Source organism: Balaenoptera musculus, chromosome 3 (genome assembly GCF_009873245.2).
Source record: "Balaenoptera musculus isolate JJ_BM4_2016_0621 chromosome 3, mBalMus1.pri.v3, whole genome shotgun sequence".
NCBI lineage: Eukaryota > Metazoa > Chordata > Mammalia > Artiodactyla > Balaenopteridae > Balaenoptera > Balaenoptera musculus.
In genome coordinates this window covers 4,173,222-4,317,400 of record NC_045787.1, presented here as the reverse complement: position 1 = coordinate 4,317,400, position 144,179 = coordinate 4,173,222, and the positions used below count along the sequence as shown (strand labels likewise).

The 144,179-nt window shown below is 44.8% G+C and overlaps 1 protein-coding gene across 1 annotated transcript; it reads right to left on the bottom strand.

Moving 5' to 3' along the window:
• Window positions 1-82,068: 82,068 nt before the first annotated feature.
• On the bottom strand, window positions 82,069-139,993 carry ICE1 (interactor of little elongation complex ELL subunit 1). The gene is given in 20 exon segments (XM_036847116.1): window positions 82,069-83,122; window positions 86,424-86,522; window positions 92,793-92,899; window positions 94,773-94,963; window positions 97,790-97,950; window positions 100,542-100,710; window positions 101,939-106,645; window positions 108,910-109,122; window positions 109,124-109,320; window positions 111,055-111,141; window positions 117,707-117,763; window positions 117,844-117,883; window positions 118,101-118,183; window positions 120,388-120,425; window positions 121,401-121,477; window positions 122,995-123,106; window positions 123,873-123,891; window positions 126,183-126,217; window positions 126,861-126,919; window positions 139,696-139,993. Coding segments are annotated over 20 exon segments (6,717 nt in total). The 5' UTR covers window positions 139,780-139,993; the 3' UTR covers window positions 82,069-82,940.
• Between the last annotated feature and the right edge of the window lie 4,186 nt (window positions 139,994-144,179).

Sequence of the window (144,179 nt, the reverse complement as noted above, 5' to 3'; positions counted from 1 at the left end):
ACAGAGCTACATACTGGCCATTTACTATTTTGTTGAATTATCACGACAACCTGCCAAGGTTGATGCTAATGTTCCTTTTTGCAGATGAGAGAATTGAGACACAGCAAAATAAGGAAGCTGCGGCAGTCTCATGCACTGAACTCCACAGCTGTGGTCTTAACCTTGTCATCTGCGACATCAATAGTTTTGTCCTTATGGCTAAACATATAGCTCTCTGTATGTGGCTAAACAAGCGTTTAATGAATTTAATATATTCAGATTTGCTGCAAACTTCTACTCCATTTCACATCATTTTTGCAACAATGCTCAGAGCAATAGCTTCACTAAGCTCATTAAATCACAATGTCAAGATTTTCTTCTTTTAAATGCTAATTTAGTCCCATCAAGTCCCCCACTTCTTATCATTAAAGGGACTATTAAGTAACAGACAAGAGTGAGAACAGCAGTTTCATATTTTCTTTGTTGAATCAGGTACCAGCCAAGGGACAGTCCCAGGTCTTGGTTGTGATCAACACTGAGCATTGTCAGACATGTGAAAGTTAGAGATGGAGACCAGCTTCAGAATCCTAACACAGGCGGTGAAGGGCTGGTTCTCAGAGAGAAAACACTAGTCCCAATTGTTTTCCAATTGTTCTCTTATTTTAAACACAGAAAGGCATGATTAAAACACATAAGTGGACCTTGTTAGTTCACAGCCCAAACATACACCTCACATCTTAACCAAAAGTACCTTCCCCAAATAGAATATGTATATTTAAACTGTTCATTGTACTTTTATATTTCTGTATAATTCAGTGTCTGATCTTGGGAGGCTTGAGACACTTAACTGGTAAGCCTGATGACCTAAGTACAGTATTAACCTAATCATTTCTCCGTGTTACTCATTGAAGAAATCCTGGAGTGAGGACAGCTCTCCCTCAATAATGCAAACATGAATTAGGCACAGACTCTACTCTTGAGTACCTTAGGTCTAAGTAGACAAGAGAATCTCCTTGATGCCAGGAAGATGTTGGCAAGTGACACAAGAGAGGTCTTGATGCTTCCAAGAACATGGCATACAGATGACATGAGACTCATTTGCAAAGATCAGACAGCAGTTTCTGGAAATGCCTTTTTAGGTACGTTGATTAACAAGAAGTATTTAGACATGCAGATGGAAAGGCAAAAAAGAAAAAAGTGAGTCAGATCTCAGAGATGGGATCCCACATGGCATGTGCAGAGTAACAGACTGTTTGACCAGAGCATGGATTAAGCAGAAAGGTGAGATGGGAGAGAAAGGGCCAAAGTAACTAACACCTGAAGCCAAGTATTTAGAATTTAATCATCAATAGTGAAAAGCGGAGACTTTTTTTTTTTTTAAAGACAGTGAAATAGAGAGAAAGTCTTATTTATTTATTTATTTATTTATTTATTTATTTATTTATTTATTTATTTATTTATTTATGGCTGTGTTGGGTCTCCGTTTCTGTGTGAGGGCTTTCTCTAGTTGTGGCAAGTGGGGGCCACTCTTCATCGCGGTGCGCGGGCCTCTCACTATTGCAGCCTCTCTTGTTGCGGAGCACAGGCTCCAGATGCGCAGGCTCAGTAATTGTGGCTCACAGGCCTAGTCGCTCCGCAGCATGTGGGATCTTCCCAGACCAGGGCTCGAACCCGTGTCCCCTGCATTGGCAGGCAGATTCTCAACCACTGCGCCACCAGGGAAGCCCGAAAGCAAAGACTTTAAATCACAAAGTGATTTAAAGAAATTTGATAGAAAGAATTCTTTCCTACTCAAACATAAATAAGAAGCTGTATAACGTGTTAGCAAGCACAAGCTTGAGAAGCAGATAACCCAAGGACTTAGCCCAAGGCCTGCATCGTAGTAGGCATTCAGTAAAAGCATCATAGTTACTAATGTAACTAGTAACACTCTGGAGGATCAGAGGATGTTTGCATGGACATAAACAGGTAAGAAATAAGGAAGAGCAGAGATGAGAAGAATGGATAGTTTCCATTTTGGTTGGTGAGGTTGAAGATACTAGTGGGAACCAGGTGGAGGTATTCACTAGATAACATGAGTGCAGGCCTGGATTTGGGGAGAAAGACTGGGGTCAGAAATCAAGAACTGAGACCCATCCACACAGGAGGGAGCTGACTGCACTGGATGAAGTGAGATGTCAGAGAGGTGACCAGAGGCTCAGGCATAGAGTCCTGGAGAAGACCCCATCATAGGGAACAGAGGAAGGGAGCAAGCCTGAGAAGGACCAATAGAGATGGGGAAGGAAAACCCAAAGAGCTCATGGTACAGAAGCCAAGGATGAGACAGGAGATTGACTTTTCAAAGGCCACACAGAGGTGGCAGCCAATGAGAGCTGAGGAGAGGCCTATGGCTACCATCACTCTTAAGCCAGACTGAGCCCAAAGAGAACTGTGAAACACTTGTTACTTGGATAAAGAGTATAGTCATAAGAAATATGTGCGAGAAGTAAATAAATTTAAATATTTAAACTAAAGGACAACCTCTCCTAATTTTGAGAGGCTAGAAAAATAAAAGCATGATGCATTAGCTATTTCTGTACCAAGAACCTGCTTTGGCCAGAGCAATGTCCCAAGGATGAGTGCTTTGGGGTTCTACACCTGTCAATTCTTTCCTTTAAGAAATGAGATCCTTTGGAAGATCTCAAAGGTGATGGGTTTTTTGCAGAGAAGTTTTTATAAAATGATGCTTACACACTCACTGATTTTTTTCTCACTGATTCACGTTACGTCTTGTTCATGTGACCCTAAATTAAGGATGTGATTATTTAGCATAAGTGAAGAGGAGAGAAAATCTATTCTTACTTTATTATCTTCATTTAGGAACTGTATGTAATGAGGATTAAACCAACAGGAAGGCTAATTTTGCTAAATTTCTGTTTACACTCCTACTTCCTGTATCTGGTTCTACTCGTTGCCCCGCCCCGCCATCCATCCCGCTAAATCAAGTCTGTCCTCTGTGATCAGCTTAGAGAAAAAAACGTTGGTATTTCTAAACTTTAGATCTCATTCAGATGTTGTTTTTGTTTTTAAATAAAGAAATAGCCTTGAGCACCTTGAACACTGCAAACTGAATTTTAAGAAAAAATACTAACAGGGTACTTTATTAGCGCTTTATGAATCAGTGCTTTATGAATAACTTGAAAAGCGATGCTAAGTGCCTTACTTTCCTTCATTCATGCCTTTCTATGTAATTTGACTTCTCTCAACCACTAAGAAGCTACCGTCAAAGGACCAAAAATACCCGTTACATGGATCAGGCAGCATCACGCTCCTTCTCACCCAGACCGCATCCCTTTGACCCCCAGAAGCGCCACACTGCCCCCTGGGACTGTAGGACTTCCACTCAGTGGTGAGAGCCAGCAGTCCCCACGGTGGGACGTGGACACACGTGTTCAGTATTGAACAGGTTAGGAGCATGCAGACCAACTCCTGCCCCAGTTCTCCGAGAGGCCAACCTCTCACTCTCCTGTCTTCAACCTGGTGGCATCACTAGACACAAATGAAGACAGAACTTAGGCTATATGTTTATGTATAAATATGTGAGCAGTATTCTCTCACAATAAATGGATTTTAGTTTCAATCCTAAGCTCCAGAATCTGATGTTGAGTTAAATTAAACAGATATTACATTAAGAACTTTTTCTAATTGAAAATTAATATGTATTTTCACCATAGAAAATTTGGAAACTGTGGCAAACACGCAGACTAAATTTAAAATTGGTTTTACTTCCCGTATCTAAAAAGAACCACTGCTAACAGTGTTTTGATTTAGTCTTTATATATATAATATATATATTATATAAAGTATACAATATATATATGAAGTTGAAACAATAAAATGTTAGCAGTGGTTCTCTTTATATATATGTATAAATAAATACATATAACTATATTTTATAGTATGTGTATATGCACAAACATGTCTTTGTCTGAAAATAGAATCATGTTTTTCTTTATTATCAAATTTACCTTCTTATCAAATTTATCAAATTACTCTTTTCACTTAAAAATGTGAGCCTTTTTCTATTCAGCAAAGGATCAGCATCACTTTAACAACTCAGTCCTCGGTCACTGTGTCATCCTCTGTCTAACCAATCATATAAACAGCAATAATAATAGACTTCCTGCAGGGCAGGCATTGTTCTCAGCACTTCACATGCATCATTTCACTTAAAGCTCAAAGCAGCACTATCCAGTTGCAGGTGGGGAAACTGAGGTACAGGGTGGCCACTGGCCCAGTGTGACACAGATAACATGCACTAGGCTGTTGTGATATTGTGACACAACAGGAGATATGTGTTTGGTCTTTACCTCCAATTCCTGGCACAGAGTTCCTAAAACCCTTGTCATTTCATGAGTGGTGGGAACATTTTTTGTTCTAATGCGGTGACTCTGGGTGAGCCCCTATATAGCTCCAGGATGTGGCTGGTCACCAGAAAGACCAAGCTTTGATCAGAAGCCTGACCGCCCACCTCCTCACCCTCCAGAAAGGACAGAGGGGCTGGAGATTGAGTTAGTAATCAATCGTGCCTACCTGATGAAACCTCCATTAAAAAATCACTTAACTGGGGGTTTACAGAGAAGATGGCGAAAGAGTAAGACGCGGAGATCACCTTCCTTCCCACAGATACAGTAGAAATACATCTACACGTGGAACTGCTCCTACAGAACACCCACTGAACGCTGGCAGAAAACGTCCGACCTCCAAAAAGGCAAGAAACTCCCCCCGTACTTGGGTAGGGCAAAAGAAAAAAGAAATAACAGAGACAAAAAAATAGGGACGGCACCTGCACCAGTGGGAGGGAGCTGTGAAGGAGGAAAGATTTCCACGCACTAGGAGCCCCTTCGCGGGCAGAGACTGCGGGTGGCAGAGGGGGGAAGCTTCGGAGCCACGGAGGAGAGCGCAGCCACAGGGGTGCGGAGGGCAAAGCGGAGAGGTTCCCGCACGGAGGAGCGGTGCCGACCAGCACTCACCAGCCCGAGAGGCTTCTCTGCTCCCCCGCCGGGGCGGGCGGGGGCTGGGAGCTGAGGCTCGGGCTTCGGTCGGATCGCAGGGAGAGGACTGGGGTTGGCGGCGTGAACACAGCCTGAAGGGGTCAGTGCGCCACAGCTAGCCGGGAGGGAGTCCGGGAAAAGGTCTGCAGATGCCGAAGAGACAAGAGACTTTTTCTTGCCTCTTTGTCTCCTGGTGCGCGAGGAGAGGGGATTCAGAGCGCCGCCTAAACGAACTTCAGAGACGGGCGCGAGCCGCAGCTATCAGCGCAGATCCCATAGCAACAGGGGCGCAGAGGGAAAAACGGAGAGACTCCCGCACAGAGGCTCGGCGCCGAGCAGCACTCACCAGCCCGAGAGGCTTCTCTGCTCCCCCGCCGGGGCGGGCGGGGCTGGGAGCTGAGGCTCGGGCTTCGGTCGGATCGCAGGGAGAGGACTGGGGCTGGCGGCGTGAACACAGCCTGAAGGGGTTAGCGCACCACAGCTGGCTGGGAGGGAGACCGGGAAAAAGTCTGCAGCTGCCGAAGAGGCAAGAGACTTTTTCTTGCCTCTTTGTTTTGCGGCAGGCAGGGAGAGGGGATTCAGAGCGCCGCCGAAACGAACTCCAGAGACTGGCGCGAGCCGCGGCTATCAGCGCGGACCCCAGAGACGGGCGTGAGACGCTGGGGCTGCTGCTGCCGCCTCCAGAAAGCCTGTGTGCGAGCACAGGTCACTCTCCACACCGCCCCTCCTGGGAGCCTGTGCAGCCCGCCACTGCCAGCGTCCCGTGATCCCGGGACAACGTCCCGGGGAGAACGCATGGCGCGCCTCGGGCTGGTGCAACGTCACGCCGGCCTCTGACGCCGCAGGCTCGCCCCGCCTCCTCCGTACCCCTCCCTCCCCGCGGCCTGGGTGAGCCAGAGCCCCCGAAGCAGCTGCTCCTTTAACCCCGTCCTGTCTGGGCGGGGAATAGACGCCCTCAGGCGACCTACATGCAGAGGCGGGTCCAAATCCAAAGCTGATCCCCAGGAGCTGTGCGAACAGGGAAGAGAAGGGGAAATCTCTCCCAGCAGCCTCAGAAGCAGCGGATTAAAACTCCACAAACAACTTGATGTGCCTGCATCTGTTGAATACCTGAATAGACAACGAATCATCCCAAATTCAGGAGGTGGACTTTGGGAGCAGGCTATATTAATTTTTCCCCTTTTCCTTTTTTTTTTTTGGTGAGTGTATATGTATATGCTTCTGGGTGAGATTTTGTCTGTATAGCTCTGCTTTATAATAGCTTTATTTTACTTCACTATATTATAGCCTCTTTCTTTCTTTCTTTCTTTCTATTTTTTCTCCCTTTTACTCTGAGCCGTGTGGACGAAAGGCTCTTGGTGCTCCAGCCAGGCATGAGGGCCGTGCCTCTGAGGTGGGAGAGCCAACTTCAGGACACTGGTCCACAAGAGACCTCCCAGCTCCACGTAATACCAAACGGCAAAAATCTCTCAGAGATCTCCATCTCAACATCAAGACCCAGCTTCACTCAACAACCAGCAAGCTACAGTGCTGGACACCCTATGCCAAACAACTAGCAAGACAGGAACACAGCCCCATCCATTAGCAGAGAGGCTGCCTAAAATCATACTAAGGCCACAGACACCCCAAAATACACCACCAGACGTGGACGTGCCCACCAGAAAGACAAGATCCAGCCTCATCCACCAGAGCTCAGGCACTAGTTCCCTCCACCAGGAAGCCTACACAACCCACTGAACCAACCTTAGCCACTGGGGACAGATACCAAAAACAACGGGAACTACGAACCTGCAGCCTGTAAAAAGGAGACCCCAAACACAGTAAGATAAGCAAAATGAGACGACAGAAAAACACACAGCAGATGAAGGAGCAGGGTCAAAACACACCAGACTTAACAAATGAAGAGGAAATAGGTAGTCTACCTGAAAAAGAATTCAGAATAATGATAGTAAGGATGATCCAAAATCTTGGAAATAGAATAGACAAAATGCAAGAAACATTTAACAAGGACGTAGAAGAACTAAAGAGGAACCAAGCAATGATGAAAAACACAATAAATGAAATTAAAAATACTCTAGATGGGATCAATAGCAGAATAACTGAGGCAGAAGAAAGGATAAGTGACCTGGAAGATAAAATGGTGGAAATAACTACTACAGAGCAGGATAAAGAAAAAAGAATGAAAAGAACTGAGGACAGTCTCAGAGACCTCTGGGACAACATTAAATGCACCAACATTCGAATTATAGGGGTCCCAGAAGAAGAAGAGAAAAAGAAAGGGACTGAGAAAATATTCGAAGAGATTATAGTTGAAAACTTCCCTAATATGGGAAAGGAAATAGTTAATCAAGTCCTGGAAGCACAGAGAGTCCCATACAGGATAAACCCAAGGAGAAACACGCCAAGACACATATTAATCAAACTGTCAAAAATTAAATATAAGGAAAACATATTAAAGGCAGCAAGGGATAAACAACAAATAACACACAAGGGAATCCCCATAAGGTTAACATCTGATCTTTCAGCAGAAACTCTGCAAGCCAGAAGGGAGTGGCAGGATATACTTAAAGTGATGAAGGAGAAAAACCTACAACCAAGACTACTCTACCCAGCAAGGATCTCATTCAGATTCGATGGAGAAATTAAAACCTTTACAGACAAGCAAAAGCTGAGAGAGTTCAGCACCACCAAACCAGCTTTACAACAAATGCTAAAGGAACTTCTCTAGGCAAGAAACACAAGAGAAGGAAAACACCTACAATAACAAACCCAAAACATTTAAGAAAATGGGAATAGGAACATACATATCGATAATTACCTTGAATGTAAATGGATTAAATGCTCCCACCAAAAGACACAGGCTGGCTGAATGGATACAAAAACAAGACCCATATATATGCTGTCTACAAGAGACCCACTTCAGACCTAGAGACACATACAGACTGAAAGTGAGGGGATGGAAAAAGATATTCCATGCAAATGGAAATCAAAAGAAAGCTGGAGTAGCGATTCTCATATCAGACAAAATAGACTTTAAAATAAAGACTATTACAAGAGACAAAGAAGGACACTATATAATGATCAAGGGATCGATCCAAGAGGAAGGTATAACAATTGTAAATATTTATGCACCCAACATAGGAGCACCTCAATACATAAGGCAAATACTAACAGCCATAAAAGGGGAAATCGACAGCAACACAATCATAGTAGGGGACTTTAACACCCCACTTTCACCAATGGACAGATCATCCAAAATGAAAATAAATAAGGAAACACAAGCTTTAAATGATATATTAAATAAGATGGACTTAATTGATAGTTATAGGACATTCCACCCAAAAACAACAGAATACACATTTTTCTCAAGTGCTCATGGAACATTCTCCAGGATAGATCATATCTTGGGTCACAAATCAAGCCTTGGTAAATTTAAGAAAATTGAAATCGTATCAAGTATCTTTTCCGACCACAACGCTATGAGACTAGATATCAATTACAGGAAAAGATGTGTAAAAAATACAAACCCATGGAGGCTACACAATACATTACTTAATAACGAAGTGATTACTGAAGAAATCAAAGGGGAAATCAAAAAATACCTAGAAACAAATGACAATGGAGATACGACGACCCAAAACCTATGGGACGCAGCAAAAGCTTCCCTAAGAGGGAAGTTTATAGCAATACAAGCCTACCTCAAGAAACAGGAAACATCTCGAATAAACAACCTAACCTTGCACCTAAAGCAATTAGAGAAAGAAGAACAAAAAAACCCCAAAGCTAGCAGAAGGAAAGAAATTATAAAGACCAGGTCAGAAATAAATGAAAAAAAATGAAGGAAACAATAGCAAAAATCAATGAAACTAAAAGCTGGTTCTTTGAGAAGATAAACAAAATTGATAAACCATTAGCCAGACTCATCAAGAGAAAAAGGGAGAAGACTCAGATCAATAGAATTAGAAATGAAAAAGGAGAAGTAACCACTGACACTGCAGAAATACAAAAGATCATGAGAGATTACTACAAGCAACTCTATGCCAATAAAATGGACAACCTGGAAGAAATGGACAGATTCTTAGAAATGCACAAACTGCCGAGACTGAACCAGGAAGAAATAGAAAATATGAACAGACCAATCACAAGCACTGAAATTGAAACTGTGATTAAAAACCTTCCAACAAACAAAAGCCCAGGACCAGATGGCTTCACAGGTGAATTCTATCAAACATTTAGAGAAGAGCTAACATCTATCCTTCTCAAACTCTTCCAAAATATTGCAGAGGGAGGAACACTCCCAAACTCATTCTACGAGGCCACCATCACCCTGATACCAAAACCAGACAAAGATGTCACAAAGAAAGAAAACTACAGGCCAATATCACTGATGAACATAGATGCAAAATCCTCAACAAAATACTAGCAAACAGAATCCAACAGCACATTAAAAGGATCATACACCATGATCAAGTGGGGTTTATCCCAGGAATGCAAGGATTCTTCAATATACGCAAATCAATCAATGTGATACACCATATTAACAAATTGAAGGAGAAAAACCATATGATCATCTCAATAGATGCAGAGAAAGCTTTCAACAAAATTCAACTCCCATTTATGATAAAAGCCCTGCAGAAAGTAGGCATAGAGGGAACTTTCCTCAACATAATAAAGGCCATATATGACAAACCCACAGCCAACATTGTCCTCAATGGTGAAAAACTGAAACCATTTCCACTAAGATCAGGAACAAGACAAGGTTGCCCACTCTCACCACTATTATTCAACATAGTTTTGGAAGTGTTAGCCACAGCAATCAGAGAAGACAAAGAAATAAAAGGAATCCAAATCGGAAAAGAAGAAGTAAAGCTGTCACTGTTTGCAGATGACATGATACTATACATAGAGAATCCTAAAGATGCTACCAGAAAACTCCTAGAGCTAATCAATGAATTTGGTAAAGTAGCAGGATACAAAATTAATGCACAGAAATCTCTTGCATTTCTATACACTAATGACGAAAAATCTGAAAGTGAAATTAAGAAAACACTCCCGTTTACCATTGCAACAAAAAGAATAAAATATCTAGGAATAAACCTACCTAAGGAGACAAAAGACCTGTGTGCAGAAAATTATAAGACACTGATGAAAGAAATTAAAGATGATACAAATAGATGGAGAGATATACCATGTTCCTGGATTGGAAGAATCAACATTGTGAAAATGACTCTACTACCCAAAGCAATCTACAGATTCAATGCAATCCCTATCAAACTACCACTGGCATTTTTCACAGAACTAGAACAAAAAATTTCACAATTTGTATGGAAACACAAAAGACCCCGAATAGCCAAAGCAATCTTGAGAACGAAAAATGGAGCTGGGGGAATCAGGCTCCCTGACTTCAGACTATATTACAAAGCTACAGTAATCAAGACAATCTGGTACTGGCACAAAAACAGAAATATAGATCAATGGAACAGGATAGAAAGCCCAGAGATAAACCCACACACATATGGTCACCTTATCTTTGATAAAGGAGGCAAGCATATACAGTGGAGAAAAGACAGCCTCTTCAATAAGTGGTGCTGGGAAAATTGGACAGATATATGTAAAAGTATGAAATTAGAACACTCCCTGACACCATGCACAAAAATAAACTCAAAATGGATTAAAGACCTAAGTGTGAGGCCAGACACTATCAAACTCTTAGAGGAAAACATAGGCAGAACACTCTATGACATACATCACAGCAAGATTCTTTTTGACCCAGCTCCCAGAGAAATGGAAATAAGAACACAAATAAACAAATGGGACCTAATGAAACTTAAAAGCTTTTGCACAGCAAAGGAAACCATAAACAAGACCAAAAGACAACCATCAGAATGGGAGAAAATATTTGCAAATGAAGCAACTGACAAAGGATTAATCTCCAAGATCTACAAGCAGCTCATGCAGCTCAATAACAAAAAAACGAACAACCCAATCCAAAAATGGGCAGAAGACCTAAATAGACATTTCTCCAAAGAAGATATACAGATGGCCAACAGACACATGAAAGAATGCTCAACATCATTAATCATTAGAGAAATGCAAATCAAAACTACAATGAGATATCATCTCACACCGATCAGAATGGCCATCATCAAAAAATCTAGAAACAATAAATGCTGGAGAGGGTGTGGAGGAAAGGGAACACTCTTGCACTGTTGGTGGGAATGTAAATTGATACAGCCACTATGGAGAACGGTATGGAGGTTCCTTAAAAACTACAAATAGAACTACCATACGACCCAGCAATCCCACTACTGGGCATATACCCTGAGAAAACCATAGTTCAAAAAGAGTCATGTACCAAAATGTTCATTGCAGCTCTATTTACAATAGCCAGGACATGAAAGCAACCTAAATGTCCATCAACAGATGAATGGATAAAGAAGATGTGGCACATATATACAATGGAATATTACTCAGCCATTAAAGGAAATGAAATGGAGGTATTTGTAATGAGGTGGATGGAGTTAGAATCTGTCATACAGAATGAAATAAGTCAGAAAGAGAAAAACAAATACAGTATGCTAACACATATATACGGAATCTAAGGGAAAAAAAAAGGCCATGAAGAACCTAGTGGCAAGACGGGAATAAAGACACAGACCTACTAGAGAATGGACTTGAGGACATGGGGAGGGGAAAGGGTAAGCTAGGATGAAGTGAGACAGTGGCATGGACATATATACACTACCAAATGTAAAATAGATAGCTAGTGGGAAGCAGCCACATAGCACAGGGAGATCAGCTCGGTGCTTTGTGACCACCTAGAGGGGTGGGATGGGGAGGGTGGGAGGGAGGGAGATGCAAGAGGGAAGAGATATGGGAACATATTGTATGTGTATAACTGATTCACTTTGTTATAAAGCAGAAGCTAACACACCATTGTAAGGCAATTATACTTCAATAAAGATGTTTAAAAAAAAAAAATCACTTAACTGATGACGTGCAGAGAGCTTGTGGGTTGGTGAATGCATCCACATGCAGTGAGGGTGATGCACCTCAACTCTACAGAGACAGAAGCTCCTGTGCTCAGACACTTGGACCTCGCCCAGCGTACCTCCTCACCTGGCAGTTCATTATATCTTCAATTCTACCCTCTATAATAAACTGATAAATGTAAGTAAAGTCTTTCCCTGAGTTCTGTGAGCCTTTATAGCAAATTACCAAACCTGAGGAAGGGGTTGGGGAACCCTGATTTATAGCCAGTTGGTCAGAATAAAGGTGACAAACAGGGACCTGCAATTTGTACGTGAAGTGGGCGCAGCCTTGTGGGTCCGGCCCTTCACCTGTGCTAGCTCTCAGTAGTTAGTGTCAGAATCAAACTGAATTGTAGGTTGCTATCCACAGAGAATTGGAGAATTGCTTGGTGTGGAAAACCTGTACATTTGGTGGTTTTTCTTACAAAGATCCTAAAACTATAGCTGTCCCCAATTTTTTACTAAAATTCATATAATGAGTATCTTTATGGCCAAATACTCATGCATATCTGTGATTATTTTTCTATGATAACATTTTTATAAGCACAGTTGCTTATTTTAAAGACTTTGGCTGTGCATGTGCCCCATCCTGTTTTCTAATTTTGTTGGCTGGTGGGGGAGATGTTCCTATTTCTGCTCTTCCTAATCCTATTATGCACCACAATAAACTCGTTTTTAGTCCAGTGGGAGCCCCTTCCCAGAGACTCAAGACTCCTTCTCTTCTTGAGCTTCTCAGGTGGACCACAGGAACTTCAGCACTGCTGTAGGTAAACAGCGTGAGGGGCTTTTATGGGGCTGGGGTGTTGCACCCCCTGAAAGCTGAACCTAGACCATCAGCAACACCACGTGCAAATGCACCATAGGAAGCTCCACCAGCTTGTGGGAAGGGCTCACCATCAAGGTCTGTCAGTGTCTTTATTTGAAGAGCTACTTGCCCCAGGGCAGCTGCTGACGACGCATATGAATCCAGATCAATATGTAAACTAACACGAAGTCTATTTTCATTCAAGCTCCAGCATAGAAGCACCTTTTCAATTTATAGTTCTGCTCAGCAACTCTATTTTTTTTCATGTCCCATTTACTAGAAGCTTCCAAGTATAATGTGCTCAGCATTGAATTAAATCAATATCCACATTAACATTCTTTCAAAGGCAACAGCCCAACATCCAAAGCTCTCACTTCCTGTGACCTTGCTCTACATGCAGGCTTGGCATGTGCTTAGCACCATCTTTGCGATGGCCCTCGCCAGTGCAGGCCGGGTGTCATCCCCCAGGTAATATCCAGGTTAATTAACCTTTAGGTGAAAATGCCGGGGATCCCTGTGACACTCACTTCCTTCCTGCTCATTATGTTCAGTCCCAAAAGCAGCAAGGAGCTGCAATAAATGCATTAATTAGGAAAATGATTAAATGCAGTGCCTCTATTACCTTGGCAGTTAATCTTCTCTGCAAGATGCCTGAAAAGTCACCCTCATGAGGGGGGCTTCTGCACAGGGGAGAGGAAACTGCTTGAAGCCCTGGGCCCCCCACTCTCTTGCTAGAAGATGAACTCAAACTTCCATCAGGTAATTGCCACAAAGTGCCCAAAGGGAGTGTGGGTTCACCTCTTCTCCCAAGCCACCCAGCTGAGGGAGTTCTTAGAAAAAGGCATGGGCATTGTCACCTTTGCCACCAGCAGAAGGTACAGACCCCATCCCACAGGGGGGGAAGCTCAGTGGCTGTCTAGTGTCTCATGATGCTTGGATAAAATGTTCCATGTGTGGCTTGAATGGAAATTAATAACAGTGTTCAGAGCTTGTAAGATGGAGCAGCATTTCTAAAGAGAAACAGAAAGGTGATTAGTTGACATACCCCTCTATCAAGGGTACGTGATCAAAGCTAAACAGGATGATTCTTCATGCCCTGCTTCTCACCCCAGATGGGTGTGTTGGAGCCTGATCTGTTAATATCTTGCTCAACCAGGAACATTCATGGGGGTTGAGTTAACATGCACTCACTGGATAAATGTCAGAGCACTCACACCCTCTTCTCTGGTCCAGGCCACCCTGGTGAGCCCCCAGGATGCTCTCCCTCCTTTTACTCATTTCCAAAACCCAACTCAGCCGTCATCCACTCTTCCTGACTCTGCCAAGCTCCCTCCTCACCCACGGGCATTATTCTCTTCTCCCCTATGTCCTACTGACCTGCATACAAACCACACTGCTGCACTCTCCCCAGTAAATCTAAATCCATCACATTCATGCCCACATCCTCACGCTCCAGAAGGCCGCCTACTGCATAGTGGGTGCTCATGCATGTCTATAGAATCTGATTTAGAAGCATATATACGATATCTTCTGTAGAGATTTAAGGAAAGAAAACCAGGTAAGCTACAGATTCAACGTGCAATGTTAACTAAAACGAGTGAGGCTCTCTGACTACCTGGTGTGGGACAGAGGAGAGAAAGGAGACAAGGAACCAATGGCTGTTTCACAGCTAAGGTGCAAGACACTTCCAGGAGAATCTTGAGCTCCAGTTCGTGGCCAGCGAACTTCCTTATGCAATAACCCTCTGTCCCACTCCCTGCAAGGACTCACAACTTTCTTTCCATCCTAGCATCTGTATGACTTACTGAAAAAATACAACTAAAGCTCATGAAAAGTGAACTCTGAGAGTCCAGTATTTTGACATTTTCCACTTTCTATGAGGAAAGCAGTTGTCAAATTATTAAAAATTAAAATATTACCCAAAGTGACTGAAAATCTCATTTCCTCAAGCAGTTCTCAACATTCGCCTTTGACAGAACCGTTACAAACCTTCACTCCTTCCTGCTTGGTCCAACACCTGCACACCCAGGCCTCTGTCCTGTGGGGCTGGGCTGTGTGCAGGTTGAAAAGACAAAACTGCATTTCTCAAGGAATTCTGCAAGGGAACTCCAATTCTCAAGGCTGGTCTTCTCTTTAATCTGAATGAGGAAGTTGCTGACATACTAACTATTTCCAGAGTAATTTGCTACTCTATTCGGAGAACAGTGTAAGGTCCCAGAATTCTCCAATCAGCTCCTTAAAAACTGAAGTTATTTCACTTCCAGGAAGCTCATTTACCTTGGACCTCACTTCTACTCTCATGGGAATTAAAAGTGATGTCATTTCTCTCTCTACCGATGCACTTGAGAGTAGGAAACTCCCAGCCCTAAAAGCTGCCCTTGGCCTGTTATGGGTTGAGTCATATCCTTACAAAATTCACTGAGGTCTTCACGCCCAGAGCCTCACATGAGAATAGGGTCCTTGTAGATGTGGTTAGTTAAATTTAGATGAGGTCGCAGTAGAGTACGGTGGGGTCCTAATCCAATATAACGGATGTCCTTATAAAAAGGGGAATTTTGGACATGGAGACATGCACACAAGGAGAGCACCATGTGAACACGAAGGCAGAGGTCAGCATGATGTTTCTACAAGCCAAGAAACTCCAATAAACCACTAGAATCTAGGGGAGAAGCCTGGAGCAGATTCTCCTGCACAGCTTCAGAAGGAACCAGCCCTGCAGACACCTTGGTTGCGGACTTTCAGCCTCCAGAACTGTGAGACAATAGAGTTGTGTTGTTTAAGCTGCTCTTTCTCTGGTGCTTTGTTACAGCTGCTCCAGCCCTTCCTGAGATCCCTAAACGCCTAAACCTGGCTTCTCCTATCCTCTTGCACCCGGTGCTGGCTTCCACAAGGAGGCAGGAAGCAGTGCTTCCGTGTGTTTGCTGTGTCACTAGAGCATGGGGCTGACTTGTGAATGTGTCCTGAAGAGTCCCTGCAGAACAAGCTGCCACCCTGCAGAAAGTGCAGTGAGAGCTCAGAGATGGAAGACAACAGGAATCCGGGGATGAGAGCCGTGCCCCACATCCTTGCCCCACCTCCCTCCACGGAGACTGAGGATTGAAACCCAGGATGAGGGAACATGCTGGTCCAGGATGCAGGTCAGTATGGACACAGAGCTGGTGGGGGCGGGTCCCTTGGTTGCCGGCATCATCAGTACTGATGCTCACCCTTCCTGCAACTGCAGTGCCAACGAGTGCCTGAGACCGCCTTCTGTCTGGCAGAGCTCAAGCCTCATCTCAGCTCTGCTTAGTGAAGACCTGGCAGCTCCAACCCCTTTGGGAAGTTCAAGCACCCAGGCGATGCAGCAGCTAGGATCCCAGTGCACCTGCCCCTTGAAGCCTCCAAAGCGTGAGGTGGAGCATTGCGTCTGCAAGGGCCAGAGGTGAGCACGGCCATCTGGCCACCTGTCCCCACCATGGAACCTCGCAGCCACAAGGAGCAGGATGAGAGCATCTGCCGTCAGGGGTGAGAGAAAGAGCAACACCTCCCCATCCCGTCAGACCACCCAGCAGAGCTGCCGCTGGACCCCAGGCCAAGCCTTCAGGCCAGTCCCCTCTTCCTCCACGATGGCCCAGCACCCAACTCCAAGGCTGTCTTGTCTTTATTCCAGAACCAGTTCGCTGGCAACAGGAGACCCTCAGGACTGTATCCTCCGTAAATTCCATGTTGAGAGTCGGGTTGAAGCACCTTGAGATGGAGAACAAGGGTGTGAAGGAGAGAAGGAGCTGACGTAGACTGTCCCAGCAGGGAGCTGTCCCCAGACGGCCCGGTGCAGCCAACCCTCCCACCACCCGGCCCACCACGGCTCACAGCCAAGAGAAGGGTGTGCTTCTGCCTTTGACCTTCACTTTCCTGGCCCCAAATCTCACTGCTCGGACATCCTTTCAGGAAATATTTCTACCCTGGAACTCACCAGAGTGGGAACTTCCCAGGCCCCACCTCCCATCGTGCTAAACCAATGAAAGTATTTCAAAAGAGGGTTATTTTTGAACGCATAGGAAATGTTGAGAGTTCACATCTGCAGCCTCAGAGTGATTGCGTTGATACCTCAAGGTGCTGGCATGGATCCCCCATGGGGCCATTGAGCTGCTGTGCCCTGAGCTTGGAGAAAGGGATGGAAACCTTTGACCCTACTCCAGGGTACAGGAATCCCCTCTTTCTGCTGTCTTGGCCCAGACAGTGCTACACCACCCATGATGTCTCCCCACCTCGACTGGAGGACAGTGTGGGCTGTGAAGCACAGAAATGAGCTCCCTTAATCACTCAGTGCCACCGTGGTGCTGCTCTGACGTCCCCGCATTGAGTTAACCTTGACACGGCACCATCTGCACATCCCTTACCCTCTCCGCGTCCCTGTTCCTTCTACATCAGGGGATTCTGTTTGCAGCACACTCACCCGAAGCAAGCATCCCTTCATCCTGACATTCACAACTATGTATTTCTGACATCCTAATGACTCTTAAATATGCATAATCATTTCCAAGAAAGGCATTCCACATTTTTTAATCACTTGCATAAACCGACCAATTTTGAGAGCTCGCCCCTGGAAAGGGGCACAGGCGAGCTGTAAATTTAATTTGCTCTCACATCTGTTGTCGTTGCAGCGGGGCATCCTGGGCTCGGCGACGGTCCGGGACTCATATGTTCTAACTCCTCGTTTTTGTTGTTGACTGTTTTTAATTATAAGCACTTCCACCAAAATGAATCACCTTTCAGATTTCCAGCCAGGGAAGCAATTTTTCCCGACTTAGCTAAACTGGACCAAAGCACATTCGGCCAAGAAATCAGGAGGCTCAGAACAAACCCATTTCCAGAGCAGTCCATGTCCACTGCTGTCAGTTTATGCGCTCACATCAGGGAGGGCTGGGGACGTTCTGGGATTCTGACCAGTGTTGCCAAAATTTTCACAGAAAAAGGCTGTCAAAGGTCGAGGTGCATGTCAGTTTCAGGGATCCAAATGCCCCCGAACCCTACACAGAGTCACCTGTTTGCTCAGAGGTCACCTATATGCTCCATACTTTTCCCTGTATTGTTCTGTAATTAGTTAGATCAAGGAGTAAGTGTTCTTAAGAAGCAAGGCTGTGGGTTCAAACTGGGTAGCTTGGCTTGTTCCTGAGCCCCCTGTTCCAGCCCAGACAAACCTCAGTCGGTGTGACGCTACATGGCTAATGCCCATCGGGAGAGAAAAAGGATACGTGACTCTGGGGGCTTTATGATGGCTGGGGGTCCCAAGGCAGATGCTCCAGGGAAAATCCAGGTGGAGGTAACATTCAAGAAGAGGATGAAAATGGAGGTGGGCAAGGGAGGGGGTGACAGAGCGATGAGAAAAATCGTGGGATCAAGTCGTCTTTGATATTAGAACTCTGCTGTAAAAAGCAGTCCATGCAGCCGTTTCATTCACCTGACAAAAGTCAGGGTTGCTGATGGACACAGGCAAAACAGGTCTCAGCCAAGACACAGAAGGACTTGGTGCAGCTCCTGCCCAGGAGCTGAGCGTGTATTTCCGTGTCCTGGACGGACTGCGTGGGTTGACTTTTTCTCCTACGTGTTGGTCAAAAGCACGTAGAATAACCCTGTGTATCACGTGTGTGGACTTCAATCCTCCTCGTGACCTTGGGAGGTAGGAACCATGAATATTCTCTAGGGCCAGACGAGGAGCCTCAGCTCCCAGAGGGCTTTGTCACCCAGTGACCCCACCTGTGACCCCACCAGTGACAAAACCCTTCCCACATCCCAGTCCAGGATCTTGGGCTCTCTGAACATCAGCGTACGGAGTCTGCGAGCCTGCCTCAGGCCCCAGGTGCTGTTCTGAGCATACGCATTTAGGGGGCTCTGAGGGTTTCCCAGGAACTTTCCTAGGTCCCAGGGCTAGGATTTGGCCCTGGACCCTGACTCCATCCAGGCTCTTAGCCACCCGTTTCTCCTTGTCACAGCAGCGAGATTGCTCTTTTTGAACCACACGGACCCAGACAGACACGGCTCAGAGGCAGCTGAAGCATCACAACCCAAACACAAGACAAGAAAGTAGGTCTCTCACCACTGGCTGCATTGCCACCACCTCCCTGGCCTCCCGAGTGTGCCCAGGGCAGAGCAATGGGCGTCCACACCTGCCCTGGAGGGACACTCAGCTACACCCTTGGTGGCTCCTGGCGACTCCAGCCCCCTGGCCCGGTGTCAGAGAGTCCAGGATGTGGCATGCGGCCCAGTCTAAGCTGTAGGAGCCCCTGGAAGCACCAGCCAGGGCGGCGGGAGTGGGCAGGCAGGACACCACGGCCGTAGGGAAGGGCTAGAGCAGCAGCTGCCCGTGCGGCCCCAGTCAGTATGCCTCGCAAGGCACATGCCTCCGCAGCACAGGTCCTGGGCATGGACGCTGCACTGTAGTTCTTTGTCTTTGGCTGAGACACTGGCCAGTGTGTCTTTGTGGGGAGAAGCAGGGCCGTTTCTCAGTAGAAAGGGGCTCTTTCCTCTCCCACATGGTGGGGGTCCTGGGGTCCTCCCGTTTGCCTGGTGTTTCTCCTTATGTTGTCTCCAGATCGGGCTGGCTGGCTTTAGCAGCAGGAGGATAAGTCCTCCAGGCCCTGTACTCAGCGGGGCTCCACGAGGGCCTCCTATGGTCACCTACTCTTAGCAGAATGAGGAGGCCATGGGGCCATGGGGCCAAGGGGGTGGGCCCACTGGGAGCCTGTGCACGTCCTTCTAGAATATCCTGCAGAGCCCAGAGCCCAGAGTTCCTCTCCCAAATGGCCCCATGTCCCTTTCCCTCCAGGCGTTCTCCTAGCTCTGTGTCCCCAGTCCAGCTCACGCCCAGTGTGAATCCCCGGCAGTGGATGCAGGAAGGGATGGATGGACCGAGCACAGACTCTGGGCTAGGTGGCCCCGGGCATGAGCAAGGCCCCAGGGGCTGTGAGGACCGAGGTGGGCTCGGAGCTGGGCTGCGAGCCTAGAGCCATGCTCCCCATCCTGGAGCATCTGAGAATCCTGTATTCAGACCAGCCTTCCATCCAGGTCCCTGGAAAGGCACAGTTGCCCGCGGGAGTTAAAATCTTCACTGACATACGGCCTGAGCAAAGGGCGCTCCTCAGCAGTGCCCGGGCCCTGAGTCCTGGCCTGTCCTGCCCACGTCCAGTAAGTCCCCCACCTTGTCCTGCGAGGTTTGTAAAGCAGCCAGAGCCCAGGTTCCCCCCCAGAATGGACATTTTCCTGTAGTTCTGTCAGAAGGAAGCTCACTCCGGAACTCCTGTTCAGGTGCCTGAGGGGACCCCGGTGTTTTGTATGGTGCAAGGGGGTGATTTTTTTTCTCTCAGAACCCAACTTCGAGGGTTAGGAAAGAGAAAGGTGCTTTTAGAGGAGAGTTTGATGCTCCCACAGAGCCAGAATCCTGACAGAAAGCAGCAGCCCAGCTCCACCTCCATCTCCCTTTACATTTACAGGCCTTCATTCATGCTTCCTGCCCTGCAGGGCCCCTGGGAGCTCATGGAGAGGTGGTGAGACCGCAGGGGCAGCAGCAGCGGTGGTTGGCAGTAGGGGCCATGAGGCCTCTGGCAGAGGAAAGACTTGGGGTGGATTTTAGGGGTGTGGGGTTTGGCCGTGTGCATGGATGGAAGGTGAGAAGGCCTTCCAGAGGCAGCTCTGGGTAATAAAGGGCTGAGTGCACGGAACAGGCAGGAAGTGATTGAAGACAGAGAACTTCTGATCCAGGCTGTTATGGATAAACGTGGGATATGACTGGAAGCGTTCATGGAGGCAGATGGGGTGGGCTCTGGAGACTCCTGAAGGTTCTGGGCTCTCCGAGGCCGTGGAGTGAGGGCGCTGCCTGATGGGAGCAGTATTTCCTATGTAAGATGCCCTTGTCCCCGTCACCTTTACAGGGTGTGGACCAAGAAGCGGGTGCTGAGATGTGAGGCGCAAGGGGGGGCCGGTGCGCACAGGGGCTGGGGGCCACGGCAGCACACCCTTCACACGTGGCATTTATCGCCTCCTCACAGGAACTCCACAAGCGTGTGCTTGACTCCCACACAGAGACGAGGACACAGACGGGTATAAAGGTCAAATAATTTGCCAGGAAAAGCACAGGTAACACATCAGGATTTGTGCTTGGGTCTGAGTCCAAAGACCATGTCCTATCCATTACTTCATAGTGAGGTATTAGAAATTCAAAACAAAACAAAACACATAAATCCATACAGCTTGGTGATGGATTAACATAGGAGGGAAAAAAAAGAGAAAAAAGAAAAGAAAAATGTCTTAAGTTTGCATAATCACTCCATGTATAAAGCCAGGGAAGTTCAGGGTGGGGATTTATTTGGGGAAAAGATCGTAAGCTGGGTATTAAGCGTGTGGGCTTCTTGACGAAACAGGAGCATCTGAGGTGGAGTGGCCAGGATGGAGTTCAGGGCTCGTCTCTACCCCTTAGGAAGGAAACCACATCGGGGCCGGGGGCTGCATGCTGGAGACGGGGTCACAGAGGTTAAGGGTGAAGATCTCCGCAGAGAAGCGCTGCCAGGGTCAACAACACAAGGGAAGATAAAGTTTCCGGAAAGAGGAACGGGTACATTTTATCGAGTGCCTCAGAGTTCAGGAAAATTTTAAAAGAATGTTCTTAATTGGTGATTTTTCTTTTCTCTGAGTAGAAAGAATCCTTGACCACCAAAAAAAAAAAAAAGTTAATTTAAACAGGATTTGTATGTCACGGAGAAAATCAACAAAGCCAATGTTGGTTCCTAATATTATATCTGTAAATACTCCCCCTCCAAGAATGGGGCTTAGCCCCCACCCTAACTGCCCTTCTTGAGTGTGGGCTACACTTAGTGACTCACCTCCAAAGACAGAGGATGGACAGGGAGAAATCAGGTGTGAAGGGTCTCCTCCGTGCCCTTATCTTTGGGGAGGTCCCCATTCCACAGATGAGTCAGCAGTGGCCAAGTTTGGTGGGTGGGCTGAGGCCATGTGTGTCTTCAGGCGGGACCCCTTTACAGGAACTCACTCCTTCCCTCAGCCCTAGGTCTCTGGAGCACGTCCTCGGGCCGGGTGCCTCCAGGGACTGATGGACAGGCAGACCAACCTCACTTTCACTGAACGAAGACCAACCCAACGCATACATCCCAATAAAAACACAGATGACCAGAAAGTGACGCCTGGCTGCTGGCGGAGTTCTGATCCCTGAGAGAGTGAAACCAAATAAGTCTTGGCAGCATTCGCAGCGTGTGAAGAAATTTCACCTCTTAATGGATCGCACTACGTTTCCTCCTGTCGTGGTCCACTGCAATGATGCTAGGAAATAATAAGTGGTCCCATCACCTCCACTTGCCGTCCTATCGCCAGCTTTTATTTTTTTACCGATACTGGGTTCAACTCTACAAATTCCAGGGACCCTTGTACAAATGGCTTTAAAATGCCTTATCCACAACTGAGCTGCAGCCTTCCTTTCTGAGTGTCCCATATCATCTGTTCATCCTACATGTGGAGTCACAAAAAGTGCTGCCAGCCTGATTTCTCAGACCTCTGTCTCTCTCTGCCCAGGAAAGAGGACTTGCGGATGGATAGGTTTCCATCAGGTCCAGTGAGCTGAAGAGGAATCAGCAAACTTATCAGGGCAGAGGTCTCGAGTGGGCACATTTGCCCATGTCTGTGTCAAGGAAATGACACCCAGAGGACACCCCTTTCCGATGCCATTTCTTCAACAAGGAAGAGATCACAGCAAATGATGTTTTGAGTTCTTCCAGCTTCTCCACTTCCTTGGGGTGCGGCAGAGTCCACAAGAGGCATGGCTAGAGCCCAAATCTTTAGTCCAGGGGGTCCCAGGAAGGAAGGATCTTGAGAAAGCTGAGACAGAAGATGAAGATGTTTCAATAGCCTCCATACCCACTGCAGGATTCCTCTGGAAGCAACAACTTCTAAGGTTCTAAAACAGCTCATTAGTTACACTATTCATTTAAGCAAACTTTTCCTAGCAGCAAACTTTTCCTAGACTTGTCTGATCATGAAAATCTCCTGGGAAAGTTTTTAAATTCAGAATCCGAGGCCCTCACATGAAAGATTCTGATTCAGTCTTTAATCATCATATGGAATCACATGATCACACGAGTTTGGAAATTTAAGTCTTGGTCTTTGTATTTGGAGCGATGGCTCTTATGCTGAAGACTTTGCTGAGGATTATTTTCCATATTCCGATCACTATCGAGCAGTACAAAGAGCAATAGAGGACAACACAGAATCACATCCCTTCCTATCGCCCACCGTTTGTAAAGGATGCTGCCTGACCCTAGATGCCGTGCACGGGCACCCGGAGGACGTGGGTCAGGGGGAATGCAGTGATGCAGGAATGGCCAGAGTGGAAAGGAGAGGCGGACAAAAGCATAGAAGCATCAGAAAAGGGGCTCACGGCCCCCCCAAAGGGCTGCAGGATCCCCCGCCTGCTCACCCACAGCACCAACTCTAACCCATCATCCTGCTTAATCTTCTCAGGAGATGGTCTTCTTTGTGAGGGATGGTCTAATGGGATCAGTGATTCGGAAGCCTCTTGCCTAGTAATAATTACCTGTCTCTATCTTATCCTGATTCATTCAGATATGTTTATCACACTGCTCCTCTGTGCTGAGCCAAAAACTGGGAAAAAATGGTGAACAAAACGTCCTTTGAGCTTGAGCTCATGGATCTTCTATTCCATCAGGGGAGTGTTGATTGATGTATAACTAACCTCGATGTATAACTAAGACCATAATGAAAGCTGGGAGGGTCAGTGTACCAGAGGCCCTAACTAAGGAGGCTCCAAAATCCCAGTATGAACCTGAGGGGATGGGGTGGAGCCTTCCAGGCAAGGAAACCCCACTGGAAAGTTTTTCAGCAATAGCCATTACTTTTCAAGATTCAACACTGCACATTAGCACTAGCATTTGTGTTGGGAATGGAGGGGAGGGTCGGGGATGGGTATGAGCCCTGTTTTACAATTCTCTTCCTTACATCACACCAACTTTGAAGCCCTTTCCCTCACCTAAGGACATCCCAGTCCCTGGCTTTGCAGGGCTGAGGGCTCCCCAGAGACTATTCTTTCCCCCATTGAATGGTCTTGGCACCCTTGTTGAAAATCAATTGGCCATAAATGTATGTGTTTATTTCTAGATTCTCAGTTCTATTCCATTGGTCTGTCAATCTATCTATCTATCTATACCTTTATATATATATTTATATATATATATATATATATATATATATATATATATATATATATATCTTTATGCAAGTACCATGACATTTTGATTACTGTAGCTGCATATACTCTTTTTTTAACCCTTTGGTTTTACTTAATAAACAGAATAATTTCTGCAAGACTAAATATTTTTCTATAACATCATGATAAGTCAACCTTGTCATGTTTAGGTTGTCCATATTTCTTTATTATCAAGAGCACCATAATAAATACACTTGTAGTTTAATGAATGAAATAACCTACAGTTATTTCTCAGAATTACTTTCTAGAAGTAGAATCACTGAGTGCAAGAATATGCAAAATTCCCAGACTTTGAGTAGCTATTACTAAATTCCATTCCAGAAATCTCTGCCAGTTTATCCTCTTTCTAAACTAGAAGAGCCAGCTCTGTTCCTGTACTCCACTATCTTTTCACCCCAATCAGACTGCAAAGATAGGTATCTCTTTTCTTCCATCTTCAACTTTGTTGAATACCAACTCTCCTTCTTTTCACAGTCTTAAAATTAATTTCAAATTGGAAAGTATAACACTCCCTTTTTCCTTCTTTGGCCCAGAGATTAAAAAGGCCAGCTCCCTTTAAAAAGCCTGAAAACCCCATTCCTCATGTGATGATCCAGCAAGGACTGAACTGCATCACGATTGACTCTTGGCTATTGATTACAATGATCACAACTGAAATGATGGTTGGCATCCTGCATCCCAGCTGAGCAATATCATCGGTCAGTAATAGCCTGTAGAAAAGAGATTATGGATTAGTAATGAGCGGTCAAAACTATTTAGCATAAATAAAATGACTAATCTTAACTGAATTATTCTGGTACATAAGCCCTCTCAAGCCCATGGGTCAGGAGTGGTACAACAGAGAGGAAGAATGTCTCATTTGACACAGGAGACAGCCCTGCCTCTCTGCACCCCTGAGAAAAAACAATTCTGGATATTCCTCCTCTGTGGCTGCACATCATCAAAGCCGCGTGGGTTGCGAAGATTTACTGAGATGGAAACAGCTTCCTTTGTCAAAGAACTCAGAGCAATGATTCTGAACAGCATGCGGAGAAAAAGAAAATCAGGGCTGGGGCAGCTGCAATGCAGAACGTGAAAAACAACAAAAAGTCTTAGCTTTAAACATCTCTGATTCTGGGATGCATGTTGCAGCTCAGAGGAGGCCAACAAACTTTCCTCACCAAGGTCTTTTCACTGAGTAGAAACACTTTAAAATATTCCTTTTTTTAAGCATTAAGGTACAAAAGAGTAAAAGTGCCAGGAAACTTCTTATGTACTTGAGTTATGAACAACTCCAAAGAAGAAATTAACCAAGGTTGGACTGAGCATGGAGACTACACTTCTAGCAAGGCTGCCACCGCGCCCCAGCCCAACATCTGCACAGACATCACCAATCAATAAGCGAGCACCTTCTGAGAGAGCCAGTCCTTCTCCACAGAGCTCCAGGAAGCCAGAGCCGCCGTTCTGAGTGGACACATGAGAAGAATCCAGTTGGCCACGTCAAGGCTAGATGTTGCCCTCTCCAGGTCACACAGGATTGAATCTCTCCTTTTCTCCTTGTCCTTGTCTCTCTCTCCTCATATCCATTCCTTACAAAGGAATACATGAGAATGAGAGAGAAGATGACGGCAGAGCTGGATATCTTAGTATATCTTCTTGTCATGATTATCCTGCTGGGTGTCCAGGCGGGGATACACTCAGTAGGTATATCTGAAGGGAAACTTTCCATCCAGAAGAAGGACCATCCATTTGAGTCACGTGGGCACTTTCACTTGAGGGGCATTGGTTCAAGCCACCAGTACCAGGGTACCAGGGGCATCATTCAGTACCAGGGACATTTCAGAGTGCAGAGGTTCTGGAGTTTACATTTATTTCCATGCACTTTAAAGAATATCACACAAAACAGATGAGAGACTGGAAATAAGCAGAAAGTTAAAAGATGCTAGAAGCAAGTAAGATAATGAAAAGGTGCTAGACAGAGTAATAGGAGAAGTGGTCCCTGATGAGCTCAGGAAACAAGGTAGGTACAGAGAAATAGAGACACGACTTTCCATTTGTACTTTCACCTCACAAAGCACTTTAAAAATCGTCTCACACTCTTGTATCAATGCCTCGGGGGCAGGTCGCATCAGCCCTCCTTGTCAGGTGAAGCAATGAGGAGAGACCCACCCTGAGGTCTGAACAAGGTCACAGAGCTCATTAGTGGCAGGTCTCTGACTCCTGCTGGCTCATCAGCTAAAAAGACAAAAGTACAAGAAAGCACCCAAATTGGAAGCAGAGCGGAAGGGAGTAGGTAGAATGGCTTGGAGCAGAGACAATGTTTAAACATGGAAGGAAACAAATTGGGAAGAATCTCTGAACAGAGGGAAAAAAGACACGTTGGGACAGGAACAGGTCTTCATTCTGTAAGTTAACGACACGGCTCTGTGGATGTTAGGAAAATGACAGCTGGTGGAGGGAAACAGTTTAGAGTAAGCTGGTTGAAGACACAGAAGCCAAAGTTCAGAAGGATCACTGCGAACATGACTGGTGATGGGGAAACTTCTAACGGAACACATGGAAAACATAGCTTTACAGAGGACGACAGTGCTGTTTCAACATGGAAAACACCACCAGAGGGAAACCAAGGCAGTGGTGACTCACACATCCAGGACTTCTTTGATGAAACTTTTTAATAGCTTGTGTTAAAAGAGTCTGCTAGTACGTCTTATTTACCTATTTGACATTTATCCTCCAAGAACATTTTGAGCCAAGGACATGAAAGTTAATCCAAGGGCTTCCATATAGAACTATCTGATTGGCCATGACCAGCTACTTCTAGTATTTTTATTATAGGGGTTTGCATTCACAAAGCATGGTGATTCATTTTCCTTGGAGAAATATCAGAAGAGGGTAGCTTTTAGTAGCCATTAATCTTTGTGACCTCATTCACTATCTCTTCAAAGCGGGCAAAAAACAGAAACAGATTTCAAATGGAAGCTCTTGTAATGAGCAGTGACAGACAGGCAATTTGGGTGTAATGATCTGTAATCAGCCACTTGGTTAAAAAGTGTCCCCTGATAAGACAGCCCTCAGAACCTAAACAAACACATGTCTCACCTGGTATGGTTTTCTCTGTCCAGAAAACCCTTCTCTACCTGTAATTTCCTGGTGCTTTATCTGTCCCCTCCTTCCCACCAAGAAAAAGGCTTAGAGGTCTTGGGAATAATGAGTCTATTTATTTTCTCTGCCCCAGTGGTCCTCAAGCACAGTGATTCTGCCCCCCTGGGGACATTTAGCAAAGTCTAGAGACACTTGATTATCATGATGGAAAAGGCAGAGTGGTGCTATTTGCATCTAATGGACAGAGGCCAGGGATGCAGCTCACCATCTTACAATGCATGGCCCCTAGGACAATAATCTGGGCCAAAAAGTCAATAGAGCAGAGGCTGAGAAATCATGACTAACTGAAAGATATGAATAAATCAGAGCCATCCTCTGTCACCTCTGAAACAGGAACTGGCTCGCACTCAAATCCTGGGGTCTGTCTTCCTTCTTGCAGATACAGGATTCCAATACGCATGTGTGTAAACATGGGTATGTGTAGGTGCTGCCCTGTTGCTGTCTCATCTACTGATGAAGCACTGTCTTCATGTTCAAGGGGGTAATTACACAGAGATGTGAAGCATGGGTGGCTCCAGAATGTGTGAATGCAGGGGGGTGGGGGGGAGAGGGACACGCTGCAGAGAGTTAACTTCATCAGAGTCACGCGTGTCAATTTTTCAGCATGAATTCCAAAGGCTGACATTCCTCCCTACATCTTACATTCCAAAGTCCCAAAGTCTTGCACGACTTTATAGAAGTCAGTTACCTTCTGGACGCCTTACCTTGTCCTGACTGTCAAAAGGGAAAGTGAAGGTCATTCTTTAATTCTAGACAAGAGGCTACAGAGAAAAAGGAGTCTAGTACGAATCTAGAATAAGAATGAGTTGTGTAATTTTTTTAAATTTGTGGCAAAAGCAACAAAGAAAAAAAAGGCTTTAAAAAACCTGCCTATCGCAATAGCCAGAAGGTGGAAACAACACAAGTATTCATCAAATAACTGATGGATGGATAAACAAACTCAGTAAATCCATTTAATTTGGCCATAAAAGGAATGAAGTACTAAAATATGCTACAACATGGATGAGTTTTGAAAATATTATGCTAAGTGAAAGAAACCAGACACAAAGGGTCACATGTTATGTAATTTCACTTATACAAGATGTCCAGAATAAGCAAATCTATTGAGATAGAAATATGTTAGTGATTGCCAGGGGTACAGGGTCTCCACTGAGGTGAGGCAAATGTTCTGGAACTGGATAGAAGTGATGATTGCACAACATTGTGAATGTACTAAAAGCCACTAAAATGTATACTTTCAAGTTGCTTACATTGTGAATTTCATATTATATGAATTTTATCACAATTTCAAAAAAAAATATTTTGGGGACCTTCCTTCACCGGGGAAATCTGATGAAATGAGTTCCTTTGAATGGAAAGGAAGTTAGGTATGAAAAAACATGCAGGATCTATTGACTTACGAAAAATAAAGCCAAACAAACAGCAAAAATTATCAATACGCCAGGTGTTTGTGGATGGTAAATTAAATAGCTCATTCCCCTTGGCGCTGGGCTGCACGATTCTAGGACAGGATAAATGAATACATGACATTGAACATAAGTCATTCCCTGCTCATTAGTCAGGTGTATTGTTCTGCCATTCCCATGCTTAATTGTTCTATGCAGCTTCATTTCATTGTGACTCAGAGAGAGCTGAGCGTCATCAAGGTTAATGCCAGCCTTTGGCACAGGCTGCCTGTCCCTCAGGACTCTGAGCTCTTCCTCCCAAAGCATATCTCCACCACTGGCATCTATGGGTCCCCAACCCTGGAGACAAAACCTTGTCTTTAGATGGTCTCAGGGAGGAGACAGAGTGTCATGAGATGTCATCTGTGAAGTCTGCATGACACTTAGCAAAGTGAACAAGATCTGGGACGAGTGACCAGCAGCTAAGCTACCCAAACCACAGTGTGCTTCCTACAAAGGCTGGGGTCAAGCTGGGGAGCCCTGAGGCCTTGCACAGACTGAGGACAAGAAGGAAAAGACACAACCATTCTAAAGTAGGTGGTTTTAAACAAAAGAAGGTAGGGGTGGGCTAGGAAGGATTTCCGACCAGGGGTGGTGGAGCTCTGACCATCGGCTTCGTTGGCTCCACCTGTGCGCAGGCTGTACCCTGACCTCAGCCCCATCCTCCTGTGGTTGGCCCTTGACCTTTGCCCACGCACTCCAACACCTCCTTTCTTTTCCATTGCCGCCAGGAAGGGCATACTTGAGGCTTCCAGAATGTTCCAGCTACTTGTCAATCCCATGATCAAATTCATAGGGTCAGAGGCACTGCAGAGATGGAAACATCCCACCCAAGGCGTTCTTTGCAAAGGAGGACAGGCGTGTCCAGACAGTCAGACTTTGGACCCAGTCGCTCCTACTCATTTCTATCCCTTAACTGCATGCAGATATATTCTTGGCGTTTGGCAGTGTTAGAAGATAAACTGAAGCATCTTTAAAAATGTGAGAGTTTGAGCAAAAAAGGATTCGAATCAGGCAGCATCCAATCCAGAAGAAAGAAAGGAGCTCAGAGGAGCTGTACAAAATGAAACACTTTTATAGGCACAAGGAATGGGGACAAGGAAGTTATTCTAGGCCAAAAAAAAGCAGTTTGGTTATTGCCAGGTTACTTTCCTTGAGGGGATGGCAGGGTCCATCAGGCAGAGTCCTAACTAGCGCTGATCAGGGGATTCCTGATTGACTGGTTTAAGATACGTTTTCTGGGAGAGACAGAACTGTAATTAAATTGTCTTGGTTGGGGGCTTAGCATAAGCAACTCCATTTGGGGCCTGTTGTCTTGTTTTTAACAGCTGACTGGGGTATTTTCTTCCATGATTTGGAGCAGGGTTTAAAAATCACCATGGCCAATTTAAAGCTTTCTAACCATGAAGAAAAAAACAATTTCCATTTTAAGATTGTTTTAGATACTAAACTGGGTTTTGTTTTCAATGTTCAAACAACAGCAGGAGGCTTTAATGAAACTGAAAAGAAAACCAAACCGACTAATATATAAAGTTCTGAAAACTGTAAATTTCTTTCTAGGCACCCAAGGTGTGCACCCCATGCTTGTCTGGAGACACATGGAGGGGATACGAAGGGCCACCCACTCCTCTGGGCTGTTCGGTGATCACACTATCACATAAACAAAGCCAAAGGCCTTCGTTTTATTAAATGCCTGGGCCTCTGTGCTCGAGAGAACACAGCGGTGGGCACTCACATTACACATACCCTCCACTGTCTGTTCACACCCACACGCCCATGGGAAATCCCTCCCCATGTCTTGTTATTTCCTCCTTAGGAACCTGATCTATTTGCTTTTTTTTTTTTTTTAATTGTTATTTTATATTGAGGTATAGTTGATTAACAATGTTGTGTTAGTTTCAGGTGTACAGCAAAGTGGTTCAGTTATACATATACGTATAACCATTCTTTTTCAGATTCTTTTCCCATATAGGTTATTACAGAATATTGACTAGATTTACCTGTGTTATACAGTAGGTCCTTGTTGGTTGCCTATTTTATATATAGTAGTACATATCTGTTAATCCCATTCTCCTAATTTATCCCTCCCTCTTTCCCCTTTGGTAACCATAAGTTTGTTTTCTACGTCTGTGGGTCTATTTCTGTTTTGTATATAAGTCCGTTTGTATCATTTTTTTTAGATTCCACATATAAATGATATCATATGATATTTTTTTTTCTGTCTGGCTTACTTCACTTACTATGATCATCTCTAGGTCCATCCATGTTGCTGCAAGTGGCATTATTTCATTCTTTTCTATGGCTGAGTAGTATTCCATTGTATGTATACACCACATCCTCTTTATCCATTCCTCTGGACATTTAAGTTGCTTCCATATCCTGGTATTGTGAATAGTGCTGCTATGAACATTCAATTCTCTCCTGGTAGAGTCGGGGTCAAAGGAGTTCCCACAGATTGAGGATGGGACCATGTCAGTGCCCACAAGCAGGCCCTAGCGGGGGGCGGGGGGGGCACAGTCACCCCCCAGCAGGGCTCTCATCTCACTCGGATCTGATGGGAGGACGCATGCCGGGCAGACACGGGAAGAGAGAGGGAGGGGTTGGTGTGGAGACCAGGGTTTCTTACGGATCCCAGGCTGCTCCTCGGCCCCCAGGGAGGGAGACAGGAGGCCTGCAAGGACTTGGGGTGCGGGGGGCACATTGTGGGACATTTACACATTGGAAGACTCACTCGATATGTGTGCCTGTGTGTGTGGTACGCGTGCATGCACGTATTTATATACATATAAACACAAAGATGAATATATAAAATACACAGCGTGCCCGTACCAGTCAGCGAGGACTGTCATACAAAGCACCACACACTGGATGGCTTAAACAACAGAAATGTATTCTCTCACAGTCTGGAGGCTAGAAGTCCAAGATCAAGATGTCAGCGGGGCTGAGGCTGTGAGGAAGGACCTGCCCCAGGCCTCTCCCCTGGCTTCTGGATGTTTGCTGGCAATCTTTGCTCTTTCCTGGCTTCTAGAAGCATCACCCTGATCTCTGCCTTCATCTTCACATGGCCTTCTCCTTGTGTGCATGTCTGTGTTCAAATAAGGACACCAATCATAGGGGCACACCTGCTCCAGGGTGACCTTCTCTTAACTAAATACATCTGCAAGGCTCCTATTTGCAAATAAGGGCACATTCTGAGTTCTGGAGGTTAGGACCACAACATATGAATTCGGAAGGAATGTAATTCAGCTCCTGACTATAAACACATATGTGAGTGCAACACGTACTCAGACATATTCAGCCCATATCCTGTCTGATTTCTTTCTAAAAAGCATATATTAATTTCCACTATGGGCACACACCTCTTCTGGGCCCTGTGTGGGTCCCTGTGCCATGTGGTGACAGGTACAAATGTCACAGGGAATGACAAACCTGGATTAATCCAGAACACACAGCTAACTCCTGGCTTTCTTCTTCATTGTCCTATGTCTGTGAGTAAAACTGCCCACCGATCCAACCACCCATCAAGGGGTTTCTGCAATCCCAATAATTCTTTGACTCCATGGAGACAGGGGTTAGGAGAGACAACTTCTGGCATCAGAGGTCCCGGACACACACCCCAACTCTACCATTAATTAATGTAAACAGAACCACTTTCCAACTTTGTGCCTTGATTTCTTCATCTAATACGATTTACGCATTGAATGGAATTCATTCATTCCATTACACATTCAGAAAGCTCTAATACACTCACTGTGTCAGTTACTGTGCAAAACCCTGGACAGCAGAGAGAAAGGAGAGGCAGCCCAGGGGCCCCAATCCTCCACTCCCCTCCGTCTCCCAGGTCCAGTAATTCTGAGCTGGCAAAGCGGGAGCAACGGGTTTCTAACAATCTTGTCCTGCAGTGAACACGGCCACAGGCACCCTGCAAACTTTGCTGCTTTAAAGGCTGCAGATATTTCTTTCTATGCAGGAATTGATACATACAGCCCACCCCCTTCCAGGGACCTTGCAAAGAGACCAGATTCGTGGGTTGCAGAGAGGAAGGACACAAAAACCTCCAGCCCATTGGAATCTAATTGCCACACCTATGCTGGTTGTTCTCCCTTTGCTCCCCCATCACAAGGCCCTATGGGCTGTTTGGACAGGGCTCCCTTGTGCGCTGGCTTCCTTCTGGGTGTGGCCAGCAGGAGGCAGCAGCAGGGGATTGGAGGGAAGGAGAGAGGACAGGCTCTCTCTCCTCCACTTCCTGTTCTAGGCCACATTTTCCAGCAGTGACTGGGGTCTCTTCTTCACAGCTCCTGCTCAGCTCGGATAAAACCCTTTCCTCCCTTTTATTAAAGAAAAAATTCTTCATGACACTCGTTAGAGATGGCGAGGCAGATTCACTCAGAGGGACTATGGCAATAGCTGTAGAAACTACACAGCAGGGTTTTGCAGTAGCAGGGAGAGAGCTTGGGCTCAACTCTGAATATGATGAGGAAAAGTAGGAAGTTATAGCCAAGGAGGGATTCTGGCTAAACTGACCTAACAGTATTCCTGAGGAAGGCAGGCTGGGGGATCCCTCATCACCTTGGGAATGGAGAGGGGGGAGAGCCTGATCAGATAGACACCATGTTCAGACACAGAGGGTAGGGGATTCTGGATAAACCAACCTAGCAAGATTGCTACTAAAATTGGGTGATGTGAAGGTGGACACAAAAGTCCAAAGGTCACGGTGCAGTTGGGAAGAGGGCTTTGAGAACCCTAAGTAGAATTTAGTCAAAGAGAGACACTCTGCCACCTTGGCCCTCTGGATCTGGGAGAGGAACAGTAATCTTCCTTTGCTGTTTCCTTCAAACAAGGCTGCACTTCTGAGACCAGGCCTTTCCTTAAGTTCTCTTGAACCATCTGAGACCAATTCTATCTTCTGCTGAGACCCTGACGGACACAAGCCTTGAGTCCGGTCCAGAGCTGTGTGCATCACCGAGTCCTTGCAGTACCCAACACGATTTACAGTTTTGTTTCTGATGTTACCCTTCAACAGAAATCTCCCAAAGATCTCCTAACAACAGACAGAGCCCTCCTTCAAATTGGAGCCTGTGAAAGGTAGACAGACATTCCCCCTGATCTACAATGTGCTTGCAAACCTCTCAAATGAGTGGCTTGTAAATAGGAAGGATGTATCACTGTCAGTTCTGCTATAGACACAAGTCTGCCCCTCACTTCAGAGAACCCCAGCTGTAGAGAACAAAGTCAGATGAAATCAGACCATGAAGACAGCTGGAAATGTGGTTCCCAGCCAGAGTGAAGGTTCTGTGCATTCTTCCTCTGATGCACGTTGATTGCTTTCAAAGGCGGCTCCTCTGTTGCACACAGCGGTGCCCACACTTCCATTCTGAGCCTCTTTTTGTCACTGAGAACAATGCAAGCACCTGAACTCACTACGAGGAGTGACCCATCTTTTCTTGCTGAAAGGGCCCATCAGGAGACTCAGGTTAGGTAAACCAGAATTGGGGAAAATGTGAATTTAGATGCTTGCTGGTTTTCTCACACCCAAAAAGTAAAATAACATCTTTCTTCTATTAATCCCTTTCTTTACTGATTCCAGAGACCAACAGCAGTAGAACCAGAGTAAATACTTTGACTGTAGTTGTTCAAAAGCCACCTAATGGGGGCGCCTGAAGCCTGTATTCATAGTCTGATGGCCTGGTGCTGAACCTTGAAGTAAACATTCTTAAGAGGAGCTGCCCAGGATCCAGTGTCTTTTCTTGTCTGTGTGGTCATCCCAACGCCCCTTCCGTCCCCGTCACTCATGTTCCCTGGGTGGCCTGTCTCGTTTTGCTGTATTTTCTGTAACTCAAAGTCAGGCATCTCCTCCTCCTGGTGACAGCTGCAGTGGTTGCCAGAATGAGACAGCACTTAGCCCCCAGCCTCCTGCAATACTGAGTGAGAACTGAGCCTGGAGAATTTATGCTGAGCATCTGAAAGACAAATCACCTTGAAAATAAAAACACGTAGAACTGTACTGAGGTTACTTCATGTTCTAGGAGTCAAATATGCAAGGCTGAACGATGAGTCTACTAAAGGAAAAAACTGTTTGTTCAAAGGAAGGCTTAAGTGAATAAAAGCCTCATGTTCTCAAGTCTAAGCATCCTGTTGGCTGGATACTATCTATCCACGTGCTGGAGTTTACCCTGCATTCATGTGTATATAATGTGTATTCATACAGTCAGGAGATGAAAGCATACCAGCTAATGTTGACCACCCTCAAGGATAAGGTGATAGATCAGGGGTCAGCAAACCATGGCCCATGAACCAAATCCATCCCACCTCCTGTTTTTGATTTGATTTGATTTGATTTTTAAATATTTTGGGGGTGGCTTGTATTATTAACCTATTTATTTATTTATTTATTTACTTACTTACTTACTTACTTACTTACTTATGGCCTCACCACGTGGCATGCAGAATCCTAGTTCCCCGACCAGGGATTGAGCCTGCATCCCCACAGTGGAGGCACAGAGCCCTAACCACTGGACCAACTTGAAGTCCCCAACTCCTGTTTTTGTAAATAAAGTTTTATTGGAACACAGCTACTCGCCTGTGTTTATATATTGTCTATGCTGCTTTCCCACTACAGCAGTGGTATCGAGTGGTTGTAACAGTCATATCTGAGCTTCAAGGAAGAAGGGGGTGTGCAATGGGGGCCAAGACTCTGCAGAGTTTCTAGGGCAGCTGGGGACATGGGAGGAGAAGCCAGGTGGTCCCATGCAGTGTTTAAGGGGGTGACCATCTCCACGCTAACTTCACAGACCATTAACAGAAAACACAATTAAGTTGGCAGGACATCCAAGTGCCATGAACATTTTAGAGCAAAGGGATTGCAGCACTGAGTAAAAGCTGTCATTTTGAACATGACCACAGTGGTGGAGAAGGAGATTGGTGAGAAAGGACCTCAGCTTGGTGGGTAGATTTAATTACTTTCTCACACGTTATGTGCAAAATTCCTGTGAAACAGATTTCTCTAATATATGGTGAAGATATCACTATACAGATGAGTTCCAGCTCCACTGATACCAGCTGAATCCTTCCCAAAGAAAACAACCAGGAGATCTGAGAAAATATTGTTGAAATGTATTTAAAGATGTCAGAAAACTAATACAGCAATAAAAAATTTACAGAACCAAGGTTTGAGAGAAAAATCAAAAAGTTAGCCTGGCATTTGGGACCATATTACCCTAGATGCTTTTCTTCAAGCTGAAATGAGCTGCAGAACATGTAGAGATGGGCAGAGCCTTTGACAGATGCCCGGGGTGGGGGCAGGACCTAGAATTCAGGACATCCCAGGCATGGAGGGCAGCTCTGCTAAATACCTCAGCATTGAGTCGGGATGTCAAAGGGGGTAAACCTAGGAATAAGGGTGAACCAGAAGTAGATGGGGTGGGGACAGGACCTAGAATTGAGGACATACCAGGCATGGAGGGCAGCTCTGCTAAATACCTCAGCATTGAGTCGGGATGTCAAAGGGGGTAAACCTAGGAATAAGGGTGAACCAGAAGTAGGTGGAACCTTGGAAACAAACTGCAGTCAAGCTCTGAACTATGCTCATCCCTGAGAGAGACAAGGTAATCCCAGCTTTCTAACTCCCCTGGTCTAGTTACCTTCCAGAAGTAGACAAACTCCCAGTGTAGGAAGAGAGGTCATCCAGAGCCTCAAATTATCGCTATGACTTTTCAAATACAACGCCTGCAGCCAGTGAAAAATTACCATTTATAGGGAGTCAAGAAAACATTATTTAAAACAAAGAGAAACAGTCGACTCATAAAGGATTCAGACACAGGCTTTCAAATGTCTTAATAGGTTTAAGGAAATAAAGGCTAGACAGAGAATTTTTGTAAAGAGCTGGAAAATATTTTGGTATAGAATTTTATAGAGAACCAGAAACTGTTTTTAAAACCCAACTGGACATTCTACAGCTGAAAAACTACAATGACACCATGTTAATGTAAATCTGAAAGGTAAGTCAGAAAGAATTGTCCAGACAATGTAATAAAAACAATAGAAAGAACATAAGAGATACAGGGATGTGGTGAAATAGTCTAAACTACCTATAATTGAAGTCCCAGAAACACAAGAAAAATATAAAGAGGCAGAAGAAATAATGGCAATATGGTAATTTTACCATGGTAATAATGGTAATTTTCCAAAACTAATGAAATACACAAAGCAATATATTCAATAAGCTTTACAAACCCCAAACAGGATAAATGCAAAAACACTAAACCTAGACCCAACGTAGAAAAAATATTAAAAACAAAAGAGAAAGCAGGCAGAGAAAAAAGACAAATTACTTTCAAAGTGTTATCATAAGAGTTCAAGCTGACTGTTTGCTAGAAGTGATGGAATCCTGGAGAAAATAAAATTATATCTTCAAATAACAACAACAAAAACAAGAATTTAAATTCATGTTAATCCTAGAAAAATATATCTCAAAAATGAAAGTGAAATGAAAACATCTTGAGACCAAAAAGGAGAGAATTTTCAACATGAGAACCACACTAATGGAAATGCTAAGGGCAGCTCTTCAAGTAGAAGAAGAAAGACTCCAGATGAAAACTGAAAGAAGAAACAAGAGTGCAAACTTAAACATGTGAATAAATCTAAGCAGAATCATCTGTACAAAATAATAATAATGTAGAATTCAAATCAAGGGCAACAGTAACACATGTGGTAGGAGGACGCTAAGTAGAGTGAAGGCATCCTAAATTTCCTGCACTGGGTGGAAATAAGTAAAAGGATTGATTTCTATTAGACTTTGTAAATCAAGGCTGCCTGTCGCATTCCCGAGGGTAATCACCGGTTTAAAAAGAGTACTCTCCTATGAAGTTAATACAGGTGGGGAATGTAATTGATTAATAAAAACTTAACCAGTCCAATAAAAAAAGCAATCTTGGGACTTCCCTGGTGGTCCAGTGGTTAAGAATCCAGCTTCCAATGCAGGGAATGCGTGTTGGATCCCTGGTCGGGGAACTAAAATCCCACATGCCACGGGCCAACTAAGCCTGCGTGCTTCAGTGAAAGATCCCGCATGCCGCAGCTAAGACCAAATGCAGCCAAATAAATAAATAAATATTTTTAAAAAGGAAAATAAAAAAGGCAATCTTAAGAAGAAAAACAAGAAAGAAAATCTTCTCTTCCAGACGTCAAGACTTAACTATAAAGTTATAATTAAGACACACTGGTAGTGACAGAAGGTTAAACAAAATGTTTAAAAAATGGAATAACATCTTTGGGAAACCGTTTTGCACCGGCAGATAATAGAGTCACTTGCTGGATAACAAAGTGGCACTGAGAGCAAGGGAGACACGATGGGCTTTTCAATAGATGAGCCCATTGGACAGCCATATGGAAAAGGTGAATTTTAACCCCTACTTCTCACAATACAATAAAATTAATTCCAGGTGGTTATAGATACGCCTATGAAATACAAAACAATAAAGATTCTGGAAAATAACATTGAAGAATATCTTCCTGACTGAGGAGTAGGAAAAGATAAAAATGAAAAGAGTGATAAAATGACATATGTTAAACTTAAGAAAGTGTATTCATCAAAGAGACATGACTAAGGAAGTAATATTATTGTATGAGCTTATTAGTGTATTATATTAGGTATGTTATTCACATCCTATCTAACTGCTGAAGACCTTGCATCCAGCACCCCTAGAGAATAACAAGAAAAAGACAGACAATCCTATGGAAAAAAAACAAGCAAGAGATTTAAACAGGCAATTTCACAAAATAACATATCTAAATGGTTCATAAACACATGAAAATGCATCTAGTCTTATTAGTCATCTACAGAAATACACATTAAGACTACAGTGGAACACCATGACACACCCTCCAAAATAGGTGTGTCATGGATTGACAGTAACAAGCATGTTGCCTGGAAATGTTTGGCATCTTTTGCACAAATGCCTGCCCTATGTCTCAACCATGGTACTCTTTGGTTTGTACCCAAAGACATGTATGAGAATACTTGTGGCAGCCTTGTTTGTAATAGTCCCAAACTGGAAGCAACTCTAATATCCATCAATAGTGAATGTATAAATAAATGGTAGAATACTAATACTGATGAAACATCACAAAGCAACAAAAATGAACAAACTACAGCCACATACAACAACATGGCTGAATCTCACAAATATAAGTTGAATGAAAAACAAACAATAACAAAATAATTATACTATTGTATACGATCCCACGCAGATAAACTCAAAACCAGGCAAAACTGATTTAAGATGTTAAAGTCACATGGTGGTTAGCTGTGATTGGGAGGCAGCATGAATGGTACTTTTGGGTGCCTGGCAATGTTGCTATATCTTGACCTAGACGTCAGTACACAGGGGTGTTCAACTGGTAACAATTCGTTGGCTGCACATTTATGATTTGTACCTTTTATGGACATGTGCTATATTTTATTTAAAAAGAGGAAATGTGTGCTTTCAAACGTCAAACTTGAAAGCACACGAACTTTAAAATTTGATAGCTGAAGCTGGAAATAAGTTCCTTGGGAGCCTCTAACTTACCCTTTTGACCAGATTTTGATATGTAATTCAAAATAGGTTCTGTTTACAGTACCAGTATTTGGTACTCTAAAAGACACAAAAGTTTATGGAATAAATAAATAAATGGAATTTTGAACATTTAACAACAACAAAAAAAGAATATGGCTATTCTTTGGGAGTAGAGGGCAGATCCACTCTGAAAAAACACGTCCTTTATTAAGTCATCCCCTGAGGACTGATACCGAGCAGGACCTTGCGGGGCTCTTGGGTACAAAAGCCTTTCTGTGTCCCCCCATTTCTTGATTATAGGAAATGGGCTTCATTTAGCCTCCTTGACCTTCCCTGAGTTCCAAAGAACAGGTTCAAACAGTTGCTAATCAGAGAAGGGAGGGGATGCAGAGACAAGGGAGGAACAGTCAAAAGAAACAATAGTGTAGCCTTGGGGCAGGGTCCTGGTTCCCCCTCAAGGGATACACACAACAATATCTTTGAGCTGTTCTGCAGGTACTGAAACCCCACCAGGTGAGAGAAGTTAACTGTCTGCTGCCCACAAGCACGGAGACCCCAGACCAGTTGGAACCAGAAGGTTGATGATGTTGACTCCCAATTACCTCACCACCAACCAATCAGAAGAATGTCCATGAGCTGATCACGCTCTGTTTGAACCATTACTATAAAACTCCTCACTATCCCCTCCAGGTCGGGACACACAGTCTTGGGGGCATTAGCCCACTGTGGACCCCTTTGCCTGGCAAAGCAACAAAGCTATTCTTTTCTGCTTAACCCAAAACTCTGTCTCTGAGATTTAATTCAGTGTCGAGGTACAGAGGTCAAATTCGGCTTCAGAACCTTGTAGATTGCAGAGCACGTGTGTCTTTTGGCCCAGAGACCAGGGCCTGGTAAGAAGATCCCAGGTTCCTCATAAAGTTGGACTCTTCCTCTTGACCTCTGCCAGAGAAAGGTCATCTTGAACTATGATATGGATATATGTGAGACAAAAGTACATGGAATTTGAAATCAAAACACCTACAGTTTAGACTCAATGCAGCCATTAAACTAGGTCGTTTTTGTGGCATTTTAACAAAGAAGATCTAGAAGATAAAATATAGATTATTTTATTATTCTGTAAAGTAAGCATGAAACATTACAATTCCATGGCCTTTTTCATATAGATTTTAAATAAAATGTAGATGATTGTATAGTCATAACTCCCGTTGGGGTTGGGAGTGAATGAACCACAGAAAACAAAGATCTGGTAAAGAATCAGGTGGGTCAAACTCTCCCTGGGAAGTTGCCCCTGACTAGGCATTTCTGAGATCTTGAGTGATTGAGGGGTCTTCAGAGAGAAAGCATAAGGAATCCCAGTACATCTTACAGCTCCAGGCTTCTCAGAACAAGTATGTAAAGCTGGTTCTGCTGGTATCTTCTGGAGAGTCAGTACCCTGAGCTTGGATATCTCTCTGTGGTCTGTCAGGAGAAGCTCTTGTCCAGTTCAGGTAACATTAAAATCATCAGCAGCAATGACTCCTGCATCAGTCCACATCCTCACCATTAACTCTGAGAGATCCCATGTAATCTTGGACGGCATAAAACACTGTGATATTCCTGGCAAAGGCTGGTATATTAAGCCCTTTTCATCTGCTCTCACCCTCCTCTAAACATTTTTGTCTTCAATCTCAACCTCTACACCTCATAGGGTCATGTGATGGATGACACCCTGACTTCAATATCACACGTGTGAGGATAGGTCCATGTGAAGGCCCTTCCGAGAATCCATAGCATAGCTTTTCCAAAAGAATTATCCCAAACAAGAGAAGTAAGACTCCATTAAGGAGAGTTTCCAAGTTGACCAAATCAGGCTAATAATAGGAACTACATCCTAGGGCTTTAGGCTTAAGTTAGATTAAATTAGACGTAGGCAATTGAAATAGAGTATTCTCTATAAATGATAGGTATCACCACCATAATCATTGTCCTCATCACCATCAACACTGTCATCACCACCATCATCATTATTATCATCATCATCACCATCACCATCCCCATTACTGTCATCACCACCACCATCAACACCATCATCACCACTATCATCATCCTTGTTATTACCATCATCACCAGTACCACCATAATTATCATCATCATTATAATCATCATTGTCACTACTATCACCATCACCATCCTCATCTCCATTACTGTCATCACCACCACCACCATCATCATCCTTGTTATTACCATCATCACCAACCCCCACCATCATCATCACTATCATTGTCACTGCTGTCATCACCATCAACACCATCATCAACACCATCACCATCATCAACATCATTCTGGAGCTAGTAGACTGCTTCTGTCTTCTTTTTTTCCCACCTCCCACACTCCTGAATGCTCCACTCCAGACCTGTGGATCTAAATGCACCTAACTGTGTCCCTCACAAAGGCACTGGTAAAATGGTGTGTTCTCTCCCCCTGACCATATGAAAATGGCAGGGATACATGTCAACATCCAACTGAGCACTGCGTGAGCCAGATACACCACAGACAAGCCAGGATGCATGTCTTTGAGCTCAATGGACACAGAGCAGGAGGACTCCAGTACCAGGAGATGGTGTGACCAGATGGCTGAAAATAAAGATATTAAGAAACTGGCTGCCTGTGATCTTGAAAGTGCAATGACTCGTGGCCTCAGGGAGCATTTTTGAGAGGCTCTTGCCTTGCTGTTTTGAGTGAAGCTCATTGTGATGCTTGCCTGTTCCACTTATTTATAGTGAGATGAAACCCAGGTGACTTATTTGGCAGCAGGGAATGCTGCTGTTTTTAATCAAAGCAAATAAAAAGACAATCTCTTTATTGAACAGATGTATCCTCAAGGCCTTTTACAGATGGCAGATGTGTGCACCTTAATCTTACATTCCTTTGAAAAAAGAACTCTCTTGAAAAGCAATCTATATGTTCTTAATTTCACAATAAAACACTTGAATAGGTCGGTCTTTCTGAATCAGGAAAAAAAATAAAAAGCTTAAGTCCACTGTGACTCAGAAACCATCACACAACACAAGCCCCTGGAAGGTGGCAATGCTGAAGTAGTACTGAGTTCAAGACCACCGAGCCTTAGGCTGCTAAGAGGCAAATTTGATTTTATAACATAAACATGAGAAGTCAAGACAATGAATAAAATGTGAGGACACAAAATGTTGCATAGAATAGCAGAGCCCAATGTTTCTGAGGAGGCTGTAATTGTAGATTTACCTAATGTCTGAAAAGACTTCACACTCACGATTAAAGGAGAAGTTGCATGCCACCTGGTACTATCTTCCACACAGCAACAATGGAGAGTCGAAACAAGTGGATAATAATGCTTAAAAAACAATCGGAAACACATCAACCTCTATGGTTGCCCAGGGAGAAACCTGAGAAGGCAAATGTCCAGGGAATAACTCCTTCCCAGGCTGGAGCAGACAGGAGCGGCATGATTTTTCATACCAAGCAGTGGAGAGAGATGACTTGTATGGTGATGTTGTTAAGGAAAAACATTTGAGTTCTTAAAATATTTGGGTCTCATGACTTTATAGAAGACAATGTATAGAAAACATACATTACCTCTGGATTTCTAATATGATTTTTTCAGCCAACTAGATGAGGGAAAAAAATCATCTTTCCAAGTTACTCTTTATTTTTTTTAAAACTGGTTTGTATGAGGGCAGACATAACTTTGCCCTCTCTTTAGTTGTTCTACTCTTCTCAAATGACTTGTACCGTAAAACCCATTAATAGCTCAAGGAAGTCTTCATTATAAAAAGAATAAGTCAGTCAAGTGAGATGAACACAGCTGAGGGGCATCAGAGCTTGGGACCTGAGCTTGAGAAGATAAGTATTTACAAGGTCTGGACTGGCTAGGAAAGTGTCTCCCCAAGACTCGAGTCTACCTTGAATCTCTTAATATGACTTTATATGAAAAAAAGGGCCTCTGCAGATGTAATTAGTTAAGATGAAGTCATTGTGGATTAGGCTGGGTTCTAACCCAATGACTGTTGTCCTAATAAAAAGAAAATAGAGACACACCCGGACAAAAGCCATGTGACGACAGAGGCAGAGACTGGAGTGATGTGTCTGCAAGCCAAGGACCGCCATGGACCCATGGCAACTGCCACAAGAGGAAGAGGCAAAGAAGGGTCCTTCCCTGGAGTCTTCAGAGGGAGGGCGGCCCTGCTGACACCTTGATCTCAGACTTCCGGCTCCCACAGCTGTGAGGGAATAAATCTCTGTTGTTCTAAGCCATCCAGTTTGTGGTGCTTTGTTGCAGCAGTCCTGGGAATCCAAGACCAGGTTCCTTAGTCTGGAGAATGGAGCCCACAGACCCAGAACCTTGCCAGGAATCCATAAATGCCGAGCATTTTAAACCAAGCAGGACCCTGTGGGGCTCCTGGGCACAAAAGTCTTTCTGTGTCCTCCCATTTCTTGATTACAGGAAATAAGCTTCATCCAGCCTCCATGACCTTCCCTGAGTTCCAAAGGGCAGGTCCAAACAGTTGCTAATTAGGGAAGGGAGGGGATTCTGAGACAAGGGAGGAACAATCGAAAGAAACAATAGTACAGCTTTGGGGTCCCAAGGTTGCGTGTTGGAGTTCAGGGGTCGGATTTGGCATCACACTCAAGTGTCCTCTGAAATCTGTGACGGGCAGAAACTCCTGGAGTAGATTAAACAGTGCTGGCCTCAGGTTACCCTACTAACTGACAGACACCGTTTCCTTCCATGAGTTCTGTTCATCCTTTGAGTGGGATGTATTCCTTTTATTCTTGATCAGGCTTAGAGAAAACTCTCTTTTATCATCTAACCTGCATTTTCAAAGGCCTGGGATGTCTTTCGGTCGATAGTCAAAGGTTTTTAGCTGAGACTGTGGGATTTCTGCCCGGCGTTTCAGGCTGCCCCGGCCGTCCCTCCCCTTCGCTGCATCCCCTCCCGCCCCTGCCCCTTCCTGCTCTGCCTGAGCTGCACCAAGGCTCCTCCCACTGTACGTAAGTCTTCCCTGTTCTGCGCCCCTTCTATCTTGTATGCGTCTCCTTTGCCTCTTCAGAGCGTGGTGTGTCAGTTCCCTAGGGCTGCAGTAACACAGTGCCACAAACGTGGTGGCTTAAATCAACAGAATTGTCTTCTCTCACAGCTCTGGAGGCCAGAAGTCTGAAACCCAAGGAGTCAGCAGGTGCCCGGAGGCTCCAGGGAAGAATGCGATTCCTCCCCCTAGTCTCTGGGGTTGCCGACCGTGCCTGGCACTCCTTGGCTTGCAGCTGCATCCTGGTGACCTCTGCCTGTCACCACATGGAGTCCTCCCAGCGTGCCTCTCTGTCCCTGCCTCTCTCTCTTCATCAGGCAATGCATTAGGGCCGATCCTGGACCTATTTCTGGACCTCGCTCTCTCTTTCACAGGTTCTGGGTCCCTGGCCTCCTCTCTTTCTGGTCCATCATTTATCTCTGCGTCTCCACCAGAGGGATCTCTCCAGACAGAGATCCACTCACTGCCTCCACCTGCTGGGCCTCCACCGACTCAACACACACGGCAGAAAGCCCGAGCCTCTGAGCCTGGTTTGTACAGTTCTCCCAACCTGGGCCCTTCCTGCCAGCCCTCTCCCCTGTCTTGCTCAACACCCAAAACCTACGTCAGCAAAGCAGGACGGCTTGGAGACCGTGGCCCCGAGTGGCATGTTTCATTTGGGACATTTACTTTTCTTTTTTCTTCCCTTTGCACTATAGGACACTAGCATTCTTTTCTGCTTTCTTTCCTGGTTAATCGTCACCAGTCAAGACCAAGTTCAAGGCCAATCTGCAGGCAGGCCTCTCTCCCCTCCACCCCACCCCGACCCAGGCTGGCAGGGCAGCTGCCTCTGGGCCTCCAGAGCCCAGCACACCCTGCACGGTCAGCTCTCAATGTTTGTCCTTCTGTCTGTCCCCTCCCCTCCTCTGTGGGCTCCTTGCCTTTCCCGGGAGGGCAGATGCAGCTTCTCACAGGGACTGAGCACCGGGCCTAAGGTGAGCTGAAAGGCAGCCCGTTTCTCCCCGGCCCCTCTGCCCGCACGCTGGCCCCAGGGCCTGTGCACGGCCTCCTCCTTTCGACACTGTGAGTCTCACCAAAGAGTGTTCAGCTGTTCCTCGTGGCGTCTGTTTTTTTCTTTCCAAATGAGGATTTTGATTATTGGTTACTTCCTCGCCGTACTCGGCTCTCAGCCCCTCTTCCCCTTAGAAGACACAGGTGTCCATCTCCACCCGAGGACCCACCTCTCAGGAGGTCAGAGTTCACCAGAGCCCTCGGCTTAAGGAGAAAGCAGTGGGCACAAGTGGGGCTTTAACGGGGGGATCAGGCCACAGGCTAAACAGACCCAGCTTTAGACCTCAGGAGAGCAACCATCTATATCCTGAAATGAAATAGTCATCTAGAAGGCTGACAGCCGCCACGGCCTCTCTGGGTGACGGCTGTCCCAGACCCTGTGTGTCCCCAGCCTGAGCCAGTGTGGCCAGGGCTGCTCAGGCCTGAACGGGTCCCGGCCAGTGCGGGGCTGGGTCAGCAGCCTGAGTGGGGGTCAAGCCGTTGAGACCCTTGCACACGCTCCATGAGGAGGGCGCCTCTGCCCTTGGTCATCCCTGGGTCTGTGTCTTCCAGAGTGCTTCCCATGGGCAGGGAATTCCCTGAAGAACAGAAAAGAGAAAGAAGCCCTGGCATGTACTAATAAAAGGTAAAAGTAGCTCCCGTTATTCAAGACTCATGATGGCAGGGCAATATCATAATGGCCCGAGCGCAGGCCTGGGCTACGTTGTTAAAACCTCACAACAGAGGACTTCCCTGGTGGTCCAGTGGTTAAGAATCTGCCTTCCAGTGCAGGGGACGCGGGTTTGACCCCTGGTCAGGGAGCTAAGATCCCACATGCCGCTGGGCAACTAAGCCCTCGTGCCGCAAACTACAGAGCCCATGCACTCGAGCCTGCATGCCACAACTAGAGAAAAGCCCACGTGCCACAGCGAAGAGCCCACGTGCCGCAGTGAAGACCTAACGCAGCCAAAAATAAACATTTTTTTTTTAATTTTATTAAAAAAAAAAAATTCACAGCAGCCTCGCTGGGCTTGTCGGTGCCGATGAGGGAGCTGGGCCTGAGGAGGCGACGTGACCCAGGTGAGGATGCGGCAGAGCTGGGGTCAGAAGCCCAGTCTGCTGACAGCCACGCAGCTGCACCTGAGCCCCAGGTCAGGGCCAGCTCCGGGGACTTCTACGTCTGCCTCATCTCCAACTTCTCTAAAAGAGCTTCCATTTCAGGGGCCAACCCCTTGCCTCTCCCCCTGCTTGGAGCATGTGCTGCACGCTTCCTCCCAGGCAAAGAGGCTGCAGCCGGAGCCATGACAATGGATGGAGTGGATGCAGGTGATGACCTGAGTTCCGGAGCTGCAGATCGAGGCTCCAGAACAAAGCTGGGAGCTTCCGGCTGACTGCTGACCCGGGTGCCAGTGGCCACATCTCTCAAACTCTAAGACTCCAAACACCCGCTGGTTCAAGTGCAGGTGGCCAGGGGCAGCACGTCAAGAACATGGCGGGGCAACCAGCCAACTGGACAGCTCAGCTGGTTTTGCTCCTCGCAGTGGAAGCAAAGCTTCACGCTTCCCCATCGCCCCCCGGGGGACGGGGCTCCAGGCACCTCTCTGGGCCTCCACCTCCTTGTGTGTGAAATGGAGGGATTGGATTGTGCAACATTGAGGGAGCCTGTGGCTGTATTTGTCTCTTGACTATAAAATTTCCATCAAGACTAAAGCTGGCTTTGCCTCAAACAGCAGCAAACAAATGCAAATCATGTGCAACGGGCCAAGCTCAGCGCCAGGCACAGCGTGAAGGACCCCATGCCTTGATCCTAACATGAAGATGGGCCTTTCCAGCGGGGGGCTCAGGCTGATGCCCACGGCCTGTCAGGCCAGCTCCACTGGCTGACCACCGGACATCACAGACCCGGCCAGGCCAGGGGCAGCAAGTGCCCACCTTGCCGAGAATCAGGTGCCCAAGCGCAACGGCCCAGAGAATAAGTCTCCCTTCTCAGTTTGTCAGCTTGACCGTTAGAGGGCCACCTCGGCCCCTGACCTCGGGGAAAGCCACTTCTGATAGAAAGTCCGGCGGGATGCTGGTGCTCCGGACACTTCCCATGAGGGTTGGTTGCAGAAGGCCCTAAGAATCAGGACCAGCCAATCCCCTTGGCCCACGGCTCACCTCCTGCAGAAATACTCTGAAGAGGAAGTGAAGGGACATGAAATTCATAGATGCCTTCTTCTCCTCAGGACCTTTATAATCATCCTTCGTTCACTCAACCAGCCTTCCTGGGCACCTACTCATGCCACACACAGAAGACCGCTGGAGAGCCAGCCCTGAGCCAGCCAGATAAAGTCCCGTCGTGGACTTTCTCTTCTAGGGAGAGAGGGAAGACAGTAAGAACAGAAAGAAGTCCATCGTGTGCTGGGTGGTGAAGATGGTCAGGGGAAAAGCAAAGCCAAGGAAGTTAGCCTGAGGTCCAGAGAAGCATCCCACAGGAGGGGAGGGCCTGGCAGAGGGGAGCGGCAGAGGCAGCCCGTGCTGCTGTCTGGGGGGAGGTGGTAGAACAGCGGAAGCAGGGGCCCAGGTGCAGGTGGAGACTGCAGGTCTGGAGGTCAGTGCGGACAGAGTGCGGTGCAGGAGGCCCGTGTGCAGGAGGCCGGTGTGCAGGAACTGAGCCACGCGGGGGATAGTGGTGGTGGTGAAGTTGGGGAGGACACAGGCCCAAATGCTACAGAGCACTGCTGCTCAATGTAAGAACTTTTGCTTTCTCTGCAAGGAATACAGTAACCCCTGAGCCGTATTAGGGCCAGCAGGAACACAGCAAGGCTCGGCTTTAATAGACTTGCTCTGGGATGAAAACAGTGGGAGCAAGGGGAGTGGCAGGCAAGCAGGCAGGAGGTGTCTGCAAAAATCCAGGCACGGATGACCTTGATCTGGCGGGGGACGTGGAAGAGTGGCCAGAGTCGGGAGCCCCATGACGGGCCCAGTGCTCAAGATTTGCTGGGGGACTAGGAGGTGGAAGGGAGAAAGAGCAGCGGGAAGGATGGAGCTGCCGTGCATGCAATTAGGAGAACAGAGGGCAGGGAGCGAGGACACACACAGGAGTTCTACCTGGACGTGTCACATCTCATATGCCCGTTAGACTCACAAGACTCTGCGTAGCTAGTTAGATATGAAAGTCTGCAGTTCAGGATGTTGGTCATGGCTGGAGATATAAATTGAGAACCAAGAGTGAATGTATATTTACCACCAAGAGACCCAAGTGTAGCTAGAGAGGGAAGAAGTCGAGGATAGAACCTGAGGCATACCAAGTCTTAGAGATCGGAAGGAAAAGTAAGTTCTGCAAAGTCCGCTTCCTGGATTCAGGAGGAGAGCCAGCTGTGTGTTCCGGAAGCTGAGTGAAGGCAGCCTCGCAGAAGGAGGCTGTGGTCACCTGGGAGCACCTGCAGCGGGAGGGCCAGGTGAGAGGGATGACCAGAATTAACCCCTGCATGTAGCCCTGGGGTCGTCACCTGTGACCTTAACCAGAGACCACTGGAGAGGTGGGGACAAAAGCCTGATTGAGTCATTTCAAGAGCAAACACTGGGGCAGCTCCTGGAGGGAATGGTGGACTAAAAGGAAGGTCGTTTCTTAACTGTTGGAAAGAATAGCACGTTCACTTGCTGGTGGAAGGACCCAGCAGGGGAGACATTGATCACGAAGGAGAAAGGGGCTGAGAGGAGATGGGATTTAGGGCACACGTTCATGCCGAACACAGGAGGGAGACAGAGGCGTGGGCACAGCTGCCCGAAGGCAGTAGAAGAAACAGCTGGAGCTTGGAGCAGTTCTCTTCTGATCATCCCTGTTTTCTCCATGAAACTAAAGAAGCAAAGACATCAGTTAATGTTGAGGATGGAGGAAAAGGCGGTGTGTATTCAAGAGACAGGAGAAGGTATAAATGGTGATCAGGGAGCGTAGTATGAAGACCAGGCAGCTTTCAGAGCCACTAGAGGTCAGTGCTCATGGGTTTAAGGATAGAAGCATTTGGGCAATTGTGTTTTTGTCCAAACTCAATCTGCTGCCCAGGTGAAGGGGGACTAGGGCGTCACCAAGCACATAAGATGCAGAAATAAAGGAGCAAGGCAGCCACTGTGTTAGTGACACCACCCTGTGAAGTGTAACTCCTTCTTTAAGAAAAGGAATTGAGTAACTTGCCCAAGATCACTGAGCTAGTGAGGCGATGATTTGGGATTGAAATCCAGGTCTAGCTAACTTGAAAAACATTGATCTTTCGACCACTGTATTCACTCAGTACTTAATAAAGAATTTAACATTATTTATACCTATGTCTGCTCTGAGTTTTCTGTGCCATTATACCATTAATGCCACGTTGAATGCACTGTCTTTATTATTCAGCATTAGTTCTTTGTTTTTCCAAGTGTTTTAAATTTAATTAAGGTGTGGCCTAAACACAGGAAAATCAGAATTCAGACATGTATGGCTTGATGAATATCACAAAGTAATAATTACCAATGAGTTTCTTATATCTGTGAATTGACATCTTCCATTGGTTTTGGAAAATTCTCAACCATTATCTCTTTCAGGATTGCCCCTGGTTCATTCTTGTTTTCTCACCAATTCTAGAAATGTCACTCAGTCTCTTCTTTCTTTGCCATGTTTTTTATCATTTATTCTTTCTATGATTCAGTCTGGATGTTTTCTTTCAACTGTTCCTTAGTTCTTTGGTGGAATTCCTAACTTGGCTTTTAATTCTTGAACATATTAAGCACAGTTATTTTAAAGTCTGTGTCTGATCATTCCAATTTCTGCATCTTCTGGGGTTTAGTTCCTAGTTTTTTCTATTTGTCTTTGGTCTGTCCTTATTTGTTTTCACCCCTGTTGTTTTAATCTGCATTTAGAACTTTAGGCATGAGAAATTAGAGCTCCCGTGAGGTGCTGGTTTGTGCTATCATTCTTTAGGGAAAGCTTATTCTCCCTTCAGACAAGCAGTCAGGGGGCGAGGGGGCTCTAGGCTTCATTCTTTGTGAGACCTCATCTATTTCTGTTTCACCCTTATTCTTAAGTGTGACCCTGCAGGATTCCCAGCTGAAGGCCTTCTCCCTTGTGTTGGGCTCTGAGATCCAATTTTTGCTGAAAGCTCTGTAGATACTCAGACTTTTAGCCGGTACAAGGGCCTTGAGGAAAGTGGCACCTCCCTCAGGGTTTCTTCAGTGCCTCTCCTTCCATCCGGGATCCTGGACCTCAAATCCTTGCTGTCTCGGGAGCTCTGCAATGGCTATAAACAGATGGGCCTTTTCTCTTTACAGTGTGTTCAGTTTTTCCTGTTATTCTTGGTGGAAAAGTTGGTCTGCATTATCTCATCTTCCAATACTAGAAATGCAAGTCTCTTCTTAACTGCTTAAAGCATTTCACGTGGATTCTTTTATATCCTCCATAGCCCACTAGCAGGGCAGATGCCTAGAAAGACACATTTCACTGGGCAGTACCCACAGATATGAAGTCAAATGGTGCAGTGCATTCATTACATTCTTTAAAGTCACCTCCTTAACAAAGTTTTCTTTTTTTTTTTTTTTTCTTTTCCTGCCTCCTTTGGTTTCAGGAAGGGCCTAAAGAGTTAATTTTTACGACACTGGGAAATCTCTCTCAGGATTCATCATACTGTGTTCTTAGAAATTGTCCACCTCTCATTAAAGCATCCCAGGTTATTTAATTATAAGTTTCAAGTAGTGATTGGGGCAGAATAAGGTATTTGGAACATGTACAACCTAACCTTAAACTTAATAATGTGTTCTCAGGAAAAAAAAAAACAAAAACAACTTTAATTAAGAAAGCCAGATGACAGAGCAGAGAAATGTAATCAAGCAAGTCAGTCTTCAGTGGAAAGAAATGGGAAATTTATTACGCATTTCCTCTTGAGATCCAGCCTGGAGAGTGAGGGTCAGTGATGCGTTTGAATGGAGGAGGTGCTCAGGGTTGACCAGTGCACAGCCCCAGCCCTGGTCACTCTTAGGACCCCATCAAGCAGCCTGCTGGGGAGGGCAAAGAGGTGAAGAAGTGGGGTGGGGAACCACCTCTGTAGGAATGAGCAGAGATGTGCACACAGACATGGGAAAGCTGCAAGCCCTGTGCCCAGTATTTCTGCTCACTCAGAAGCCACACTCCCTAACACAAATTTATCTCAGGTGCCAAATTTAATCTGTCAGCACTGTGTTGAGAAAGATCCTGACGCTGAATCAAGGTCAATGACAACGGGTCCTACTACAATGAATGGTACCAACCAGAGACTTGGGGTGGGGAGAGCAGCAGTGCCGGTGTTGTGTATTCGCCACTTCTCTCGTTGAAGTATGTGTACAATGACAATTATCCTATACGTTCATTATTTTTTCACTTGTTCTTAAACAACCTTATGATGTAGGTAAGACAGGTATCATAAATCCCATTTTTCAGGGAAGAAAACAGCACTTTAGAATGTAACAGGATTTGACCACATAATCCACAGCTTCCTACTGAGCTTCTGTTCCTATTCAATTTTCCCGTAGCTGTTAGGAAGACAGTCAGCACCTGGTGACCAGGGGATCAGGTAAAAACGTGGACGATGCAGTAATATTCATAGTATTGCTCTCAGAGAACACAATACGTACTCTCTAAAGAACAACAAACTATTCTGTCCATTCATGTTAAAAAATTTTTAAAAACATAATTAAAAGATAAAAGTTATGAATGATCATGAGTTTAGACATTTTATATTGCAAATGGAATAACATAAGTATAGAACAACACGTATTTGAATTTATACACAAATTTTTTTCAGTAAATACATACTACAGTACTAAACAATCCATGGTTGGTTGAATCTGCAGGTGCAGAACTGCATATACAAAGGGCCAACTGCAAAGTTACGCATGAATTTTCTATTGCACTGGGGGTCAATGCCCCTAACCCCCTCGTTGTTCAAAGGTCAACTGTAGTTGATGCCCCAAACATATAAGGAAATACAAAAGGGGTTGAAAACTTTCACTGCTAATTTTTGTGCCTACCCAAAAATAAGGCAGGAAAAGAGCCATTTAACTAAATTAAAAATATATATTTGGGCCACATGCTAAATGCATAAAATATACTAGAATATAATCTAGTATGGGTTAGATTAATGTATAAGTAACTATAATCCAAGACAGGATATGATAGTACTTGCCATTGGAGAGACACAAGAAAACAGAATGGGAGACCACTGAGTCAGGAGATTTGGATATAATCATTCAGCGTGATTATTGAATGAATTACATTTTTATAACTATATAAAATTTACTGTCAAATTTAAGAAAGCAACAAGAGAGAGGGAGAGAAAGAGGGGAGTATTTCTTTCAATCTTATAGATTGACTCTGATCCTCTGTGTTCTTTTTCCTGGACTCCTCAGGTGGGTATGAACAAACCCAGTCTATAATGTATTCACATCTATTTCTTGAAAACTTTCTAGAATTGTATATAATGAGCATCTGATAATAAATCAATTTATCTCAGGACTTGTGGCATGGGTTTTAATTTCTGCTTACAAATTTTCAAAGGTTAATAAAAGAGAAAATAGAGTTTCTACAAGTGAACATAGAAATCAAGAATTTGTTGTAATTCCTTCCACCTTTAAATAGAAATGTTTTTATACTATCCAACATGGACTACTACCCCTCTTATTACTTAGCTCTCCTGGAAACAAGATCCGAAAGCCCCTCTGCATCAAGTGTTCTGGCTTCTCTGGAGGCTGAACAAGTCTGCTGTAGGCAGAGGGAGGGTCTTTAGTTGCATTATCAATTTCTAAAGTCTCTGACCATGGACACTCTTAGCAGTGACATCTCCTCCATCCACTTATGCCTTGGTGCTTAGGTCCTTGTAGGCAAAAGAAAAAAGGTCACAACTTCTTTGACACTCCTCCAGTTAAGGGGCTGAGCCTGTGTCCCCTCCCTTTAAATCACGGTAGGCTTGTGATTGCTTCAGTCAAGCAGAATGGTGGAAGTGACCCTGTGTCTTCTGAAGCAAGGTCATAAAAGCTGTGCTGCCTCCACGTGGTCTCCTGAACCCAGCCCCATGCAGTGAGAAGCCCAAGCTGGGGAGGGGGGGGAGGCCACGTGTGGGTGCCCCGCTCAACAGTCCCAAGTGAGCCTGGCCTTCAAGCCATCCCAGCCCAGGCAACAGATGTCTGAGTGAGGAAGCATCCAGATGGTTCCAGTCTCCAGCCTCTGGTCTGCCCAGTCATTCAAGTCTTTCCAAATGAGACCTCGGACCTCCCTCTTGTGCTCTATACAATTTCCTGACCGACAGGATTTGTGAACATAATAAAATGATTGCTGTCTTATCCCACGAAGCTTGGGGTCATTTGTTACGCAGCACTCAACCAGAACGCCCACCATTGCATCTGCCCATGTCACTCAAACTTGTCTTGAGTCCCACCTCTCAATCTATTTCTATCCTGACCTCAAATTCTCTGCCAGTCCTTATGCAAATTTTCCATCTTAACACTCACCCAGCTTTACACTAATATTCTTCTCATTGCACAATAATTTGTTGTATTTACTTCCATTTTTAAAACCATTTTACTATCACGGGATGTTTCCATTCTTTTCCACTTGGAGTAATTAAGGATGATGCCATCATAAATATCTTTGTATGTGATTTTATGCTTGAGTTTCAGATTAGTTTTAAAGGGTACATTTTCAGAAGTTCAATTACCAGGTTAAAGAGGATTAATGACTTTAGGCTCTGGAGGCATATTGGCAAATTTATTTTCAGAGTTATAACAGTTTAGAGTGACACAAATAATCTGAGTGTGCCTGTGCCTCTGTGCCCTCTCCAGCTAAATTAAGTTTTATAATTAAGAAAAATACTAATTTGAAGCATAAAATTCACAGTTTTGTTTATCTCACAAATTCATGTAGAGGTGGAATGACAAGGGCAGCTAGAATCATAAGCACATTAAAGCACGAGATACAAAAACAGACGGAATATGATTTAGAAGAAGAGAGAGAAAGCAAAAAGAATGATTGTCAAGCCTAAGTGGGAGAGAGAGAGAAAGACAGAGCAAAAAAAAGATGGAAGAAGGTAGCAGAAGGGACCCTCAGATCATGGCAACGCCAGATACATAAAGAGAGAGGGAACCAAAAAGAGAGATTAATTCCAAGCAGCTGCATGGCTCACTGTATTGAGTAGGGCTCTGAGGCTCCATCAAAGCTCATGGCGGGGGGGGCAGGGGGGACAAGGTTTCCCTGTTGGTGCAGTGGTTACAAACCCGCCTGCCAATGCACGGACACAGGGTCGAGCCCTGGTCCGGGCAGATCCCACGTGCTGCGGAGCACCGAAGCCTGTGCGCCACAACTACTGAGCCTGTGCTCTAGAGCTCGTGAACCACAACTACTGAGCCCATGAGCCACAACTACTGAAGCCTGCACACCTAGAGCTTGTGCTCCGCAACAAAGAGAAGCCACTGCAATGAGTACCCCCGCTCGCCGCAACTAGAGAAGGCTGCACACGGCAACAAAGAACCAAAGCAGCCAAAAATAAATAAATTAAATAAATAACTTTATTAAAAAAAAAAAAAAGCTCATGAGGGGTTGTTCTCCATGGGGTTTTCAGGACAGCTGTGTCTGAGAATCAGACCAAGATATTGGAGAGACCCAGACCCAGAGTCGTTAAGAGAATGAGAAGAAAAATAATCTTGATCAGTGGTGTCACTATGATAGAATGTCCACCTTGTTTATCATCCCAGTTTCCTCAGAGAGTAACAGGAGGATAGAGCACAAGCTTTAGATAAATAGCATTAGGGGAAAAAAAATTACAAAGAACTATTTGAAATGGGAGTGAACTTGGCCAAACAGATTCAAATACCTTTACTGTTATTTTCCGAAACAACTAACAATTCATCTTCTCTCAGGTAAATGTAGCTCCTTGAACTAAGAAATGTATAAGAATATTCAAAACATCCTTTTCAAGAGTGTGCTCCTTGAAATCCCGCTGTTTAATGGTCAGCTCGCTGTGCTGTTTTATTTTTTTTCACAGATACCAAGGGCTTACGATAAAAACATCTGGTCTGGGTGAGCTGGTTTTTGGAAGCAGCACATTATGTAAATAAATATCTGCTTAAAAATGCATCCCACAGTTGCAACTGATATCATCAGCTCCCCAGTTTTCCAAGAGCAATATGAGATAAACCACAATTAAGTCTTCTAAACAAGAAGAGAATGACAGATAAAATAATCATTTTCGCTTAAGCTCTGTTCTGGGCTGGCATCAAGGACCTTTGTAATTCAGGACACTGCAGGCTACTGGTCTTGCAGAAGGAAACACCTCTTCCCCCAGACCACACTCGAGTGCTTGGCATATACATTTCACATATACAAGCAAATTAATATTTTATTTTCTGCTTAGCCGGGAAATAAGCAAATTAAACACTCTAGTTTATAGTATCAGCGATATTTACATATCAGGTGTGACCACTTATATTGGTACATTGGCCTACGATATGCAAAGGTGATTTCCTTGTATTATCCCATGTCATTAGCACAACAATTGTGACAGAAAGCTATTAATATCTCCATTTTTTTCAAAAACTGGTCCTAAATAAAGCCAACTGCTTGCCTGCACGTGGGGAGCTCAATGCTGAGGAGAGAAATTATACAACTGCCATTTGATGCAATTTCAAACCAATGTTCTCCTACTGTACCTGGGCCCTCAGACCCCACCACACCTGGGCCCTCAGACCCCACCACACCTGGGCCCTTAGAACCCACCACACCTGGACCTTCAGACCTCCAACACCTGCCTACCTCACCTCCCACCTCAGCGAAGGATTCTGTGCTGTGCCCAAGGGCTCACCAGGTGCCCACTGCCCTCACATACTGCTCCACTACAATTATCAGGGCCACCCCATGAATTCCACCACCTGCATTTCTTGGAGTGAGCCTAACACAGGCCAGTGAAGAAAAAAAGGTTCTGTAGGGTCTCAGGGGGCCCGAGGACAACCTTCAACTCCCCTCTTGTTTACACTGACATTGGAAACTGAACAGAAAGGCCTCTTTCTCATGTCCAGATGCTCTTTGAAGAGATGACTCGTGTTTTCCAACCTGCTTTCTTTCCGTGTGGACTGCCACCCCATTTGAGAAACAAGGATTTATTTTCTGGGCCTTTGAAGAGAAAGGAAAGCAACACAGTGGCTCTTCACAAAGTTGGGCCAGAGCCTGCAGGGGTGCTTGTGGAGCAGGGATCCCTGGCCAGCCCCACGAGGGACCAGCAGTGGGTCCCATTCTCTGCAGCTCAGCAGAACTTCATAGGTGAGGACCAGAAATGCGATTGGGCAGGGAAGGGCCGGCGGGACACAGGACAGCACGGCAGAGCAGGTCCAATCCCAGGGTCCTCGTCTGGGAGCTGGCGTCCTTTGGTGATGTTCATGGTCAGGTTCCCGAGAAGCAGACCTGAGACAAGGAACAGAGTGTGTGTGATGAGGAGGAGGTGCAGGCGGGAAATGGTGTGAAGTCGAGGCTGGACCAGGAGGAAAAGCCAAGCGGGATACAGCCTCAGCCTGACCCTGGAGGGGCCGTGGGGTGTGAGTTATGCCTCAGCGCAGTTCCAGCCTGGAACAAGGATGCTGTGGTCACACTCCCACACCCGGGCCTGGGTCACCAGCCACTGGGGTGGGGTGGCAGGACCTAAACTCTGGGCATTTCCTGTCTGTGCACGTGGAGGACGGGTCCAGGTCAGTGCCTCAAGGAAGAGCTACAGTTCCAGTGGGGAGGTGGACGCAAAGGCAGGGAGGGATCTGAGGGGATTTGGGTAAAATACTCCATCGTCCTCCACAGGTAATAACTGTTTTATTGTTGAATACTTACCACTGTGTTCCAGCCACTATTGTCAGCGCTGTATGTATGTGGATTCACTTAGAAGGATCTAACAATCCGCATTGTCCTGGTTTTGCAGATGGGCAATTTGTGCACAGAGAGGTTGATTCAGTGGCCTGAGGCCCGATTCCTTGATGGTCATATTCCTACAGGTGGCAGAGCTCTGCCCCGGGGGCCATATTATAGGCCAGTGTCTGCACTGCCCTTGCGTAAGAGCCCGTTTCCTCCTCTGTAAAATGAAATAACAACTAGCTGGTAGGGTTATGAGAAGATCCTTCTTGATTATGACACGATGGTGAATTACCCTGACCAGGAGCAGGGAGAACCAGAAAGGGAACCAGTTGACCCAGACAGCCACAGACCTGGTCAGTTCCAAGTAAAGTGAGCCTCTGGCATCCATGATCACTTTGATACTGGACGGAATGACCACACACGTTTAACTCCACTCTCATAGGACCTCGGTACAAGGGGACCTACCCCATCCTCTTTCATGGGTCGTAACCAACTAGCTCCTATGTTGCATTTAGTCATTTTTAAAAACTGGCAGTTTTGTTTTCTCACCTAATGAGAATTCCAGAGGCAGGTGGTTGCTGGCCTTGGTTCAGTGGCTCAGTGATGTCAGAAACACAGTGTCTGCTATTTTCTTGGCTTTCCTTGTGATTACAAGATGGCTGTTGCAGTTCCAGCCATCACATCCAAATTCTAGGCAGCAAGAAGGGTGAGCAGAAAGGTAAAGGGAAAGTGGTAAGTGCCAGCTCAGTCTTCTGCCTTTTAAAGCTTTCCCAGAAAGCCCACCCAAGGGCATCTCATTTGTCAGAATAAAATCACATGGCTGAAACCAAGTTCCCCTAAAACTGAGTTCCTCTGCTGAGTTTATGATTAACCTCTCTATCAAAAGTTTTGTTCCCTTTCTTGTCCCAAACTTGTTCCCCTCAAGATTGAGGAGTATCAAAGTAAAGGGGGAAGTAAAACCACATACAAGCCCCTGTGTCCCTGTCCTTTGTAGTAAAAGGCTTTAGTATCTCAGGTCTCCCCTGAGTCTCAAAGGGCTGGCTCAAGAGTTAATGATCAGGAAATGTGAAGGTGTAGAAACAAAGAGTAGCTTTGGGGCCAGGAGACAGGTAACAATTTAGACTATAGACCAGCCACATCGCAGAGTCACTGAACTCCCAGTTCCTGAAAGATAGAGCTAAGGGCCCGACACATCTTCCTAAGTTGTGTTTACAGGAAGCAGACCCACCAGATGGAAACTGCTACTGCAAGCACAGAGACCCCAGACCGGCTGAAACCAGAAGATTGGTGATGCTCAAAACTCAACCTTGATACCAACCAGTCCGAGAACTGTGCACAAGCTGATCACACACCTGGCAGTCCCCTCACTCACATTGCCTTTAAAAACCCCTGCCTGAAAGCCATCAGGGAGTTCAGGTCTTTTGAGCATGAGCTGCCCATTCTCCTTGCCTGACGCCCTGCAGTAAATGCTGCACTTTCCTTCACCACAACCCAGTGTCAGCAGACCGGATTTACTGTGTGGGCAAGTGGACCCAAGTCCAGGTTCAGTAACACGGCCACCCCATGTGCAAAGGAGGCTAGAAAATATACTTCCTTAATTGGGTTCATTGCTGCTCCAAAATGAGAATCCTATGGGTGTATCAGTTTCCTATTGCTACTGTGAAAAAATTAACACAAACTTGTTGGCTCAAAACAATACCCATCCATTCTCTTTCTGTTCTAGAGGTCAGAAGTCTGCCGTGTCTTAATGGGCTACAGACAAGTTGCGGGCAGGGCTGCAATCCTCCTGGAAGGCTAGGGGAGAAGGTTTCCTTGCCTTTCCCAGCTCACAGAGGCTGCTTGCATTCCTGAGTCTGTGGCTTCCTTCTATCTTGAAAGCCAGCAAAACCCAGTCAAGTCTCTCCTGAGGTTTTATCTGTCTGGTTCTCCCTCTTCTGCCTCCCTTTTCCACTGTTAAGGACCCTGAGATTACTTTGGTTCCATCTTGATCATTTGGTATCATCTCCCATCTCAAGATCAATAAGGAATCAGAAACATTAATTTCCCTCTGCCATGTAAGGTAATGTACCCACAAGTTCCGGGAATTAAGATATGGACATCCTTTTTGGAGGGGAGTAATTTTTCCGCCTACCACAGTTGGAAGGGAAGAAAAAAAAATAGATATCAGGTGAGGGGCCACCAGCAGCATCTACGCAACGCTGAAGTGAAAAGTTCAATTAAAAAATGCCTTTTCACTCAGTATGACAATCTCTAGGTCTATCCATGTTGCTGCAAATGGCAATATTTCATTCTTTTTATGGCTAAGTAATACTCCATTGTATATGTGTACCACCTCTTCCTTATCCATTCATCTGTTGAGGGACATTTAAGTTGCTTCCATGTCTTGGCTATTGCGAATAGTGTTTCAAAGATAAGTCAGACAAATATCATATGATGTCGCTTATATGTGGAATCTAAGAAAAGGGTACAAATGTACTTATCTACAAAACAGAAATAGAGTCACAGATGTAGAAAATAAACTTATGGTTACCAGAGGGGAAAGGAGGGAGGGGAGGGATAAATTGGGAGATTCTGGCTGACATATACACACTACTATATATAAAATAGATAACTAATAAGGACCTACTGTGCAGCACAGGGAACTCTATGCAATACTCTGTAATGACCTATATGGGAAAAGAATCTAAAAAAGAGTGGACATAGGTATATGTATAACTGAACCACTTTGCCGTACACCTGAAACTAACACAACATTGTATATCAGCTATACCCCAATAAAAATTTTTTAAAAAGCAAACACACACTCTTTTTCCCACTTTCAACAGGATTATAATATCAAGGAATTTAAGAAACAACCCTTAAGTATCTGATTTTTAGAGTGGACTTAGGAAACCGAGGGTCAGGAAGGTTGAGCAGCCTGCCCTAGGCTGCTGAGAAGCAGAGCTGGGATTTGAGATCAGGGGTCAGGGGTCAGAGGTCAGGGGCAAGTTGGAACCAGAGCCTGGGTCTAGGTTCTCCCTTACCAGGAAGCCACATCATGTCTGTATACAAGGTGGAGAAATTTTCTGTAAGGGACCAGATATTTAGGCTTTACGGCTGTTTGGTCTCTAGCACACGACTCAAGTCTGCTGACAGCCACAGAGAGTAGTAAACGAACAGCCTGGTGGCCGAGTTCCAGCAAAACCAAAGCAGCAGGTGGGCCCAGTTTGGCCCAAGGGCCTAGTTCACTGAGCCCTGGTCTAGGCAATGATATCATTGGTAGTTTGTTTTATGAAACCTCCTTGAACCCTGAGTTAGTGCTGAGCCATGGCTCCTGCGGAAACATGGAGCTAGGCTCCTGCACGTCTCTGGCCACACAGTTTTGTGAACCGATCAATACAGAACCTGGTTTTATGTGTGTTTCTGTTTGAAGACACTTGTTTCATGTATAGTTGAGTTATTAACATTGAACTCATGCCAGCATCTCTGTAGCTCATGATTGAGTAAAGCTCATCTAACACATGTATTTTCCCCAAAAGGCACATCACAGCCTTCTTGTCCTTAGAACCCTGGGCAGCATTTCAGCATGATGCTCAAGGGCAATTTTAAACAGTAAAGTCATCAACGAGAAGCACAAGTATGAGAAAAATGTGTCACTAAATAGACCATGAAAAGGACGCTTGTTTATAGGGTGAGAGCCGAGACCAGGAGGCAGAGTCCCTTGGTTCCCCCTCAGCTGGGACCGTGTGTGTCAGGAACTCAAATTTCCCACTGATCTGGGCACATCTGCCAATGACCATAAAAGCACCAAGAGTATTGATTTGGGGTTACAGATAAATGTTAGCAAGTGGGTGAATGCACAAATATGGAATCCGCCAATACTGAGGACCAGCTGTGCATGATGTTGGTAACCAGGTTACCTTCACAACGAGAGATGTCGTATTTGACGTGCTTGGTGACCATATGATGCTGACATCACCAATGAGAACGGACCCTGGTCCTGCAGAACTGATGTCCGCCTGACCCTGAACAGCTGTAGGGAGCACCAGTACTTCTACCAGCCGAATGCCAGCTTCCCCACTAGAAAAGGGCCAGTGGGTGGCTGGTGCTGGCCAGGCCCCGCCCACAGCGTCTGTCAGCATCACCGGCGGGAATCTGCAGTTCTGCAGATCAGAGTATTATGACACGGTGCTCAGAGGAATAGCATGCAAGTAGCCATATTATCCACAGAACTGGGATACTAAAAGCCCTGCCCAGGCTGGAGCAGTGACCCATGTCCCACACAATGCCTGTGAAGCCTGGTGCTAGCACAGGGCCCGAGGTGGGGATCGGGGGGACTTCATACATGTCAACCAGACAAGTGACCAAGCTTGGGCCCCCAAGGCCTGGTGTCCTGGATAAGTGACCCACGGTTCTAGCGTGACGTGGCCTCGGGCAGGCAACTTAGCCTTCCTGTGCCTCAGTTTCCTGACCTAAGTGTAGCCACCTCACGGGAGCTTTGGGAGAACCAGAGTTCACGTCTCTTCTTATCCTGTAAAATCCCGATAAGATGAGCTATGCCTGCCCTTCTGGATCTCACCATCCTGTTCCATTTCACACTCAGAAACCAAACCTGGAGCATTGTGTCCAGTTATGGATCCCACATAGCAGAAGACAAACTAAAGAGATGCCATTCGTGACGATACGGATGGACCCGGAAGATATTAAGTGAAATAAGCCAGACACAGGAAAACAAATACTATATGATGTCACCGATATTGAGAACCTCATAAAGTCAAAGTCATAGAAGCAGAGAGTAGAAAGGTGGTTGCCGGGGGCTGGAGGGGAGGGGGGAATGGGGAGTCATTGATCAAAGGGTACACAGTTTCAGTTATAAGACGAATAAGTCCTAGAGATCCACTGTACAGCAATAACGGCTACAGTTAGTGATACTGTATTGCATACTTAGAAACTTGCCAGGAGGGTAGATCTTATGTTAAGTGCTCTTATCACACACACAAAATTGATATTAGGAAGTAGGAGGAGGAAGAGGGAGAGGAGGAGAAAGAGAAGGGGAAGAAAAGAGGGGCAGAGGAAACTTTGGGAGGTGATGGATATCACCTATTACACGTAGGTGGTGATGATGGTTCCATGGGTGTTTATCTCCAAATTTATCAAGTCATGTCTGTTAAATATGTACAGCTGTTTCTATGTCAATCATACCTCAGTAAAGTGCTTAAAGGTACCAACTGTCCAAAGCATAGATGAGAGTGGAGGCTCTATTCTATCTCGTGTGGTTTCAAGCTTCAGAAATCTAGCTGGTTCTGGTGGACAAGGAGATGTAATGGTTGTGTGAGGTATAAACTACAGCAAAGTCAGAAAACAGATTAGAAGAGCTGCTTCTTACAGTGGAATTTAACCCCGAAACAAAATGGCATACAACCGTGCCGCATGGTTTGGTGTGAAATTCTCTCCCAAACAGGCAAGGTCCACGTGTCAGGCTCCAAGACAGTTGCTGAGAAGCTTGATGTTTGTCAAAATGAGACGTGCAGGGTTTTCCTGAGGACCTTTCAGAAAGTCCCCACCAAGTGCAAGGGGCCAATCGCTCAGCGACGGGCAGCAGGATGAGCTGGTCAGTTCTAAACCCCGCTGGCTGGGCCTTTGTGGCTTTCTGTGCATCAGGTGGTAATGCTGTGACCTTTCCCAAATGTGTGGAAATAGAACTTTGATTAACATATTTGTACTCCTCGTAGAGACCTTTATATATACAGGGCAATCTGTTTGTTGGGTGAATACTTTGTACTTATTTATTTATTTATTTTTAATAAATTTATTTATGTATTTGGTTTTTTTTTTATTTTTGGCTGCGTTGGGTCTTCGTTGCTGTGCATGGGCTTTCCCTAGTTGTGGGGAGCGGGGGCTACTCTTCGTTGCAGTGTGCAGGTTTCTCATTGTCGTGGCTCCTCTTGTTGCAGAACAAGGGTGCGCAGGCTTCAGTAGTTGCAGCACGCCGGCTCAGTAGTTGTGGTGCATGGGCTTAGTCGCTCTGCGAGGCATGTGGGATCTTCCCGGGCCAGGGCTCAAACCCATGTTCCCTGCGTTGGCAGGTGGATTCTTAACCACTGCACCACCAGGGAAGCACACTTTGTACTTATTTGAAGACTATTCTGGATCCATTTCTCCCATATGTTGCAAAATAGTGAAAAGTATCTCCCTGGGAACAGCGGCAGGTCAGGCCCGGGTCAAGAGTGGCTGGAGTCAATCTTTCCGGACCTGGACAGACCGGAGAAGGGGAGGACACCAGTGGCTCTTATCAGAAGGGCTCCTGCGGGGCCCCGTGGTGGAGGGGCTGGGCTCCCCTTGCTCAGATCCTGTGGCGTCTACACTGGGCAAGGCTCATGAAGAGTGCACGTTCCTCAGATTGCCGTGAGGCTGAGCGTGGAGGTCTGGTTCCACAGAGGGTAGAGCCCAGCCTCCTGAAGTTGGTTCAGGTGAGGCGTTCGCTGTGGACCAAGCTCCTGTGCACCCATCGCATCCGTAGGATGCCTTCCTCAGCCTCTCTCTGCCACTGTCTCCAGGCCCCTCAGCCCTGGCTTTGCCTGAGCCACAAGGCATCTCCTGAGCCTCCCGGGGCCCCCAGCTGCCTGCCCAGAGGAAGCCCTGCTCCAGCACCATCAGTGCTGGCCTGAGGCTGAGCGGCTCCCTGCCCTTGTCTCTGGCACTGGTACCACTTCTTGAACCTGTTAAAATGTCAAAGGCTTGGGACCTGGCTCCCGAGCAGCTGCCCCAGGAAAGTGCAGTCCCATTAACTTGGGGGAAAATTTGGTCAACATGACCCAGGACACAGGAGCACACACTCCCCCTTTTTCCTCCTGCCCGGGGACTGCTTTGCCTGGAGCCATCCTGCAGAGCAGAGCAGGTTCACCTGCTGAGCACCTACCTGGCTGTGGCTCTCCCTGGCACTGCTTCCCTGCTGCTGTGGACTGAATGTGACCCCCGCCCCCCAAATTCATATGTGAGACGGTATTTGGAGATGGAGTCTTCTGGAGGTAATTAGGTTTTCATGAGGTCATGCGGGTGGGGTCTTGTGATGGGATTAGTGTCCTTAAAAGAGGAGACACCAGACCTTACTTCCTCTCTCTCTCTCTGTCTCTCTCTGTCACATGAGGACACAGTGAGAAGACTACCATCTGCAAACCAGGGAGGACGTGGCCCTTGCCAAATCTGCAGACACCTTGATCTCCAGAACTGTGAGAAATAAAGGTCTGTTGTTTAAGCCCGCCAGTCTGCATTTGTTATGGAGCAAATGAAAATGGCAGCCCTGGTGTCTCATGCCCCAGTACAGCACCAGCACGTAATCCTTTCCCCAGGCTCTGCTTTCTGGGGAATGCAGGGTTGGTTTCAATTATTCCATTTTTAAGATAGAGATTAAGAGATCTATCTCACAGGCTTGTTATGAACATGAAATCAAACATATGGAAGGTAACATTTATTGTGCATTAACTGTAGTTGGATATTGTGCTAAGACTTTCACATTCACAACCTCTCAAACAACCTATGGGGGTCGTCCTGTTGTCACCTGTTTCCCAGACGTGGAAAGTGAAGGATTTGAAGAGATATGGTCAAGGTCAAATTGTGGTGAGGTCAGGGGCTGCACAGAACTTTGTACCCAGAGGTCTGGCACAGGGATGGCATCTCCTTACCCACCACATGCATGATCTGTAATCTGTCCAGGAGGACAGGCCAACACGTGGAAGGGGTTTACAGACAACAGCTTCCCTTTCCCTCCATCTGTCTTTACAATTATTATGGAACATTGGCTGTCTTTATTTCAAGATAGTTTTGTGACATGTGGTAATCCCCAAATGTGTGTTTCTAGCTGTGGGGAGAATCATTCCTGCAACATCTCTATAATCACTTGGACCGCATTGGGAATCGAGGTTCAGAAACAACAAAATGAATGGACTGTAGAACATACACCATTAAATTATTCTGCAAGATCCTTAAAATGCATAAGCACCCATCCTGATATTTATTCTTGGAAGCTGGTGGTTGTTTCTGAAACTACTTGCAGCATTTTGATTTGTATTATATTACCAAAAAGTTATTCAATTTTATTATATTGGGTTCTTTTTGACTTAACAATTTTACAGCAACTTTCTGATCCCAGAAAAACAGATAAATTAAAAGTTGGCTGTGGGGATTGAGTCGCACTTGAGTTTGGAGCCCCTCACCTTGGTTTTCCATAAGGTTCACTCACAGCAGGAGGGCCACACATGGTGTCCTGTCCACCAACTGCTTCCCTTTCGACCTTAGAGGACATTATTATCGCTCATAGGAAGCCAGCCGTGGTGGGCTTCTTGCAGATAATTTGGAACCATTATTGGAGAAATTGATACCCTACGTGGTTCCTGGGCAGTTCTTAGGCACACACCTGGCACACACAATCCAACTGATGTTACAGGAGAGAAGCAGGTGATGGGCCTTCAGCCCAGAGCTGAGGGGCCAAGTGCAGGGCCTGGGGGGTGGTCTTCCCCTGGCCCCCCCAGACAGTCAACCACGGTGACAGGTAAATCTGAGCAGATGATTGTAGAGGCAGTGAAGTGAACACACTAATGATGAGCAAGAAAGGATCCAAGCCTCCCTGTGCCTCAACTCCAAGGCGGGGGTGTCAGGCCCCACCTGGGTCCCGTCTGTCTGTGCCTTTGATGAGGAAGGAAGAAAAGAGAAGAGGCAGAGGGGGTAGAGGGGCAGGAGCACGGACCCCTCTGCCTGGTGGTCGGCGGTCGGTGTGGGGAAGCATCAGGGTCTACGGCGGAATAAGGGAAGGTCCTGGTGAGGGCAGCTCCTCCTGGCTTCCTCCACAAGCCCCGCCTTACACTCCTGCTCTGGAGCCTGTGGCCTATCCCAGTTTGGATGCAACTGTCTTTTTAACTGTGTGCACATGACAACCCCACACCCTCTCATACCCTGAGGATCCCAGGCTGCAGCTGGGACCCATCGTGGGATCTTAGGGTCTGTACTGCGCACCACGTATGAGATGGAGAATGCCATGGCTTTCAGAGGCAACCATGTGACCACAGAAAGGACCTTCTGATCTGGGGACACAGAAGCAAAGGTCTTAATACATCCCGAGGGGCAGGGTGGGGCGGGGCTGCCCCCTGCCTGCGCTGCGTGGTTGTGTGGGCGTGGTCCAGGTGGGATGGACAAAGCCCCCTGTCCCCTTACCCCCTTCATTCTGGGTTTCCCGTCACACGCAAGCAGCTACTCCCACGATAACTATGAGATGCTGACCTTCACCCACCTGCTGAGTTCATGCTACAGTACTCAACAATGTAATGGCCCTCAGCAGAAAGAGGTACATTGTGATTAAAAAGCCCACAAACACCAGGAGAAAAGATTGTGGTTTAACAATTTTGCATCTGACCACTATTCTTCATGGGGGAAATAATGAACAGGTACATCAGGAAGAATTATGTGGTGAGCAGTGCAGCACCCCATTCCAGGGATTCTGGATTCAGAAATATGAATGCCCCTGTCCCCAAACATGCCAGCTGGAAGACACCCTCATCGATCACTTCAGGAATGCTTCCTTCCAAATAAATGACCTTTCACGTTGGGCCACCTGCTTCCTCTGACTCAGGATGCTGGGCTGGGGCGGAGGGAAATACAGCTGGTGTGTTAGTCTGGGTTCTCCAGAGACACAGAGAATAGGACATATATGTCAGGGAATGTGGCTCGGTCGGTGTCTCTGGCGGACCGTGATATGATGAATGGATGGACAGACAGACAGATAAGTATGATTATAAATATAATCTCTCTATACGTATCTCTGGATATATAGATATATGTAGAGATATCTCTATAAAATATCTGTATATCTACATATATCTATATATAATCTATACCTCTAGCTATAGATATATAGAGACAAAGAGAGGGATTTATTTTAAGGAATTGTCTCACATGATTCTGGGGGCCAGAAAGTCTGAAGACCATGGAGCAGGCTGGGAATTCAGGTAAGAGTTGCCACGGCAGTCTCGAGTCTGAATTCCCCAGGGCTGCAGGCTGGAATGTAAGGCAGGGTTTCTGTGTTGCGATCTTGAGGCAGAATAGCTTCTTCTATGGGAAACTTCAGTCTTTGCTCTTGGGGCTTCAACTGATTGGATGAGGCCCACCCACACTATTAAGGGTAATCTCCTTTATTTAAAGTCAATTAATTGTAGATGTTAATCACATCTAGAAAGTACCTTCACAGTAAGAGGTATACTGGTGTTTGACCAAAGAAACAGCACAGCCTAGACAAGCTGACACCTAAAGTAAACAACCCCAGCTGGCGTCTATTCCCTTCTTTCTGGAACTCCATCAGGATGAACAGTCATCTTTTCCCAGAGAGCAACCATGCTGCTGGGTCAGCTACCTCGCTCTCCATGGACCAGAGAGAGCCGTGGTGGTAGGAGATCACAGAGGGAGGAGCATGGTTTCTTTCTTTCCCTCTAGAAATTTCCTTGTGAAGGCAACTTCAGGTTTCAGGTCTGCTCTCTCAGCCAGAGGGTGGCAAAATGATCCAAGTTCACACAAGGAAAACATTTTTTGAATATAATTTACACACATTGACATGCTCAGATATCAAGTAGACTATTCCATGAGGTTCTATGAATATTACGAAGGCACAGAGCACTTTCACCAGCACACATCTGCTGCCTCACCTTCCCAGTCCCTCCCTCCCACCCAGAAACCGTGGGTCTCTTGCTTATTCTAGACATTTGTACCTATTGAATTATACAGTATGTGCTTTTGTGTTTGGCTTATTCCAGTCATCCTATTATTCTGAGAGTTACACCTATTACATGCTTATCAGTCATCTATTCCTTTTTTAAAAATTTTCACTGAGTACTAATCAACTGTATGAACAAGCAGAGCTTATCCATTCTGTTGATCAACAGTCCAGGTTTGATGGTTATAAAAGTCTTACAAGAGGTTTTGCATGGACATACATACACGTTTATTTTGCACACACAACAAGAGTGGAATTACTAGGTCATAGAAGTAGATTTAACACTTCGAGAAACTGACACTTTGCCAAAATGGCTGTACTGTTTCACAGTCCCGCCAAAATCCCGTGCAGGGTCTGGCTGCCCCAGAGCTGTTCCAGATTTGCTGTGGTCAACCTTGTGCATTTTACACATTCTAGTGGAGCATGTGGTAACACCTCATTGGGTTTTTAATGTACATTTTCTTGGTGATTAATGAAGTTGAACAGTTTTTCATGTGTTTATTGACCACTTATATACCTTCTTCTGTGAAGTGCCTGTGTGCCTTTGCCTCTTAAAATTGGGCTGTCTCCTTGTTATTGAATTTCAGGAGTTCTTTATATATTCTGGATACAAATACTTTGTTTTATGAACATATTCTCACAGTCTGTGACTTGCTTTCTTATTTTATTGATAATGTTTTATGATGAAGAATTTTTGTGTATTTGATGAAGTCTAATTTATCATTTTTGATTTTATGATCACACCTTTTGTCTCACAAGAAATGTTTTCTTACCTCAAGGTCACAAATACATTCTTCTATGTTTTTTGTTTTGTTTTATTCTAGGCTTTACATTTAGGTCTATAATTCATCTCAAATAGGTTTTTTTTGGAGTGAATTAGTGACTGATGTTGTTTTTTGGTTTTTTGTTTGTTTGTTTGTTTGTTCTATTGGACCTCACACAAGCACATTTCAGACCCTGATTTACAAGGTGTTAATATTAGCAACAATAAAATCTTTCCCCAATTTGGCTATTAACACAAGTTTTGACAACTGGCTTTAATACACCTGGGAGCATTAGGTGACCTCACAAGATCCAACTCCTCTTCTTGCATTTTTACGCTTCTCTGCATGGGACCCCTCTGACTTACCAACCATATTTATTTATCACTGTTAGACTCCTGCTGTCAAAAGAGCACTTCTTTTCACTCCTCCTGTGTGTAGTATAGCATGTGTGACAGTCTCCAGATGGTATTACCTCCCTTGATTTTTTTCTCTCTCTATTTTTTAAATTATGAAATTTACTATTCACAGATACATATGTACAATTCCAAGAATACACATTCACATTGATAAGGTCTTTTAAATTTATACAAATTTGTACATTTTTGGTGCTCTTCATTGCTTCCTACAGATTTGGGGTTGAATCTGATATAATTTTTCTTTAGCCTGAAGAAATTATTTTGGTATTTCTTGTAGAGAAGTTCTGATTGGGAGAAATTCTCTTAACTTTCACCTCTAAAACTGGATTTATTTTGCCTCCAATTTTTTAAATTAACCTTTTCATTTTGGGAAAATAGTAGATTCACATGCAATGGTAAGAAATACAGAGAGATTTCATACATCCTTTACTCAGTTTCCTCCAATGATAATATCTTACAAAACTACAGTACAATATTATAACCAAGATATCAGCACTAATGCAATCAAGATACAGACTATTCTGTCACTATAAGGATCTCTTGTGTTGCTCTTTTTAGTAACTTCTTTCTCCTCTCTGCCTCCATCAGTGACCCTTGGTAACCACTATTCTGTCTCCCCAGTTTATAATTTTGCCATTTCAAGAATGAAATTGTTGGATGGAACAGTTTGAGATTGCTTTATCTTTTTTTTTAAGGCTATTTTTGTAAGATATGGAATTCTAGGTTGACATTTGTTTGTGTATGAGTGGGATATGTGTGTGTGTGTGTGCATGTGTGTTAGTGTGTGTGTGTCCTTTGTATTTTTCCAGATTGGTGTTGCCTGAGCTTTTTGGATTTGTGGGTTGATGTCTTCCATCAATTTTAGACCATTCTCAGCAAATATCTAATTAAATATTTCTTCTTGTTCTCTTTTTTCCTTCTTGGGGTCCAATTACAGATATGTTGGACCATTTGATATTGTCCCATAAATTAAGACACTTATCTATTCTGTTGTTTGGGGGTTTTCTTGTTTGTTTGTTTACTTATTTGTGGTTTGCTTTTTTCCCCTCAATTCACCTGTCCTCAAGTTCACTCATTATTTCCTCTGCTGAGTCATTCTGTTATTAAAACCAATAAAATATTTATTTCTGATACTCTATTTCTCATTTCTAGAATTTCTACTTGATTCATTTTTGCAGTTTCTTTGTGTCTGCTGAAATTCACCATCTCCTTATCCATACTGCACACTTTTTCTAATAGATCATTTAGCATATTTCTAGTTATTTTAAAGCTCCTGTCAAATAATTCCAACATCTGGGCCACCTACAGTTCTACTTCTATTAACTGTTTTCTTTCTTCATCATGAGATGTTAGAACAATAAAGTCTAAAGTAAATAATATTTCCCTTTAGTAAAGAGTTTTTGCTTGTGTCAGATCACTGGTTTGGAGTGACGGAGTAAATTTGTTCTATAGTTAAACTGGGTCTGAGCTTTTGGGCAAGTTTAGTTTGTTTCAGTTCACTACTAGCTACAGATATTTTGAGAGTGGGCTCAGAATTTTCCCTTCTGCAATGCTCTAGGTGTGAACGCTACCAAGATTCCCCAAATTTATTCATGTTTTCCACCAGTTTTCCATTCCATGATAGATCTCTCTCTGATTTACAACTCAACTGACAGCTTTGTACATTGTTGGAGAGTTCCCTTTGCTTTCTGGTCCAGCCACAGGCTTTTGGACATTTGTGAAGACTCTGTTCTGCCTGGAATGCCTTGGAGGGATTCCTTTCAGCTTTCCTGCCCCACCTGTAGCTATTGTCAGTGGAAAACCTGAAGTGTTTGGGGGAGTGGAGGATTCTCTCAGGTCTCTTGCTTATGCCCAGCCCTTGGCAGCTGAAAATCCAGGATGCCTTTGGCTGACTTATCCCAGTTCCCCCCTCCTTTTGTAGCTGCATCTTCAGCTCTCTGACTGGTTTAGAAAGACTGTGACTTTGTGGCGTATACATCTTGTTTGGGTTATTGAGAGCAATGGTCTCTTGTCATTTTCTACCTTCTAACCAAAGAGACTTCTTCCACATCTCTTACCTTCTGTTTTCTCTCATTTCGTCTCTCTGAGTTGTTTTCTGGGTAACTTTATTCAGAGCAATCTTATAACAATATCTCATCATTTGTAACTCATCTGCTTTTATCCTGTCCTTTGGCTTTGTACTTGGAATACACGTGTGTGTACGTATTTGTATCTTTTTGTTTTTAGAAGTTCTATTTTGTTCTTCATCAAATCTGCTGCCTCATAAATTTTCATAATCTCTTTTTCTTTTGTCATACTTTCATATTCCCCTCTTATTTCTTTAAACATATTAAAGACAATAATTTTATGTATTCTAAACCTGATAAATAAAATATATACAAACTCCATAAATCTTGACTTCAAACAGAGTTTGTGGTTTCTGGAAATTCTCACTCGTGGAGTGGGTTTTTTTCTCATCTGTTTAATAATTTTGTCAGCATGAGTATGAATTCATGCTCCTTGGAACTTTACCTGTGGGGAGTCTTCAAAAATGGGGTTTAAAAAGAACTTTTCTCTAATAAGGATATGCATTTGCCTTTTCCAGGTGCTTTAGTACTACTGAATTGGAAGCACTGTCAACTAATTTGGAGGGATTGAGGCCACTTTCCTGCCCAAGTTCCCATGAGTACAGGCCTTTGGGTAGAAATTCTCATGCAAGATACTGGTGTGTGTGTGTGTGTGTGTGTGTGTGTGTGTGTGTGTGTGGTTCTTCCTGTTCCTCCCATAGCTAGGATGGTCGGGGGGGGGGGGGGGAGGGCAAGTTTCAATTCCTGCCTTCTTCTGTGGATTTTTCCTTGGCTTGACCCGAAGCCTCCTGGGTTTATGGGGTGGGATTGTCAGTGATGTGACCACGTTATTCTGGCCCCAGGCCTCGTCTCCTTTGACCTTCCTCATGACCCATAAACCTCAATCTCATTTACCATCCGAGACTGGTTTCCTCCCACCAGGTGCCATCCAGGCTGTTGCCCCAGTGATCCCTCCACCCATGGATTTCTTCCCTGCCCTTTATGACCTTCAGGAGATTCCCTTATTTTCTGCTGGCTCAAATGGGCATTATATTTTAAATATTTGATTCAACATTTTTAGTTGTGCTATTTGTCTGCAATTCTGCAGGATTCCCTCTTTATCTTCTATTTCAGCCCTGCTCTCCTGACAATGAATGGGTCTGTTTGCAGTTTCCAGGGGCCCTCAGGAGCCATATTTTGAAAGCACACTTCAGGATTTGGATAAGTGTGGGGAGATGTGTGTCCTTCTCGGATAAGGTAGCTACACACTCATCTGGATATCCACCATGCAGACCTTCCAAAAGGGAAAGACAGCTCCTTCCTTAGGCCACTGGCCCATTCTGACTTTAAAAATATCATGTGAAAGTGATTCTCATATTAGTCTTTATTTTGGTAACTATAAACGTTGACATGAATGTAGATATTGCTAAGTTGAAAAGTAAATGTATCATTACTACAAACTTACTTTTACTGTTTTAAATCTCATACAAGCCCTTATGATTTAAAGAACAGTGCTTAACACTTATTTCTAATTTTAAGTTAATTGTTTGGCAGAAATATATACTTTTAAATAATGACTAGACATTGTCTGGTGTTAATTGCTCTTGCAGACTTTTGTGAGTAAAAGGTTGAATAAGTCTGTGCAAGCTTAATAATTTAGAAGGGAAGTATGTAATCAAAGCTGTAATTACACAGAAATGTTGTGAGATAGTCTGGGGTAAAATCTATCTGATAGAGTAGAAGTAACTGTGAAGTCTTAAAATGTGCTGTTTTCCCTTTCTGCAGAGAAGAAACCTCACATGTGGATACACACAATGGGGCAGTGAGCCAGCAGCATGGACGCTGAAAACCAGGTGGGTTCTAGGCTAAAGCCAGAGACCTGGTTTGCATCCTACCTCTGCTGCTGCCAGCTCTGTCCCGCCAGGGCCCTGGCACCATGGTTCGGGTGAGGTGGGTCGTGGTGAAGTCACTGCAGAGACCCCTGTGGGGACGACGCCTGTGTCCTGGGCTGGGGAGCAGGGGGCTGACGGTGCTCTTGCTGCCGCTCAGCTAACTGTCCTGCTCTACCGGCCAGGCTACACCAGCATCCTTCTTCTTCCAGGAGATGCCAAGATGAGGCAGGAGATAGATGGGCCCCAGGCTGAGCCACTAGAGTCTGTCCCCTGGGGACAGATACTCCAAGGTGAACATAACAGCAGGAGGATAATAGGAGGAGCTGAGCCCTGCCCAGATGAAAGATAAAGACCACATATTCCTCATTCTCGAAGTCAAGGAGACCTTCCCGACTACACACGTGCAGAAAGACTCCTTGAAGGTCAAAAGGGAAGGGGCACCACCCCATAGTAGGTGATGTCAGCCTTCCCATAGGCCTCTGTGCTGGAATCCATCTTGGCTAAGAGAGCACACGCACACAGGGGAGGACCCTGAGCTAAACCACATACGGACTCAGAACCAGGCAAAGCAAGATGACTGGCCAGAGTAAACCCAGAAAAAATGTCCCATAAACGTGATTCAAACTACCACGAGGGCACGACTCTCCGAGCCCACCCGTGTGAGTCTATTCACAGGTACTCTTTTCCTCCTAATAAACACTTCACTTGTTTCACTACTTTCCGTCTCTTTGTGGAAATTCATTTCTACACAGCTGACGGGCCAGGCCCTTGTCACTGGCCCCTGGTCCCTGGTGGCCTAGTGGCTAGGATCCAGCCCTCTCACTGCTGCGGCCTGACTTCAATCTCCGGCCGGGGAACCGAAATCCTGCTTCAAGCGCTGCAGGCCGAGGCCACCCACGATCAAAGAGACAACGAAGTGGCCTTAAACCAAGTCTGACCGTTCTGCCACCTTTGTCACGTCTGCTCAGTCTAACACGGTGAAACACATGATCTGGGACGCAGGAAACATGCTTCATCCCTGGACACTGGAGACCTCACGGGTTGCTAGAAGCAGCCTCAGGCTCCTACAGTTCTGCTTAGTGCTCTTTGCAAGCCCACATCCACGGATGCTGAGGTCACCATGCCTGCCTGAGCCTACGGAGGTGGCAGTGCCTGACCCTCAAGCAGCCTCCCAGGAAGTCAGAGATACAGTATTCCTCTGTTCTAAAAAATAGTAGTTTGTCTTGACAAACTACCGAGTAAAACTTTTAAAAAGTTAATCAAATAAAATTAGTGGCACATAATTGCTTCAATAGTTAACAAAGAATATTGTGATATCCATGTATGAACTTGAACATTGAAAGCAAATTCCCTCTCCCCACCCCCGCAAAAAAACCACCCAGATACAACAACCACAAGAAAACAATAAAGGCACGTGCAAGTGATCAGAATAATGTCATTCCAATGGTGAGCAATTACTAATGGTGTCAACTAACAAACCAGCAGGATCCTACTGGAATTACTGACTGAAACAAAGAGACGTCTCCAAGGCTGAATGTCTCCTGAGCTCAGATTCTCATTATCTGCATGGGCAGTTTTAGGGGCGTTGTCTGTATTTTCTACAGAAAAAAGTTTTGAGCCCCGTAAAATTTCTTGGGTGATTCATAAAAATATCATTTGTGGTATACCTGGCTTGTTTCTGCTACACTGAGACAAAAGACAAGTCCCAGGGGTGCAAAGAGCCAAGTGAAGTCACAAAAGAATATAGACATTCCAGACTCAGCCTCCATCTGAGAACCCACGTCAGTAATCCCAGGTGAGTTGCACTGCGGTCAGGTTAAAAGGGAAGGGTGCACTTTCTCATTGCTTTCTCAAAACTTCTGTGCTGGAGGCCCCTTCCCAGGCCCCTCAGAAGCATTGCCACCAGCAGCGGATGCAGCCTTTGCCTCCGTGGAAGCTTCCTCCTTACAAGATACCAGGAGCACATTTGGGTTCCTGTGAAATCTACCTTGATGTCCTTCTGTTTCTTTTCTCTCCTAAACCCGTGTTTCTGTGTCTGGGCGGAGGAGGTCCTTGGGATGGGTGGAGGGTCCTGTGCTCAGGACCAAGAGGTCCCTGCCGGGAAGGTCAGGCAGCTGTCGGCCCCCAGCTTGGAGGGGAGCAAGGGAACCGATAAGATCAATGTGTTTTCCATTGAAAACACTTGCATGGGATTAAAGAGAAAAAAATAAAAATAAAAATCAACTTGAGGAGCCAGCACAAGGGTTTTCTTCTTTTAAGATTTCTTTCTCCCTCTCCTTTCTCTCCACTTGGTCAGATTGTGGAATCTGAGTGGAAAGGAATGCCAGGGAAGGACAAAACACAAAGCTCAACCTGTGAATTAAAACAAATCATTCATGGTAACATTTCCTTTTTCTTAAGTGCATTAAAAATGGGATGCACAGCTAAAGAAAGCCAGAAAAAAAGAAGGTGAACTTACAGTTTCAGAAATTGTATTTACCTTACTTTAGTTTTTCCAATGCCAGTATTTCTATTTAGAAATTAAAGTTACGCATTGCAAAATTGCATCAAAATCCAGAAAACTCATTTCCCCATCACTAAACAAATAGGTTTATAAACAGAAAGACACATTAAAAATATTATTCCGGATGATTGCCAAGGTGATAGAAGCTAAATTTCAGTCCCTCCCTCTAAAAATACAAATAGGAAAGGTCAAGAGTGAATGCTTTTAAAATTCTATTTTCTGCTCCACTGCTGATTTAACAGACAGATTTTCAATATGCAAATAAAGGCTGGTCCTCAGTTACAGACATTCCGAGAGGTTAGACCCTGAGTCGTCCTTTTCCTCCTTCCCTGAAGGCGGCTCTCCAGTTCAACTCAGGTTCCTTGAGTCTCAGGCAGGAAGAGTAGCTATAAACTGACCTGCAGGAGGCGCTACTCACATTTCATAAAGCACTTCTTCAGCACTTTAAGGTGGGATATGGGTTGTGTTTGGTTTTCTTGGGCTCTCCCTCGGCCGATGACACGGCTTCAGGGCAGATATCATGACTCTGGAGAACGGCTGTCGCCACAACAGAAGCCAAGTCTGCTTTTCTAGATGCTTCCACCCACACTAACAAGGCTCCGGAGGAAGCAAGCACCCTACACTGGCAGGTTCTCCCCAACATCCCCAGGGTGATGGGAAAGCAGAAGCTTGAGACGAGTCCTGCCAGCCTTTGGATCGTTGATGGGAGCGTCCCAAAATGACGGCGGCTCGGGATCAGAGGCCCCTTGACCTTCCTCTGCCTGGTCAGGGATTGGGGCTGAAAGGGGCCTCCACTTAAGCAGAAAATAACCCTGCAGGCTGAATGCCTCTTTGTGAAAACTCTATCCTCTTTCTCTGGGAACTTATTTTTTTCCCCAAAGGTGAAGCAATGGTTGGAAAACATATAGGGGTACAGGCCAGGAGACCTTTCTCCTGCAGAAAGACACCGACACTAACCCCCAGTCTTCCTATGAAGGATGTTTCTGGAGTCACGCGTGGGTTGCCCAAACACCTGCAAATGTGACTGTTGTCTTCTATTAAAAAGTCCTGATTACCCGCTGGCGGCTGATGGGCGGCCTAGGTGGGGCTTTGCCCCAGCGCACGTGGGGCACGTTCCCGGCTGTTGAGACACTCGTTGGGCGAGGTGCCCTGGGCAGGGCAGAGGACCTGGCCCTCGAGTTTTGGGCCTTATCTTGTCGGTTGCCTCCCAGCCCCAGGCCCCTCCTGAGTCCACGCGACCAAGGTGCCTTCAGTACAGTGGGACCAGAGCAGTAAAGGGCAGACAGCACCTCAGGGTCCCTGGTGACACAAGGGTACCTTACCATGAACGCACTGACTGCCTTAAACCCCAATCCCTGAAACATCACAAGGTGTTTTTTTCTTCAAGAACCATCACAAAACTTTAAATGTGACCGTTACCCAAAAATCTGTATGGTTACCTCCTTTCAGGTTTTGCTGTGTTTTTATTAAGGACGGTTTTAAGAATCTAACTGATGCTGCTGGCTTGGAGTTTGTTCATGAAACAAACACCCACGGAGTTAGGAGCTGAGGTGCTCAGGCCGCCTGGGGTGACAGCTGGGCGGAGACCCGACAGAACTGCCTGCTGACCCTTCCCCCCGAGCTGCAGGCTCAGGAAAGGCAGTGGAGAGCAGAGCCGAGCGGAGGGCACGCGGGGTTCTCCTCCCGCTGGGGGACAAGAGGACAGCAGTCCTGAAGCTCTCCTTTCCCCACGCCTTCCACCCTTGGGGACAACTTCCCGAGTGGAAATGCACTCAGGAGACAGGGCAGGCGCCTGAGTTTGTTGTTAACCTCGGGGGCCATCAGAAGGAGCGGAGCAGGGGCGCAGTAGTTAAGAATCCGCCTGCCAATGCAGGGGACACGGGTTCGAGCCCTGGCCCGGGAAGATGCCACATGCCACGGAGCAACTAAGCCCGTGCACCACAGCTACTGAGCCTGAGCTCTAGAGCCCGCGAGCCACAACTACTGAGCCCGCGTGCCACAACTACTGAAGCCCATATGCCTAGAGCCCGTGATCCGCAACAACAGAAGCCACCGCAATGAGAAGTCCGTGCACCACAACGAAGAGTAGCCCCGCTTGCCTCAACTAGAGAAAACCTGCACGCAGCTACGAAGACCCAACGCAGCCAAAACTATATTAATTTAAAAAAAAAAAAAAAGGGGCAGAGCAGGTGTGGCCCGTGACGTTCTGGCTCCTCCAGCCAGAGCTGGGCCTGGGGTCTCTGGAAGGAAGCCCAGAGCCTGGTCACAGAGCTGCCTGGGGAAGCAGGGCCTGCGAGACGGGGCAGAGGGGGACGGACATTCCAGTGTGTGGACTGTTTTAATGTTTAATTCACTACATGCATATAAAACTAGCATGAAAGCATTAAATAAACTAAACATACTGGATTACAATTTAAGCTATTAAAGTGGATACTTAATAGTACAAATTTACATATAAAAGCGTGGCAATCAAGAGGGGGCCTTCTGTGAATGCAAAGGGCGGGGTGGGGTTGAGGTTCACTTCTTCTGTCCCCATTCTCCTCCTCTTTGTAGTTTTTTCAGTTGAACACTCACAGTTTAGGGTGAGATTATCTCAGAGCAGCAATCAATGGCTATTTGTTAGGAAAAAATAATACTCTTAAAGACGACATAAAAAATGAAAAAGAAAAAATGGCGGGGACTAGATTCAGTTCCAGATGGTGGAAGGCAGTTAACATGCTCCCCTCCTCTTCCTCCTAAATCTCCACCGAAATGGACCAGGAGGGGGACAAGGGGGGAGGCTGCCTGGAGAGCGGACATCTGACCTGAAGGCAGTGCGGCTGGGAGAGCAGAGGTGGCAGGCGCCCAGGGCAGGCTCCCAGGCTGCAGGGAGCACGCCTCTCCCTAGAGGCTGGTACACACCCGACCACCCAGTTTGGCACCCAGTGGGTCCGGGGTGAGGCCGTGCCCTTTGAGAACCACTGGTCTGGGGATCAGCCCGCCAGGCATCCCCTCTCCCGTCCCCCAGGGCACAGTCCCGTACAGGTGCAAAGCAGCAACGCCTTTCCCAGCAGGACAGCAGAGGCCCCTAAGACAGGAAGCCCTGATCCTAAAGCCCTTCACAAACGCCCAAAGTCCCTCGTAAAAGCAAGCAGCTGCTTCCCTTTTTATAAAACTGAATCAACCATCTCTCACCACCACTCTTCACTCACAATTCTTTGTCTACATCGTTAGAACTGTTCAGCTGTGCTGAGCAAACTGATTGCAATACAGTGACGGCTCTTTAATTCATAAAAATAATCCGAGCATACGAAGACAGAAATGTCACGCTATAAAAGTAGGTCTTCCTTAAAATTCTCTTTAGAGGCAAGAAAAGGAACCTCATGTTTGTTTCACAGTCACAACAAGCACACTGAATTTCTCTGAGAAAGTGTCAGGCAAATTAAGGAAAAAAGAGAGGAAAGTGTTTAGCTTAATGGCTCTGTCTTACTTTCCAAGGTCCCCTAAACTCCTAGAACACTCTCCAGGGAGACCTCTGTGGCATCGCTGGCCCTGGTCAGGCAGGCTGATTAGACTCCCATTCATGAATCTCTGTACTACGGTTCTAGGAATGCTGTTTGTAAAGAACTGAGCACGCTCCAGGTGGGCAGGTGACTTAATCAGGCCCGTGTCACAGAACCTCCCACCCACTATCACTATCATCCACTCGCCACTTGTTTATTCATTTATTTATTTTTGGTCAGAGCATTTTGTTTTAGGATCGTTAGAAAATATCCAGGAAAGAATCTGACCAAGCTGGAAAAGTATTTGCTTCTATTTGGGCGGGGTGGGGGGGGGGGGGATTACTGTGCTCTTGAATTCCATCAGCTTTACAAGCTACCCTTTCCACACATCTTCTCCCACTTACTTCTGGAGATAAGGGGTCTGGGCAGTAAAACTAACTCCGTTCGAAGCCTACAGTATGAATAGAGAGCTGTCCTCCGGAGCGCGCCGGCTGCAGACAGGAGGGGCCCTTTGCGCCCTGGACCCTGCTGTTCACGGTGGGACCACAGCGCCCTCTAACGGCACCACGCTGCTCCTTCCACTCCCGGCGCAAACCCTTCAGGTTTCCATCAATACCGTAAATTTGTCAGTTACGCTGTCACATCCTCTCTTAAAAAACAAAGTAAGCAATGTGACCAAGTATTCTCAGGGGGGTGGGGGGGATTACAGCCTTAAGTGTCACCTCCAGGCTGATTTGTGCTCGGAAGGAAAAGCTGGGGCCTCCCTAGGAGGTGCATGGGGACAAGACGTCCCTTAAGGTCACTGGCCACGCTGCTCTACGCCCTCCTCACGGCCACCGCCCGCTCCTCAGGCCCCCGAGTCACGTGAGCGGCTGCAGGCACAGAGGGCCAGGCCCCCGGGCCAGGCTGCCTGCCTCGTGCAGGACCCAGCCAGGACGCCAGGACCCCTGTGCCGCCTGGGTGCACAGACTGACGCCAGCCTAAAGCCCCACCCAACTACAGGTTCAAATGTTTACCTACCTTTTTGCGTGTGTGTGTGTGTGTGTGTGTGTGTGTGTGTGTTTGATAAAACTCTACAACCATGTTCTTCCCGGGGACCAGAAATAAATTTAACCACAGCTTAAAATTGTTTCACCCTCTGAGAGTGACGCAGCACGACAGGCAAGCGCAGGCCTGTGTGTTATCAGGAGCGGATGCTGACACGTAAGCGCCACGCACCCTCGTGGGCAAGCAACGGCAGCCGGCAGCCAACGGCAGGTGCCACCTACCCTCCACCAATTAAGAACACCTCAAACTGCTGAGGTTAAAAAAAGCTTTGAATCCTATGACAAATCTATTCACTAGGCAAATGTACCCCCAAACTGCGTGTGCAGACCTGCTCTCTCTCCCTTACCCCCTTTCACTCTGCAACCCTCCCCAAGCCCGTCGTTTGTGGGAAACGCTCACCTGTCTCACCGCCACCCACAGGAAGCAGAATCCAACCACCGGCCACCCCCTTCCTCACCGACCTCGCAGCCTCAAGCAGCTCCGGGGCCAGCTGCCTGCCTTCTTGCCTCCCTGACTCGGGCAAAGTAGCAGGAGCCAAGGTGCTTGGCCACCACCTCCTGCCTCCCCGGCGTTTCTCCCTCCTCCCTCCCCGGCGTTTCTCCCTCCTCCCTCCCCGGCGTTTCTCCCTCCTCCCTCCCCGGCGTTTCTCCCTCCTCCCTCCCCGGCGTTTCTCCCTCCTCCCTCCCCCACGCATCTTCAAATTACACGACCTGCCAAGTGAGGGAGGCCATCTTCCTCCCCAGGTGACCATGCGCTTTAAATAACCTCCAAACTCAATCAGCTTCCTAGCTTGTGTCCCCACCTTGCCCGAACTCGACTTCCGCCTGTAAAGGCTCCCTGCCACCTCCACTTGGATGTCTCACGTCCCAGACACACGCCTAGGACGTGTGACTCCCACCACCAATCCCGGAGCTCCTGTCCCCAAGCCCAGGTGCCATGGGAACCCTGATTCCTCCTATCTGCCCACCACCCCCAGTTCACGAACTCAGCATTGATCCCACCTCCAAGACCCGTGTGGCATCCATCCACCCCGATGGTCTGCACGGCCACCAGCATCAACCCCCAGCCTCCTGACACGTCTGCTTCCCGCTCCGCGTCACAGAACAGCCCCGTGAACCGTGACACCTACCTGCTCAAATCTCCCTAGGAGCGTGACCGAGCCCAGGGCTGCCCAGGTCCCAGTGACTGGCAGTTACCTGTGTCACTGAACCAAGGGCGCTCGCCCCCTTACACAGTATGTTCTGGCCACACCGGCCTCCTGCCCACACACGGCAGGCTCTTCCCCTCTCGGAGCCGGCGCACCTGTCTGGGAGGGACGCGTTGCAGGGTCCCCTCCTTTCAAGGTGGGCGCCCTTCTCTCGGGTCCTAGCTCACATGTTACATCCTCGGAGGGACCCTCCTTGACTAACAGAAAGAGAGGAGTCTCCCTGCTATTCTTCTGCAGATCGCTCCATCTCCCTCACCACACTTAGCCCCAAATCTGGACTGTTGATTTATTGGGGTGACTGTGCAGGGTTCTCTCTACCAACAGATCACAGGCCTGTGAGAACCTGGCCCTGACTTTCTTCACCAGCTCCTCCCAGCAAGGCCCTGGCACAGAGCACAGGCCCAAGAGACAGAGGCAGAAAGAGGGAACACCCAACAAAAAGCATCTAAAGGGCAAGGCAGGGTCGTTTACAAATCTCAGTTATAATTACTTAAAAAACAGGAGGAAGAAGCAACAAAGTACTTGTCAAGTGTGATTTTTAAAGGGTAGCAACTGTAGCTAAACAAAGACATCCAATACTGAGGGCCAACCAGCGCTTACATGGTATCCGCTCTCACCAAGAGCACCTGGGAGAGCACTCAAACCCGATCACACCCGGGCAATGGACCCCGCCTCCGTCCAGGAGGGAGGTCCCTCTGGCAGGCCGCCTCCTCTGTCTTTGGTGGGCACTGACTATTTGCTTCATCTTTGGTTGGAGCAGAAGTAAGGCCAAGTGTCACTCTTTACTGATCAGGACAATCGTGTGCATGGCTTACTTTTATTTTTTATTATAAAAAACACATACAAGAGTTTTAAGAAATGATGAATATAAGACAAATCAGGACCACGGTGAGTTATTAAACCCATTTCCTATGTACAAATACTAAAATTCCGAAAGTGGAATATCATCAAATGTGAGACACATTGTACGCTGTCCATATATACACGGCACATGCAGAGACCTGCCCGCACTCGGCTGCGTCTGTACGTACACGGCGAGGTACAAACACCCGCGGCGACCTCTATCCTCAGCTCTCCTTTCCCTGACTCATAGGTAAATATTTGCAAGGAACTTTAGAGATCTGAGGCAGCGCATTAAGGTAAGTTCTAAAGGCTCTCCCTGTTTATTCACTCTGATCAGCTGCGCTCTGCACCTTGCGAGGAGCTCTGTAGCCCACCCCCAGCTAAGACAGTGGAAGAGGCTTCGAGTAGCACTGCTTTGGCCTCCTCATCTTTTCCTAGCCAGTCATTTGGGCACAAAGTCCAAAATTGGCTCAGGAACCAAATCAATGTTTTTACATTAAATTCATTACAAAATGCCACTCAATTTTTAAAAGCGACTAAAAGGACACTTTCTGCAGCAAAAAAGGGCTAAGTTCAAGTTTCTGTTGTTTGACCAAGACACAACAAATTACAATCCATGTCATGTGATCACAGCAGCCATAAGTGAAATGTGTGCGGTTTAGGGAAAGCAGCCCCTGCTTCCTCCTCCACCCCCAGCACTTGTATCTCCCTGACGTCTCTCTCTGGAACCCCGGTCTGCACCCTGGAAGCTGATGATCTGTCTCCACTCGGGCAGCGGGAAGGCACTTCTCCGGGCACAGCACGGGGCCGTCAGCCACGTTCCTCCGTACACAGGGTGCTGACCTCCTCCAGGGAGCTGAGCACCGCGGAGGGGATGCGGCGAGAGGTCTCCGTGCGCCAGGCTTCCAGGATCTTGGAGATCTCCGCTGGGTTGCTGGGACTCAAGTCACACAGGGCGTACACGGCTGCCAGCTGGATACCCCACGGTATGTCTGAAAAGAATTTCCACATCAGTCATCACACAAGAAAATCTTCGTTATGCAAAACGTTCATGCTGTTGATCTAATAAAATACTATTCAACAAATACTTTCTTCCAGCAATGAAAAGTAAATATTTAAAAAAAAAAAAAAAACACAATGAAAAAGTTCATTTAAATCCCTTCTGCAAATGGAAAACAAAAACAAAGCCAAACGCTGCACAGCTCTCTACAGGCTCCTGGCGCTGCCTGTACCCAGAGGACAGTGAGCCGGAGTAGGGGTACAGGGCCTGAAGCGCCTGCCCTCTCATGGTCAGTGCTAAGCTTTCCAAAGTGGTCCTGGAAGGATCACACCCTCATGTTTAAGTTTTAGTAAAATGTGGATCCCAAAGCATTTGTCAAATAAATGACTCCATCATACCCCCTGGAAGTGTTTATAAGTGGACTTTGGAAATGAAAAACATGATGAAATGAGAGCAAGTGAAAAACTAATTTTTAGTATGTAGTATAGCATATACTATACTCTTACACACTAGATTATAGTATATGACTGCTGATCATGGCATTTAATTGTAGACTATAGCTAGGTTAGAGATTACAGTGTATTAGAGTTCTCATTAAGTATAAGTTTATTTAGGAGTTATTTAATTCAAATTTAATTTAGTTCAATTTTAGTTAAATTCACTTCAATCATTTAGTTAAAAAATTTAGGAGTTATTTCATTAAAACTTATTATTAACTATATACTGTTAGTGATGCAATGCCCAATAGGGCAAACTACTACTATTTAAAAATAAATATCACAAAACACACACATTCAAATGTTAATGCTGTAGATGTAGACAGTACTACAGCAGCTTTAAAATTACGTTCCCCGGGCTTCCCTGGTGGTGCAGTGGTTAACAATCTGCCTGCTGATGCAGGGGACACGGGTTCGATCCCTGGTCTGGGAAGATCCCACATGCTGCAGAGCCACTAAGCCCATGAGCCACAACTACTGAGCCTGTGTTCTAGAGCCCGCGAGTCACAACTACTGAGCCCGCAAGACACAGCTACTGAAGCCCGTGTACCTAGACACGGAAGAAAACCTACACGTTAAGGTCATCTCGGATGTAAATTTCAGATGTCACCGTGTGTTTCCGATGGAAACTGTATAACTGCATTACTCCTTTTTTTTGTTTTAATTTTTTTTTACTGGAGTAAAATCACTTTACAATGTTGTGTTAGTTTCTGCTGTACAATGAAGTGAGTCAGCTATATGTATACATGTATCCCCTCCCTCCTGGACCTCCCTCCCACCCCCTCATTACACCCATCTAGGTCATCACAGAGCACCGAGCTGAGCTTCCTGTGCTTTATAGAGTGTTCCCACTAGCTATTTTATACATGGTAGTGTATATATGTCATTCCTAATCTCCCAATTTGTCCCACCCTCTCCTTCCCCCCATGTCCACATGTCCGTTCTCTACGTCTGCGTCTCTATTCCTGCCCTGCAAATAGGTTCATCTGTACCATTTTTCTGGATTCCGCATATATGCATTAATATATGACATTTGTTTTTCTCCTTCTGACTTACTTCACTCTGTATGACAGACTCTAGGTCCATCTACATCTCTACAAACGACCCATTTTCGTTCATTTTCATGGCTAATATTCCATTGTATACATATACATGTACCACATCTTCTTTATCCATTCGTCTGTCGTTGGACATTTACGTTGTTCCGTGTCCTGGCTATTGTAAATAGTGCTGCAATGAACACTGGGGTGCATGTGTCTTTTTGAACTATGGTTTTCTCTCTGGGTATAAGCTCAGTAGTGGGATTGCTGGGTCGTATGGTAGTTCTATTTTTAGTTTTTTAAGGAACCTCCATATTGTTTCTCCAGAGTGGCTGTATCAATTTACATTCCCACCAGCAATGCAAGAGGGTTCCCTTTTCTCCACACCCTCTCTAGCATTTACTGTTTGTAGATTTTTTGATGATGGCCACTCTGATCAGTGTGAGGTGATACCTCATTGCAGTTTTGATTTGCATTTCTCTAATGATTAGTGATGTTGAGCATCCTTTCATGTGCCCCTTGGTCATCTGTATGTCCTCCTTGGAGAGATGTCTATTTAGGTCTTCCGCCCGTTTTTTGATTGGGTTGTTTGTTTTTTTGATATTGAGCTGCATGAGCTGTTTGTATATTTTGGAGATTAATCTTTTGTCTGTTGCTTCATTTGCAAATATTTTCTCCCATTCTGAGGGTTGTCTTTTTGTCTTGTTTATGGTTTCCTTTGCTGTGCAAAAGTTTTTAAGTTTAATTAGGTCCCATTTGTTTATTTTTGTTCTTATTTTCATTACTCCAGGGGGTGGGTCAAAAAAGATCTTGCTGTGGTTTATGTTTATGTCAAAGAGTGTTTTTCCTCTAACAGTTTTATAGTGTCCGGTCTTACATTTAGAACAAAAAATTTTACAAGTTGTATGGAAACACAAAAGACTGTGAACAGCCAAAGCAATCTTGAGAAAAAAATGGAGCTGGAGGAATCAGGCTCCCCAACTTCAGACTATGCAACAAAGCTACAGTAATCAAGACAGTATGGTACTGGCACAAAAACAGAAATATAGATCAATGGTACAGGATAGAAAGCCCAGAGATAAATCCACACACATATGGTCACCTTATTTCTGAAAAAGGATGCATTACTCCTCGACTGCATAACATTCAAATAAAAATGAGACTCATCGCTTCAAAGGGTTACTTTTGAGTTTTAATCTCTTCCCACAAAGGAATAAGAATATAAAATTACATGCTCTGAAGTATACAAATGAAAAGGAAACCACTACTATGAAGACCGGCTCACAAAAAGCCTCCAGTTTCCAAGCTCTCTGGGGATGCTAAGTACTCAGTGATACCCAGGCCACACTGGGGTCGCTGCTTCACACGTGTGACCGCACTTGGTCATCATGACACAACTTCAGCCGGGCCTCTGCGGGCAGCTGAGGTTGAGTCACTGGTCGGAGGTCACAGGGCAGCATGAAGATAGTACCGACAGTTTCTGAGACAGAACGTCAGCACCAGGACAAGAGAGTTTCCTCTTACTTAGGGATGCGCTGCCCAACAGGGCGAGTGTCTACCACTGAAACAACAGGAAACCCACACACGTTCAAATGCCAGTGCTGAGAACGCGGGCAGAGTGTGGCTTCATGATCAACCTCCTCACCCCCAAGCACTGAGAGATGAACAGAGCACGGCACGTAGTAAGAACTCAAAACAGATTTAGTAAGAGGAATGCAAATGATTTTAAAATAATTATAATCAACAAAAGTTTTACCTTCATCCTGGGCATGCTGTATAAACATACCAATAACGGCACTAATATTTTTCACAGCTGATGGAAACCCTTCCTTCAAACCCAACTGGCCTAAACGACCTAGGGAAAAGCAAAAAAAAAAAACCAAAATGTAAACAATCTGCGGTTAAATGTTAAATTTTCATAAGAATTTAAAACTTGCGTTTTTTTTTCGTTTAACACGTACATTAAGCTTCAGGATCCTGAACTGAAGTTAGATGGGTACCTATTCTTAAATGAAAACAAATTAAACAGTAAAGCATCAGGACTCAATACAGCACCATCCGTCCCGGGGTGGGGGGCTGTTTTGACTGAATGATTCGTCATCTCTTCTGTTACTCACACATACAGATGATACACAGATACACAATGTGTCGCTTTCCCAGTTATCATATAATAAATGGGGTTTAGCAGAATGAATGGTTTTAGCAGGCTCAGAGTGAAATGACTAACTTCTATGGGTTAACGGACTAAATATAAGACACAGTTTGCTGTTACAACGTAGTTGTCTAACACAACCTCCGTCCTCACGTAGAGCAGCAGCTCCCAAGTGCGCTCTACTAAACCCCCGGGGTCCTCAAGGTCAAAACTGTGCTTTCCCAACGACACTGAGAAGTGATGTGCTTTCCTCCCAGAGCTGAGGCGTGGCCTGACAGTGCAAAGGCAGTGGCCCTCAAGCTAGCGGGCGCTCAGCACCAGTCAGGGCAGTGACATGGAGGCCACTCTCCACGGCCAGGAGCTCACAGGCGGAAAAGCTAACTCACTCAGAATGTCCTTCGTGAGCCAGTGACAATGAGTCATATGAAACCTAGAGCCCTAAGCACACGCTCTGCGATCTTCCGCGGATGGGACGGGAAGGGCACGTGAAGCACACCCCTGGCGCCTCGGCATCCCAACTCTCTCCAGGAAAAGCACCTGTGCAGCTGCTTCAGCTGGGAGGGGAACTGGGTGCTTTCTCCACCCACTTTTCACTGAAAGAACCACTGACAAACTATGGCTATTTAGACCGAGACAGACATTTTCTCAAAAATGAGTAAAGTGAACCTGTCACTGCAAGGAAATTTATCATTGCTGTCAATGATAAAATTTGAGCTCTTAAGCAAAATTAGAATTTTGGAAAAACTTCCATCGCCTACCCTAAGCTTGACAGCTTCAAATACTCCAGATTTCTCTGATGAGATCAGTGATGATATTAATGTCTGCTTCCTTGATATTGTTGACATTCGGAAGATCTGTACAAATCAGTATTTTCCAAGTGAGCAGTACATGTTACAAAATCATGAATGGGCAAAAGATCCCTTCAACAAGGCAGGTGGACCCAGGGACTTTGGTGCAACAGAGAAGCAAAGTTCACGGATGAGGTTTCAGATCTCCCACTGCAACTAGCCTTTAAGAAATCATCGCCTGCTGAGTTCCACTGCAGTGTCAAAGAAGAATATCCACAATTACTTGAGCGGGCTATTAAAATACTCCTTTAATCAACTACACATCTGTATGAGACTGGACTTTCTCCAAATACTTCAACCAAACCAACATACAGCCAGAGACTGAATGCAGAGCAGCTATGGGAAACCAGCTCTCCTATGAATCTAGACAGTGAAGAGGTTTGCAGCAAGATAATGTTCCGTTCTGCTCACTCTTATTTTTGTTTGTTTTGGAAATAGTTTTTCATTAAAAATATCGTTTATATTAACATTAGTTTCTTACTATTAATTTTAAGTGAATAGTAAACGTTTTTTTAAACTCCTAGTTTTAATTTCTAGTACAATAATTGACACATAAAACCTGGAGTGACAAAACCTCTCTGGGGGTCTCACTAGGGGACTAAACAGGACAACACTCCTCGCCTAGTCCCCACCCATCCGGACCCTCCTTTATTCCAATGGCCTTGTGGAAACCAGCTTGCTTCAAAGCGGAAGCCTCTGCGCCTCCCTCACGGTCAGACCTCATGTCCTTTTGCCCCTGCTGTTACACAGAAGGAAGGTTCTGGGACACACCTTGGATGCTGTCTTACCCAAGTCCTCTTCCTGTGCTCTTATGACAACATTATCCTGCATGCTCACTGTTCTGTGTCCATGTTCTCTCTCAATAGTACAAACAGCCCACAGGCTTAGATGTGACCCAGCCCATCAGCCTCATCTCTGTGTTGAATATGGAGAAACTGAGGCACGGGACACTAAAGGGACTTTATTACTTTGTATCCTCTATAGGAACTAGCTTAGCGCTAGTTACACGCACCCTGAATGTGGTGATAGACAGCAGACGTTCAGTAAATTCCTACTGATCAATGACTCCCCGGTTAATTCCTAATCCAGGATGAAACTGTAAACATATGGATAATCCCTTAGGAAGTCTTTCACAGGCTGAAAAGTAATATACTTCAGAGATCAGAAATTTCTAGGTACTGAGCACTCTTCGATATCTCCTTGCAATTAGATCAAAGTGCTAATAACTGCATGTCACCAGACCTGTCCTCTGAGACAATCTATCGGGAGCATTCAATGCATGACTATTAGCAGAGAAAGGGACAATGTGCGTGCCTAGCACAGCTATGGGACCATTTGGCCATGGGATATGCATGTGTTTCCAGATAATACACGACTGCATTATAATGGCTCCCTTTCTTTTAATTAAAAATGCTTAATGAAGTGGGTTTTATAAAGCTTTAGTTAAGTTAACGGAGCAAATCAGAGATAAAATAAGAGGAGATCATGAGTCTGAGGTATATGGTTTGGGGGAAAAGGCTTACATATATGATGACCTGACGAAGATGATGGACAAATTTGCTAAATAAGACGGGAAGAAAAGTCCCTCTTCAGAAGGAGGTGAGTGAGTCCAGGGCAGTTCAGCCAACATATTAAAATTCAAGTAAGAAATGTGGAGTCAGTCTCAATGTCAAAGACAACACTCCCCACTCACGGAAGCCTGAAGAGGAGAGCTTGCCGGCCTTAGGGAAGGTGAGACCCAGTCTACAGGGCAGGGATCAGAGCAAGATAGTTACCCAGGGTTTTCAATCAAGATTTCAGATGCAAGTATGTTAAGGAAAGGATGAGTTAAGATAATTGCAAAGAAAAGCTGAAAGACAAGGTGAGACACTGGACAGAAATCAACCAAGCACTGGCTATTGCGGCCTGACGTGCAAAAACCTGATGTGAGAAACAGTGTTACCCTAGCTTCTAGGCTCTGCTAACACCAGGTGGGCCATTTCAGAATTTAAAGCTCTTTGGGGCACGAAACGGGGTATTCTATACCTTTATACTCCGCTGCGACTAGCGGCAGGCAGACTGCCGTCCCCACTCTGCTGCTCCCTTCCCACCCAGGGACCTCAGACAGGGGCTCACCACCTCCCTACCTCCTGCCCCCCCAAAGAGGCCCCGACTCCGCCAGGACACGAGCAGCCTGGAGCAGGCTCTCCCGCTCCTGCGCGTGCCCAGGGGCCCAGAGCAATCCAAATGTTCCACAGAACGCTCTTTAATCCATTTCTGTTAAGGTAGGTTAGAGAAACCCCATTTAATAATCACATGTAACCATTTCAATTGCTAACAGCGGTGTTCATACCCCAATCCAACGTTAGATAACACTGAACCATTTTGCCAGATAGCCTGTTCTTATTTCCTATGGGGTAAAAATCCAATTAGGAATTACAAATTTGGAGTTAAGAATACAGACAATTCCTTTATTTTATGAATGCCTACTGTGTGACTTCATTTATTATTAAGAAATCACAGCCAACCAAGTTAATTATTTTCTAAATTCTTTAGTAAATGTCAGCTTCAGAAACTGCAAGAAGCTTCTCCAGCAGAGTTTCTTCTTAAAAACGGTTCAAACTCCAACTCAGACGGGTGTGTGGGAAGGAAAGCACACACCCACCCCTAAAGCCACCTCTCAGGATTCCGCCCAGTTGAGACAGCAGGCCTCACCTGCTTCCACCCTCCCCCTCGCCCACCCCTGCTCGCTGGGACCCCAGCCCCTGCTTTGCTCGGGGGGGGGGGGTGGCGGGGGGGGTGCCTTCAGCGTCAACAGACTCCCAGCAAAGCTCAGCCCCGGCTCTCCGGGAACAGCCCAGTGGCCCCTCTCGCCCTCCCCACACCAGGCTTTTCACTCACACGAGCTCGACCTGCCCTGGTCCACCTGCGGACCTCAGCAGGGTCTGCCATTCCTGAGTCTGCTCTCATTTTTGACATTACACTTCCTTTCTAATTAGCCATCCTCTCAACTAAATTTATTTACTTACATATTATAATTTTATTATACAGTACTGTTAATTATATATTAATTATACATTACTATGACACACATCATTGTATTATATCACTCCTAATTATGTAAATATACATACATTACTCTAAATAATATATATTATCAAATGTTATAAATTATTTTCTCAAAAGCTATATTTTAAAGATTTAAAGAATAAATTAGTCTGAGTTTGACTAAAACTACCAGTCAGGTTTTCTCCCTACAATTATATATCCTTGTTTTTAGATAAACTATGACCATATTCTTCTTAATTCACAAATGAGTTACTTTTTAAGGTATATATTCGAAAGTATTTCTATAATCTTGTGCGGGTTTGTCTGGAACCTGAGAATTTGTAATTTTAAAAAAGCTTTTCAGGCAGTCTGGACAATCAACCAAAGCTGACAAAAGCTAACTGAGGAGGAGAATGACATGTGAGGCCGACCCTCCATCACACATGCTTCCCAGAGCAGGTGGGGTCGACCACCAGAAACACAGCCTCCCACTCTCACTTCCCTTCCTGTTACAATCAGTAAGTACACAAAGAAACAACCACTGCAATGATAACAGCAAAAATCACACCGTATTTTATAAGTGTGACTTCAAAAGTGTATTCTTCAGCAAATTCCACAGATTCTTCATCTAGGTCAACATGTAAGCATTTATAGACCTAACACCTTTCCTAATTTCTTAAATTCTCAAAAAGCTTTCTCAATTTGGAATGAATTAGTTCAAAGTATAAACACATTCTTTCTTGAATCCATAAGAGAAGCTGCTACCAAAATCAGAATTTCCAGACACACACATGCCACCAGCTGAGGGCTGAAAATGAGGTCACTGGCCCTTCTGTGTCCTTGCTGCTCCCGCTTGGCACGGACAGTGGTCCTCAGGGCACTGGACCTGAGGCGTTCAGGGAAGCCCCCCACTGGGCAGCTTAGTCATCTCCACTTCCACACTTTCATGCTTTCATGTTCTGTATCTTAACTCCAAGTGTATGTTAGGTTACTTCCAGCGAAAACTGTTAGATGTCCACCTTGAAACCAGGTTTTTGTCAAGACAAAAATATATATTATATATTTATTTACTACAATGTTCCTATGTTTGCATGTAAAATGTGCACAGTGCAGGAATGCAGATACAGTAATAAAATTAGTCAGGGATATTGTATTTCTTACTGTGGTCCATTTATTAAGACTGACTTACGTGATTTAAAAATTCTCAAACCTATTTCAAATGGTTTTAGCTTGGAGTTTTAATTAATTAAACGCCAAAGATACTTAAAAGTCATGATAACTATCTCCAAGGATCTAAAGGGCCCTGACACAGAAATAGGCTGAACCTTGTTTTGTCAGCCCTCAAGCAATCAATACATGGCAGACAGAGGAGTCACTTCAAAGTAAAGAGAGCCTTCTAATAATGAACAAACCTCATCACTGATAATGATGCCTGGACTGGAGAGCAGTTTGTCAGAGATGGGGCAAAAAAAGAAAAAAGAAGTAAAAACAAAAAATAAAGGTTTGTGGGTGAAAGGGAGGGGCAGAACTAAATGGCCACTGAGGTCCTCTCTAGATCTGAGATTAAAAAGAATCTATATTTCACTTAAAGTATTTTTAAACAATGATTTTAATTTCTGTTTATTCAGCTTACAATTTACAGAAACAAAATAAAACTAGTTCCCAATTATAGAAGTACATAGTTATCCTTATTGAGCGAGTATGAAAAAAAACATCTGGGGTGCAAGCAGGGATTAAGTATCTACTTATTTTAAAAATCAAATTAACTGTAATTTATAGCAATTTATGTATCCTGGAGTGTATATGCAAGTGTGTGCATGTGTGTATATTAAAATTAATATCTGAGAATCAAGAGTTCAATTATAAATAAAATGTACTAACATGAAAAATCTTAAATCTGAAAAAGGTGAATAAAATGTTAATTTACAAAGGAAGAGTATGAGTAATGAAAATTAATTTAGTGCAAAAGTACCTACTCTGGTGGCTGTAAAGTCAGTTACTACAGTGAAGTTTCAGTCAAAATATATTATTACACACTTATTCTCTCACCAAGATATCATCAATAACAAGAACAAATTTAATACAACAGACAACTCACCAATGAGCCTCAGTATTGACGCTATGATAATATCAGGAGTGTATGCAATGTTTGCATGTCCTTTTCTGTATTTTATCCACTTATCCATTACAGGCCACAGCTCCTTACTACAAAATAACAACAACAAATATATACATGTATGTATGTATATGAAAGTATGCTCACCCACCATCGTTCAAACATTAAGAAGAACTTATCTTAAAAATGGTCCATAGGAGACAATTAGTGAAGAGGAGGAACTTTTAAAGATATAGCATTTTTGGCTAACATGACAACAGACAATGAAAGCCCACAAACTTTCCAACTATTCAGGATCTCTGTGCTTACAGTGGCTTTAAAAAGGCTGCAAACACCCATGCTTGCATCTTTATTCTATTTAACCCTTTTCACAAGGCTTTAGCGTAGAGATGCTGAACAATGCCCCCAAGTCACAGAACTGGAAGCAGTAGAGTCTGGATCCTCACGTGGACCATCCAGACATAAGGTGGCACCTGCGTTCTAGAAGCCTAGTTTCCCGGGGTGAAGCAAGGACAAACAGGCTATATTTTGTACAAAGAACTAAACCAGAGGAAATGAACCACACTTTACATGGATTAAAGAAACTAGATCTACTGACTGAAAACAGTGGCAATTCCTCTTTGCTCTCTCTTTTCAAAAATGTATTAACTTCTTACATAGTATTTATAATATTAGAAAAGTTAAATGCAGACAAATGAAAGGAAAATGTACATTAAAAACACATTCTCAGATAACTATCACTCTTTTAATTTGGGGCTTTTCCTCCCACAGACTTCTATGCTTGCATGTATGTAAAAACCACAGTCAAAGTGACTGCAGTGCTTAGGAATCAGGGTCTGGAATCGCCCAGGCAGAGATCCTGATATCCAACACTCTGTCCATACCGCCAGCGGGGGGACCTTGGACAAAGCACCTGTGACTGGCACCACCCCTGGTGGTCTCATCTGTCACTGGGGATAGAAGGGCCCCTGCCTCCTGGGCTTCCAGGAAGATGAGGCCCAGGGTAGCCACTCACACATCATTACCCAGACAGCACTGAAAAGACTGTCCTGGCACTTTCTTAGTAACAGACTGAAAAACACTTTTGTGTCAGTATATAAAAATCCATGTATAGCTATTTATTCTAATATGGCTGTATCTCATTATATAGACATTCCATAATTCAATTACCTATTATTTGACATTCAGATGTATAATCTTTCCCGAGTGTTAAGAAGGGAAAACAAGAGAACAGATTTCCACAGAATATACTCCTCAGGTGTCTCAAAGATACAGACTATTATTAATCCTTTGGTGAATCCTTTTCAATGTGATAAACCCCTTTAAACCAGCCTTTCTCAGTCAGGGTTTTAAGAAAATTACGGGTTGTAATTAACTGCAGAACAGTTATTTGACTACTTTCTCCATTCTCCAAACATGCTGCATAGATAGATGAACAGAGAAAAGTTAATTCATTACATAAAATGGACGCCTGAGCGTTAACAGGCCCAGTTCTCTCCTGAAACCCCAGTGAGAAGAGCTGCTGACCCAGAATTTTGAGTATTTCTGTTCCTGTGGGCTTTTCCATAGTATCTGTACATTCAGATAATGACCATCACATTTCAATCTACACGTATTCGCTGAGCACCTCTCCTGTGTGGGCACTGCCCTCTCTACGCGCCGGGGGAGGCCAGGGAAACCAAAGTCCCCCCTGCATGAGATTCATTTTCCTTTAGTAATAAGAAAATACAGTGAAAAGTAGTGAAAGGTACCATAAAAAAATAAAGCGAGGGGATGTGGCAGTGACACTGGCATTTAAGAGTAGTTTTATTAACTCTTACTCAAATCAAATCAAAATGTGCTTTGTAAATATTTCAGCTGCCTTAAACAGCAAAAATGGTTCAAACCACAATTCAGCAATCACTGAACAGACTACCTGACAATTCAAATAACCCAACTTAAGTTAGCAGAATAGCCCTGTACCTTATAATGTTGTCATGTGTCCAAATCCACTTCTGATGGCAGCAGAGCAGATCAATGGCACATATGTACTCCCAAGTGTTATCACTTAGGTCTTCACCAAATCTTTCACTGGATTGAAATTCTGTTTTTGGACATAACTGTATGGTCAAAAGCAGCTTTGAAACCATGAAGCCAACATCTGCAGGAGCATTCTAGCAAATAAGGTAAAAAAAAGAAAATTTAGAGTTTCAAATATAACATATCTCATGTGGGTGATCTCAAAGAGTATTAACAAGCATCAGATGAATAATCATTTAATTTTAAAGGACACCTTTTGAAAGTTATTTTGAATAAAGAACTATATTTATCTTAGTCATAACATCTGTCCTAAAATGATTATACAATGGTGGTTGACAGGCCAGATAAAAAAGCTCCAAGCAGAATGCAGAATCCAGTCAGGTAGGAAAGATACTGCAATCCAGATAGGAATGCAAATTTTCATTAACTGAAATCAGAGAATTAAAGTTTTATTAAAAAACAATTTTTAATCTTTAAAAAATTCTTCAATAAATTCATTCTGTCATCTTTCTGACCCTAGATATCGGTCTGCTTTTTCCAGAAATTCGTAAAATTGAATCAGATTGTACTACTCTTCTGTCTGGCTTCTTTTACACCTATGCATGCTTTTTTGATATTTTTCCACGTTCTTGCACATATAGGTAGCTTGAACACCCCTTTTTACTGCCAAGTAGGAATCCACTGTATGGATATACCACAGTTTGTCCATTCACCTATTGATAGAAATCTGGGTTACTTCCAGCTTTAGGCTGTAATTAATAATGCTGCTTTGGACATTCATGTACAAGTCTTTTTGTGGACATAAATTTGACTTTCCTTGGGTACATACCCAGCAGTGGATTTATAATTTTTTTCTTTTTTTATTGGGTTTTGTTATTAAAAATGAACAAGGGGCTTTCAATCTCCTCTTACACCTGAAAAAGACTGGAATTAGTTGGTTCTTTAAAGATTAAATTCAGATGAAATCTATACACGCTTCTTGTATACTAAATTTTTAGTCACCTTTTCAACCTTTTAAAATGGAAAACAACTGGTTTATTCCAGTGTTTTACCCCTAAAGCCAATTTTGACCATTTTTATGTTGCTAAGGAACCATCCTCGGTTTCCGAACCTGCTATGAAGCTGTAGGCGGCAGTCTTCTCATTCTTCACCCTCCCCATCTCTACTCACACTGCCTCTCTCATTCTGAAATCTTGAACATTTTTGCTTTTCTCTTTTTACATTAATCTGAACTGAGTTACCTGATTTATTTGTATTTTTTAAAGGCAATTTTTTTTTTGTTCTCTACTTCATTACTATTACACCTTTTAAACTATATTTTTTTTCTGGATTCCTTCTCAAATTTTTAATTTTTAAGATGATTATCAGGGAACTTTATTACTTGTTTAATAATGAAGACATTTAAACTATGTCAATGAGTGTAAGTTTTCCAAAAATGAGAGGTCTTCGGTATGAAGGGTTTTCCTTTCATACCAAATACTGTCATTTTACTTCTGAGTTTCTATTTGTTCACAGATTGTCCAGGACTGTGTATCTCGATATCCAGGGAATTTTTATAGAATCTTTTAATTCTTTGTCTAATCTTACCGAGTCATTGCCAGAGAATTGAGTGTAGACTCTTTACTTTTTAAAAATTAAGGTCAAATGCATGACTGGTTTTTGCAAATGTCACAGACATATGAAAAAATACAGTCTTCATTCAAGTTTACTTTTTATATTGTTGAATTCCACTACCTCTTTACTTATTTTTGTGCTTCACACCTATTGAGTTCTGTAGGATAGAATTTGGAAGTCTTGTACTATAATGGTATTTCCCCCCCCCTCAAGTATTCCTCTTTTTTTTTAAATAGCTTTGACTTTATATTTTTATTTGATATGATACAGGCTAAACACACTTATTAAAATTCTACCTTCTTCATTAATCATGTTTTATCATCCAAACACATCCGGCTTCATCCTGAACAGGACAAAGGAGAAGCCTCCAGTGCACAAGCAGGCGGACCAAGCAGGGACAGGAGTGGCCCTGCAGGTAACCGCCGAGGGTGGAAATGCGTGTATGGATGCTCTTCTCACTGCTAAGGGACTGGAGTCTGATGGTACCTCACACCAATACACTCTGGTTTGTCTAGGTGGATTGATGAAGAGATAATTACAGACTTGCTTTTTAAAATTCCCTAACTTTTTATCCGCCAATAGCCCTTTCCTTTTCTTTTTATAAGAAAATAAAAGTCTAATGAAGAGTAACATCAGAAAGTACTAAAAAGGAAAGCAAAATGACATACAAAAGTCGACTACATGCATAAGCCAGAATTTTTTTAAAAGAGGACAGTAATACAGTCATTAAAAAGGGCAGAACAAAGTGAAAGTCAACCCCTCACTGACTTCAATACCTCTTCTTAAAGATTACCACTAGCAATTCAGCAACCAGCGATTCTCATTAGAGAAAATCTATGAAGAAAAGAACACCAATCTAGATACTATATTAACATATCAGTCACTAAAGAAAATAAGATAATGAAAGAAAATATGGAACACAATACTTAGAACAAACACAAATTCCATCAACTGGAAAGAAAAACAGAATATTAGATTCAGAAAAAATCGTAACAGGAAGGAATTGAGATACCAATTTTTTCACCTAAGTACCTACTATAGAAGCAAATGATGTGCACCTCCTCCGAGCCCTCACATATATATGCACATGTATAGATTTCATCAGCCATAAATTAGTACACAAAAGAAACTTTGTTCAATTAACACAGCACACAGGTCTACAACTTCTCCCAAAGTGTCTCATGCGTACTTAATGAACAAAATGCATAAGCTTAGACTAAAATGTTATTTTAAAGGATATAATATGAAGAATAATATCTCTGAAATGCTCACAAACTAATACAAAACCAAATAATAACATTTATATAAGACCCACAAGTACAGTATTACAAAAAAAGAAACCTCACCTTCTCCCAATTGAGGAAAGCTCGCAAACAGTTCAAAACTTCTCCTTTAGCGCGTTGCCTGGCTACCAACTGCATTGCTTTGTTAATCACCGATTGAGAGATAAATATATCATGCCACATGTTTGCAATGAACAAAGTCAATTTTTCAGACTCTGGAAAATCTATGAGAAAAAAACAAGATAATAAACCTTTATGTCTGATTAAGTGAATAAATGACAAACTAAGAATATATTTGAATAATTTCCCCTTGTGCACAGCAGGGCCACCTAAAGCTAAAGGGAGGAAGCCTGACGAGGCCCCAGCCTCAGTTATTTCAACTCTGCTTCTCCATCTCTCCCACCCATCCCTCCCCTACCCCCACCCCACCAGCCAACCTTTCTTTCCCTTTGGCCAACTTTCTTTAATAGAATTTGAAACACAGTGCATGAGTATACACCACTGTAGAAAAGAGCAATAAACTCCAAAACAAGGAGAGAAGGCAAACCTCCTCTCGCAGGTTCCAGACCCTGCACCCAGAACCCGCCCATTTGGTGCGTGTCCTTTCAGGCCGTGTTTTATGCATTTACAAGACAGAACTCACTTGAAGAACACCTAAGGCTTTTGGTATGAAGGGATGTTTTTTTATAAATTATGACTGATAATCCATTTCTTATGAATATCTTCTCCAACGCCACGGCTTGTCTTTTCTGTCTGTCTAATCAAGTTAATCGAGGCACAGCTTACACACAATAAAATACACTCTTTAAGCAGACAGTCTGAAGGATTTTGACAAATGAACACACCCATGTAACCCCCACTACAACCCACAGATGGAACATTTCCATCATCCCAAATTCCCATGGTCTGACCCTTTCAGTGAATCACTTTGTCCCAAATACAGACAAGCCTGATCTGCTTACTGTCACTCTGCACATGTGCCTTTTCTCAAATATTTATGAAGAGATTCGTAAAGTATGCACCCTTTTCTGTCTGGCATCCCCCTCTCAGCAAAATCCATGTTGCCGCACGCATCACTAGCCCTTTCCTCGTTTGTCTGAGTAGTATTCCAATTGCTTGATATACCACACTGGTTTTTCATTCAACTCCTGATGGACCTTTGTTTCCAAACATGGGCTATTATGAATTAAGATGCTCTGAATACCTGTGAACTGTATATGGATATGTGGATATGTCTCTATTTCTGTTGAGTAAGTACCCGAGAGTGACATATCTGTGTCATATGATAAACTGTTTAATTTTATAAAAAACTGTCGAAGTGTTTCGCAACTGGTTGTATCAGTCAACACGAAGATTCGTATCTTGTTTGGCATGACGCCGCATCTTTTTCGTTTTCTCTGTTCTATTTTATCTAACACTGCAGGGTGTATAGAGAGAGGGTAACTCAAAGCATAAACTCACTGCACTATTTTGATCTGTTACTTTGGAAACCTTGTGCTTATCTGATTATACTTCCTCCTGTCTCAGGACTCCACATGCTGTTCCCTCTGCCTGGAATTCTCTCCCTCACTTTTATCTTCACATCTAAGTTCAAAAGGCACTCCGAGGAGCAAAGCTTCCCTGACCCCTGAGACTCTCTCAAACCCACCTTCCACAGCACAAGTCATTCATTCAACATATACTTAACGAGAGCATACAACACATTCTTCTGGGGTGAGGATGTAGTAGGAACAAGACAAACAAAATCCCTGTCCTTACAGAGTACATGACCTAGTAGAGGAAAGAGACAGCAAACGAAAAGGTAACAGCGTAACCATAGCAAAGCAGAGGGAAAAGCTTCCCGACAGAGAGCCTGTTACAAAGACCCAGAGGTGAGAGCGGGCTGGGTGTGTCTGAGGAAGAACCAGAAATCCCACGTGGGCTCTGCAGAGACCCTGTCGCCCTGCTTCCTGCTGCCCTTCACTGATAAAACCTGACGTGTGCGCCCCACTGGAAGGCTGTATCTATACCTGGGTTTGGTCACCATCAAAAGCCTTAACACTTATGTGCACCCCGTAACTATTTGTTAAATAAGTCAGTGACTGAAAAAATAAATGAAGTGGGCAACAAACACAGCAGCCTCACTCACAACTCTGCAAGTGACAGATTCAATTATCCTGATATTTAAGCCCCATAAACACTATGGTAGTAAAAGATTATCAATCTTTGCAATCTAGATAAGACTCTCTGATGTAGCATTAAATTCCATTTGTGTATCACTTTGCTATATTAAAATGTTTCCACTGATGATCTGATATGAAGAAGGAGTCCTATTTGCTCCATTAATAGACTTAAGAAATAGTAGTAAAAGGAAAAGAGAATCAAAGGACAGCCCTCCTTTCCATTTCTCCCTGAAACTCTTCTTTCCATGAGCTTATGAATCCATCTTAGCGTTTCTGCCCTTTCCAGCTAGTAACAGAGCAGAGCGGTTTGTCACTTTAAAATGATTCCATTATCTTGCGTCAACTATATCTGACTCTAAAGTAGCCGCACAAGGAATAAAACCGATACACACTAATGAGAGATACACTTTTATACACAAGTGGAAATGTATATACTGACCGAAGTAAGCTTAAGTCACACAAATTCTCCCACTGAAAACCAGGTATAGCTGGGTCTATAGCTAAGGCTCTTCATGCCTTCTGGCAAATGCACAAGACAACATGATTTTAAAAGATACACAGCAATACCTTAGCTGAAAATACAGATGCACATATAAGCAGATAAAAAAGCAACAACCCGTGTTCAATACAAGAATGTCGCCATCTAAACATACCTTCCTTAAGTAGGCTGTAGCAAAACAAGCGAGCTCTTTCCAAGTCTCCCAGCTGCCGACAAATACCCACATACACTCTGCAAAGGGCGTGGATGTAATTGTGCTCCACAGACATCTTCTGAATTTTCAGTTCTGAGAGAATAGAGTGAAGCAAGCACTCTGCTAAAGGCTGAATTGGAAAAAACAAAAAACAAAAACGAAAAGGCAATGTACACCGATACTTATTTTCAGCCTACTAAAGACCAGCTAAAAGTTACAAAATTAAGTACCTTTTGGAAAGTTGGAAAGATAAAACATGCCCTGTCTCAGAGAGTAGAGGACAACACCCACCGTGGTAACTTGCTTTAGCAGGGAAAGCCGTGAGGCTCGGGGAGGAGAGAGCCCACGCCTGTCGGCAGCCGGGGGTCAGTGGGGCTGCAGGGGCCACGGGGCGAGTCCCAGGACACCTGGATGCCTACTGTCACTACCACCACTCCTACAAATGACCACTTTTTGGTTTTTACTAAAATAATCTGTATGTGTGTATTAAATTCACTCGAATTCTACTCCCATTCTTGTTTTCTGAACTCCAACGTACTCTACACATTTATCCTGTTTAGATCTTAAAATACTGGGTAATGTTTTCCTCGCCCAGGAAAAGGAGCATTAAATAATTTGATACATTCAGTCATTTGAAAATAAACATCTTTCCAAAGTTACCTGTACTGCTTTGTGCTTTCTGAAATGCAATCTAAGAAAAATAAATATTTATACCATTGTGATTCCAAGGATGTACAGATAACCGATAAAGCACAATCCATGGGACACTGGAAATCATCCACCCAGTATCAACATAAATATGTAGAAAATAAAAACTGAGGAAAGTCCTAATAAACCATGTAGGTAAATCTGCATAATCCTCCCCCAGCCCCCTTTCCGAAATGAAGCATCTGTTCCTGTTTGATTTCTGACCTACATCAAGCGGGGGAGGGTGCGAAACCCACACACTACCTTTCTGACTCTCAAAATTCTCAAGTGTGTATATAATACCATTCACAGAAAAGAAAGGCTCTATTACACAGCAATTTGATGCTTTGAAGCAAATCATTTCGAGCTTTTAAGCATGCCAGAATCAATGGGAAATATGCAATTTAAGTCCTGACAGGACTTTTTTTTTTCCTTTAAAATTTTAAGGTATTTGGTGAATACCAATTATCAAATCTCCAACGCCTTATCACTTCTCAAATGTATAAAATGCTGGCTAGAAATAAAGTATAGGTCCTAACGTTTACACGGGTGACTGCCCATCTCTGAGAATAAACTTCTGTTCAGGGCCAGCTCCCCTTTTGCTGACAGGAGACGGCCTGTGTCTGAGGACATGCGATTCCTAACGCCCCCAGAGCAAAGGAGCCACATACCTTTTTTGTTGTGCTAAATTCATAAACAACTTCTTTCTCTTGATCTCTCATCACAGGCTTTTTGGAGATGTTTCCCACATACACATGACTACGAATGACAGGTAACAGGTCAAAGGACGACTCCGCGATCTTCTTCAGGGCCTCCGCTACGGCGCCGTCGTAGGACTCCACGGTCTCCTTGGGGCTCAGGGGTGACTGTGAGACTGCACCGACGGCCAGAAGACGCCGCCCCTCCTCCTCTGCCCTCACGGCTGCAGCCTGGGAGGGGTTCCGTTGGGGGCTCCGGCTGATGCCCTCCGAGGGCGGCTCTGGCTCCGGGGACCCGCTGTCCAGGCGCAACCTCTTAGCGCTCCTCGGTGTACCCACTGACGGTGCCCTTTTCCCGCCCGAATCCTGCGGAGGCCCCAGATCTCTCGACTTGTCCCGCTTACAGTCACCACCAGAGCTGCCCCCTGCTTTCACAAAGGCGGTTGAGCTTGAAGTGATGGCTTTGAAGCCCCTGATGGCGCTGGTGGGCCCCGGCAGGTTCTTGGGGTCGGCCGGCGGGCCTCGCGTGAGCTGGATGTTCCCTTTGAGGATGCTGAGGGTGCGGGCCCTGGCGGACAGCTCTGGGTACATGGTGTCCAGGATCTTCACGGAATTCTCCTGGGGCGCTGCCACCGCCGGATGGGCAGAGGCGAACGGGGGCAGGCGGCCGGGCACGGGGACGGCGTGCTTTGGGGTCGCAGCACAAAACTGCAAAGGCGATGACAAGACCCTGTCACTGGCCAGGGCGGTGGACGGGGATGGGGACGCGTGTGGAGGAGAGGAGTGCCCCGGCTCCTCCAGCAAGGGGGACACCACAGGAGACACCACAGGAGACCCCGGGATCTCACACGGCGGAGAGATCGGGCCGCGGGGAGAGACGGGTGAGGAGGGGCTGGAACTTGATGTCAGCGGAGAGGCTGGCTGTGAAGTCCTTGGAGGCGTGGCTATGAGAGGAGCCAGCAGCGGGGGCAGGGGGGGGCCCACCTCCTGCCGGATCTTACTCAGCGTGTCCGCACAGCAGTCCGCAGGAGTGGACGTGTCGGCGCTGGCTAGGACGGTCTGCGTTTGACTCCTCTGAGTTTTTCCGTTCCCTCTTTCTCCGGAAAATGACGGAGAAACTTCACACTGAGTCGTCTCCACTCTGCTCGACGCTAACGTCTTTACCGGTTTGTGTGTTTGATCTCTGTTTGAAATCTTTGCTCGACTCTTATTTTTGCTCAGCGGCTCTAGCTTCGAATTACAGTAAGTGTGATCCGAAGGCACAGTCTGCGTCTCAAAGTTTTGATCATATATCTCAGCGCTAATCCTCACGCTGGGTTTAACGGGTCTATTCCGCAAACGACTTTTATCAAAGTTAGCACTCTGACCGCTGCTTGAGATATCGCCCTGGGTTCCGGCCACACTACTGCCACACTGGGGCTCCTGAGAAGGCAGGCCAGGGCGACCGGTCTCTGGGGACTTCTCCTCGGAAGGAACGGGAATGAAGCCAGCTGCCAGCCCTTCTGGGTCCGGGGAAACGGGGGCGTCTTCAGGAGCGTCACACAGGATAACCTGGTCCACATCTGGCATGAGCGTTACCCCGTTGATGATGGTCCAGTTGTCCCCTTTCTCAATGACTAGATTCTGATCGTTATTTATCAGCACGTTTATAACCTCGGAGGTCACTGTAGAGATCTGACACTGAAACGCCACGTCCCCCGGCCCCACTCCCGGGGCAGCGCACAGGGGCGAGGGCTCCGGGGGTTCTGACGAGACCCCTTCCTTACCATCCACTGGCCTGGTCGCATCCAAGTTACCCCCAGACCTGCTGTGCGTGTTTTCATGGTCAGGCCCACCACCAGTGGGAGAACCGGCCCGAGCGCCCGAGCCAGCCGGCGTCAGGGGCGCAGAGGAGCCGGCTGTTTCCCGAGGCAGCACTTGCTCTTCCTCATGCTCTGCTGTCACGCCGTCAGGTGCATCCTGCCCACCCGCGTCCTCGCGGTCGGCCTGCAGCTCCTGGCGGACCCTGGTGAGCGCCCCGGGAAGCGTCTCCAAGGAGCGCTGGGCCAGCTGCCTTGTGCCCCTTGAAGGGCAGTCGTCGTCCTCCGAGGAGCCGGTGCACCCCTCAGAGGCTTCTAGTGCCTCCTCTTCACACACGTGCTTTCTGTACTTTTCTCCTGAGGGTTCCCTTTGCTTTAATTCCCTGTTCATCCCTTCATTTAGGGTTCCTTTGCTAGAACATTCTGAAACAGAGTCCCCCGAACTATACCCTCCTAACTGACAACTTTCAAGAAACATCACGACCTCGGACGCGGAAAGCCCGGCTGTCTCGGAGAGCGCACCGAGGGTGCAGTCCCGCAGAGCCGCGGCCAGGCGCCCCACCTCCACGGAAGGCCTGGTCTCGGCCACGCCGGCGCCGGCGGCCCCCAGGCCCCTGCCGGAGGCACCGACCGCGCTCTGCTGGCCGTCCTCCAGCCCGGCCTCGGGGTCGTTCTCTCCCTCGCTGCAGCTCGGCGCCTCGCTCTCTTCTACCTCGGTGTCACCTCCGCCTGCCTCGCGGATGCCCGTGTAGCAGTGCAGGGCACCAGGGAGGCTACTCTGCGGCACAGCACGCTTCTCCTCACCTTTGCTGCCAAACGCTGGTGAAAGAGCGGTCTCTGCAATGTCTAGGGCTGCAGGAGAAGCCCCCCCAGGAGTGTGAGAGGGCAGTTGCAGATGCTCCTTTGGGCCGTGCTCTACAACAGACGGGTCCCGTGTCACGGCCAGGGCCTCCCCAGAGGCTCCGACGGTGTCTCCAGCAGGAAAACCTCTTGACAGCGTCACCTCCGTGGCTGGAAGTTTATCCACATCCAGCCTGGACGTGTCCACATCTGTGGCAGGAAGACACGGGCTCTGCTTCTGCACCTCTTCCTGCACTGCGGCTTCCATCACGACGTCTTGGTTTGGGACCAGGATGTCGCCAGAAGAGAAAGATAATGTACTATCTGTGGGATAACAGGAACTTTCTACTGGTAAAGAACCCCCTGGAGAATCAAAGTCTGATTTTCTCCAGGGGGAGGAAACTCGCGGGGCAGCGCTCTCTGTAGCAGCCGCCCCCCTGCTTCTCGGTGCTGTGTGCGCTCTCTCCCCACATCTTGCTCCAGAGGGCGTCCGACCAGCCCCATTATCAACGTCTGTCACTAAGGGGGGCTCCCTCCTAGCCAGTCTCGAGGGCTCCCATCGTGCGCCCTGCATGGTTTCGGGCCGTGCCTGCTTGGTGATAACTGACACCTGGTTAGGCAACAAGGATGCAGGCGCCCTGAACCCCGCAGGACTGTTATCCTCTCCAGCACATTCAGGCGTGGACGCTGAGCCTCTACTTTCTGAGGACGCCGCCGCCTCTTGTTCACGTTCAGGTTGAGGTCCCAGCCTTTCTTCACCACTTCGCCGTAACAGATCGCTGTGGTGCCACGAAGTGCTTTTACCAAAGCCAAAGCCACTCCTGATCAAGCCAGACTGAGGCCCTGCCGACGATGTGAAATCTGACCGACTCGGCGTGAGCTCGACCCTCGGACCTGGCCTTTCACCCGGCCCGCCTCTGGCGGCTCCCGAGAATCCTGACTGCAGGAGTGAGCAGATATCGTTCATGCCCTTCACAAGGGTCGTACACCCCACCTCGCTGCCCCTCTGACCGTTAGAATCAGACGCCTCCGACACTGGGCTCAGAGCGCGTAAGCTGTTCTCCAGGTGGCCTTCTCCTATGGGACACTCCGGGGGCTCAGAATGCACATCTGTCACGGTGAACATGGCAGCCTGTTCCAAACGACGCAGTTCGAGAGGGCCTGCTTCAGTAGGAAGAGATGTTTCAGCGTCCTCCTCCAGCCCAGGGGGAGAGCGGGGGTGGCCGCAGAGAGACGAGGCTCCCGAGGCCACGGGGGAAGACGACTGCTCCCCCAGACCGAGCGCCGCGGCAGCCAGCGCGGCCCCTGCTGCTCCTGGGGCAGAGGGGTCTCCCGAAACGAACCCTGGCATCGCTTCTCTTTCCTTCTCCAACTCTCCAGACAGTCCCTGAAAATGACCAGAAGCGGACAGGCGACCTGATGCCGAAGTGACCCCGTCGGTCAGTGCCCGCTTGGTCACCTCCGACCTGGGAGATCCTATCACTCCAGACGCTGGGGCTTTTCCTTCAGGTGCGCTGGGCTCATTTGATGGCCACGGGCCCAGGGGAGGCTGACACGAGGCTGACGTCCCGAGCGCCATGCCCTCCTCTAGAGCCAGGCTGCTCGACAGCGTCTCAACACGCTCGCTGCCCGTGGCTTTAGGACGTGTCTTCTCCGTCTGCACTGACCCATCCATCTCCCGAACCTCTCTTTGTCTTCCTGCCTCATCCAAAACACCTTTTCCTCCCTCGCTCACAGACTCAGATGACACCGTCCAGTGTTTCTCATGAGCAGAGGGGAACGCGGCTGCAGGTTCTCTCAGGTTTGCTGTAAATGTCCCAAACCCAACCGCTGTCACCTCACTGACTTCCAATGTATTTAGAGCTTGGGTGGCTTCGTGTGGTTGGAGCTTTTCCTCCCATGTTCCAGTTCCTTTACTTTTTCCGGATGAGCTAAAACAGTCCAGCGATTCAGGTGTATCATCTTCTGAAACAGGCTCCGAATTTCTATGTTGGGCCGAGTCATGATCACTGGAATCCGTACACTCTCCGAAGTAGATTTCCTTAAATATAAATGAATTATATTAATTAGTTAGTAAAATACTACTGCAGTCAACTAAACGCAGCTACCAACTAAATGCATTAAAAGTGTGTGCTTCCTGAAGAATCTGAGCAAAGGGTAGTCCACTCTCTGGACTCTATCAATGGATGGGTAGGTCTCAACGAGCAGAGCACTGCTTCACCCTCTTTCCTTAAAGAAGCCGCCTCTCCCCAGCGTTTCCTGCACTCACACTGCTTCTCCCCAAACGGAGAAGCTTCCCAGTTCTACTCCACATGCAGCCTAGGGTTACGTCTGTTCTCCTAACTTCGAAGCAGGCCTCCTCTCAACTCTGACGTCCCCATGTTCTGGCCCAAAAGGCTTCCGCCTCTAGCTGCCCAGCCCCGCCTGCCTTCCCCGGCGAGCCACGGGCTCTGGCCCAGTGCAGCTCAACCCAGCGCCAGCCCGGCCATCGCTCTGGGTGTCACCCTGCAGACCCCTCTGGCCACACCTCATGCCTGTGCTGCACCCTGACACCTCTGCCTCCTCCACGGCCCCTGACTCCGGGTCTGCTCCGGAAGCCCCCCGTGACTCCCCACCAGCCCCTCCCGTCTTGAGCGACCCGCAGCTACCACACGGCCCCCAGGAGAGCCGGTTCAGCCACCCGTGCCCCCTGGCCTGCGAGGCCCAGGGACTGACAAAGGGTCACCACCGTTGACATGAACTTGCTCCCACTGGAGAAACCCTTTCCTCCCTCGGATGCTAGGGCACCATCACCCCCTGGTTTTCCTCCGCCGTCCTGACCATTTTCAACCTCTCTCCTCCTGTTTGGCCGCGTCAGCACTGACAGCTCCCCAGGACTGTCGGGACCCGACCCTCTTCTACACACGCATTCCGGCTGGATGGCAGCACGCAGCCCCGGGCCTCTGCTGGCCCCCAGGCTGAGGCACCCCAGCACCTGCGTCCACCCAGCCTGGCTGAGCGCCACGCCCATAGACGGGGGTGCACCTCGCACACGCCGCACCTGGAAATCCCGTGCACACCTAGCACTTAACATTCCTAACATTACCTCCCCGCCCAAAGAGGTTCTTCTTCTCTGTTGCTTCCAGCATCCTCGACCCCCACTCGCCTAACAACCGCACTGCAAATCTCTCGAGACGTGCTGCTCGCTCAACCTCGGGACCTTTTCCAAACCGGTTGACTCAAATGCTACTACTGTTCAGCTGTCAAGAACTGAGGAAACTGCTGATTAAATGACTTCCCGACTACAGTCCTGCCTCCTTCCCGACTCTCCCCTCCCCCTCCCCATTCATACTGTGACTAAACGAAAACCTTCAAGTGGAACTGGACCATTAGCTCCACTTCTTTGGATCCACCGGGGACTTCCCTTTGCCTTCAGGATACAATGGAGAGTCCTTAGGACACACATGGACCCGGGGACCCGGTCTGGGTGACTGCTCCCCAGAGTCAGGTTCGCCCCGAGTCCTACACCTCTGTGTAAAGAGCTCCTCCACCTGACACAACGCACCCTTCACACGCTGGGCCGGGACGCCCGCTCGCTGGAGACGCTCCCGCCGCCCTCCGCCCGGCCTCCTTCCGGCGTGAGCTCCGTGTCCAGGCCCCTCCGGCAGCATGCTTCCCAGCAGCGTGGACTCCACCACGGCCCCGTTATGGGGGCGACCGCCTCACAAGACAAGACCCCACCTGGGTGACCCCGGCCCATGTCACCTCAGCCTTCCCAATGTCTAGCACCAGCTCCAGAACGTAACAGACGTGCATTATGGTTTCCCGAATGAAGGATGTGACTCAAGGAGTCATTTATCTGTTCCTTAAGCCAAAAAGCATACAAATCTGCCCTGTCAAGACTAACTTCCTAAGAAATTACAATAAACCATTCTGCAAACACACAAAAAGATGGTGAATTCATTGCATGAAGATGGGGAATTCAGCAACCTAACTGACCTGCATGCTCTATACATGGACTTCCCATCTCTGAAAAACTCCATGTCTATAAACACTTGTTTAATTCATTCATTCCATATCTGTTATGAGTCAGGCACTAAAGATAAGAGTAAGCAATTAAGACACAGGAGGCCTACAGTACACTGTAGATGAAAACAATAAAAATGCACCCCTAGTACAAAATGAAAAAAGCCGTATGTGCACGTGGACCCAAGGGCACCGGCCCGCCTTGTTAAATCCTCACGTTCCTCCCTGACACGACCTGGTCTGAGCTCCCGTAGCAGGATGGACAACGTGGCCACCAGGTAATGCGAAGTGTCAACTTACAGGTGAGAGTGAGGACGGAAATGCACCCAGGTGTGGGGTGGACAGCAGAGGGGGTGAGGGCACCGGGGACAGAAGAGGCGGCAGGAGCTTGAAGAAGTCGACGGCAGCCTGAAGATCTTCATCAAAAGAATGATCGCGATCAGAAAAGTCAGCACGGTTAGCCTCAGTCCCCTGCGTCAGAGCCTCAGGATTCCGGTCCTCTTGAGAGACACCCATCGTCACGGCAAGCTGCTCCGCCCGACCTCCTCTCCCCCGCATCGTCACACGCAGAGAAGTCGCCCTCTATCTCCATGGACAGCTCTGCCAGGCACGTCTGCACGGCCGAGGTCCTGAGAGGGCTGCCCCCTGCTGGAGGGGGCACACCATCTTCCCTGGACTCGAAGGATCTGGGGTTTTCTTTGGCAGGTTTTTCTGTGGGGAAAAAATATATATAAAGAAAACTTTTTTAAAAAGCCTTATTTTAACAGTTTAAAATGCTTGCATTAAATCCAAGTAGAAACATTTTTAAAAGGCAACCAATCCCTTCCTAAAGAGTATCCTGTAAGACTTGAACATATTCCACAGAAGTATGCTTCCCTCACAACAAGCAAACGAGAAGACCGGCAGGTGGATGGTGAGATGCCCGTGTCCCATTAGCAGCAGGGTGTCCATGCCAAGGCGCCCATCCGCCGCCATGGTAACGGGCCTTGACGATGCCCTCATTCTCTTGGGAAATCAGCAGGACTGGGGAGAAACGGCTTCTGCATACAAGGTGATAGGAAACACTATCTTCCCTGTCTAAAATCAACCTATATTAGGCTACTCCACGACCATATTTGTATAATACTTTAGCTAAGGAACCTGACTAGGTCACGTAAATATTTTGCATTATAACGCAACAAGAAAACTACTAGAAAACGCTGGTTCTCTTTGGATTTGGATTTTGGTATACTGCAGTAATGCTAATTGTTAGTAAAACATGTGTCCTAGGAGATAACTAGAAATAACCATTTGTCATATTTGAAAGCTGTAAAAATACATTTTGCAGAAGGCCTCAGGGCTCCTTGGAGCAGTGTTTGATAACAGGGCTGGGGAGGGGAAAATACAAGCTGAGCCTTAAACAGCTCGCAGTACCAGAAGTAAAGAAGTACTCAAAACAGGACGGGACATGCCTAAAAGACCCAGGAGCCAAACTAAAGATGGTCCCAATAACCAAATCTGGAGCAATTTGAATAAGATAATGAAAGTACTGTATTATAACATACAGAATAAAATAAATATCTGTGAGACTACACTGACAGAAATAGTGAATAAACAAGTCAGTGGTGAAAAGTGACGGCTCTTCCTTACTGAAGAATTCCAATTAATACACGTAGGAGGAATGAGGGAAATACAAAAACCACTATTAGAGTAGTAATCGTAGCAGACAAGATCCATCAAGAGATGCTAAAATCAGTGGGCTACAGTTGGAGAGAAACAGAATATTTGCAGTGTCAAAGCATCTTCCTCAAGATAATCAATGAATAAGGAAGCAACAGAAACTTTACACGGAGGAACCTGGCCACCACCACCTGAAACAAGCAATCAAGGTTAACACCCCCAGGGACAATGCAGACCCACACACCCTCTCCCCTGGCACACTACTGGGGAACTCTTGCCAGAAATACACAGCTTCGCTCTCAGACAAGAAAATATCCCACAAACCAAAAGATTCGTATTCTACCAGATGATTCGTATTCTCCAAAAGGGTCAGAGATGTGAGACAAAGAAAGACCGTTAACTGTCAGACTGCAGGCAATTAAAGGAAGAATGACTGCTAAATGCAACATGGGGTCCTGGGATGGGAGGCGACAAAAGTGGGAAGATGGTGAAACTCGGTCTTCCGCGTACACCTGCCATATACATCTCCCCCCATGTGTCTTCCAGTTTCCATGAATACTCCCTGACGAAAGGTGCTATTACAAAATAAAAAGCCAGATGCATTCACTGAGACTAGAAGTCACCCTGGAGGGAATGGAGTTCTGTATGACTTTAAGTACCCATCCTAGTTTATTTCACTCTTTCAATGTGAGATTCAGGAGATATTAAAAACTGAAGGCATATAATGCCCACAGTAAACATTTCTACTGCATGTATGAAATGTACTTCTGGAAGCTTCTCTCTCACCTGGGACAAATCTGCTGCTTTCACCAGGTAGTCTGTGTGTTGTGTTTATACAGAGCCAGAGTTCCTTCAGAAGTAGTTTTACTTTTCCTGTGAAAGAAAGTAAAGTATTAAAGTCATGTCATTTGGCTCATTCTACACAAGGCCAAAACACAGTCCTGTAAAACCGGGATTTACTAGGGAATTAGAAAACCAGGCAACTTAAAACATCTTCCCCAAATTCAATCACTGCACACAGTTCAGTCAGCTACTCATACAAAGGTCTACTGATAGGCTGAATACAAGCTCGGGTTTTTTTTGGAAGGTGGGGTGCAAACAGGGGTAGGACTCAAAAAACCATATCTACTTGTTGTTAAAGGCCTTTATCACCGTTATGAATGCACAGTATAAATAAGTCTTTGGTCTATGTACTTTCTACAGAGAGTGATATGAGACTGGGGTCAGGGGTGGGGGGAAGCATAGATATAATGACCGATGTAAGAGATTATGGCTCTATGTAGTCTACAAAGAACAAAGAACAGTATCCCCTCAGTTCCATGAGGTTATCGGAAAAGCCATCAGAGTTGACCATGCTGTAATTAACTTAGGGGCTTCATGGATCTTGGAAAAAAATTTAATGGCCTTAAGGGGAAATGGGAGGAGACAAAAATGTGTGTGTATAAACATGAATAGGGAGAGAGAATCACACATGAGCAGACACACAGAAAGAAGCATATGCTTCTATAAGGAAAGTGAAAACTTTGGAATTTTCATAAATATTTTTCAAAGGGGTCTGATTTCCTAAAATGGTTAAGAATCACTGGTTCAAGTTGAAAAGCAAAGGGCAACTATAACAAACACAGGCCTAATGAAAGTCATATAACATTAAGAATATTATGCTATGGTTTTAAAGTCAATTTAACATTAAGAACACAAATTCCCAAAAATGTTCCAAAGCAAAAAATATTCATAAAAATATAAACATGAACAGTTTGTGTCAAATACGCATAAAAAGACAACCCACACTAGTTAAAATTTAACTGAAAATAGCATTAAGTATTAGGTAATTTCAGTCCACCCTTCAGTTCTGTTATAGTTCACTGGAAGTTCTTAAACTGAATCATTTATTGAAAATACTGAAATCTTTAATCCAGTTCTAGAGAGGCTTAAAAAGACCAACCTTTTTAAAACCAAAATTTCTAAAAGGAATCACAAATTTTGGAAGAGGTCAGCCCTATTTAAGTTGGCAAACTACATCACTCTAAAAAATGAAGTCCATAGTAAGAGGACCAGGACAAATGGGGCACAAAAACAGAGAAGTTTGAAAAGCTGGACATTTCCAACCTCTCCTGAGCCAAATCAGCCACTGTCACTGTGTGTGAGGTACATCTATTTTTGAGTTTCAAAATGCTATGATCAAGTAGTTTATCTACATTGTGATTTAACCTACCCAAAAGCCTGCTTCCAAATACTGTAATCCCCTTTGCTTAAATGACCTGACCAGGATCCCTGCTTATTACGTATACCCAAAGCAGCAAACAAGGAACCTTAAAAAAAAAGAAAAAAAGTTACTTTTCTATGCTTACGGAGGCTATTAACCAGAGCTAGGCCTATTTCAGCTGAGCACCCATTCATTACTATTCCAGTCTGACATAAAAGAGCTATCCATTCCCAGCAAAGCAGAAAATGATCTTGTGCAATCATTAGTTGGTGAAAACTCCCTTCAGCTGAACTGCAACACCTTCCCCTTATCCTTTAAAATGCCCTCCTTTATCAAAATCCAGGGCATCTCTGAATACAGTATGTCTGGACTTTCCTACTCCACTGATTTGTCAGTTTCCACGTGAATAGCAACGCTTCTTTAAACACGATGGTTTTATCAGTATGTTTTAATATCTGTGGCAGGCATGAATGTGGCTCAGAATTTTCCTTTTCAAAATTAAAATTATTATTCCAAACAGCTATTCTTTCCGATAAGCCCTTCACCATCTGGTTTTAGAGTGTATATTTATAAATACATGTGGGGAAAATGCACATCTTTATGCCTTGAGTCTTTCGATCCAGGAACATAGCATTTATCCATGTGTTTCAGATGGTTTAGTTTCCTTCACGGAGGCAGGCATGCTGCTTTCAGGTTCTTTCCCCCGGACATCTCAGGTCGGCTGCCACCTGAGATCGGGTTGTTCTTATTCACCCGTTTGATAGGCTAATGATGGCCCATTGTGCGTGTTCACTGTATATACCAGCACTTTCCCCAGCTGCTACACTTCTGTTTTCCCTTTTGCCACATAGATAGTCACATCATTTAAATGAGGACAATCTGACTCTTCCTTATTAGCACTCACAGCTCCGACTCTTTGTGTCTGCCTGGCCTGCATGGCTTAGGGTCTCCAGCACACACAGAAGGGAATGGAACGAAAATGACTATGCTCTTAGGGTTTCACCTTTCTCAAGTTCAAAATGTTTTCTTCTGTTATTACCTCACCAACTTTCTTTTTTAAATGAGGAATGGGTACTGAATTGAGATGATCCTATCACTTTCCTCTTAACCAGTTGTTGTGGTATTCCTGAGATAAATCCTTAAGTCATAACTTGTCCATATTCTAAATTACTAATAGATTTGAGTTCTTAAAATTTTATTTAGTACTTCTGTAGCTTTATTCCTAAGTAACAGAGTTCTGAGTCTTGAAGATATGTATGCATGTTATTCTTAATTGATCTTGGTACAGGGTTATGCTAGTCTAAGAGAATGAAACAGGAAGCATTCTACATTATTTAAGTTCTAAAACCAAACAATAATAAAGACATCAGTTTTCCACTTCAGGCTTGCTCACCTGCAAGCCACCTAGATCTTCCATGGTGCTGGATATTTACCTATTTTTAAAAATTTCTTCTGGGTTATTTTTCTGTTCAGGATTGCAACACCTAGTCTGTGTCAATTTGAGTATGTTTTCCTACAAAATGGTCCATTTTATGAACATGATAAAATCTGAATATAAATTTGTAAATTAAAAATAATTCCCCAAATGTATTTTTATAGCTTTCTCAGTCCTGGTGTGATTCGGTTTTTGTTTCTTCTTTTCTTGATCAGATTTGCCAAAGAGCTGTCAGTTTCACGAGCATTGCAAAGATCCAGTTATTAGTTTTAATGGTCCCAAATCAAATGCCTTGTTTCCTATTTCATTAATTTATGTCTCCATCTTCATCAATTCCTTCCTTCTATTTTCCTTAGGTTTCTGCTGTATTTTCCTACCTTCTTAGTCATTCATTTTCTGTAATTCTTGCTTCATTTTCTGTAATTCTTGCTTTCTAACATAATCGCTTAAGACCACAAACCACGCACTGAATACTATATTGACTATATCTCAAAGATTTTAATAAACACTGCCCTGCTTTTGTTTATTTCCAAAACAGTTTAGTATTTCAGTTTTTATTTTTTCTGTTATCCAAGAGGGGTTTGTTTGTATTTATTATGTGTGTTCAGCTATCAGTTTTTCAGGGCAGAGGTAGGAGAGATTTTTATTAATATCCTATGAAATATCAGTATCTTAATATCTCATATTAGATCGTAGCTTTTTGTTGTCTAGTAAATAGTCAGCTTTTATATATGTTTGAAAAGTATTTTAAAGAATTCAAAGTTTGTGGTTTAAGAGTTATATGTAAATCATCCATCTTGCAATTATGATTCCAATTCTATCTCCTGTTTAAATTCTTGCTTTTACTCTGTATTTCTGAGAAACACACTGAAGTCTCCCATGAAAACAGATTTGGTTATTCCCCCTAGAATATCCAAGCATTTTACTTGACATAGTTTTATGCTCAAAGGTCATAAGAGCAGTATCTTCTTGATGAACTGTACCTTTAATCTACCTAAATATTTCCTTTTAATCCATGTAAATTCATTTCTAGGTGTGAATTATTTCTTTGCCTTGTGTTACTGCTTTCAAGTTAGCATTTGCTTGGAATTTCTTTATCCATCCTCCTATATTCAATCTTTCTGCTTCATTTGATTTTAAATGTATTTCCTTTGAACAAGTCAGAGATGGAGATCATACATAAAAATCATGCTCTACAGCTGGGAGGCTTTTCTAATATAAATATTGTATCAGTGTCCTGCTCTGGGAAGTTTCTTTCTATAGAATTTCTTGATCACATTCTCTCCTTACAGCTCTGTTCTCCCCTCTGAGAAGTCCTAGATGACTATTACAACACCTGGCTGGCTCTATGCTCCAGAGTCTTAGGTTTTCCCTAATACCTTTTATTTCCTTATCTTTTTACACCACATTCTCACAGATGTCCACAATTAAATCTCCTGGTTCATTATAGCAATCTTCTATTTGTCCACTCAACAATCCAGCCTTTCGAGTGGGTTTATTTCTACAACGTATTTTTAATATTTGAGAACCCCAACTCAGATTTCACATCAGCAGACTACGGATATGTTCTTAGATGTTCTCTAAAGACACTATTTCAATTGTTATCATTTTCTTCTTGTTCATGATTTAACACAGTTTCCTCAGGGACTAGTTTCTCTTGAGCTCGGTGCCTTTCTTTCCTGTCACTGCTTTTTCTCAGTGACGTCTCTCACAGCCAGAGTACATTTCTACAGCCTCCATTTTTAGTCCTATTCCTCTGGCAATAAATGCAGGCCCTCATCTCATGAACCTACAGGAACCTGTCTTCAGAAGGAGGAAGCAGAGTGAATACGGTTGTGAGGACTTACATGGCGTATACAAATATCTCATTTTCTGGGAACAGGAGGGGCTATCCTTCAAAGCAGCCATAATTAACCCAATTTTCTGACATCCACACCCACTCCGGGTCTTCCCATGTCCTAACAAACACTTTAGAGAACTAAACTTCGGGCCACAGCCTGTGGACTATTGCCAGGAACAGTTTCTGAAGCCAGAAGGCTGCAGGCTTTTCGCCCCTTAATCAGTCACCTGGCAAATTGCTAATGCACTGCTCCTTCTCCCATGCCCACTCCTGTGATTTGGGGAGCACAGACTTCTGCAGTGAAAACCTGCTTTTTGAGGGCTGCTGTTTTTCTCTGTAATTTGGGGTTTCATCACCAACTGACACCACCTGCTTTACACCTTCCTCATTAATTTCTAGCACTTTTTAACTATTCTTTTCTTTTCTTCTTAATCTTCTGCCATTTTTATTGGAATCTGAAAGGAAGGCAGACCAACAAAGCCCCCAGGCAGTCTTCTCAAAAGTGAAGCCAACCCAGTGCTCTTTCTGCCTAACTCGTAAGGTTTTTTCAGAAGTCAGGTATGAACAAAGAAAAGTGTTAAAGATATACTTAAGAATTAGGAATTAAACCCATCAAGGTCCACAGCTGAATAATCAGCAGATTCCTAAAGACTTCATTTATTTACTTGTTTGGAAAAAGTAAAATAAACAGTATCCCTTCCCTCACAGTGAGGATAGATAAAAAAAAAAAAAAAAGATTTTACTTGAGAAAGTAACTAGTTCTTTGAAGGAACAAGAGAATGTAAGGCTAGAGAGCAACTACGGAAGGGGGTGACGGCTGTGTTTTAAATAGTGAGGCCTGAGGACAGCAGAACCCTACAAGAAAGATGCTTAAACTCCACACCTGACTGTCAGCTGGGAAAGCCCAGTGCTGCCGAGTCCTGCTTCTCTCAGCAGCACCTGTTACTCAAAGTCTCACTTTCCACACCTCAGAGGAGGAAGAAAAGTCAAAAGGACATGGAATTATGCATCAGTGATAGTGATAAACAGACTCAGGGCCTGGGCAACTGCAAAGTATCAACTGTTAGTCTTAAGCCTTGATCTATGGATTAAAAAAAAAAAAAAAAAATTAAAGGAAGGAAAAAAGGTAAAGGAGACTTCTGAAGAGACACTATATACTTGCACAAAACAGTGTAAGTGGTTTTAATAATTTCCACTTGGAGAAAACATGAGAGACATGAAAATACCATTATTTACTTTGAAAATACCATTATTTATTTATTTGCCTTTTTAAATTTATCTCTACCAAAATAGTACAAGATAGGCAGAGAAGAAATTCATAATCTCTTTTTTACAACTAGGAATGAAAACACAAAGAAGGGAAGTCAATGGCCAAGGGTCAAACAGTAAGTAGAAAGACTGACATGAAACTCCAGCGTCCCCACTTCTCATGTTACACCTCCCCGTCCATGAGGTAGCAAGCTCAGTGTGCCGGGGGCGCTGGGGACGTCCCTGTCCTGTGAGCACCACCGCACTCCTCTGTGTAACTTCCGGCCTTCCCTAAACCCTTCTGTCTTCCAACAATACACCCCACGGCTTTGACTCCACAGTTTCCCTGCCTGACTTTAACCATTTTTATATATTTGGCACCTATGAAATCTAATACATTAACTTGATAAATTGTAATCTAATGAGGAAACTATACTCGTTTATTGAAAAGTGTGGAAAGTATAGCTCTCCCAGTTTTCTTTCCCAAGGAATACTGCTTTTTGACTCTTTCATTCACTGTATTATTCTATCAGACAGCAAGGTGATAACATACACAGATCTAATGAAGACAGGAAATAGGAGATGGCTTCTTCTAACAAAAAACATGTACAAGCCCAGGAATTCCCAGAATTATAGGTAAGAGTAACAAGCAACCTCCCAAACCACTAAAAGAAATGCAAAGAGATTGAAACTAAATTTGTAGTATACTCACTTTTATCGATGCTTCCATAAGAATCACTTGAAATTTGTGTTCCAATATGTCTCAACTCTAAAATGTGGGGAAAAAACAGTTAGAAAATACTGTGTGTCAAAACAGAATTCTTAAGTAAGCATTAACTGAATACTCACCCTTCTCATTTTTCTGTTTAGAAAATTCATCAAGCTTTTCCTGTGAAAACAAAACACGAGCAGTGTTTGCAGTGGATAAAGGAGTGCTAGTTCTAGACGGGATGTAAGAGGGGGCAACCCAGGGGCACTGCTGACTGCCCTCAGCTGGGGGCCTCAAGTGTGACTCCTCATGACGAGGACCCACGGGGCTTACAGAGGACCCAAGGAGTCCCGCAGGGAAGATCTGAACATGCGTGGACACTGCTGTTATCTATTACCTGTGTCTTCCTAAATTCCTTTTCAAGTATTTTCTTTTCATTCCTTAGTTGCTTGAAGTCCTGAGTTTGCTTGACAGCAGCCTCTTTATTTAAAGAGTGCAGTGAAATAAGAGAGAAAAGTAATTTACCACATTTATAATTACCATTAATGAAATTCTCAAAATAACCTATTGAGAGCTTTGCTCGTTTCTTAAAATTTGAAACAAATTCTGTAAAAAGTTACTGTTCTTTCAGTATTGTAGCAGAATCAGGGATAAATGCAGGAACACTTTTGTCTAAACTATTATCTACAAAACTGAAGAATTGGCATCTAGGCCCTAAGACTCCTTTCCAATCCTGAAACAAGCCAACCCCGACCCTTTAGTCAGGCAACAAGCCAATGTACAAGATCTTTAGAGGGAGAGGCTGTGGTCCCCTTGTTCTTCAACAATCAGGAACATTCAAGTTTTAGAGACTTAGAACTGTGATTTTATCAAGCAATAGTTACGACCATTTTCTTCATTTGGGGGAAGGGACAATCTTCTCAATGTTTACTATATTTTTACTCCTTCCTACCTGGAGTTCCCTTGCATCAAGCCAAGTCATCCTAAGTCCCAATATCTTTACATGGATCTACTTTTAAGGTATTTTTATAGCTCTCCTGTGGATCTAGAGCAAATTCTTAACTCGAGTTTTTGGTTCTGAAGCACTGAATGGTTCAAATATACTATTAACCTGAGCAGTATTGACTTTATCTGAATATGTTCATACACAATTGCTGTGAAAAGTAAAATCCTATAAACACCACAGTAACAATCCTCTCCTGATTCCTCTAACAAACCTGAGTATTTCTTTACCTGATTATTATGCCCTGTCACTTACTAGAAAAATATTTTTGTCACATGGGAAATACACTTCCGCTTCAAAGGAAGTTTGCTGCAAAAGCTTCATATAGTCTCACAGGCATTTTAGATCCCTTTAAAAAATTTCCTTAAATAGACACATCTCCACACACTAGCGAGAGAAGGTAATACTGAGAAAGAACACAGTGATGTTGTACTTACTGCCACACTCAATGTTTGTGCAACAACCAAATCAGAGGAAAACTTGTTAGCAAAATATTTAGAACCTAAGTCTGAAAAACTGGGCTCAATTAAGGCAAGTTAATGACTGGAAATATATTCAGCAACTTCTATTCAAATTCTCACTTCACACTTGAAATGAAAATAAACTGTTCTCCGACAGACTTGCGGTTGCCAATGGGGGCTGGGGGAAGGATGGAGTGGGAGTTTGGGGTTAGCAGATGCAAACTATCATATACAGAATGGATACCAACAAGGTCCTCCTGTCTAGCACAGGGAAACTCTATTCAATATCCTGTAGTAAACCATAATGGAAAAGAATATTAAAAAAAAGAATGTTTATATATGTATAACTGAATCCCTCTGTACAGCAGAAATTAACTCAACATTGTAAATCAACTATACTTCAATTAAAAAAAAAAAACAAAAAAAAAACCCCGTTCTCTGAAGCAGAGGACAGAGCAGGCCCGTGAGCCCCACAGCTACGAGGGCAGCCCCAGCCTGCGCCGGAGAGAAAGGAGGAAGGGACCAGGGGTGGGCTGGCAGGTCACACTTGTCTCTACTTGATGTTATTTCCACGTCACAACCACCCAATGAAGGAGGAGAAAACAGAAGAAAAGATCTCGGATTCAATTCCTGAAAGGGCTCTTAGCTGCCACAGGAGGGCTGAGCAGACCCTCGTGTGGCCCTCTGCCTGCTCAGTGTAGACAGAAGGCCCTGACCAAACTCGGGGTGCCGGCGGGGGTGGGGGAGTGGGCAGGGACACAGCGGAAATTCCCAGTGTAGGGAATCTCACAGAAATCTCTCCATCATGAGTGTGTCACAACCATCCAAATACATCAAGTTTCTCAGTACAAAAAGTAGTATCCTTTTCTACTAACCATTTATTTCATTAGTAAAAAATGAGAGGGCCCCATGAGATTCAACTTTCAAAATTTAAGTCCTTTTCTTGATCGCTGCTTTTTACAGTAAAAGTATGGGCTGTTATTATTTTGAGTGAACACTTCAAGGATATGCCACATTCCATCTCCATGTCTATCCAGTAACTGAGAGAAGTACAGTACTCAACCTTCTTCCTAATGGTACCCTTAATGCACTCATCCAGGGATGCACCATCAAAACCCAGGACTCAACTACCTGACCAAGTACCACAGCCTTGTACAGTTACCAATCATTCATACAAAGACGATGACTTCCATTAGCTGGACGACAAGAGTACCAATTACCTTCCAGCTTCTTCACCTTGGCTTCTAGTTTCTTCTTCCTGATAATATAATTGTATAAATTAAAATGGTTAAAAAAAAGTAACTTTACAATTTGTGATACACATGATTTTTTAAATTATTGAGATTTACATAATAAAGAAAATGTTAGTCACAAGCATAACACATCAATCATTAAAAATACCAGCAATTGTTTTGAAGGTAAACTTCAGAAAGAATAGTATGCTGTTTACTGTGTAATATCTGTAAAATGGATTTTTAAAACTCTGCATTTCTGTGGCATATCATGCCTGTGTGGCTCATCTCTGAGCCAAGCTGATGTGTCCAGGTGGCATCCTGGACTCAGTCCAGCACCTGACTAGGTGAGGTTACTTTCAGGAGCACGTTATGGAGCACAGGAGCATAGGTAGACAATATCCATACCACCGTTTTACAGGAGGCAGTGGCTAGAAAACTGCACTTGTTTTAGGATAGATTTCTGAGTCAGAGAAGGTAGGAAACCCTTTGAGAAAGTCTCTGAATTACTGTGACATCGCATCTACATTAAGCTACTGTATGTGTAGCTCAGGAGTTTTGTAAACAACGTGAATATAGTATTAAACTTCAAAACAATCAACTGACTTCTTTGGAAGAGCCCCCTTCATTAATGGAACACAGACACCCATTCCAGATGATATCTATTAAAGGAATGGTACAAAGAAGTGAGACGGTAATCATGTTTTCTCTATGAATACAAAATACAGACAAACAAGCATGCACGCATATAGACATAAAAACTTTTATGGAGTTCTTTGTGCAGGCCTTTAACATAAGATGGTTTATTTACTCCTATTAATCCTTCAACATAGGTATAATTTCCATTTTACAGATATGGAAACCAAGGTTGTGAGACTAGTTCAAGATCACCTGGTTAATTATGGTCAACATACCCAAAGACGGGGAAAAGAGAAACACTACTGATTTAAGCATTACACATTTTCAGTATTGACAACACTATTTCCACAGTAATTACTTACTGAGCATCAGTTTTCAAGCATTCTTCTTTCACACGAGCATATTCCTGATGAGTATCCTGATACAACTTCAGAGAGCTCTAAAAAAGAAATAAATGTGTGTGTGTGTGTGTGTGTGTATATATATATATATATATCTATATATATATATATATCAACAACTTGAAAGTCACTGACCACCAGTGATAAGGATTTTGACCCTGATAAGCTAAATTATTATCACTTAATAGTATGAAATTAACCAAATGAATACATATGATTAGGCAGGAAACCAAAGTACAATTCATTGAACATTTTAACGGATATAACCAGATCCTTAACAGAGGTAATATGATAAACAGTCTAATCAAACAGAGCTATAAAACTTAAAATATACTAATTTTAAAATAACCCCAAATCTTCATAATATCGAATAGCTAATATTTTTGTTGCAGCCAATTAAAATTCAACGAAACCTAAAGCAATTTTAGAGGTAATAAATGTAAGCTATTATTACTACTATGCAAAAATATAAAATAAAACATTATACTTAATGATAATTTGGGAAAATATGTTAACACCAATCAATATGTATACGCTACGGGCACTACGGAATGGGAAAGAAACTTACTGAGCCTGGTAACACAGTACAATATAATGTGTATAGCTCTTCAGTCGCCAAAGCTCTGAGAGACGGGCTTTATGACCCTTTTTTACAGGTGAGGGATCGGAGGATCCAGACACTGAGTAATTCTCTGAGCGTCACAGTGAAAGAGCGACTATTTAGGTTTATTATTCAGCTGTGATTCCAGTGTTCATGTTTCCTCTCAGGTATGGCTGATGACATTACTTTGTAGTCAGAGGTAGACAAAATTCAACAGCTTGATTGTTTCTGTTTAACTTTCACCGCATAGTTAAATATGTAATAAAGACTTTCTATAGAAATAGGAAAATCGACCACTGTTAAAGTATGTAAACCTCAGAGAGGTGCATGGCATCCTAAAATGAAACAATTTGAAGACTGGGAGGCACAAATACTATCAGATCGAGGAGCCAGGAATCATTCCCGCTTGGCTACGACTTGTCTAATGCTAACCACCTAACTTCACTGGCTTCAGAGTTTTTTTTAATTTGTAAAAGCCATGAATTCTCTTCTAAGGCTCCAGTAAAACAAAATTTATATTAAAAAATAAGTTTATAGCATTTAAAATAGTTTTACTTAGTGCGACTGGGTTTTGAAATGGAAAACATAATTTCTGTAATTTAAGTTTGAACTTTTGCATGTTACTTTACACTTACAGCAAGAAAAATGGAAAAGGCAAGCAATGCAGGGCACATAAAGTCATAAAAATTCATAGCTAAAATGGTTCCTCTACTGAACCTCTCAAAAAGCATAAGCAACTAATACAGCATTACATTAATTACTAATAATTACTGTAAGGACCAAGTCATCAATCAACTAGTTCAATGTTCTCTAAGTATAGCAATACACTTCGAGTCTTGACTATCATTTATTTCCTTTGTTAAGACATAAAATGTCCCCTTATCCCAATTATAGTAAATAAGTAGATCTTAATTTACTGACGACAGCCTTTTGTAGGAAAATTACTTTAGGTACCTTTTTCTCTTCTAACTCTGCTTTTAAAGATCCCAGTTCTTCCTGACACTTCTGCAGAGGAGAAATTTTTTGAAGCATCTGTTCCACTTGGTGATGCAGAGTAATATTCTCTCTAAAAATGGACAACACACTAACGTTATTATGCAAAAGTATCTACAGTGAATTATTAAATATATCTACTGGTTTCAATTTTATTTCTAACTAAAAACAAAGAATCTCTCTTTTTAAATGCATTCTCTGTATTTGCACCAAAATGATTTATGTATCACTTTTTATTTCTGACATGAGTCTATTTCTAATAAAAGTACATCCGAAACCATATGAGAAGCAAGCGCAATAGGCTCTCAATCTGCTGGAGAATACAAGAACGCTTGGATGATCTGCCAGGTGATCTGGCTCTTCAATCCTGAGTTCATCACCACTGACTTCAGTTCAATGATAGGCAAACTGTGTGAGTCATTTTATAACCATACTTTGCCTTCTTCTAATTGATAAATGTAATCAGAGTATAAAACATTACTAAATTCTAAGTAAGACTACTTTAAATTGATTAAAATATACATGATAAACAACCACATTAAACTGTCCAATTCACAGAGACAACAATAACTGATAGCAGTAAACTTCATCTCAGTGGCCACAAGATCAGTAAAATTTACTGAAAAATCAGACACTAGGCTGTAATTTAAGACCTCGGTAAGAAATTCATTTGGACAATTTAACAGTAAGGAAAATGTGAATCTTCTTTTATTATGAGCATCAAAGAACCAGTCTACATAATGGGTCAATTCTATGTGGCACTTTGTTGAATCTGTGTAAAAATCTAGTCCGATAAGTGTCTACCCCAAATACATGAAGAAAACAGGTAGCTAGCTTACCTTCTTGCAAACTGCAGCTGTAAAACTTGTTAAAGAAAACTGTGACAATTTTATCTACTGACGATAAAACAATTTCATCTTGTCTGAAGATAAAACCCACCTTAAAACTTCAATAATCTGTGTTCAGTATACATACAGGCAAGATCATAATTCTTAGAAAACAACATTCAAAGTTCCATCTATAACATATGATAAAGCTTTTTACTGAGTTACTCCTATTAATTATAACATGTGCCGTAAGTCAAAATATGTACTTCTCTAAATTAAAAAAGATTCCTGATTAACTATACGATTAATATTAAATTCCAAGAATAAAGACAAAACAATAAGCAACTAATGAAAACTACCTTGAATCCTGTATATATCAGAATACCCAAACATCCTGTCCTTCTTTTCTCAGAGTCCGGAGCACAACTCCAGCAAACAAGAGTTACGTACTCACTAAAACCACATATATATGTGTGTATATATATATTTAATGAATATAAATATTGAATGAATTAAATATATATATATGTATTTAACGAGCAATGAGAAAAGAAATACAGGGAGAACATAAAATCTAGAAAACCTTTCACTTTTACAGTCTGCACAATTTGGTAACTTCATTTCCCATCATGCTGCCAGTAAAATGTTCTAAGACAGCAAAAAGTCATTCCTTTAAGTTTCACCGCCTGTCAAATCCTACTCTCATATCACAATATAGAAATGTCTGTTGGTCACAACACATCTGTACCCTCCTCTATTAGAATGTAAACTTCTGAGGATTAAGGAGTTTCATCCTAAATTACTGCAGTCTTTGCAAGAAAGAAAAATTCAAAAAATATCTGATGAAATAAAATATACTCTCTGCCCTGTACAAAGAGGAACTAATAAACAACAAAACAGTCAGAATGACACAAAAAAGTAAAGAATCGAGTCACACAAGAAGCCATATTAAACCTGCAAACACTGGCACCTCAGGTTGTAGAGCAAACAACTGCATACTTGAGGTACAATGAATACATATTGTGAGCAAATGTCAGATGTGTTTAAAAAAAATCTATATTTACCTATAGTTGAGGCTGAAGCAGATAGCACCACTGCAGAAGGGAAATTCAAGAATAATCAAAAAGTTTTATCATTTTTAATAAATTACTCTAATAATTTTGATTTTAAATTTTATAAATTTTAGAAAAGTAAATCAATATTTCCCTGCTAGATTACATTTGTAATTACCCCTCAAAAGTTCATACCATTTCCTCCAAAAAGGATACAATGAACACATATTTTCCTAATACTGGAATTAACTATTTCCCTATTTAGCTAATTAGAAGTGTTTATAATAACTGTTTCTGTACAGCTTTCAAAATCAAAGATATTACTCTTGCAATAACATACATTTATAGTTAAACTGATAGTTTCAATAAAGCACACGAGGAAATTTTCAAAGACCTATTTTTTTGAATGTAAAACTTGAGATACTAAAAATAAATCGAAATGCTATGCCTTGATTTTATTACTCTAATCACACAAATTAGATACAATGGTACCAACACAAACAAACAACTGGTGATTGCATAGAAGTTTAGGAATGCCAGAAATAATACTGAAACAGGCCTCAGGTTACTGCCAGAGTTGAACAGCAGTATTTGCTCCAATACTGAAGCTAAGGCTGCGGGTCACACGTATGCGTGTTTACTGTCACAGGAGACACTTAATTCAGGTAAGTATCACCACAAGATGTGGGAGGAATGATTGTGCACACTACTTCCGCCCTGCCAAGAAAATACAGAGGCCTGCAGGTGCTCTAAACGGCTACTGGACAAAATGGTGACGCAGAGACCAAGGACTGTCCTGGGGATACAAGCTTACACTATGATTTGGGATATATTCATTAATTCTCTACAAGTCACAGAACTAATTAACAAAAGTTAATTTTCCAACATTCTGAATACTCCTACAGCGCACTCCTTATAGAAATCCAAAAATATTCTCACAGCATCATGTTCAGCTTCACATTATTCCTAAACCTAAGGAGCACTGGTCATGTCCTCAGTACAAATGAAAAAGACCTACTCTTTAAAAAGCTTACGAAACCTTAAGAAAATCAAAATCAATGACAAAAACAAAACACATTCTATAACAAGGAGGCCAGCAGCCTTGACCATTAAACGTGTGTTACGAGTAGAAGACAGCTGCTCACTGCGCTTGTCAGGGGCACTTCCTACTTGGAGCCTGTAAGCACCGCTTTCCAAAGAGTAACTATGAAAATTCTCACATTTCTTTACATTCTTAAAAATTCCAAGGAAAAAGCCAGTAAAAGGATATCATCACATTTCTTCTGATATTCTGTCAACAAATTACTGTAACAAAGAAAAGAGTTATGTTACTTTTTCAATCTAGAAATCACACTATGTTAAAATCATGTTTCCAAATGTATAAGGCACCTTTCTTCCTAGGTTTCCTGTAACAAATTTATGTTTAATTAATTAAACATATGCACACACATACACATATCACCTTAAATTCCTTAAAAGCACTGCAGTGATATATGAGTTTTTAAGTTAAAATTCCTATGATCTAAGTAATATCTTTGCCTATAAATTCTTGTGACTTTCACAGGATTAAAAAAACAATCTCACACCAGGAAATTTACTACAAAGAAATCTGATGTCCAGTCCTAAAGCTAAGAAGGCTTTAAAGACAGAAAACAGCTTTAAAAAAAATTTCCAGTTTAGCAAAAATCATGGTCTAACGCCTGAGCCTCGTTGTAAAGGTCTGAGCACTGGTAATTCCCCAGCGGTCCAGCGGTTAGGACTCTGCGCTCTCGCTGCCGAGGGCCTGCGTCAGGCCCTGAGGAGTTCCATTATAACCCACACCACACAGGCACCAGGTGAGCAACCCCAGTTCCACTCTCAGCCCGAGGGGGTCTAACACCACCACCATCTGCTCCAGCCTGTATGTCAGGTTCACGAAGTTCGGCCAAACAGAGGAAAACATACTCACTCTGTATTAATAATTTTTTGCTTCAGGGTGATTAATGCTTCAACATATTCATTTAAATTCTGAAAGAAAAAAAAGCTACAGTTAGCTATTTGCTTTTATAATATAAGTTATTTTATTATTTTTTCTGTAACATTTATTATAAAATATAAACATACTGTTCACTATATTATATAAACAGAAATACGTAAATCTATTATTTATGTTGAGTATAAACCCACAGAGGTATTGTGTGACCTTGAGCCCATGCTGCATTTCTCTGAATCTCTTTCTTTACCTGAATGATGTCACTCTAACAGCAAGGCAGTTGTACTGATGCTCTGACTGCGCGTGCTTTTTCACTGCGAGAGCTCAATAAATATTCATTACTTTAGTTCACTGATTACTACTAACCATCAGTCTACACTTCACTCCACATTATTTCTGAAAGGACTTAATCCAAAAATACATGTAAATTATTAAAAACAGCAAAAAAATAAAAATAACATGGGAAAAGCAAATAGGAATATTAAAATGGGGCCAAGATTCAGTGAAACTTCTTTTTATAAGGATCTATGTTACACTTTAGGACAAACTACAAATGTGGCTCTAAATTACTGCTCTCAACTTGACAGAAAAAAACATTAGTTACACTGTTCAAAATGTTCCTAAGATTTAAAACTGAACAGATTTTCTTTTCTTTAAGTGACTTTTTCCTTTAATGTCTTTTTTTCACTGATAAACACTTCAGAAATAAGAATTTATTTTTCATTAATTATCCCCAAAACATCTTTTTCTATATAGGTAATCTAACTAATTTTGAGAATTACAGAACTATTTCCCTTCATGCTAATATGTGCATTTTCTTTGCAGTCATACATGTAACATATTTACTAAAATAAAAAATCTATACATTAAAATATATAAAGTAAAAAGTATATGTTACCTCATCATAACACGTGTCAAAAATCACTGTTACTTTTTGTATATATCCTTTCAGAAGTGTCACTATATATTTAAAATACGTTTGGATGTACTCAATTCACCAATTCTCCACTGAAGGCCAGTTAGGTCCTTTTCAGTCTTTACTAACAACAGGCAATGTATTTCCTTGCCCAGTTCTCTGGGAGACACTTCCAGTTTCCCCTAGGATAAAGTCCAAATAGGCTCCCTGCATTACTGATAGCTGGGAGCTTTGGTAATCTCAGAGACATATTTTTCATTTATATTTCTTTATGCGTGATACTGAGAAATCTTCCTTATCTCCTCTGGCCATTCATCATTTTTCTTTTAGTAAGAAAAACGGCCCCTTATATCATTTGCTCATTGGTGTGGTTGCACTTGTCTTATGAGCTGCAATATATGAGGAACAGTAACATCTGGTCCAAAAGTTACAAATATATACTTGTGTATGTTTCTCAGTTGATCATTAACATACAACTACATATGAATACAGTAGTTTTAAATATTCACATAGTTGGATCTGTCATTTTTCTTAAATTTTGGTTTCCTAATATATTTAGAAGGCTCTACCCCACCTAAGATGCTAAATCATAAGGAGTCTTTCATATGTTATTCTAGTACTTTTATGCCCTTTTTTCGTATTTCTATCTTTATTCTAGAATTGATTCTTGTGTACAGTAGAGACTCTGAACATTATAAATCAAAGGGCAATGAATGGACTATTCAATAACTTTAGTGTATTTGGCTTTCCACATTTAAAAAAAATCTTTCATTATGTAAAAAATAAATTCTACACGGCAGATTTCTAGGCAGAGAGGGTAAATAATGCATCTGCTTTTACTCCCTCCCTAAAACCAGCTAAAACTAAAGTCAAGGGATTTCTTTTCCCCAAAGGCCAAACCCACAAGGATGAGAAGCCGGTAAAAGACAAATGAACACAGGAAAGCAGACTTGAGAATACTGATTTAGCAGACCCAGGAGAGGCAGGTGGCGGGGCAAGGGGGGCAAACCACTCAATTCTCAGTTTACACTGCAAAACTTCAACAAGCACGGAGGGGCCAGGGTCCTCAGGAAGGCTGGGCGGGGGTCACTAAGACGAGAACTAGTTGCAAGCTTCCTGGTAAGCATGAACCCTCAAATCCCCACTCCGCTCTGCTACCAGGAAACTGCCCCTCCCCCATCCAGCGGGAGGAGGTCTGCTTTCTGAAGAAGCCTCTGCCCGGAACACTGTGAATGAACACTTGGGGCAGGTGGAATGCACCAAACACAGAGGGACCAGGTACATCTAAGCACACTGCGCTGATACTGACCGCCTGCTTCTTCCATTAAGCTCCCAGACAGTGGCAGCCAATCCTTTTGCCCTCCAGGCAGGAGACTAGAAGCAGTTTCTCTGAGGAAATCTAACCAGCCTGGAGACAAGATCTAAAGTAGCGACATGAGATATTCTTCAATCAATAAGTGGCCCACCCAGACCTATTGCAATGAAGCTCAGGGTCCAAAAGCCCACAACACTCAGCATTCTGCAGCCACCACTGTATTAGCTACCGCTCTTAATATGAACAAACAATCGAAGATTTCCAAACATCAGACAGAAACCTGTAACATGAAAGAGAGACCAAAACAAAACGAACCAAAGCAACTTGGAGTAGACAAAAACTGAGAAACCTTTAAAGGTACTAATTAACATGACCTGAGATAAATGATGTTATATTCATAAAACAAGAACAAGCAGCTATTTTTAAAAGGAATACTCAGAGTTCTTGGAAGTTTTTCAAAAAGTTTTTAAAAATTAAAAACACCCACGAGGATGGCTGAAATCAAAATGACAGACAATAACAAGTGCTGGTGAGGATGTAGAGCAACTGGAGCCCTCACAGCATTGCTGGTGGAACAGGAAATGTGCAGCTGCTGTGGAAATAATTTGACACTCCTCAAAATGCTAAACAGTTAATTCGATGATTTAGCAATTCCATTCCTAAGTATATGCCCAGGAGAACTGAAAACATGCCCATGCCACATTTGTACACTCTTATTTAAAGGAGCATTTATTCACACTAGCCAAAAAGTGGAAATAAACTAAATGGCAACTGATATATGGATGAACCATCATCACCTGATGAATGAATAAGTAAAATGTGGTACAGCCATGCAATGTGAATATTTGACAATGAACAGGAATGAATGGCACATGCTACAATGTGAATGAACCTTGAAAACCTGCTCAGTGAAAGAAGCTAGTCGCAAAAAGCTACACACCGTATGATTCCATTCATATGACTTGTCCATAATAAGCAAATCCAGAGAGACAGAAAGTAGCCTAGTGATAGCCAGGGACTTGCGGGCTGGGGAAGGGGGATGACTGCTGATGCTTAAGTGGTTTCTTGGCGGGGGCACAGGTCAGGGTAAACATGTTTTACAAGTGGCGACCAGGTTGTGTTAACTGTGAATAGGCTAAAAACCACCTAACTGTACATATTAAAAGGATGAACTTTATGGTATGTGAATTATACTTCAATAAAACTGTTATAACTAAATTAAAAACCAGGAAGCAAAATAAAAGACTCAGAAGATTTGATGATAAAGCTGAAAAAATGTCCTCCAAAATTTAAACACAAACAAACAAAACACAGACGTAGGAAAGAATAAAGAAAAAATAAAAATCAGAGTGTCAGTGCAAGAAGTATCACATGCCCAACAAGAGTTCCAGTGAGAGAAGAACGGAAAAGATGGAGAGATCATTAAAGAAATACTGATATTCAAGAAGAAAGAACCAAGAACTGAAGCCAGAAGTTTCTAAATTGAAAGGGCCCAGCACATGGGTACAAATTGGATCCAAACCATGAAACGTAAGCACAAAATTTCAGAGCATCAGAGACAAAACAAAGATCCTATGAGAATCATGACAGAAAAAAATCAAAATGAAACAAGTCATGTACAAAGAACCTGGAATCAGAATGGCTTTAGACTTCAACAATCCTCTAGAGACCTAGAAAGCAAGTCTTCAAAATTTTGAGGGAAAATGAATTCCAAGGTAAAATTCTGCAGAAGCTATCAGCCAGTCATGATGGCAAAACAGACATTCTCAAACCTGGAGTCTCCACAAACTCACTTCCCAGACATCCTTGCTCAGGGAGGTGCCGAAGGATGTGTAAACGCTCCACCCAAATCCTGGAGTAAACTGAGAGAGGACGAGGTGGGCGCAGGACAGAGGTAAAGAGAATCCAGGAAGGCAGCTGCACACCAGACTGGAGCAGCTCTAAAGGCCCAGAAGGGGATTTTTTTCCCTTAAGAACAAAACGACAGAATTATCTGGTGGCATGAAGGCATCAAGATGATATTTCTACCTAACTGGCAGAGAACTGCAAGCGCCATGTAGCGTCATCACGCATTTAAATGGATTCTTTTTTAAATAACCTCCTTCTTTTCCCATTCTCTTTCGAGTTCTTTGCTAGCCAATCTCATCTTCCCAGCCTTGCTTCCAGATGCCATTCTGTAATGTCAAGAACTGTGCCAGAGACGTTCCAGAAACCTCAGGCTCTACAGTTAGACACAGCTGGATTCAAATTCCTGTTCCACCACTTCCTGGAAGGGTGCCTTGGGCAAACTGACTTAACTTATCCCTGCCTCAGTACTATTTCCAATGTTATAGATAAGGAGACTGAAACACTGGTTTGCGTGTGTGTTTGGGGGGCGGGGGGTTACCTAACTGGCTCGCTATCAGGGTTAAACAGAATGAGCCATATAAAGCGTTTAACTTGGTCTCTGACACGTAGTGAACACTCATGAACATTTTCAAGATGAAAACACTGAATTAAGGAAATAGTCATTCATCGGGGAAACAAGAAAACACACAGGTAAGGAAAAATCATCGTAAGTTACTCCATAGTTTGGCTCTGAATAACAAATAGTCATAATGATGTCAACTCCGAATAGTGACCTAAGGGAAATCACAGCTGCACTGAGAGGACTTTTTTTGGGGGGCAGGGGGGCAGGAGGGAATGCTCAGGGTTGCTGGGGTACAGGGCAGAAAGACAGCTCAATCTTCACCTTCCGAAGTCAGAAATCAAACAATACGCCTAAAACTGAAAAACAAGAAGCAGCAATATACATCTATTATCTAACCAGAGGAAACACACGGAGTGCAAACAAAAGTGGTGTCTCTCGAGAACGGGGGCAGGCTGGCTGGGGGCTAACAAATTCTGTTCATCTAGCTGTCTCTCTAAACTATGCTCATGTATAACTCTGATTTTAAAGACTTAAAATCACAAAACACAGCATTACACAGGAAAATAAAACACAAACTGAGAGAGGACCACTTCTTAGTTTCCTACTGCACTCCAGTCCCTAACTTTTTTCCTATGGCCTGGCTGAGTGGCAGCTTGAATCTGGTCTGTTACTGCAGTGCCCTAATAAAACATTCTTTGGTTTTTCTCCAATCTGATTCAAAGGTCACTTAGGTTGGTTGCAATCAAGGTCTCTAACTAATGGATCTCAGAACTGTGAATGCTGAGTGGGCTGTGTCTAGGTGGAAGGCAGTATGGCCCTTCCGACTCACGTTCACTGAACGGGTATACACACCGTGTGCCCTCGCTACTGTTGTCCAGCCTCTAGGGAAGGACGCAGGGTCCAGGGTGTTGTTCTTCCTCTCCAGGCAAGGGGAAGGTGGCCTGGCGTCTCTGATTACGGCTTCTCTCCCCGCAGTCTTGTCCTCTCCTTCTGGAACTTCTATTATAACATCTACTGGAAAGCTCAGATTTATCCCCAGTTCTCTCCTCTCTGCTCTCATAACTCCCACCTTCTGTTTTTCTCTGCCTTCGGGCCCAGCTCCTCAAGCTCTATCACGCTCACCCACTCACGTGTTCACTAGCACAGCCCCCAGAGCAGCCCTCGCCCCCGCCCCCCATGCCACTCAGATGCGCTCCCCATACCCCCCCCCCCGTAGCACACTGTTCATTTCAGCCATACAACAGCCTCCTGAATGCCACCGTGAGCGTAGAGCACCGAGGAAAAGAAAAGAGAGGCAGTGCACTCTGTGCTCCCATCTCCCCCCCCTTCTCAGGGAAGCGGGATCAACGTGGTGGCTAAGCACACAGGGTGAGGAGAGGGGGCCTTGGCAGGGAGCACGCAGTGGGCCCGGGGGCTGAGAAGTGGACAGAGGAGACGGCAGTATAGTTAGGAAAGCGGTTTTACTGAACCACTAAGTACAATACATAGACACAAAGCGAACAAGGAAATATACAGATGATAATGGAATAACTAAATTGCCTGAGTCGACCTCAAATTATACTAACATTTGAAGATGGGAGATTCTTAGCTGTGGGGCTGCCCTTTGCACGGACAGGCCTGCCAGCTTCCCTAGCTTCTACTCACGATGTGGCCAGAGCACTGCCTCATCCCCAAGGGGTGGTGCAGACAAGAGTTCACAGGGCAGGCCTGAGACTGCTGTCCTTAGAAAGGCCTGCTCGAGACGTGGGCCCTTCACTGGCGTCTGGGAACTTGGATTTCTGGAGGGTTCCCACCATTCTCCAAACTGACAAGAGAGGCGCCCTGTACCTCAACTGTGCAATGTGGCCGATGCTGAAACCTGCTTTCCTTCTGGGAGTCTGGAGTTTTGGTACGTGCTAGACAGGGGGTGCCCACACGACCAGCCCCTAGCAGTCTTTGGGCTCTGCGTCTCTAATGAGAGTCCCTGGTAGACGATACGTCACACGTGTCACAACACACCGCTAGAGGAATTCATGAGTCAAGTCACTCACCTGGTTTCCTCTGCACGTCACCCCACTCGCCTTTCCTTTGTATCCTTTCACTACAATCCTTTCACTCCACGCCCTGGAGCAGTCCCTCTAGGGAATCACTGAACCTGGTGTGGTCTTGAGATCACTAATACAGTGTAACCACCAAAAATGTCTCCAGACCTGGCCAAATGTTCCGCAGAGAATACAAGGCTGTACTCAAACTTCCCTGAACGTGAAAGACAGAGAAAGACTACAGGAAAAAGGCTGAAGAGACGTGACAATGACATACAACACATCTTCCTTATACGACCTTGAACCAGAAAGGGAAAAGCTACACCTGGGCCTAACCTAAGCACAATCAGATGGGTCTATGGGCTGGAGAGAAGTGCTGCACCCTGCACCGAGGCTCACACCCTGACTGGAGAGCTGTGGCTCATTCCGCTGACAAGTGCTCAGGTCTCGAGGAAACACTCCGTGGAGAGCGCAGGGGAGGGAAAGTGTACGTGTGTGCACACCCGTGACGGAGTGAATGCAACCATCCTGACAACCTGCGAACGGGGTGAAGAGAATACCAGAGCTCTTTGCACTATTCTGGTAACTTTCCTATGAGTCCTCAATTATTGCAAAACAAATTCTTTTTAAAACCACACTAATCTCCTTGATTACTCTGCTGTGGGTGATCTGCTAACTGGTCAGCCTGAATCCTCTCTGATAAGCCAGATTTCCTCCTCCTGTTTGCTAACTTTTTATTAACTGCTCTTACTTAAAACTGAGAGTCTAGGTCGAGCTGTGTCAGAGCTGAGTGTGCCTCTGAACGGTGAGACAGGACCCTGGGTGATGCCCTCCGGCACAGTGGTAAGAGCCCACCCCCCACCCCCTCCACCTGCACGCACCCACCAGGACGAGCTGAGAGGCTCCGGCGCCCGGGAAGGCAGGCCCCGGCCTCGCTGGTCTCGCTTTCCTCTCCTCACCTTCTGCCTTGTGCTTACTCTACCACAAACTCCATTCTCCCCTCCCAGTCATTGCGTGTGATGCGCCCTCTGTCCACACTCTCCCTCCATCTCTTCCCTCTTGTTTAGTCAGGAATCATCCTTCAGACCTAGACTCACTTCCGCTACACAGCCTTCAGCTGTCCCTCCTGGACGCTCCCAGGGCGCCTACCCTGAACGTCCCCCCAAATAGTACAGGTGACCCCTGACCAACATGTAGCTGACCTGTGCAGGCCCACTTTTCCTCAAATATTTTTCAATAAGTACGTGTACTTATTACACTACAGTTAAACGGTGGTTGCTTTTTCACTCATCCGTAACCTTAACCACAACACAAGCTCCATGCCTCTTCTGTTCATGGTTGTATTCCAACACGTGCCACGGCATCACAGACGCGGTGACGCTCGAAAAGTGTTCACTGAATGAATGAATTACAATTTTGTGAGCACTCTTTATAACCACTTACAAATCAGCATGTCTAGGGACAAGTAGGTTTCAAGTTCCAAACGATGAAGTTCCAACCACTGGCGATTATCAGTGGGAGTCCAACAAAAGTTTATATAAATAATTCGCTCAAACCTGCTCCAAGGACAACCAGACACCATTTATTCTGACTCTATCCTAGTTACATGAGCTAAACAGTATAACTATGTGCTTCAAACTCCCATCTGGATTCCCAAGAGAGTTAAACTGTTTCACTCGGCAATGACTGAAACTAGTAAAATAAAAGGGCCTCTCCTTCACCAGAATTAAAGGGACTTATGCCAGCTTGACTTAAAACCACTCAAGACTTGTTTAATTGTACACAATATCACCAGAGTAAGGATCCACCTTGGCTTAGGATTCCCAAAGCTCGGCAACCCATATTCACGCTGGGCTACAGATCAGTGATAAACCATTATAACCAATAAGGATGAGCAAACAGATAAGCTGATGTGAGAGACTAGAAAAAGAGAGACTAGTGGGTATCTCCGCACCCACTAAAGAAAAAGAGGGCAGGGAACTCCCTGGCCGTCCGGTGGTTAAGACTCTGCACTGTCACTGCTGAGGGCTCGGGTTCAATCCCTGGTCAGGGAACTAAGATCCCGCAAGCTGTGGGCACAGCCGAAAAAAAAAGAGAAAGAGGGCAGGGAGGAGTGAGACAGGAAGGAAGACTTGCAGCGCACCCAAGCACTGTTCCACTGGGGACACAGCCAGCCAGCCTCCCACGGAGGTTCAGAATGAAGCCACAGCACTGACGCCAGGGCTCCTGCAGGCAACACGCTTGTAATGTGCTCGTATATGTTCTGCAACATCCAGAAGTCTCAGTGTGTTAAAGCTATACAGCAGGATGCCTTCTCTACGTACAGAACCTCTTTCGTTTCTCCCTGGTACAATTTTAGTTGAAATACAGAACTTGCTGTGACACTATGTAACCCTGCAGAAACTTCTTTTCTACCGGTGACCGATCATGGACCTACTACCTGGCAAATGCCATCGCCTGTTCTCTGCCCTCCATCTTTCTCATCCTGATTTCCTGTATGCTTCCTGTGTAGCTCTGTTTCTCCTTGCTTCACCACTCCATGCGCACCTTAGTCATGAGCCCGCTGGGTTTCTGTTAAGAGACAGAACAAACACACTTCTCCATTCTCCTATCCCCACCCCTCTCCAAATAAAATTCTTACAGTGAACTCAGTGCCCATCTGACCCAGCTGCCTCACTATTTCCCTGGAAGTATATCACAGTACCTTGGAGGCACCTCGCACTACAAACAAATGTGAAAACAGCTGAAAATCCCCTATGCTGACGTCATTCCAAAGCTTCGCTCCTACATTTCCAACATCTCTCCCATCTTGGTGTCTGCTTTGTCCTACCTCTACCATAGTTCTCAGAGTCACTCAGGATTTAAATCTCTGGACCTTCTACTTTCCTGACTTGAGATCTGTCCACTCTTTGCAGTTTCTCATACTCAGAACCTTTTTCTTCTCTATTTCCAGTCCCAAGACCCTTAAATTAAGCCACCCTTTTATTACCACTAGCATGCATCAGTGAAATCATTTACCTCCTCAATCCAGCATGCACACCACCACTGGTTATTTTTACTACAAACACTGCTCTTGTGCAGTAACCATGCAAAACCCTTCACTGTTCATGATGCGAACGGAATTAAGCACAAAACTTTAAGGTGGTTACCATTCAGGTAGTCCTCCATAATCTGCCAGGAACCTATTTTTCCAGCCTTACTTTGCAATATTAAAGACTTGTTCCACGGACTCCACTCACAACTAACCATTCTCTTCCCCTAAAAAAGCATTCCAGGCAACAGAAAACCCCAATGCAATGGAGTACTGCAATCTAGGAGAGAGGTCTGCAAACTAAGGCCCTTGGCCTGTTCTTGCAAATCAGGGTTCCATGGGCCATAACCACACCCACTCCCGCAGTGTTATCTGTGGCCACCTTTACACTAGGCAGGCAGAGCCGAGTATCTGTGACCGAGACCACAACACCTCAATATTTACGATGCTGCCCCTTACGGAAAAGGCCTGCAGACCCCGGGACTTAGGGACTTCACAGGACAACTCCTACTGCTGTTTTGAGAGCCAGTAGCAGGAATGTGGCACAGGAGGAAGGAAGGCGGCGCCAGGAGGCTACTGCAAAAACCCCCAGGGCCAGAGATTACAGCAGTTCACACAAGGGCGGAAGCAGTGGGGATGGTGAGAAATGGGTGGCTAACAAAGCAGCCAACAGAATCAGTCGATGGACTGGGTGCAGGCTGTTAGGGAAAAGTGAGGAACCACGGATGACATCTAGTTTCTGGCCTACGCTACCAGAAGGATACAGCTGCTACTTGGACCAAGATGGGTACTACTACGGGTAGACCAGGTTTTTGAAGGAAAATCAGATCCACAACTGGACGACATAATTTACACCAGTCGTTCTCCTGCACAAAAGCCTCCCAGGACTCACTACCCTTTCAGAGTAAGAGCCCAAATCCTTACAATGGTCTCTAAGGGCTCCCACAGTCAGGCTCTCTTCTCTCTGACTTCATCAAACTCCCTGATTGCTACAGGCTGTTTGTGTCCCCCACAAAATTCATATGTTGAAATATAATCCCCAATATGACAGCCATTTGGAGACTGGTCCTTTGCTAGGTGAATAGGTCGTAAGGGCAGAGCCTCCATGGACGGAATTAGTGTACTTATAAACGAGACCCCAGAGAGCTCTGAGCTCTCTCCCCGCTTCTGCCATGTGAGGACACAGCAAGAACGCATGAAGCAGGCATCGTGCTCTCACCAGATACCAAATCTGCCAGTCCCTTGATCTTGGACTTCCCAGCCACCATAACTATGAGAAATAAATTCCTGTCGCTGACGAGCCACGCACGTTATGGGACTTCATTAGAGCAGCCCCAAGCAGACGAAGACACCAACGTGCACTCCACCCTGCCCACAGCACCTCCCTGCTCTCCCTGAGCACACCAGTCAAGCTCCTGCGTCAGGCCCCCACACCTGGCGTTTCTATTGTCTGGGATGCTTTTCTTCAAAGACATCAACAGAGTTTATTCTCACCACCTCTGCTCAAATACAACCTCTGTGAGGACGCCCTATTTAAATTCCACTAGCCCCTGGCCCCTTCCTCACCCTTTTGTTCCCCTCCCTTCTCTGCTCACTTTATCTCCAGCACATTTATTACCTTCTCACATAACTTGTTTAATCTATCTCCTCCCCCCACCTCCTAGAATGGAAGCTCCAAGAGATGGAGAATATTTGCTTTTTCCCCCCACTGTGTAACTGCACTGCCTAAAACACAACAGGTGATCAATAAATATTTGTTGAGTAAATAAACCGGCCCAAAGAATAAATATAACTCGTGAAAGAGTCAAGAGAACTTCACTCACATTCCTGGGTTTTGAGGGAAAAAAACAAAAGCACGTTCTAAATGCCTACGTGAGGCAGCTCAGCTCAGGCAATGATTTTACTAGTAGCTCTCCCTCTATTTCAGAGTGCCAGCACATGACTTTCTTTTCTCCCTCCCCTACTCTCAGCCCTTAAATGTTTGGGATCAGTTCATAGATGATGCAGTTTAAAATAAAAACAAAACAAAGCCCTAAGCTTATCTAGCCTACATTCCTTTCTGGTTTCATCAGTGCTCTCCGTTCTGCGCTACACTCACACCACCCAGACTTCGTTCTGCTCCTCAAAGACACCTTGGTCCTTTTCACGTCCATCACCGCTCGCCCGTTAAGCCCTCTACCTAGAAAGCTCCTCTCACACCTCTGCCAGTCTGCGTCTTCTCATCATTCAGATGTCCGAACGCCACCACCTCAAAAACACCCTGCCTGCTGCCACCCCAGCCAAGAGGCCAAACCTCCACTCCAACTCCTCCTTTATTTTCCTAACACTTAAAACCTTCTGAAGTCTTACTTGCATACATGTATCTTATTTATGACGGCAGATCTCACCTACTTTGTTCACCACTATGTCCGTGGTGCCTAAAACACTAAGTAAAATAGGTGATAATTTAGTTACATGTCAATACCGTGGTAGACAGTTCCGCTCTACCATTGAAGACACTGATAGCCAGAAGAGAGGCTCCTGATATCAGATAGCTAGGAGAGTCTACTGGAAACGACTACTTGGGACTATTTCCACGACTCCGTGAGACCTGGGGCCAGACACTAGCATCTCTTCTGTCACGGTAGCGCACAGACCGCGCTACAGTTAGGAACCTCCAGGATCTGCGTGCCTTTAATCGATGAACGACCCTCTCGGCCAATCCGCAGGCCGCATAAGAACCTGCCCCCAGGCAAGAAATATTTTGAGGACGGACCAACACAATAAAAAAAACCTTATCCTGGGAAAGGTGGCTTCCCTTGTCATTTTGACCAACCCTCATCTACCCACAAGTCAGCCCTGGGGAACCCTGTGACTGCATAATGGCAGCAGGGGGCCCTCCAGAACTCGCTCCCCACCCACTGCATCCCAGTAACTGAATCGTGGATCCTAAACCTAAATAACGCAAAGGAAGCCGTTCCCAAAACAACTGCAGGAGAAGGGCAGGGGGGCAGGGGGGCTTCCGCCCGGGAGTGGGAGCAGCGCGCGGAGGCTTCACGCGCGCGGCCCGACCCCCAGCCGGAGCCCTGGACGGCCGGCCCAGCCCCTCCGCACCCTCGGCCCGGGGGAGACGCCGTACCTGCTGCAGGGAAGCGCAGCCCTGACAGCGCGAGAGGTCCGCCGCCGTCCCGGGCGCCGCCGAGTGGGTCTCGCCCGGCATCATGGTGCCGCCGCCGGGCCCGGTGAGCCCGCGCGCCTCAGGGACCCGCGACCTCGGCCCTGTCCTGCCTCTGCTGACACCGCCGGGGCCGCCGCCTGCCAGGCCGCTTCCCGCCGGGTCCGGGCGGGTCCATCCGTGCACAGAGGTCCCCGTGGAGCTGACGAACCACTCTCCCAGCCAGAGCTGCCTCGGGCACTAGAAAGAAACGCTACCCGGCGCGGCCCCCGAGCGCGACGCAGTCGGGCCAGGACCCCGCCCCGCCCTGGCTCGCTCCTCCCCTCGCCGCGGCGCGGGGCTGCCTGAAGCGCTGCCTGAGCAAAATAGGGAGCGGAGCCGCGCCGATACCGTGGGGAAGACAGGCGCGAAGGAAACGTCGAGGAGAGAAGAGACATCGAGGGGCACTTCTTCCACGGTGTAGGGTTTACTCATTCATTGCCGGCTTGCTGTGTGGCACACTTCACATAGACACCTAAAACCTTCAACGAGGGGGAGGTGACCTGAGCATGACGTCACTCCAGGCGCCTCATGGTCCTGAAGGACCCCGCACCCGGACGGGCCAGTGCGCGATTCTTAACTGGAGGGATGGGCGCTGTCCGAGTCCGGTCGGGTCCAGGAGGAGACGGCAGGACTACAGCTCCCAACGCCACGCGCGGCGGGCGGACACCGAGTGGTTCCTCCGGCCGCGCCCGGTGCGCTTTGGCGCCTTGCCTAGTTTGTCGTCGCCGCTGACCAGTCCTTCCTCCGGGAGCGTCTTTCTTCCCCGCAGCTCCCCCCGCCTGCTGTGTCCACTTGCCGTCCTCGGCCTCATTCCAGACCCATCCCCGCCGCGTCCCTGAAGCCTCGGCTGTGGGCGCCGCCACCCACTAGGTGCCAAGCACAGCGCCTGGCCGAATCCTCGGCGACCCTGCCACTAATTGGTAGCTACTACCAAGTCTTATTTTTAAAATCTCTTGGAAAGGGAAAAAAGAAAAGAAATCCTCACCTGACCGCAGTTCCTGGATACATTCAGGTCCCGATCTTCTTGTTTGAACCGAAGTTTTTCCCATCTGCATTCCAATACCCACTGCCACCAGAATCTCTTTTTGATAATCACAGCTTGCTGCCATCGGTACCTTGCTCGGAAGCCTCCCGTGGCTTCCCGACGTCTGGTTACAAAGTCCAAATTCTTAGCATTCAGTACAAGCTTTGTATGTGTTAAGGAGACGTCCAGACCTTACCCGCTCCTTCCTAAATCTTCAGGATGGAAATTGCAACTGAAAACACCCCTTCCAAGAAAGCATTCTGGGTTCCTCTCCAAATAACGCACCCCTGCCTTTGCTTACACGCTCTGTGGCTGACGATTGCTGTGAAGTGGAGGGACAAGGTATCCATCCAGCAGATCCCTAGATTACCTGTCGTGGGCACTTAAGACACACCTGTACTTGTCTGAAGAGGTGCTGTGGGATGCGAAGAAAGCAAGAGTAGGGTTAAAAGTGAAAGGAGAAGTAAGCAGATGGACAGCGGGGAAGCAGGTGTACCTTGGAAGAGAAAGGGGAAAGGAGGCCCTCGCGGTCCTGGTGACTTTCCATTTCTGGTTTCCGATCCCAGACAACTGGTCTTAAGAGTAACTTCCTTTTTATTTAAGGTTTCCCAAATGAGTGTTTTTTCCAGAGTCCCCTTCGTGGAGGAGGCACCAGCTTACCCTCCAGCGTTATCTCCCTCTGCACTGCACCCAGGCACACAGCGCACCTCCCCTTGCTGGAACTGGGAACCCTCACTACTGCCTTCCTGCCTTTGGGCCCCTGCCCTTGTCTTCCCCCAGCTCGACAGGCTGTCGTCCTCCTCTTCCAGGTCCCACGTTTTACCTCCACAACTGCAGGTAACACCTACGTCCCTTTTTGTCCCTTAGCACTGAGCAATTTTTTTTTTTTAATAACACCACATTTTGACTTGTACGGTGGTGATTTTGATGTCTTAGAGGTGCTTCTTCCTTTTAAACGCTGCAAAGCGCTGTACACCGTAGGTGCTCCATGGATGTCAGAGTGAGTCAAATTTGCTGCAGCTAATTGAAGGTGAAAGAGAATAAGCACTTCCATTCAAAAGTGGAAGTGCATTTGTTTCAACTTCTGCCTTTCTCATAAGATACTTAAAGAAAAAAAAAAAGTCTGGGGCTTCCCTGGTGGCGCAGTGGTTGAGAATCTGCCTGCCAATGCAGGGCACGCGGGTTCGAGCCCTGGTCTGGGAGGATCCCACATGCCGCGGAGCAACTGGGCCCGTGAGCCACAACTGCTGAGCCTGCGCGTCTGGAGCCTGTGCTCCACAACAAGAGAGGCCGCAATAGTGAGAGGCCCGCGCACCGCGATGAAGAGTGGCCCCCACTTGCCGCAACTAGAGGAAGCCCTCGCACAGAAACGAAGACCCAACACAGCCATAAATAAAATAATTAATTAATTAATTAATTTTTAAAAAAAAGACAGGGTAAATGCTTAAACCTTTCCCTTAAAAAAAATAAAAAAAAAAGTCTGGTTTGTGTAATGTAGGGTGGGCAAACTTTCCATAAAGGGCCACATAGTAAAATATTTTAGGCTTTTGGGGCCATAAATATGCAGGTCTCTACTGCACATCTGTGTCATCTTTTGTTTTTGAAAAACCTTCTAAAGATGTAAAAATCATTCTTACCTGGCAGGCTGTACAAAAACAAGTGTCATTATAGTTCATGATGGCAACTGATGTTGGCCACTAGTTAAGGAATGCTGAAAATAATATTTTTCGTCTTTCCCACATGAAGGGCCACACCTGTTTTGTCATTGTGATGGAAACAAGCAAGCAAACGTCTACACTGCAGAAAGTGGTGAGCAATGGCTTTGGAACCAAACGCCTAGCCTTAAAGTCTCTAGCAAGTGACCTATTTGAGCTAGTATTTCCTTACAGAGGATTACCTATAATTTAAGTGTAAAATGACAAGGACAGGGCCAAGTCCATAGGATCTTCTATACAGAGGATAGGTATTAGCAATTCATTGATGGTGTTATCCACTTCGGAAAATAGAGAAATAATATCCCCAGCCTACTCATTAAAAAAAAAAAAAGTTTGGTTTTGTTTGGTGTTTTAGCTTTTTTTTTGGTCAAAATTCCAAGGAAAGCTGTGTTTTTCTGTCAGACTGTCCTAAGACCTGGAGGGATGTCTAGATTCTGACTCTGATTTGGTGGACCCCTTGCCTGTAGAGTCCAGTTAGTTACTTAGAGGAGAAATAACTATAAAAGTCTGAGCTCTTGCCCTACACCCTCAACATCATCTCCCAGATACTTGGTAACTTCTCACAATTAAAGCTTTAGAGTATAACATAATTAAAAAGTTAATTAAATTGATGATTTAATTTATTAACATGATTCCACTGAAATGGCCAATAGATTTTGTCTAGAAGTCAAGGCTTTTATCACAGGAACTCAAAATGGAAAGTTGTTTGTTGTTTGAATGTTCTTGTATTTTGTTTTATGAAGAGCTATTCTTTCATCTGTTGCATTTACCCATAAGAAAAATAAACTATGTTTCGTCTTTCTTTTAAAACCCTGAGAGATGTCTTATGGAGTAGCTGCAACTCTAGCAGTCTACAGCTCAGTGATATTATCTGATGGAGTTATATTAGTTTCCACATCTGTGATGTAATGCTAACATAAGCCCACAAGATGTCTGTCTTTCCCTGTCTGTGGTTTAGGCCCAAATGGAATTTCCAGCCATATTTATTTATGATATAGCCCCTTCTTACGGGAGTAGAAATGCCGTCTTCTGGGGCATCCTGTGTGGAGGTATTTTGTAGGAGCCACCTTGCCGCCTGCCCAGTCGAGTCCACCGTGTTTGGTTCTAGCGTGCCTTTGCCTCGGTGTTTCTTACTACCCTAGGCGATGGTGGGGTTTTAATCCTCCCCCAGGGATCGGCGGCAGGCCCTGTGACTTTGCTTACAGCCCAGCTCTTAAGTTCGAGGGGTAAGCACCTTACTTCTTCCTGGAAGATCGAGTTCACTCAGAAACCAGAAGAACCCATTTTTGTTTTAAAGCAAGCATAATTTGGAATAGAATGCAAAACTGATAACGATTGTTAAAGCTGAAGCACAATTTTAAAGGACTTTCTTGGTTGCTAAAGCCCTCTCCGGCGGAGTGTGGGGTATTTTGTGAACATCTGGCAGCTGTAGCTCCTTGTCACGTGAGACAGTTCCTGCGGTCTCAGGGATTTGCTTCCTAAAAGTTCCTACACTACAGTCCCAGTAACTTCTGGCGCCTTCCGGCCCCAGGATCATCTATACAGTTTGTGAGGCCAAGTGTAAGACGAAATTGCCAGACCCCTTGTTCAAAACTTCTGAAGAATCTTAAGATGCAACAGCAAAGCACCAAACAAGCACAGAGCCCTTGTGAGTGTGGCTCACTCTT